Source organism: Sciurus vulgaris (genome assembly GCF_902686455.1).
Source record: "Sciurus vulgaris genome assembly, chromosome: 11".
NCBI classification, from domain to species: Eukaryota; Metazoa; Chordata; class Mammalia; order Rodentia; family Sciuridae; genus Sciurus; species Sciurus vulgaris.
Genome location: NC_136472.1, coordinates 10,324,101 through 10,468,279, shown reverse-complemented (window position 1 = coordinate 10,468,279; position 144,179 = coordinate 10,324,101). Strand labels below are relative to the sequence as shown.

The following is a 144,179-nucleotide window of genomic DNA, read 5'->3' as shown; positions in this document are numbered from 1 at the left end:
AGCCTACAGAGGGGGAGAATATCTTTGCCATTCATACTTCAGATAAAGCACTAATTTCCAGAATATATAAAGAATTCAAAAAACTCTACAACAAAAATACAAGTAACCCAATCAACAAATGGCCTAAGTATATGAACAGGCACTTCACATAAGAAGATCCACAAGCAATCAAGAAACATATGAAAAAATGTTCACCATCTTTAGTAATAAGAGAAATGCAAATCAAATCTGCCCTACAATTTCATCTCACCCCAATTAGAATGGCGATTATCAAGAATACAAACATCAAACACCATTACTCTATGTGAATTTATGAATATGCAAATGGTATGCTGTTACTCCATGTACAAACAGAAACAATATGTATCCCATTTGTTTACAATAAATATAAATTAAAAAAAATAAAGGTGAAAACTAAGGATGAGAGAGGATAAATTATATATCCAGGGTTAGGAAGTAAGAGCAGGGTAATGATCCAAATCCGAAGGCAAAAATAGCACTAACAGCAAAATGGTAAATACCAAAAGCAAGCTAGGATGTTGTAAAAAAAAAAAAAAAAGAATACAAGCAACAACAGCTGTTGGAGAGGATGTGGGGAATAAGGTACACTCATACATTGCTGGTGGGGCTGCAAATTAGTGCAGCCATTCTGGAAAGCAGCGTGGAGATTCCTTAGAAAACTTGGAATGAATCCACCAATTGACCCAGCTATCCCACTCCTTGGCCTATACCCAAAGGACTTAAAATCAGCATACTACAGAGATACAGCCACATCAATGTTCATAGCTGCTCAATTCACAATAGCCAGACTGTGGAACTAACCTAGATGTCCTTCAATTGATGAATGGATAAAGAAACTGTGGTACATATATATACAATGGAATATTACTCAGCCATAAAGAATAATAAAATTATGGCATTTGCAGGCAAATGGCCTGCAATGGATGAAATTGGAGAATATCATGCTAAGTGACATAAGACAGTCTCAAAAAACCAAAGGACAAATGATCTCGCTGATAAGTGGATGATGACATATAATGGGGGTAGGGAGGGGGGCAAGAATGGAGGAAGGAGGCACTGCATAGAGGGAAAAGAGGGGTGGGAGGGGTGGGGGGGAGGAAAAATGACAACCTGATTCAAACCTCATTACCCTATGTAAATGTATGATTACGCAAATGGTATTCTGTTACTCCATGTAGAAACAGAAACAAGATGTATCCCATTTGTTTACAATAAAAATAAATTTAATAAAAATCAAGGAGAGATTTATGTTTGCAAACAGATTCAGAAGTTTCTTTTCATGGTTGCCTGGTCCTGTTGCCCTTGAGCCTATGAAAAGGGAAAATATTATGGTGGGGAGTCCATGGCAGGACAAACCTGCTCACCACTTTGAAGACAAGAAGAAGCAGAGAAAGAAAGGTACTAGGGTCCTGATACCCTTCAAGTCACACTCCCAGTGACTTAAATCACTCCAACTAGGTATAACTTCCTGAATTCTACCTCCTACCAATCTCACCACCAGCTGATGACCAAGCCTTAAACACATAATTCTTTGGGGGACACTTCAAAACCAAACTCTAACACTCTTCCTCCAGGACCCAAAAGTTCATGTCCATCCCATAATGCAAAAAGTATTGAGTCCATCACTGAGGTCCCCATACTCTGAACAGTTCTAGAATTTCTCCAAGTCCAAAATCACCTCTGAGACTCAGGACATACTCTGAGCTGTGAGCCTCCATTTTAAAAAGTTTTATACTTCCCACATACAATGATGCAAAAGATGCAGAATGCACATTCCCATTTCAAAGAGAACAGGTGCCTAGAAAGGAGATATGGAACCAAAATTCATCAAGGCATAGATTAAATCCTATAATTCCATGTCCAGTATCTCAGACATGTGATGTGAGCTCAAAACAACGGGAGGAGACCCACCTTATGGACTGGATGAGTGCGGCCCAAAAGGCCACTCACTCTCTTGGGCTGGATCAGGTCCCTGACTGCAGCTTCCCATGGCAGGTGTTCCAAACTTCTGGACTCTCTCACTTGGAGTCTCCACAGCAGCTTCTTTTCACTCTCATGGTTTCACATGTCATTATGTTAAGAGATGTTTGCAGGGTCTGCAATCCCAACACCTATTGTCTGGCCTCCCAGGCCTTCTTTGAAAGCTCAGAGGAACCCTCCATGACTCACAACTCTTGCATTCTGCAAGCCCGCAAAACCAGCATCACCCTGGAGAATGCCACCTTCTGCTGGTAATGGGAGCTACACCTGAATGGACTTTACCTATGGTTGCAGCAGAATTTGAGTGCCTCGACAGTTGAATATCCAGAAACAAACCTCAGGGAAGCAATTTCCTCCTGATCAGGGCACATTGGAGCTTACTTCTGAAAGCAGCCTTTGAAACAATTTCATGTTTTATACCCTGTGCCTGGAATAGGTGGGGGCTTGTCAATTTCTGAGATGTCCACAAGTCATCTCTCCTACTGTACTGGGTTTCTTGTGAATGTCACTAATCTCTTGAGCAACTGCAGTCTCCTTGGCCATGATTAATGTGCCTTCTTTATTGCCAAACTGAAAGTTTTTCAAAACTTTCTGCTGGTTTAAAAAAATGTTTTTTATTGCTTCTTACTGTAAACATGACTAAAGCAGCCAGCAATACCCATGAAGTTGTTTGCAATTTGTGCTGCCTTAAAGTTTCATCCATCATATTAATTAGTCCATGAACTCTAAACTCAGCCTCCCATACTCTCAGGGCATGCAAAAAATGTAGATATGTTCTTTTCTAGACATAAGATCCCCAATTTCCTACTCAGTTCTCATTTCTATTCAAAACCTCATCAGTATAGCCATTACTGTCCACATATCTCTCCATATTCTTGTCTTCTGAGTCCCCACTGGAGTCACCTATTAAGATTCTTTAAGGCATTCTAGGGGTTCTTTAGCCCATTCCGACATTGATTTCCACACTCCTTTCACAAACTGGTTACAAAGATTTCTGCACTGTGTCATCTGGTTTAGATACAAACTGTGGTATATATTTACAAAGGAATATTACTAAGCCACAAAGAATAATAAAATTATGGCATTTGCAGGCAAATGGATGAAATTGGAGAATATCATGCTAAGTGATATAAGCCAGTCTCAAAAAATCAAAGGAGAAATGATCTCACTGATAAGCGGATGATGACACCTAATGGGGGTTGGTAGGGGGGCAAGAATGAGGGAAGGAGGAACTGCATAGAGGGAAAAGAGGGGTGGGAGGGCTGGGGGGGAGGAAAAAAACAACCTGATTGAAACCTCATTACCCTATGTAAATGCATGATTATGCAAATGGTATGCTGTTACTCCATGTACAAATAGAAACAAGATGTATCCCATTTGTTTACAATAAAAATAAATTTAATAAAAATCAAGGAGAGATTTATATTTGCAAACAGATTCAGAAGTTTCTTTTCATGGTTGCCTGGTCCTGTTGCCCTTGAGCCTGTGGAAAGGGAAAATATTATGGTGGGGAGTCCATGGCAGGACAAACCTGCTCACCACTTTGAAGACAAGAAGCAGAGAAAGAAAGGTACTAGGGTCCTGATACCCTTCAAGTCACACTCCCAGTGACTTAAATCACTCCAACTATGTATAACTTCCTGAATTCTACCTCCTACCAATCTCACCACCAGCTGATGACCAAGCCTTAAACACATAATACTTTGGGGGACACTTCAAAACCAAACTCTAGCATTCTTCCTCCAGGACCCAAAACTTCCTGCTGGTTTAAAAAAATATATTTTATTGCTTCTTACTGTAAACATGACTAAAGCAGCCAGCAATACCCATGAAACTGTTTGCAATCTGTGCTGCCTTAAACTTTCATCCATCATATTAATTAGTCCATGAACTCTAAACTCAGCCTCCCATACTCTCAGGGATTGCAAAAAATATAGATATGTTCTTTTCTAGACATAATATCCCCAATTTCCAACTCGGTTCTCATTTCTATTCAAAACCTCATCAGTATAGCCATTACTGTCCACATATCTTCTCCATATTCTTGTCTTCTGGAGTCACCTATTAAGATTCTTTAAGGCATTCTAGGAGTTCTTTAGCCCATTCCTACATTGATTTCCACACTCCTTTCACAAACTGGTTACAAAGATTTCTGCACTGTGTCATCTGGTTTAGATACAACAATATGTTTCCTTACTAGTACCAAATTTTTGTGTTAGTCGGTTTTCTGTTGTTGTGACAAAATACCTGAGACAAACAACCTTAAAGGACAAAATTTCATTGCAGGTCATAGTTTTAGAGGGTACAGATCATGGTGGCTTGGACTCATAACTTTGATGCCTGTTGCAAGGATAAACTTCCTGGTGAAAGCACATGGTTGAACAGAGTTGCTTACCTCATGGCAGTCAGGAAGTGAAAAAAAGAGAGAGGTAAGCACCAGGCTACTAATATCTCCTTCAGGAGCACACACCCAATGACTCAATGTCTTCCAAGTAAGCCCATGCCCTAAATTCTCTGCCATCTTTTTTCAGCACCATCAGGTAGGGACCAAGAAATTAGCATGTGACGTTTTGGGAGACATTTAAGTTACAAACTAAAACATGTAGACACAATGATTCATAAAAGTGAAGTTCATGGAATAAGGGTAGTGCAGCAAGATATATGTTGGAATAGTCACAGATGCATTCAGAAAATGACAAGAAGTCGAGAAATACACAGTAGCTATAAATAACCACATATATGGTAATATATTACTCATCCAAATAAAGGATTACTACTAAATAGCATTAACTCTCACAACTGATTAAAATGGTATGAACACATTGAAAATAAAGGCCTTATAAAATGAAATGAAATAACAGAAATACTGGGGAATGAAATCCACCAAAATCTACAATCTCTATGTGCAAATACACCTCAATGAATAATTATGTACATCTTACAGTGCACTAGTTAAACAATAGAAGGGAGATCAGTAGCACAGAGCAAGTGGATTGTGGGAGGGAGGATGATAGATAAAGGGAAGGTATTGGGTAATTAAGTTGATCAGGTTGTGTTTTGCACTTGTAGGCATAGGCATAATGAATGCCACCACTATGTATATTATAATGCATCAATAAAAAGGAAGGAGAGAAATGAAATGATAGCAGGTTTTTTTCAAAAGACCAAGGATTTCTTAGTGTCTCAATTCTTAAGTTTGAAGAGAGGGCAGTAAAATGGAAAATCATTAATTAATGTTGGAATTATAAAAGATTACATGCTATAAAGCTACTGGAACATTATGGACAAATTTTAATAACCTTTAATTAATCAAATAACCATTGTTGTACATGAGGAGTACAATCAACGATGGGGAAAATAACAGATATAACAGACATTGTCTATGTGTGCAGCCATGTGACATCACACCTTTATTTCTTTACCAGCAATGAAATTTTATTTTGAACTCCTCATTCCCTCCAGATTGGTGGAAAATTGTGGATCAGTTAACTTGAGAGATAATTTCCACAAGCTGTATCCAAGAGATATCTAGACTTCAGGAGCATATACTGTTGCAAGGGAGGAGGTGGTAACAAGGCAGGTTTGTCCTGGGTATCGGTTCTCTGGTCAGAGATTCCAGGATGCTTACCTGAGTTTAAGTCTGTCTGCTTGGCTCCCTTTGCACCCACACTGCTATAGTTCCTCTGCTTCTGCCAGTGTGAATGCTTGATCCTGGCTCACTGAGGACACACAGAGACTCCTCCATCCTCACTCTTCCCTTAACTACTTTCTACGAACTCTTCTGTTGTCTCTTCCACATGCCCTCTAGTTATCCCTAGTCCTTCAGCTTTTGAAACACATTGGACTAATTTAAGACTTTTAGTTTTTCCTACATGCCTCCCAAGGGATCAAAAGGCACATAAATGACCACCCAAAGAAATGTGGAATGAGAGACAAGGAGGAATCCTAGAGAATCATCCATCATGTGTATGGTTGTCTGATCCTGCTTTCTCTCCCTAAAAACTTGATTAATGATCCATCAGGAGAAGAATCAGATGACATCAATTGTTGCACATCACAACAGTGGTTGATGGCCAGTTTATAAAATCTATCATTCCATAGTAGAGAATGTAACACAGGTCTTCTTGTCCTCTAAGGTTGTAGAGAGAATGCTGTTTATGTGAACCCTTTTGCCACCGTACTGAAATGTGGGATATTGTTGGGAACAGGAAGAAGAATTATGTGAAAACTAGACATCTTACCCATGTGTGTCAGTCATAGAATTCATTAAAGCTCTTTCTGTGTTTGTGTTTGTGTCTGTGTGTGTGTGTGTTTTATCATCACAGAATTTCATTCCCATTTTCAGAAATTGCAAGTACAGTTTAGTCGAGCCTTGTCTACTAGAGCCCATTTGATCCAGAGCCCAAGAGCTTGGCCCCTTTAGTAATCACAAACCACAGGGGAAGAATATCATAAGTCACCAGAAGCAATTATTGAGACAACAATTTTAACTGTATCAGGAAATTACTCTCATATAGGGATATCTCAATTGCAGAGCTACTTGTTGTTTACCCATTTGTACTGCTTGTTAAATAGAGCTTTAAATTCCATTAAAAATGTTTACACTGGAGAAAAAGCACATACATTTTGACTGGAAATAAAGCATTGGTATAGTTGGACTCAACATACAGGACTAGCTAGAATTAAAAAAAAGAATTCTTTAGTTACACAGACTCTTGGAAAAAATAAATGGTGAATGAAACTCAAAACTATGATGGTAATATTCTGAATTCCAAAAGTACTTAGTCCACAAGTACTGTGCATGTACCCCAAACTATGATATTTTATTTAGACATATTGACTAGTAGGTGAGCAAGAATATGCCACAAAACATCATCTTTTAATCATTTCTATGTTGCTCTGGATTCCTTAGATCATGTAAAAATCTCAAGGTCATGTGGGAATACTTCCTTATATGATCAACTCTGTAAGTTCCCTTTCAAGTTGGACATATATCATGAGGCAGCAGGCAAAAGTTCCTGGCCATCTTCTTGAAAAAAGCCTCTTTCTAATTACAGAGGTGCTGCTTCCCCAGGAGAGGGTGATCTGTGACAAAGGGTGGTATCAAGAGTGAAGCTCACTCTCTTTTTATGACCTTGTTTCCAGAGATGAGCCTATTGTCTCTGATGTATTCCATTTAATAAAATTGAACCATAATTTCCAGCCCAGATTCATGGCAATGGGAATTAGTCTTTACACCTGATAGGAGGAATAACAACTCTTGGACATGTTTAAATCCACCAGAGACTCCCTTCTGGATACCAACTGTTTAGATTCCTTCTACATGCAAACTACACTCATCACTCTAGAGATTCTTGAATTCTCACTCTTATTGTAGCACTGTATCAATGTGAATGATCCTGTCATATGAATCAGATTCAGGTGCAGATAAGGCTGATCAGAGGTAATTGCTTAAGTTGCTTATGAAGAACAGTTCCCTATAATGTACCATAACATAAGGTGGATCCTCCTTCTTCTACTTTCCATTTACATGTTCACTTCTCCTGAGCCCCTTCATAGTTTACTGAAAGCATGGAATGTTTTTACAATTTCTTCAGACTCTTCAGACTTTCATTAACATATACAAAAAATCCAGCATTCTTCTACCCACTGTCCAGTTGAGAAACCCAAACACATTTGTGGGCATTAATTAGGACAGCACCTCATGACTTATATTAGTTATTGGACCATGATTTATATTAGTTATGGGCACAAAAGAAACCTCAGTCTTGGAATTTAGTAACCTAGAATAGTACTAACTTAGAATTTCACGTAGTTTCTGAGGGTTGAGAATTCTGGAATGGTTCAGATGGATGCGTTTGACCAAAGGTTTTTTTTGTTTGTTTGTTTTTGTTTTTTTTTGTTTTTTTTTTTTCAGGTTGGAGTCCACATTTTAGTAGAAGATGCATGTATCCATAGGCTTTTGGAGAGTGACTCAGTTCATGAAACATGGGAATCTCCCAGGGGCCATGTGCATGGCATGTTATCTAATTAATCACTGTGGAATATCACAGATAAATGACAGAGAGAGAGAGAGAGAGAGAGAGAGAGAGAGAGAGAGAAACTTCAAAGGTGGAGCCACAGTGTCTGTTTAAGACTTAGACTACAAAGACATATACCATCACTTTGGCTTTATTTTACTTTTGTTCTTTTCTTACAAAAAATAATCTGTAAATAACAAATAGTAAGTGAAGGAAAATTAGTCTTCAATTACTGAAGAGGTGACTATCAAAGAATTGGGGGAAACATTATTAAACAAAGATTGATTCATAGTTCCATCTCTCCCTCCTCCCAATCAAGAGTCCCTTATCTCCTCATGAGAGCACCTCCTCTCAAAACTCTAGCCCACAAGTATCTACCTCTAACTCTCTTTCCAAGGTAACTTACACAAAACACCTGTGGCAAAGGACATAAAACACATTGTCTCTACAGAGAAATTAGATGGGTTTCCACAATCATGCAATCAAAAAGAAAGTAAGAATGGAAAATCAGGACTTGGAGATCAACCACACCAATGGCAGGCATGATGACTTTACCATCTTCTAGCCTCAGCCACTTCTGAGTCACAAAACACTAAACCAAGAGAAGTCTATGCAAATCAAACTGCAAGGAACCCCATAGGAATCTGCCACAAACTGCATGACCATTAATTCAGAAACCAGCCAGTGGTAATGGGGGATGAAGAAAAGACAAACAGACACACATCGAGAGAAAACTGGGACCAAGCAGATATTTAACCTCTGGTAGAAGTTGAATGACCCAGAGCTAGCTCAGCATGTTTATTATAATAATTTTAACATCAAACGGTCTTCTGTGAGAAAGTTTCTACACAGAAAGCAGGCTGAAGAGCAATGCCCAACTCTAAGAATCTTTTTCCACTCATAGTTCTCTACCTCTGAAGCTGGTTTCTGAACTCAGGGTGAAGACTAATAGTTCCATGCTTAGCACAGAACCCCCTTTAAGCAGGGCATCACCCATAGCACCTGAGCAGCCCTAATCCGTGATTTTGCACAAGAAGTTCCCAGGGGTGATCCTACCAACAGACAATCAAAGATGGTGATACCAGCCACCTCTTCCAACATTTCCCCCTGTTTGATTTTTTTAAGTGCAAGTGATGAACTATTATTTGACATTGCAAATTTCTTCTAGGATAATGTGGCATTCTATTGTAACACAAATGTGTATTATTATTAAACACATAATTCCAAAAATGTACCATAGTGTATGTTTCAAATATTCCAAGAGAAATGTCATTAAGTATTTGTTTATCAAGTTGTGCAGGATTCAAATGATCATTCCTGCTCTCCCAAATATCCTAGACATGATGGTGTAACTCCATAAGATCTAGACTGTCATTGTTTCTTTGCCAAAACCCAATAAATTATTTCTAATATTATCCCAATCCCACTGAAAAGTGTTGTATCTTGCTACTGGAACACAAACAAATTTGCATGCCAATGAAGTCACTGTCTGAGCTTTAGAGCACTAAGTTCATTTCCTATATTTATATCTGTATTACCCTGGGAAATTAATTTAGTTTCCATCCTGTCATCAATATTTACCTGATTCTATAGGGCTTTGGATATATTCTGGCAAAATCATTAGGTAATAGGGCATTTTGAATTCTTCTATAAGAGCTTATGGTGGACTGTCATGACAGAGATCAAAACAGATATCACAGTAACTATTCCAAATGTAAGACCAAGAACACAACAATGTCTATGCATCTGCATATGAATCTGTTGTAGGCCTTGACTTACAGCACCAGAATACCAAGTCTCTGAAATGGTAGCTAGAATCAAAACAGAGAAAGGTTGGAGTAACACAAGCACTCCTTGTCCTTATTGCAGCTAGTAATGTAATTTGTCAAATTGCAAATTTGACAAGTTACATGATACTTTTCTCTGGTTCTATTTGCTTTTATATTTCCAGAAATTATAACATGTGGGGATTGTACACAGGCCTGCAGGCCATAGCAGAGAGGCTCTTTACAGCTCTTCTCTACATGATCAGTTAGGAAGTTGCTGGTATAATTGATGAAATACAATGCAGCTATAAAATGCCATAGATCTCTTTGAGTGCCACCACAAGCGAAGGTCAGGGTATTACTAACAAATCCTGCAGGAGTCATAAATTCCTGATGTGGGTGCTTCTTGTCATACCTATGAGACCAGTCTAGTATATGTCTACTATTGCCAAAGACATTAAGTCACACACAGAGAATATTGGAACAGTGCACCTATTTAAGAAAGACACCCAATAGTTTGGCAGAATGATTAGGGCAATAAGGTACTGGTGGATGCTCCATGGGAAACATGGTTATGTCATTGGGGAGTACCATTTTGTAACTGTCTATAAAATATCTCAAGTCCCAGAGGCCAGTGATACTTGCTATCCTGGCTTACCCATATGTTGTAATTTCTTCTGGGGTCACTTTTAAATAGCCAGTATTTTCATTGTGGGACCAACATATATGTTCTCCCACTATATCCAGTACAATTAAAACCAATTGTATGAATAGGGACAATATGTATATCTGGAAAACCTCCCATCATATACGTATCATTAGTAAATACTGGAATGTATTCCCCACTCCACATGGGTGTACTAAAGGTGGATCTGCAAAATAAACCCAAGAAGTTTCACCATGAACCCTGCTTAACTAACAGCCCAGTAAATCCAGCATAGGCACAAACATGGTGCCTAGAACTTTAATACCTCCCTGCTGTTTGACAATGTGATCAGCCTATTGCATAAGGTTCTTCATTTATCTGAATTATGGCTTGAGATCCTCCATGGTGATGATGAACAGCACACTCAGGTATCCAGATAAGATGAGTTGCAGCTTCTGAAAAGATACATGCATAACCTCTATCACCCATTATCACTGGATCTGGTCCATTCCATGACCTGTTTGTATGTCTCTCCATCAAACCAAGCCTGACTGCCTACTGTGGTGGGAGACATGTCACTCTGTAGCAGTGTGATCATTAAGGTCACAATTCAAACAATTTAAAACAAAGAGAGCAGGATTCAAACAATGTTATGGAATTCTACCTCTCCATTTTATTCTTTAGTTATACTCAAGTCCCCATTTTTAATGCTGTGGCCATGGGGATAATAAGGAATACCAGTTCACTGATCAGTACGATATTGATCACAAAAATCTGAAAGAGAAGAACTGGGATGAACAGGAGAATTATCAGCTTTAATTTGGAGAAGATGGCCCATCTCTGTAAAAGTAGCTAAATAGAGAGAAAAGAATTGATGAGTATATTCTAATTGACTAGAAAATTTTGAAAAATTCACCTGCCAAGCATGTGAAGATTGTCAAAGTCAAGTTGCTGTGGAGCTGAAAAGGGTACCACAATGAACGAGGCTCAGCTCCCACCAATTGCATGACCTGGCTTCTATCTCTAATAATATGCTGAGCAATGAGATCATGAAATGGGGTCAGTATAAGTACTAGAGGTCAGCCTTACCCTTGTCTGTCCTATAGGGGATAGCCTATTACCTCAAAGTAACTTAGGCTGCTATATTAGAAGTTGTACCCTTGTAAGACACTAAGAGACAACAGTTACAAAGTTTACAAGGAAACTGAAAACTGAGATTAATGAGAATAAAAACCAATTGAGTTTATATAATAGCTATGAACCAGGAAACATAAATTTTATAACCACAGATCTTTACTTTAAACTTAGTTTCAAGATCACCACCTTGGTAATATGTTCTTTTAAATCTTATACTTTAAAGACCTGTATACTGCAAAACTATTAAGGAATCTAGCATACAAGGAAGCCAGTAACAGCATCACAATTACACTGGTATTTTTATATTAACCATATTTAGCTACTAATGAAAAATTTACACTCTGCAATGTAGTGTAATATTTTAAAATATGTTGTTTAACCAGACTTGAACAAACCCTAATTTATTTAAGATTGGTTTCTCTATATAGTAAACATTGCAGACATAACAATTATCTTGATTAGATACAAGTGGATTTATATTTTAAGTTATCCTTATTACTTTAGCACACAGAGGACATTAATATTTGATTTATGTCTGAGGAAATTGTCAGTTTCCCTTTCCTCTCCCAGCCTGTGGCAGGCAAGACCAGGGGCCCAGGGTTACGCCACATGCATCCAAAGATGGTGACTGGCAGAGAGCCAAAGGTCATGCTGAATGCACCTTGAGCAAAACAGGAAGCTTATACCATTGGCTGTATGATAATTAGTTCAGCCACCTTGCGCGTGGACAGATATAGCTTACATGTATGCTTGAGCTTGTGATCGCTTGACCTTTATAGGACTGGATGGACATATCTGGTTACAATTGCTTATGCATGAGACTGCTTATATATTGAGGGTGTTATCTGAATAAAGCAGAAGCTGCTTTGTGAGCTTCTGAAGAGTACGTGTTGTTTGTCCCGCTGCTCGGTGGCAAGCAGTAAGTGGTGGCCCATTCAGGGAACAGTGATTGCTCAGGTAAGTAAAAGACAGTTTCGCTAGAGTAATTAATGAGAAGGTTTCCCTATTTGAGGAAACGGTTGCCTTAAGGTTTTAATGGAAGGTTCCTCTAGAGAAGGAGCATAACGGAAGATTCCCCTAGTGAGGGAATGTAATGAAAGGCTGTCCCAAGAGACAGCGACGTCCTGTAGTAAATGAATATGTGTAAGGTGTTATTTGTGTTACTTTTTCTTCTTTAGTTTCTGTTTGTTGTTGTCGTGGTGATATGGACATTAGTTCATTTCTGTCTGACTTCCAAAAAACCAAAATTTCAAGAACAGTTAAGAAAAGGGGGAAAAATATTAGAAACTGTAAAAGAAGAACAATCAAGTCAAGCTTCTGAAAGAGAAAGTAGATGTTCAGACTCAGAACAGGGTTGTAGCTCTGAAAACAGGAGAAATCTGAGACAGAGCTAGAAAAGAAGTTCCCTCAGTGGCATTTAACCCCTACCATGCCACGCCCTCCAGCGTATAATCCAGATCACCACTCTTTTCCAAGTTGTAGGGGTGCATGTACTTGCTGCACTGGGGTGGCCCCCAGACAGTGGGCTGATGTAGAATCTCGATCAGTGTTCCCAATATTCCTGGTTTTTGAAGATCAAAACAATCAGAGATATCATCAAATATTATATAAAATTAGTAAAACAATTAAAAGAGGCAGTTATGTCCTATGGAGTACAAGCTGCATTTACCATTTCTTTATTAGAGAATGTTGCAAGTCAAAATCTTACTCCAACTGATTGGGGTAATTTAGCAAAGGCATGTTTATCTGGGGGACAATATCTCATGTGGAAGGTGGCTAACCAGGAGTTACGTTCTGCTACTGCCCAACGTAATGCAGTTGTGGGCAATCCTCAATGGAATCTAAACATGCTGAGAGACCAAGGACCATATGAAGGGCAAAGTAATCAGATTAATTTCCACCCGGTGTGTATCAACAAATTAACCCTCATCTTTTAATCTATAGTTATATGGATGATATTTTGCTAGCTCATAAGGAAAAACCTGTCTTAGAGCAATGTTATAATTCCTTACTAAAGTCACTGGAAAGATGGGGCTTACATATTGCCATTGATAAAGTACAAATGACAGACACCAAAAACTTCCTGGGATCTATCATAAATGCAACTATGGTTAAACCCATAAAAATTACCATTCGGGTGGACAAACTTAGAATTTTAAATGATTACCAAAAACTTTTGGGTGATATTAATTGGATTAGACCTTACCTTCATTTACCCACCTCAAGTTTGGGCCCCCTGTTTCATATTCTTAAAGGTGATTCCGACCCCCTTTCTAAGTAGGTGATTACCAGTAAGGCTCAAACAGCTCTCGAGCTTGTTGAAACAGCTATGAAAAAGGTTCATCTTGATCATATTGACCTAGCTAAGCCTTTATCATTCATTGTCTTGGCCACGAATAAGTTACCCACAGGAGTGTTTTGGCAAAACTGTCCTATTCTATGGGTTCACAAGATTTATGCCCCTAACAAGGTCTTATCCTTGTTTACTGAATCTGTGGCAGAATTAATCCTTAGGGCGTTAAAAGTATCCCTTTCCACCTTTGGATCACATCTCTCAACAATCACTAACCTATTAATACACTTGAAAATGCAAAAACTTTTCATTCCAAATTTCACATAAACGCTTCCACTCTACGTGCATGCTATAAAATTACTAAGACAACAACTTGGGACATAGTCAAGTCTTGTGCTACACTTATTCCTAACCCCTTGTTAGGAGTAAATCCAAAAGGGCTTCAGCCCAATCATATTTGGCAAATGGATGTAACTCATTATTCAGAATTTAGAAAACTACAATTCATTCATGTATCTATTGATGCCTTTTCCGGATTTATTATGGCCTCTGCTCATACTGGAGAAAAAACCAAAGATATAATAACACTGTTTACACTCTTTCTCCATCCTTGGTGTTCCCAAATAAATTAAAACAGATAATGGTCCTGGATATATGTCCCAGGCCTTTAAATAATTTTGTTCCACCTTTGGTATTCAACATGTCACAGGAATTCCCTATAATCCTACTGGACAAAGCATTGTTGAGCATGCCCATTTAATGCTTAAAAACATGCTTTATAAACAAAAAGGGGGAATAGGGGCATCATACAGATCCCCAAAAGACAAATTATCTGTTGCCTTGTTCATCTTAAATTTTTAAAATCTCGATTCTGAGGGCCGATCGGCTGCTGACCATCATTCAGAGCCTAATAAAAAGCATCTACCTCAAGTGCTCTGGAAGGACATTCTATCGGGAAAATGGAAAGGCCCAGATACGGTATTAATCTGGACCCGAGGGTCTGTTTGTTTTCCCACAGGACACACAATCACAAATTTGGGTGCCAGAGAAATTGGTCAAGGCCTCAACAGAGACCCAAAAATGGGAAGAAGATGAGGAGGCTTCTCCCGCTGATGGTGTTGATTTCTCACCAAGTTAATGGAGGAGACTCACTTGAACTATGGGGGACAGTAAAGACATGGCTCTATCCTGTACCCCTTACCAACTCTTCTATTCTATATCCTCCTATTTTTACAACAATTGGCCACATTTCTCCAGTCCGCTGTTCAACAGGGAAAAGAATGGTTTGGGTTTTTGTCTGAGGGAGGTTTATTGTGTGTCGTATCTGTTCTGTGCATATAGTGTTTATACAAAATGCGTATACATAGGCGCAGAGAAACAGCCATTATTTGCCAAGCTCTCATCGCAATTGATGCTGGCTCATCCCCCCAAGTCTGGTTAAATATGCTGGACTGGTAGTCAAAGACGGGTAAGATTCATGGGGAGCTCATACTGACCTAAGACAGGAAATGAGGGCTAGAGCCTCATTGTCCGATGACGGGTAATGATGTTGCTCTGCTGTGGACAACCTAAGACAGGCACGGTCTCTTTTATAAACAGAAAGGGGGAAATGTGGCGGGTGAGACCCAGGACCCAGGGTTAGGCCACATGCATCCAAAGATGGCGACTGGCAGAGAGCCAAAGGTCATGCTGAATGCGCCTTGAGAAAAACAGGAATCTTATACCATTGGCTGTATGATAATTAGTTCAACTGCCTAGCACATGGACAGATATACTTCACATGTATGCTTGAGCTTGTGATTGCTTGACCTTTAATAGTATTAGATGGACATATCTGGTTACAATTGTTTATGCATGAAACTGCTTATATATTGAGGGTGTTATTCGAATAAAGCAGAAGCTGCTTCATGAGCTTCTGAAGAGTACGTGTCGTTTGTCCCATTGGTTGGCGGCAAGGGGCACAGCCTTTCTCCAAGAAACCTAATTATCCATTTGTCCCTACCTTCTAGAGTGTACATAACTGACCTAGGAATCTGACTATTCTCTCCTGAAATGTAACAAATGTCTGCAAAAACATATTTTTCTTTTTCTTTTCTTTCTTTTTTTTTTAACCGGTTTCCATGAACAATGCTCTCTGCCAGAGACATTATACAAAGCTCAATTCAGTCTTGCAGGTTAGGAATTTTCATTTTGAAAGAGGAAAATTCCATAAATAATTTGAACTGATTATAATAATTATATATAACCAATTTAGTTACACACAAACATTTTGAAACTTTTGTTTCACAAATATTTTGTAACTTACTTAAACTTTTTATGACATTTTACTCCACCACATAAAAGACTTTCTCATTCAGAAGAATTTCCTTTTTCCTTCTATATTCCATATTAAGATATATTTCCATCCCAGAGCCACCATGAGAGACTCCCACATTTTCCACATTAGGGAGGCCGTGCCCAGGGACAGTAGGCTCAGCCCAGCCTGACCCCAGTCCACAATCTCCTGCCTGTGCTGTGGTTGACCAAATCTCAACATGTGGAGATGCCTCTGCCCAGTAGTAGGGATCATACCCCAGTTGGAGGACACCATTCCTAGAAGGGCAGCACCTTTCTTGGGATATAACATTATCCAGTTCCTTCCAGGCATCAGGCTACTGAAGACTAGGAGGTTGGAGCAGGACAATATAATTTTATTGTAGGTTTTTATAGTAGTAATATTATAATTATTCATATTATACCTACTACTATTCCTACTTTTCTTTTCTTTTACTAATATTTTACTCACCCTCTCTATTTTCCTCTTATCTGTCTCCTTGGAGACTCTCTCTCCCTTTTCTCATTCTAACAACCTATTTCTTTTAATTCCACTTTCACTACTCCTATTACATTGTACCTCTATAGACTCACTTCTTATCTCATTAACATTATATCCTATACCCCACCCCATCCTCTTTGTCCATCATCAGAAATTGTGGTCCTTATTGCAAACCTATTGGCTAAGCCAGGAATGATAATTGAATTCATAATCTCTGTTCATTAAGATGATATGATTAATGTCTTAAAAGGGACTATTTGAGTTAAGGATGCATATTGTTTGAATGCTGTGCTGCTAATATTGATCTCTCACTTCAAGGGAAGGTATTGAAAACCTGCCAAGACACTCTAAGTGTATAGGGGTGAAACTGCAATACCCCAGATCTGCATTGCTAGAGGGGAAGATACATGAGCAACATGAGAAAAACAGGAAGGAAAGTGTTCCCAAACAAACCTAGATGCTACATCAGTAGAATCCAATGTCAGCATGGCATAAGAAATGTCAGAAAGGGGTTCAGAATGTACATAATTAAAATGATCGGAGGAAGAAATGATGAGATTATACAGCAAATGAATGATCGCACCAATCAAGAGTTAAAAGAGCCAAGGCAGGAAGCAAAAGATCATTTCAATAAAGAGATAGAGATTCTGAAAAAACAAACAGAAATCCTTGGAATGAAAAAAACAATAAACCAAATTATGAACTCAATAGAAAGCAAAACCAACAGGTGATATCACTTGGAAGACAGAACCTCAGACACTGAAGACAAAATATTTAACCATGAAAACAAATTTGACCAAACAGAGAAGATGGTAAGAAATCACGGAACAGAACCTCCAAGAATTATGGGATATCATGAAAAGAGCAAATTTAAGAATTGTTGGAATTGAGGAAGGCACAGAAAAACAAACCAAAGGAATCAATAATTTATTCAATGAAATAATATCAGAAAATTTCCCATGCCTGAAGGGAGAAATGGAAAATCAAACACAAGAGGATTACAGGATACTAATTCAAAATTACAACAAATCCACACCAATGAACAGTATAATGAAAATACCTAATATATGAAATAAAGATAGAATTTTAAAGGCTGTGAGAGAAAAGAATCAAATTACATTCAGTAATATGAATATCAGCAGATTTGTCAACCCAGATTCTAAAAGCCAGAAGAACTGGGAACAACATATTTCAAGCTCTGAAAGAACATGGATGCCAATCAATAATCTTATACCCAGCAAATCTTACATTCAGATTTGGTGAGGAAATAAAATCATTCCATGATTAAAAAAAAAAAAAAAAAAAGCTAATGGAATTTACAAATGAAAGTCACCACTACACAACAGTCTCAGCAAAATATTCTGAGGGGAAGAAATGAAAAACAACAATGTAAGCCAGAAAATGTAGAAAATACCTTAAGGAAACACCACTTGAAGGAGAAACCAAGTCAGGTTAAAAACCAAAACTAAGCCCAAATGACTGGGAATACAAATCATATCACAATAATAACCCTGAGTGTTAGTGACCTAAACTCTTCAATCAAAAGACATAGAATGGCAGATTGGATTAAAAAGAAAGACCCTACAATATGCTGCCTTCAAGAGACTCATTTCATAGAAAAGTACATCCAAAGATTAAAGGTGAAAGATAGGAAAAAACCTACCATACACATGGACTCAGTAAAAAAGCAGGGGTTTCCATCCTTACATCAGATAAAGTGGACTTAAGACAAAGTTAGTCAGAAGGGATAAAGGAGAACATTTCAAGCTGCTTAAGGGAACCATGTCAGACATAACAATCATAAATATTTAAGCTCCAAACAACATCACATTCATGTAAATTGAACAAATCCTTCTCTATTCCAGGAATCAAATAGACCACAACACAATATTTCTGGGTGACTTTAGCACACTGCTCTCACCATTGGATAGACCTTACAAACAAAAACTAAACAAAGAAACCATATAACTCAATAACACAATCAATAACTTAGACTTAAGAGACATATAGAGAATATTCCATCCATCAATGAGTGAATACATTTTCCTTTCAGCAGCACATGGATTCTTCTCTAAAATAGACCATATATTATGCCACAAAGCTACTCTCAGCAGATACAAAAAAATAGAGATACTACTTTGTATTCTATCAGATCATAATGGAAGGAATTTACAAATCAATGATAAAACAAAAAATAGAAACTACTCCAATACTGGAGATTAAATAATATGCTATTGAATGATGTATGCATAACAGAAGACATTAGGGGGTAATACATTTTAGAGGTAAATAATAACAAAGATGAAACATATCAAAATCTCTGGGACACTATGAAAATAATACTAAGAGGAAAATTCATTGCAAGGAGTGCATTCAATAAAAGAATAAAGGTCAACAAATAAATGACTTAATAATACAGTTCAAAACCCTAGAGAGAGAAGACCAGATCAACACCAAAAGTACTACAAGATAGGAAATAATTAAAATCACAGATCAAACCAATGAAATTGAAACAAAAGAAACAATTTTAAAAATTCACAAAACAAAAAGTTGGTTCTTTGAAAAAATAAACAAAATTGATAAAACCTTAGCTACACTAATGAAGAGGAGAGAGAAAACTCAAATTACTAAAATTTGGCATGAAAAAGAAAATTTTGCAACTGACAGTATTGAAATACAAAACATATTTCAAAGCTATTTTGAAAATCTATACTCCAACAAAATAGAAAATCTCAAAGACATCAACAGGTTTCTAGAGACATATGATCCGCCCAAACTGAATCAGGAGGACATAAACAATTTAAATAGATCAATTTCAAGCAATGAAATAGAAGAAGTCATCAAAAGCCTACCAGCAAAGAAAAGTCTGGGACTAGATGGATTCTCAGCTGAGTTCTACAAGACCTTCAAAGAAGAGCTCATTCCAATACTCCTCAAAGTATTCCATGAAATAGAAAAGGAGGGAACCCTTCCAAATTCATCCTATGAAGGTAATATCACCCTGATACCAAAACCAGACAAAGACACACCATGAAAAGAAAATTTTAGACCAATGTTCATAAATGAACATAGATGCAAAAATTGTTAACAAAATTTTAGCAAATTGAATAGAAAAGCTTATTAAAAAGATAGTGCACCACAATCAAGTGGGTTTTATCACAGGGATGCCAGGTTGGTTCAAATCCAGAAATCAATAAATGTAATTCATCACATCAATAAACTTAAAGTTGAGAATAATATGATTATTTCAATAGATGCAAAATGCATTTGATAAAATACAGCACCCCTTCATGCTCAAAACACTGGAAAGTATAGGGATAGTAGGAACATTCCTCAACATTATAAAGGCTATCTATGCTAAGCCTAAGGCCAACATCATTCTAAATGGAGAAAACCTGAAAGCATTCCCCCTAAACCCTGGAACAAGGCAGGGATGCACTCTTTCACCACTTCTATTCAACATCATCCTTGAAACTCTATTTGGAGCACACAGACCAAAGAAATTAAGTGGATATGAATAGGAAAAGAAGAACTCCAACTGCACTTATTTGCAGATGACATGATTCTATATTTAGAGGAGCTGAAAATTTCCACCAGAAAACTTCTAGAATTCATAAACTAATTCAGTAAAGTAGCAGGATATAAAACCAATGTTCATATATTGAATGCATTTCTATTCATAAGTGATGAATCCTTTGAAAGAGAAATTGAGAAAACTACCCCATTCACAATAACCTAAAAAAAAAAAAAAAAAAAAAAAAAAAAAAAAAAACTTGGTAATCAATGTTACAAAAGAGGTGGAAGACCTCTGCAATGAGAACTACACAGAACTAAAGAAAGAAATTAAATTAAACCTTAGAAGATGTAAAGATCTCCCCTGTTCTTGGATAGGCAGAATTAATATTGTCAAAATGGACATCCTATCAAAAGTACTATAACAAATTCAATGCAATTCCAATTAAAAATCCTAATGATATACCTCAAAGAAATAGAGAAAACAATCATGAAATTCATTTGGAGGAAAAAAAAATGACTCAGGATACCTAGAGCAGTTCTTAGCAGAAAGAACAAACCATGGGATATCACAATATCAGAACTTCAACTATACTACAGAGCAATAATAACAAAAACAGGATGTTATTTGCACCAAAATAGACAGGTAGATCAAAGATACAGGATAGAAGACATGGAGACATACCCACATAAGTACAGTAAACTCATACTAGACACAGGTGCCAATAACATAAAATGGAGAAAAGATAGCTTCTTCAACAAATGGTGCTGGGAAAACTGGAAATCCATATGTAGCAAAATGAAACTAAACCCCTATCTCTTACCCTGCGCAAAACCCAACTCAAAATGGATCAAGGACCTTGGAATTAGACCAGAGACCCTGCACCTAATAGAAGAAAAAATAGGTCCAAATCTTCATCATGTCGGCTTAGGACTAGACTTCCTTAACATGACTCCAAAGCACAAGAAATAAAAGCAGGAATCAATAATTTGGATAGGTTCAAATTAAAAACCTTTTTCTCAGGAAAGGAAACAATCAACAATGTGAAGAGAGAGCCTAGAGAGTGGAAACAATCTTTGCCATGCACACTTCTGATACAGCACTAATCTCTACAATTCATAAAGAACTCAAAAAATTTAGACCAAGAATACAAATAACCCAATCAATAATTGAGCTAAGGAAATGAGCAGACACTTCACAGAAGAGGATTGACAAGCAACCAATAGATATATGAAAAAGTGTTCAGCATCTCTAGTAATAAAAAAATGTAAATCAAAACTACCCTAAGATTTCATCTCACAACAATTAGAAGAGCTATTATCAAGAATACAAGCAACACCAATAGGTATTGGTGAGGATGTGGGGAAAATGGTACACTCAGACATTGCTGGTGGGGTTCCAAATTAGTGCAGCCACTCTAGAAAGCAATATGGAGATTCCTTAGAAAATTTGGAATGCACCACCACTTGACCCAGCTATCCCACTCCTTGATCTATACTCAAAGGACTTAAAATCAGCATACTACAGAGATGCAACCACATCAATGTTCATAGCTGCTCAATTCACAATAAGTAGAATGTGGAACCAACCTAGATGTCCTTCAATAGATGAATGGATAAAGAAATTGTGGTATATGAACACAATGGAATGCTATTCATCCATAAAGAAGAATAAAATTATGGCCTTTGCAGGTAAATGGATGAAGTTGGAGAATATTATGCTAAGTGAGATAAGTCATTCCCCAAAATGAAAAGTCTGAATCATTTCTCTGAGAAGTGGTTGATGATATATAACAGGGGGTGGGAGGGAGGTAAGAATGGAGGAAGGAAAGATTGTATAAAGAAAAAAAGGTGTGGGGAAGGAAAAATAACAGAATGAGACAAACATCTTTACCCTGTGTACATGTACGAGTATGCAAATGGTGTGACTCTACTTTGTGTACAACTAGAGAAAAAAAGTTCTACCCCATTTGTGTACAATGAATCAAAAAAAATTATATATTTCCACTTCGAACCTTTTAATCATCTTTTTTAGCTGTTGGTCCCTTTTTATATTTACATTATGAAATGATCCTTGTGAAATTTTCGCATTCAGAAATATTACTACATTTTAATAAGAAATTTACAATCTGAAACAATTCTTATAAAATTTCTGAATTTAGAAAAATCACTGAATTTTAATAGGATTTTTTATGTTTTCATAGTACTTTAATCAAAAATTAAAACGTTTTGTAATCTTTGTACATAAAATTATACCCGAAGGAATCTTAACTTGTAGTAACTGAGTTTTTTAGGGAGACACAGAAACAAAGAAATCTCACAACATTTTCATATACCAATTTATGAAAACACATTTAATGTAAATATGTAAACATGGAATTTAAAAAGTCAAGAGTACTTGATTTTATGTTTAGTAGGTGATGTTTTTGCAATTTAACTATATGTTAATCAGAAGTCTCCTTAATAGATATATTTATCATCAATCCCATTGAAGTTGATATTAAATCTAATGTATTCTTTTTTAACTGGAAAACCCAAGATATCAAACAAGTTTTGTTTACAGTATTTTCCATCCCTTCCCTGTTGAAGAAAAGTTCTAGAGGCAAAGGATAATACATTTTGTTGTCCTATCATCTAGAAAAATTTGTGAGTTAGTAATTTTAATGTTACCCTTATTTTAATCTCTTTTTTAATTGAACCAACTTCAAAAAGTCACATGAATTGAAAGATATTTGGATCCACTTCTTTTTATCATATTTTCAAAACTATAATTACCAAATAAATAAATAACTCTTTAGACTTGTTAGAGGAAAATGCACCTTATTATTTTAAAGGTGCAAAAGCGAGAAATGTAAACATATCCACCTTTTAAATAGTTGTATGGCAAGGAAACACCATTTAGAGACATTTTTAGTAATGCCAAATTTGACACCCTGTACATGATAAAAGAACAGAAGCACATGCATAGGTAAAGTTACAGGGCACACAGGTGTGCATGCAGACATAAAACAAAGAATCTTGTAACTTTCTGCAAGAGGAGCTCCACAAGCAAGAAGCCACGTTACAGCTGTTTATTTAAGACTCTATTATATTAAAACTGTTAGAAATTAAAATAGCTATCACTCCTTTACATTATGACATAAATATAGGCATATATACTTAGAATGCCAGATGTACAATCCAACAGCCATGGTGAACACTGAAATCAAATGTTTCAGGTAACCAGTTCCTTGTCATTGATGCTTATCAGATTTACTCCCAACACTGCCACATCCATGTCCTTTTAGAATTTAGAAACAGGAGATTTTTTTAAATGTATTTGATGAACCAACCTGTGAAACATTGGTCTCTGAACAAGGACAGAATGTAAAACCCTCTATAGTTAAATAAAATAAGACTGATTAGAAAAAGACATTAATTTAGGTGCACAAGATCAAATGTGAATTTACCATAAAATCATGAACTCAAAAATATAGAATTTTAAAAAACAAGACTTTTTTTAAATTACACAGCAGTAATACTGTAGTAAAAGAGCATGTGAAACACCTTTATCACAACCAATTCTACTTTTAGCTTTGTTTAGAGTCAGTTTGCATATTAATAGAATGAGAACCTGTAAAGTGCTCAGAAAATATGGTAAGAAAAACAAATTTGTACATTTGGAATATTTCCACTTTTAACCTGTGCAGTAGCATTAAAGAAGAACTTACTAAGAAAATAGCATGGTAGTTTGAAAAATTAGGCTGCCAATGCAGAAGCAGCTTGGATGTAAAAATGACACTTTTTTCCTCCCCGTAAGCCTTGCAACTCTTGCAGGCATCCACAATTCACATTTTAAATGTAAGTGTAGGGAAGACAGAGATACAGCAGAAGTTAAGAAGTGAGGAAATCTGCTATTTTAGGTTTGATATGCAAAACCTCAGGCATAGAGCATATTAAACATTTTTTTTTCCTTTGGTAAAATTGTCCTCTTAAAGCATGGTGCTGTAGTTTATGATTTCCCTGGAGAGCCCCATTTTTCTTTTTTATTTTTTGAGTCCTAAGTCCATGTCTCTACATTTACACTCCCCCTTTCAGGAACAAGGGGCTAATTTCAGTAATATCTTAAAAACTGCCACAAATGCACCTTCTTTATGGGGCTGTCCTGTGGTTTAAGCACAGTCTCAAGTATAAGCATAGCAAAATTGAGATTTCTTTCTTTGGATACTAGATATCCCATGTTTTATGTCCGGCTATGACCTTGCACTTCTCACCTTCCTTTATCCAACATACATGCTCAGGGGCATTCCCTCATCTGACAATGGAAGTTCCCCTCTGTCCAATCCCTGCAAGGGTGCAAACTGAAGCAACCTGTGAATTCAGTAACTGGTCCGGGGTGGTGGGGGATGGAGAAAAGACAGACACACATAGAGAGGAAGTTGGGGCCAGGTGGGGATTTGCCCTCTGATGGAGGATGAATGACCCAGAGCTAGCTCAGCACATTTATTTTATACGTTTTAACATCAAACGGGTTTTCTGTGAGAAAATTTTTGCAAAGCAAGCAGGCTGAAGGATGAAGTCCAATTATGATTTTCTTCTGCACTCATGTTTCTCTACCCTTGACAGCTGGTGTCCGAACTCAAGGTCATGAATGATAATGGTATGCCTACCTCTGAACCTACTTTGAGTAGGGTGTCACCTACTCAAAGTAGCAACTGAGAAGTCTTAAACTGAGCCTGTACATAGAAATTTCCCTATACAAGCACACTTCTGCTGTAGGACAATCAGAGTCCTTGATTCAAATCATGCTCCAAACAGGAATCCCATACATTCATTCCCAAAGAACTGAACACCAGTCACTTCAGTGAACATCCACCGTGGAAAAATGGAAAGCCTGGAATTAATCCTCAATGGGTACTATTAGTAGTCAGGTAATCACTAATTCTTCTTAGTGTGGATGATTTGTGGAAACAGACAATAAAGGATGGCATATCCAAGGCCTGTTTAGAGTGTATCCAAAAGTTCCATGAATCAATAACTGATTATTTTTTCATCCTCTACATTGATAACAAGATTTAACATAAACCCATATTAACTCCTTGACCAGTGGAGTAATAACAATCAATCCAGAAAAGGCCAAGTGGAAAGTGAGACACTACTGGACACACCTGAGATATTCTGTCAAATATAATACTGAATTTCTGGTAATAACAGAGGTTATCCCCCACCTAACCTGCCTCAAGGACAAGGGGGCAGTGATTCACAGGGTGTCTTCATTTAATTCATCAGCATGGCCCATACTAGAGGAGTTGAAGGATTCTTGAGTACACAATAGATTCTCAGAAATAGAACCAAGCATTAGCTTCAGTGGAGCTGCTGTGCCATCTAACTTTGCAAATTTACAGGGTCCCACATCATGCTGTGTGAAACTATTTATGGAATGTGTTCTTTGCTTTCCTTAAGAATAAAAATGAGAAAGAATAAAGTTCATGTTCATATGGTATGGGCAATAGTATACACTTATACTCCTGACCTATCCTCATGACATAGCCCCCGAATACCTGGGCTGTGTGCACATTGCCTAGAAATATTACCTTAGTTCTCCATACCACTGACACAATATAGATCAGAATCATCAATTCTGTTCATACTGCTACCAATGTTTTGTTCTCAATTGGAAATGTATTCTCAAAATTGATAGAATCTTTCTTCATAATTCTAACATTTTCTTCCTGAACCTTCATGAGAATCATCTTTATCACTCATTTTTAGCAACAATATATTCAAAGCAATTTAGGTATTTAATAATCTGCACACCAAAACTCTTCCAGTCTGTACTCATCATGATTCCAAAGGTGTATCCACATTTTAAGGAAGGTTAATACATCACCCCAATTCCTGACACCAAAATCTACTTGAGCCTTGTATAAGCAATAGCAGAAATTGAGGCTCTGCATAGGACCAACAGCATTGGCTCCCACTCTTCAAGTCTGAATCAACTACTGCCTGTGTTGAAAGTCAAGATGCAAGCAACAGGGACCAGTTCTGGGTTATCAATGTAATACCATTTCTTGAGAAGACTTGGAATCATCCTGCATTAGCCTCCAAAGCCTCTGGGATCACAAGTGTGATTCAGAGTGCCCTATAAATAGTTTAATTTTGTTGGATTTTTCTTCATTTGTTTTTTGTGGTGCTGTGGACGTAACTCAGGACTTCAAGCTTTCCAGGTAAGCACTCCTTTCTGGGGGATATATTCTGAGCCTCCTTCTTCCAACACACTCTTCTTCCATGATGTTCTGCCTCACCTTGGGAACAGAGCCATGTAGTCAGTCATCTATGGACTAAGACCTTTGAAACCATGAGTCACTGATGAACTTTTCCTCCTCTAAATGTATTACTGTCAGGTCTTTTGGTCACAATAGCAAAATTTTGAGAAAATCTGAATGGGAACCTCTGATCTCTCAGAGAATAGGCTACCACTCCTGATATGCTTCTGTTATGATTTGTGTTAGCAGGGGTTCAGGGAATCTGAGGGGTTGTGTTATGTTCATATTCTTGTCCTCTCAGGAGAATGTTTCAAGCATGACACAAAAAATAATAAAAGATTAGAAAATTTATTGGAAGAGAAAGGAAAGATGCTGTGAAGAGAGAGGGTGGACAATCTCAAAGAGAAGGGTGATTATGTGCCCCTCTGTTCCTAGTTTTGTATTGGAATCTTAGGGAAGTTTCTAGAGACTCCAGGTAGACTGTCCTTTTGACTGACAGGAGGATTGAAACAGATATTTAAGCCCCTACTGTGCATAATTTTACCCACTAGAGCCCATGTAAAACCCATGTCAGGTACTATTATATTGAGATTAAATGGACAAACAAAATATCTAGACACAACTCTCAGTAATGTTCAGATAGACTCATGCCTATCTGACACCTATCAGTTTGGATTGGAATGTCAGGTAAGGGCTCATGTGTTGAAGTCTTGACTTCCCAATGTGGCAATGTTCAGAGGTGGTGCTTTTGGGAAATGGTTGGATCATGAGGGCTATGATTCTTCACTGATTGCTTAATGAATTGCTGTAAGTGTTGGAATCTGTAGGCTAGTGTCATGGTCAGTGGAAATAGGCCATTCAGGATGTGACCTTTGGGGTTATAATGATTTGGATCTGAAATATCTCCCTTATCTCTACATTTTCATTATATGATCCCAGGTGCAGCAAGAATCAGAGGCAGAACATATTGGAACTGATAATCATGATCGCTATTTTTTGTTCATGGATTAAATATTTGAATGGAATATTTGGTGGTAATTGTAGACATGTGGGACATGACTGGAGGAAGCAGAACACTGGGGGCATATGTTTGGGGATGCTGTCTTGTCCCTGGTTCTCTCTCTCTCTCTCTTTCTCTCTCTCTCTCTCTCTTTCTCTCTCTCTCTCTTTCTCTCTCTCTCTCTCTCTCTGTCTCCCTCTTCCTCTCATGGCTTCCATGTGCCAAGACTTGCCCATATTCCATGAGATTTCTGCATTGGAACCAGATGACCATAATAGGAAACTTTGACCCCAGATTAGTTTTTCCTCCCTGAGTTTGTTTGTATCAGGTATTTTCATCAGAGTAACAAAAGTTGACTAACAGAGTCTCCTAGAACAGGATGATGAGGACTATTTCAAACTGATTGTAGCAGAGAATGATGATGAGTAACGAGTACAGACTTCAGTTCCACCTCAGTAGTGAGATCAGTAGTTCGTGCCTTTATAGTTTGAATTCATCCCTTTTATTGATCCTTGCTTTCATTTCTTGTACTTCAGAGTCTTGTTAAGGAAGTTTGAACCTACGCCAACATAATGAAGATTCAGGCCTACTCTTCTATTTGTTGCAGGATCTCTGGTGTCATTCCTAGGTCCTTGATTCCTTTTGAGTTGTGTTTTGTTCAGGGTGAGCGATAGAGGTTGAAATTCATTATACTGCATATGAATTTCCAGTTTTCCCAGCACCATTTGTTGAAGAAGTTCTTTGATCAATTGTAGGTTTTTTGCACCTTTGTCTCCTATGAGGTAACAGTATTTATGTGGGTTTATCTTTCTGTCTACCATTATGTACTATTGGTCTATCCTTCATTTTGGTGTCAATACCATGCCATTTTTGTTACTATTGCTCTGTAGTGTAGTTGGGGGTTTGGTATTGTGATACCTCCTGCTTAATTCTTCCTGCTCAGGATTGCTTGGCTATTCTGGTTCTCTTATTCTTCCAGATAAATTTCATGACTGTTTTCTGTATTTCCATGAGGTACATCATTGGGATTTCAATTGGAATTGCATTGAATCTCTATAACACCTTTGGTAGGATGGCCATATTGGCAATATTAATTCTGCCTATCCAAGAACATGGGAGATCTTTCCATCTTCTAAGGTTTTCTTTAATTTATTCCTTTAGCATTGTGTAGTTTTCATTGTAGAGGTCTTTCACCTTTTTTAAAGACTTATTCCCAATTATTTTAATTTTTTTATGAGGCTATTGTGAATGGAGTAGTTTTTCTGATTTCTCTCTCAGAAGATTCATCACTTATGAATAGAAATGCATTTGATTTATGTGTGTTGATTTTAAATTCTGCAACTGCTGAATTCACTTATTCTAGAAGTTTTCTGGTGGAGTTTTCTTGATCTTCTCAGTAGAGAATCATGTTGTCATCAAATAGTGACAGCTTGAGTTCTTATTTTCCTATTCATATCCCTTCAATTTTAATTTAACTTTAATTTCTTTGGTCTGCCTGTTGACTCTGGCTAGTGTTTCAAAGATGATGTTGAGTAGAAGTGGTGAAAAAGGGCAGCCCAGTCTTGCCCCACTTTTTAGTGAGAATTCTTTCAGTTTTTCTCCTGTTGGAATGATGCTGACCATGGGCTTAGCATTGATAGCTCTACAATGTTCAGACATTTTCCTAAGTTCCCTCATTTTTCTGGTATTTTCAGCATGAAGGAATGCTGTATTTTACAAATGCTTTCTCAGTATCTGTTGAAATAATCATATGATTCTTATCTTTAAGTGTACTGATGTGATGAATTACATTTATTGATTTTCAGATGTTGGATCAACCTTGCATTCCTGGGATAAACTCCACTTGATCTGGGTGCACTATTTTTTAATGTTTTTGTATGCAATTTGACAGAATTTTGTTAAGAATTTTTTAAATCTATGTTCATGGAGGATATTGGTCTACAGTTTTCCTTTCCTTGATGGTTCCTTCTCTGGGGTTGGTGTCAGAGTGATATTAGCTTCAAGACTGAGTTTGGATGGGTTCCCTCCTTTTCCATTTCATGGAATAGTGTGAGGTGTATTGGTATTAATTCTTCTTTGAAAGCCTTTAGAACACAGCTAAGAATTCATCTGGTTCTGGGCTTTTTCTGGTTGGTGGACCTTGATGGCTCCTTCTATTTCACTGCTTGAAATTGACCTGTTTAAATTGTGTATGTCCTCCTGCTTCAGTTTGGGAGGATCATGTGTCCCTAGAAATTTGTCAATGTCTTTGATATTTTCTAATTTGTTGGAGTATAGATTTTCAATGTAGCTTCTATTATGTTATGTATTTCAATGGTGTCTGTTGTGATTTTTCTTTTCCACCATGAATTCTAGTAACTTCAGTAATTGACCTTTATTCTTTTCTTGAATGAGCTCCATTCAATGAACTTTCCTCTTAGCCCTGCTTTCATAGTATTCCAGAGATTTGAAATGTTGTATAATTGTTCTCATTCACCTCTAAGAAGATTTGTTATCTCATCCATGATGTCTTCTCTTATAATTGCATCATTCAACAGCATATTAAATAATATACTCCAGGTGTAGGAGTAGTTTCTGTTTTTATTTTCTCACTGATTTCTAATTTCATTCCATTATGATCTGATAGAATACAAGGTAGTATCTCTATTTTTTGTATTTACTACTGACTACTTTGTGGCATAACATATGTTCTATTTCAGAGACAGATCCATGAGCTGCTGAGATGAAAGTGTATTCACTCAATGATGGATGAAATACTCTATATATATTTGTTAGGACTAAATCATTGATTGTATTATTTAATTCTGTAGTTTCTTTGCTCAGTTTTTGTTTGGAGGTCCTATTCAGTGGTGACAGCCATGTGTTAAAGTCACCCAGTATTGTTGTGTAGTGGTCTGTTTGTTCTCTGGATTTCAGAAGGATTTGTTTGATGTACGTGGATATTCCATTGTTTGGTGCATAAATATGTACAATTGTTTTGTCTTGCTGATTTATGGTTCCCTTAAGCAGGATGAAATGCCCTTCTTTATCACTTCTGACTATCTTAGCCTTGAAGTCCTCTTTATCTGATATGAGGATGGAGAACCCTGCTTTTTTACTGAGTCCATGTGGATGGTATGATTTCCTCCATTCTTTCACCTTTAGTTTATGAATGTCTTTTTCTATAGAACAGTGTTTTGGAAGCAGCATATTGGTGGGCCTTTGTTGTAATCCAATCAGCCAATCTATGTCTTTTGATTAATGAGTTTAGGTCATTAACATTCAGAGTTATTATTGAGATATGATTTATATTTCCGGTCATTTTGGCTTATTTTTGGTTTTTAACTTGACTTGGTTTCTCTTTGATTGACTTTTCCTTTAGGGTAGTTCCACCATTTGGTGACTTGCATTGTTGGTTTTCACTTCCTCCTCATGGAATATTTTGGTGAGTATGTTCTGTAGTGCAAGCTTTCTATTTGTAAATTATTTTAACTTTTTTTTATCATGTAAGGATTTTACTTTGTCATCAAATATGAAGGCTAATTTTTCTAGGTATAATATTCTTGGTTGGCATCCATGTTCTTTCAGAGCTTGAAATATGTTATTCCAGGCCCTTCTATCTTTTATGGTCTGGGCTGAGAAATCTGCTGATATCCATATTGCTTTCCCCTTACATGTAATCTTATGATGCTCTTTCACAGCCTTTAAAGTCCTATCTTTATTTTGTATGTTAGGAATTTTCATTATAATGTGCCTTGGTGTGGATCTGTTGTGATTTTGTTCATTTGGTGTTCTGTAAGACTCTTGTATTTGATTTTCCATTTTATTCTTCAGGTTTGGTAGTCTTCCTGATATTATTTCATTGAATAGGTTGTTCATTCCTTTGGTTTGTATCTCTGTGCCTTCCTTAATCCAAATAATTCTTAAATTTGGTCTTCATGATATCCTGTAATTCTTGGAGATGCTGTTCATGATTTCTTACCATCTTCTCTGTTTCATCAACTTATTTTCATGATTAAATATTTTGTCTCCACATGTCTGAGATTCTGATTTCCAATGATCTATTCTGTTGGTGTGCTGTCTACTGAGTTTTTAATTTGGTTTATTTTTTCCTTCCAGTATTTCTATTTGTTTATTTCAGAATCTCTATCTGTTTATTGAAATGATCTTTTGTTTCCTGCCTTTGCTCTTTTAACTCTTTACTGGAGAGATCATAGATTGCCTGTATTTGCTCTCTTATCTTCATCCTTTACTTCATGGATCATTTTAATTATGTACATTCTAAACTCCTTTTCTGACATTTCTACTGCCATGCTGTCATTGGATTCTATTAAATAGCATCTTGGTTTGTTTGGGACATTGTCTCCCCCTGTTTTTTTTTTTTTTGTTTTTTTTTTTTTTTTATGTTGTCCCTGTATCTTCCCCTCTAGCAGTGAGGATTTGAGATATTGCAGTTTTCCCCCATGTAGGTTTATTGTGAACCTGCAGTTTTCCAATACCTCTCCTTTAAGGGGGAGAGCAGTCCCCAATCCAAAGTATAAGCAAGCCTATACCAGATAGGACCTAAGAAGACGTTAACAGTATTGTAATAACCTGATAGGATGAGTTTGATTATCATGTACAATATAAATAGACTTGCAATGAGATCTACAAATTCTTATGGTGGACAAAGTGGGTGGGGAGGGGTGTAGAAAATAACTGTTAAAGGGATAATAAGTGAGCATATAAAGGTACTAGATCATGGAAAGTGTGAGAGCAAGATCAAAAGAAGTTAGTTGTTAGCATAAGAAAAGGGAGAAGGAGATTCTGAGGAAACAAGTAAATAAAAGGAAAACAGTGTGAGAATAAATGAATAAAAAAAATTTTAAATGTATGGTATGACAGTCATTTGCTATTCAACCCTCCCAGGCCTCAGTATCCTGATGCAAGAGAGGTTCCTCACAAAGAGTTTCTAGTATTGAGCAGGCAACTTGGGATGGGAGTTGCCCCACCTAAAGATGGTGGCTTCCAATTTGGGCATAATCTAATATGGTTGCACCAACTTCTGAACTCATTGGGAGCTGTGAAGCTACAGTGCAGGTGCTGATTCTGTGCAGTGTGTGTTCTGATGGGGTCTGGAAGTAGCATGTGGTATCAGTCAGGCCATTGTCTGGAAGCTCCCATCCTCTTTGATAGGCAGAATTAACATTATCAAAATGGCCATTTACCAAAAGCACTATACAGATTCAATGCAATTCCTATTCAAATTCCAATGACATTCTTCATAGAAATAGAAAAAGTTATCATGAAATTCATTTGGAAAAAAGAGTCCCAGGATTGCCAAGGCAATCCTTAGCAAGAAGAATGAAGTAAGAAGCATTACCTTACCAGATTTTAAACTATACAACAGAGCAATAGTAACAAAAATGGTATGGTATTAGTACAAAAATAGGTAGACAAATGGTACCAAATAGAACAGAGAGACAAACCCACATATATATGGTTATCTCATACTATACAATGGTGCTAAAAATACACATTAGGAAAAAGATAGCCTATTCAACAAATGGTGTTGGGAAAACTGGATATTCATATGTAATAAAATGAAATACTACCAGAAGCACTATACAGATTTAATGCAATTCCTATTAACCTCTATCTCTCACCCTGCACAAAAATCAAAGTAAAGTGAATCAAAGATTAAGGCACTAGAACAGAGACCATGCACCTTAGAAGAAAAAGAATGCCCAAGTCTTCACCATGTTGACTCAACCCTGATTTCCTTAACAAGATTCCTAAAAGACAGTGAAATTAAGAATCAATTAATAAGATGGATTCAAACTGGCAAACTTCTTCTCGGCAAAGGAAACCATCAATAATGTGAAGAGAGAGCCTACAGAATGGGAGAAAATCTTTACCACACACACCTCAGAGAGTGCACTAATCCCCAGGATATAAAAAGAACTCAAAAAACTTAACACCAAAACCAAATTACCCAATGAATAAATGGGTTAAGGAACTGAAGACTTCACAGAAGAAGAAATACAATTGATCGACTAACATATGAAAAAGTGTTCATCAACTCTAGTAATTAGAGAAATGCAAATCAAACCTACTCTAAGATTTCATTTCACTCCAATCAGAATGGCAATTATCAAGAATATAAGCAACAATAATTGTTGGCAAGGATGTAGGGGAAAGGTACACTCATACATTGTTGATGGGACTGCAGATTGATGCGACCACTTTGGAAAGCAGTATGGAGATTCTTCACAAAACTTGTAATGGAATGACTATTTGACCCAGTTTATCCATTCCTCAGTTTATACCCAAAGAATTTATAATCAGCATACTACATTGATGCAGTCACATCAATGTATATAGTAGCTAATCCACAGTAGATAAACTATGGAACCAACCTAGATGCCCATCAACAGATGAATGGATAAAGAAAATATGGTACACACATGCAATTGAATATTACTCAGTCTTTTAAAGAAGAATGAAATCATGGCATTGGCAGGTAATTGGATGGAATTAGAGAATACCTTGCTAAGTAAAATAAAATGATCCCCCCAAAATAAAGACTGAATGTTTTCTCTGATAAGCAGATGTTGATCCATAGTGGGGGGTGGGTAAGGAAGAATGAAGGAACTTTGTTTTATGCAGAGGGGAGTGAGAGGATAAGTGGGGTGGTAGGCTTGGGAAGAATGATAGAATGAGACAGACATAATTACCCTATATACATGTATGAAAAAAATTTTATTTAATCTAAATAAATTATTTTTTTTAAAAAGGAGACAAAAGATAATACCTATCATTGAGAGCATGCAAAATATACTTCAGAAGAGCAGAACCTCAAGAAATAAACAGAAAAAATAAGGCAATATCAATATATAAAACTACTCAATCACAAAATGAGCAATAAAAGAGGTAGAAAGAAAAGAGGATTTAAAAAAAAAAAAAACGTAACAACCAGAAAAAAATGAACAAAATCACAATAGTCCTTACCTATTGTTAATAATCTTGAAGATGAATGGATCAATATCCCCAATTAAAATTTAAGCTAGCTGCATGTGAATTAGTAAAAACATGACCTAACAATTCACTACCTATAATAAACTCAATTCCCTCACATGTAAACAGAAAGGGAAGGGATGAAAAATTATTTCCTATGCTCATAAAAACTGAAATTGAGCAGGAGAATCTATAAATGTATCAAATAAAGTAAACCTTCTGCAAAAACTTTAAAAAGCAACAAAAGGCAAGTCACTATATAATGGTACAGTGATCAATTCAATGAAAGGAAATAAAAATCAAAAATATGTATGCATATACTGACAGAGCACCTAATTATGTAAAACAAGAATTATTAAATCTAGAAGGAAGGGTAGACAACAATACAGTTATAGTTGAGGATCCCAGTACCCTAGTTTCACCAATAGATCTTCCAGACAAATATATCAATATAGAGACTTAGGAATTATAGTATACTAAAGGCAAATAGACCTAATGGAATCTAAGGATGTTTAATTCCCCCAAAATGAAGAATACATAAGTGCATAACGTGCATGGAAAATTCTTCAGGATACACTCTATGTTTGGCCACAAAGAACATTTTAACTGATGTTAAAATCTGTTATCACTCTCTGATCTCAATAGAATAAAATTACAAATCAATCACAAACATGTATTGAAACACTACACTGTAACCCAGAAATTGCACAATTCCAACTCAAAGTTCAAAATGTTTTTTAAAATCAGAAAAAATTTAGAAATTGTACAAATACATGGAAATTAAACATCATACCTATGAACAATAAATTGTTCAGGGAAGAATCAAAAACAACACGTAATCTTTCTTCAAAGAAATAAGAATGAAAACACAACCTCTCAAAATCTAGGGGATACAACCAAAGCATTAAAACAGGGATAACTCTAACACTAAGAATATACACCAAAAAATTAGTTGATCTCAAACAACCAACCTAACAAGACAAAATCGAGGAAATAGAAAAGAACACACAGCCAGTCACTGGTTCAGCACCAGTCCACACAGCACTACAGAAGGTATAGAGGCTTAGATTGTGCTCTGTAAATGCACAGTGTGCTCAGATAATTTCTCCTTGTTATTGTCTGCTTCTAAAAGTTTGTGCCCATTTCATGACCTTATATCACGAGAGAATTTACCTAAGGAGAAAATAATCAATTGCTTCTTATGGTATTTCCTGATCTAATGGTCAGGTATGTGTGCTCCTATGGTATGGACACTATTAACTGGTCTGTTTATCTGCCCCCAAACCTAAAAGGCTTTTGCCTTAGCTTGTGTCCAGACTCCAATTCTGTTCATCTTATTGCCCATGGCTTGGGCCAATTTTCAGAAATGTAAGAGAAAATGCAATTATCTAGAGTTCAGGAAATTTATAATACCTGGTGTTTCCAGGTGAACAAACTGATCCATCTAACCACATGTAAATGTCTCATCATGGAATCTGTTCTTTTCTGTTAATAAGCCCATGGCCAAGAACATGCAATGTCCCTAAGGGAAGTAATAGCCTCCCTTGTTTTCATCCACAGATATGTATTTCAGGATATAGACTCATCTCACCTTGAACAGTGGTTCTTCCAAGTTCAAAACATATAAAAAAATTTCTAAAAGACAGGAGTGGTACTTGGGATTCCATTTTTTAGAACACATATTTAATCTACTTAAGAGTATTTTGTGGCAAGACGTTGATCTTTCTGAGATCTTCTCACATAACTTTACACACTCCAAATTACTCCAACTGATATATATACAAATGGTTTACATGATAATAGCCTCAATTTGGTCTTTCCTCAGAACACAATATTGAGTGACATCAGCAAGCTGGCAGAATATGAAGCCATTGGTTCCTTTCCACAGCACACTAATTCAACAATGATTTATGGGAAATTCCATTTCTGAACAGTCTAGAAACAAACTGAGAAGGTTCTGCACCTCAAGCAACTGCAAAACCAGACACATCAAAGTGATGAAGTAAATTAGCAACACCTTCTCTCTTGTATCCCTACCCCTAGCAGAGCAACATATGCTTAAGAGGAAATCTTCTTGGTCTTAGATTTTCCAAGGAGGAAAAGAGTTGAGGCATGTGTCCAATGTCCCAGCTTTTCTGAGACCCAAGAACTAGATTCTGTCTTGCTTGTCTTGGAGCATTAAGGAACTGGTAGAGTCTAGCTTCCTGGCCCCAGTGAAACCCAGACAGCAGTCTAATCTAGCATACAGCTTGTCACCACAGTCCCTACACCAGCTCAGCTCTGAGTGGGCTGATGGCATGTCCCAGCTTCTCCTTGCTGAATAGTGTCACACACAGCATCTAAAGATTCAACTCTTGTTGATGCTGCCCAAGGAACATGCCTGTTTCCCCTTCTCAGAGCACTGATGGGATCCAGCATACACTGGAATCCTGAAGACTGCTAGAAGCAGCTTGGGTGCGGCAATAACAAGAACATCAAATGTGAAAAAAATTGGGGGCAGGGAGTATCTGTGCAGACAGTGCAAACTAAAGATTAAAACTGGCAGCAGAGAATTGATGGAAGTTTGACACTGATCATGGTGGAAAAAATTCCTAAGGAAAAGTGAAAAAAAAAATCACTGGAAACTAGAGGTAAGAAAATCAATGAAAGTTTATTTTTGTCACTATATTTCATGTGGACTAATTCTTCATCACTATTTGTGAACCCAAACCAACAAAAGTAATAGAAAAGACTTCAATTTCACACTGAATTGTAGAGAGTTTGGAAGTTTTCACTACTTACTTCACAGCAAGGAAGACAGAACTGGAAAAAGTTATTCTAAATTCTATTAGCGAATCAGGGTCACATAGCAAACTACTACATTTAGGAACAGGAGATAACAGGCTGTAGAAAGTCACAGCAACCTGGAGCATATGCCCAGGAGAGAAGTCCTCTATTGGACCAGCTCTGTAGGCCCACTTTGATGTAACTGAATCAATACCAGGGTCTTGTGGTGGACTACCTTGACAATCTCAAACTCTGGCAGGAGGCACAGACTTAGGGAGGGCCATCTATTTTCTTGGAACCCTATTACATCCTTGCTGTGTAGTTTGAGAAATATTCAGTCTCTTTCTACAGTTTGTATGGGCAAAATAAACTTTTTGAAATATGCCATTTATTCTTGGGTTTATTCTCTGTGAGGAACATCAGATTTCAAGAGAAACTACTGTACTAATATTTTATCTGATCTGGGAGAGAGAAATTTGCCAGCTATTACTACCCCTAGAATTTCTTTCTAACATACAGGGAAGGTAAAATAGACCAACTCTTCAGAAGATCACACTGAGGGAATCTGGCCATCTTAAACAAATAATCCATACATAGAAATAATATTATGGAATAACTTCTATTTCTAGTACCCTGCCACCTCATCAATAGGACCATGGGATAAAAATGGTGCATTATGACACAGAGAACTGCAGGACACAGACCATTTTCAATAAGGAGTTTCTATGGATTCCTAGAGAGATAACATAGAGTAAAAGGCAGGTGTGCTAGAAGAGACTGAAGCCTCTGGAGCTACAGCTACAGCAAAAAGTAATCACAGTCTATCTCCTCATCACATACATGTGAAACCTCATCACATCATTTTCTTTCTGATTTGCCAATACACCTGAGTAGGTTTTAACAAAAATTGCAAGTCTTGCTGAATGGCAAGAAAAGTTGGAATCAAAACAAATTATCAGACACAGACTCAGGGCAGTAATTTTGTTCAGATATTTCAAGTATCTAGGATTAATTTACTAAAGGGACTCATGGAAAACATGGGCAACAGGACAGAGCAGCAGGAAAATTCAAGAATGGAGACCAGAACTCTGAAAAGGGTCACAAGGGAATGCTAGAAACCAAACTTGCTGTAACAGGAGTGATGTCACTCTTGATAGGCTCAACAGTAGATTGAGGAGAGAATCAGTGATCCTGATGGTGTTTCAGCAGAAACCTCTGAAATCTAGACATGATAAGAATGTGGAGTGAAATGTGGATCAGATTCCAAAAACTAGCTATTTTAAGTTATTTTATACACATAATGGGAGTGCCAAATGAAAGGAGGGAAAAGGAAATGAATAAAAGAAATACTTAAAGTAATTAAGACTGAGAATTTCCTTAAAGGGTATTTAAAGTCCATGTGGAATTATATCTCCCTTAATGACAGATACATAAATAGAGGAGATCACTGTAGAAAAGGCTGACTGTTGAATGCTTTCCATAGTGTTCAGAGTACATGAATGTCAGTTCTCATAAATTCTGTTTGAAACTGAATGTCCCCAGTGATCTACTTCTTTCAGCCAGGCCCTACCCACCTATGTTATCACCCAATTGCCGACTCATACTATTAATGCTTCAAATGAATTCTAATGAGGCTAGAGTTCTGATAAGCTAATCATAGCACCATAACAATTCTTGCATTGCCTAACATATGAACTATTATGGGGACAACCTGTACCCAAACCATGGCACCTCACTTGCACTAATTTTTCTTGGGATGATTTTCATGACCTCTGTGAATCAAGATTTGGAACTAATCATATCAAAAATTACCTCTCACCTCTCACAGAAAACTGAAACACTTAAATGCATATTGCAAACAGCATATTCTATAAAAAATTGCAGAGCAAGTATCCGAGTTCCTCTGGTTAGGTTACAGAGTATTTGCTGATCAATGTCCAAAGATGACTGTAGTTCATTTCCCACAATGAGAATTTTCACAAATAGATCAATAACAGACTTAAAGGCAGAAAGCAGCTCAGCAAAATATCTCCCTCAGTGATTTAAAGAAAACAGCCACCTAAATAACCTGATAAAGACTAGGGGATATTAGCTGCATGGAATTGCAACCGAGCTGAAGAGGGGATCTTTAAGGAGAAAGTGAGGTCAGGATCAACAGCCTTTGCTGTGTCACAGGGAAAGACAATAGAACAATTTTCTTTGAACTTTTCTAGATACAACCACTTTGCCTTCAGTCAGGGAGAGTCATTCAACCACCATGGCTTTTCAGGACCTCCTAGATCAAGTTGGTGGTGTGGGGAGGCTCCAGATAATTCAGATGGCTTTTCTTCTTCTCTGCAATGCCCTGGTGTTCCCTCATGTTATACTGGAGAACTTCACTGCCATCATCCTTGGTCATCACTGCTGGGTCCACATCCTCGACAATGACACAGTCTCTGACAATGCCACTGGGACCCTCAGCCAGGACACCCTCCTGAGGATCTCCATCCCACTAGACTCAAATCTGAGGCCAGAGAAGTGCCAGCGCTTCATCCACCCACAATGGCAGCTCCTTCATCGGAATGGGACCTTCTCAAACATGAGTGAGCCAGACACAGAGCACTGCATCTCTGGCTGGGTATATGACCGAAGCTCCTTCCTCTCCACCACCGTGACTGAGGTAATAGGTTTCATTTTCCTCTCATGAGTGCTTGACCTGGGTGTGTAGAAACAATGAAAATAATGAACATGCTTTGAGCCTTTAATTGCCATGTGGGTGCTGGTTCTTCTTTTTTCATAATCTATTGATTCTTTTTTACAATATGGGACACAATCTTAGGGTAATGATAAATCATAAATATGAACCTACTGCCATGGTGCTTTTATTCTTGTGAATATCACAGTTTAAGCAAGTACATCATGTGTCTTCGTAAAAATGTTAGGCTAAGTCAGCAATACCCTGCCTTAATTGCCAATTAGATATGTCTGTATGTTCATCAAAACCTGAATACCCAGACTGAACTCCTAGAGTAATCCTATGAGAATGTATGCACCCATGTTCAGGGTTCAGTAAATTCTTCAAGGTCCTTGAATGGTCATGGTAAGTGGCCAAATTTGAGACCTTCGCATTATGGATTAAAGGTGATCGTTAATGTAACCCACAGTTGTAATGAAGTCTCTCTAGGTAAAAATTTTTAAGTTGAGGAGTGGATGTTATAATTCAAGTATTTTTGAACAGGGAAGCTGTAGAAGAAGATAGGGGCCTGATCAATTGAAAACTGCAGGTGGCGTGAAGGTGTTATTGTTATGCTGGTTTCCTTGTCTTCCAGTGGGACCTGGTGTGTGAATCTCAGTCACTGAATTCAGTGGCTAAATTCTTCTTCATGGGTGGACTGTTGATGGGAAGCATTGTATGTGGCTATTTGACAGACAGGTGAGTGTCTCTGGTTTCTATTTCTCTCTAACCATGGGTACTGTCATCAGCTTATGACTCACTTATGCATATGAAAAAATTTGTTGCAGATTATACTGCCCTGGGGGCACATATTTCCCAGGGATCTACAAACACAAATGCAAAATTGCATTCTGTGTGATGAGTGCTTCTTTTTAATGTTTGAGTCCTGTGTGCAGAACATCACCATAAGATGTGTAGGTGTTTTAGTAGAGTATCAGAAAGAAAGTGCCACAACATGGAGTTTGAAAGATCAAAAAGTGTTAACGATGGGGACACAGAGGAAGATGTGTTACCACACTGGATCCAGCCTGCTTGAGTATTCTAGTTGGGAGAAGAACATTGTCAGTGTTGCCCAGGGGCATTGTGCTCAGTGCCTCCTGGATACTGCACTGAATGCTTCTGGTGCCCAGGGAATGGTCATTGTGGCCAAGTGGCCAATGTTGGATGGGTGGAGCATCCTATTCCTCCTGTAGATCTGTGTCATTTGTGGTGTTGGGGAGGACATGCCAGTCACCTTCAATTTTGCTTTTGCCTGAGCAGCTTTTAAAGATGACTTTTTCAATCATGTAGGGTATTTAAGCTAATGACAACTGGTGTCACAATGTGTGGTATGAGAATCTTGATCCTGTACATTTAAATATCTCTTTTTGAAATGACAGGAAACCATTGCCCTCATTTTTTATTGTCAATTACTTTCTTTTTGAGGCTATGACATAGTCTTTTGTAACTTTAATTGCCTTGTACTAATCACTGTATGTAGAATTTCATTTTTTAAGGAATTAGAAATAAACAGTTATTGAATATGAAGAGTATACTTGACATTTCAATAGTCACTCTTTCATGTATCTTATTAGATCTTTATCATATCCTGAGGTAATAGGCATCTTATGCTTTTAATCTCACAAATGAAATTTGACTTAGGGCAGTTTCTTTGCATGTATAATAAATAAGGTTGCAATCTTCAAAATAAAATGTTTTCAACAGTGACATGTTATTGCATATAAGTAAGCACTTCTGTGACTAGAGCCATTTCTTATGAATCCCAGGAATCCTTTGTCTGTATTTTTGTTTAATTTTTTTCCTTGCCTTAGAGTAATATATACTGTTAATAGAATTTCAATTTACTTATATACTGACTACATGAACTGCCTTTCTGATAAACTCATAAATGAACTATTACTTCATAAATGAAGAATAAATTCATGAATAAAGACTACTAGGAATTATCAAGCTCGAGGAGCTAAAAGATAAACTAAAATAAAGCTAGATTGAAAACAGTCACAACTTGCAAGGTAATTTCAGAGCACCAAGTATTTCATCCACATATGACCTATGGGAGTCTTCAAAGGAGAAGAGAGTAATGTGCTGAGAGATTAGCTGGAAAAGTCCTGCAGTATACAAATAGTATTTCTAGAAGTTTTTTTTTTTTTTTAGATCCCTAAAATTTTCTATAACATGATTACATCATCTGCCAATAAGGACAGGTTAATTTGTAGTTTTTACATCTTCCCCTCCCCTTTGACTCTTTTCTCAACAGTAGCTAGGATCTACAGTTCAAAGCTAAATGAAACTTGTGAGAGCTGACATTCTGGCTCTCTTGATGATCTTTGGTGAATGTACTGTGGCTTTCCTTTGGAGTGTGACATTAACTAAATAGAAGTCTGGTAGTTTTCCTTCATAATATTCAGAAGTTCCATTTTATTTCCAGTTTTCTGAGTGCTTTCATTTTAAAAAGTTTTTATTAGTTCTAATGAATTATACGTGACAATTCAATGCATTTTTGCATTTTGATATATCATAGATAAATGGAGAATAATTTCTTATCTTTCTGATTGAACAGACTATAGGATCACATTAGCCATGTGGCCTTATATATACATGAGGTAATAATATATGTTTCATGCTATTGTCCTTCTTAGTCCCAAGGCCTTTCCCCTCCCTTTAATCCTTTCTACCTAATATAAAGTAACTCTCTTCTTCCCTAGTGTCCCCCCATTGTGAATTAGCATCTACATATCAAAGAACACATTAGGCCTTTGGCTTTTGGGGTTTGGCTTATTTTGCTTAGCATGATATTCTCGAACTCCATCTATTTACCAGCAAATGCAACAATTTCTTTCTTCTTTAAAGCTGAGTAATATTCCATCATATATATACCACATTTCATTTAACCATTCATCTATTGAAGGACACATATGTTGGTTGCATAGTTTGCCTATTGTAAGTTGAGTGGCTATAAACATTGATGTGGCTGCATCACTGTGTAATGCTGACTTTAAGTCCTTTGAGTATAAACCAAGGAATGGGATAAATGGGTAAATGGTGGTTCCATTCCATGTTTTCTGAGGAATACCCATGCTGCTTTCCATAATGGTTGCAACAATTCACAGTCTTATAAACTATGTATGAGAGTACCTTTTCCCCACATCCTCACCAACATTTATTGTTGATTGTATTCTTGATAATGGCCATTCTGATTGCACTGAGATGAAATTGACATCATGCATGTGCAGCCAAAGGGCACACCCTCTTGTCTGCCTGAATTCATCTCACTGTATTAATCTGTAATCTCTCTGGAAGTCATTTCTCACCAACTAGGCCTTATCCCTGACCAACATCTTGGGCTGAGGAACATCAAACCTGTCTTAAGACTTTCTAAAGAGAAGAAAGGAAGAACATCCACAAACGAAATGGCGTAAGGTGTCCAGTGTGCCTACATCTTTTAACTGGAGAAAGAGAGCTGCTCCTTTATTAAAGAGCTACGGAGTTATGCATATATGATTTTGGCAGGATGAACCCAACTACTATTCTTAACTGTAATGCTCTAATAATGAATGGCATTTCAGAAACAAAGAAGCAAAAATTGGTTAATATATTAAATTTCTTCTTTCTTTCATTCATTATCAATTCCGTGGATGAAAAACCCTCAAAACTCTTGGCATTTGTTTTTTTGCAAAGCAATACACACAAATACATGGCATGATGGAGGCTGTCTAATCTTCAGTTAGTTTCCTCTGTAATGAAAAATGATTTTGAAAAAAATCTATTTCTAAACTGACAAAAAGTTTTCCTACAAGGACAAACTGGATGTTCCAGAATATTCAGGTGAAAATATATTCCTCTTTTGTTTTTAGGGTTACTTCTTTTAGAAAATAAAATCAGAGAATTTGTAGTTAATTTGCGTTCTAAATAGTGTCTTAAAATTATTTGTTATTTATCTGTCAGGGATATGAATATAATGGGCTATCATACATTTTGTCTAATTTACTAAATATAACAATAGGTTTAATAGAAATTATACATAAAAGAATACTTCTGTTATAATTATATAACTTGCAATAATGGAGATATACTTTTATGCAAGTATTTACTAGTTACTGTATTTGAAATATTATTTGGGCAACTGGATTGAACAAAAGTTGGCAAAACAAGGAAGCAGCTGCAGATGCAAGCTTGAATGACCTTGAATGGATGTTTTGATGGTTATGTAATCACCCGAGGATATAAGAATCCAACTCCTTCCCTCTATCAAATTGCACTCTCACCAATGACTCTCCAGGGAGTTTCCAGACCTTCATTCTGAACTGGGGCTACATGATTGACCCCTCTTGTTCTGAGGCTCCAGCTTCTTGGGCTGAGCATTTCCTGCTTTCTGCAGCTCTGCAGCTGGCAGACAGCCTTTGTGATACTATCCAGCTTCAGGTCCTAGAACCCTGACTGATACACTGTGGTTCACTCTAAGACTCACCAGAGACAAAAGTGCAAAACAATTGGCAGGCTGGTCCTCCTCACAACACTGAAGGCAGCCAAGTTCTGCAGATGCCCTCCTGGGTCCACATGTCCAGGCTTAAGCCAGGATTGGCTCCAACCATAACAGAAGCCACTCTATCCTACAGTTGTAAACTGGTGAAGATCTAATACACTGTTTCACAAACAACCCAGAGAGCCTGACCCAGCCTCCTGAATTAATGTTGATGCACAGGCCTTTAGACATCCTTTAATCTGGCTAGTAACACTGCTGTCATTTCCTCTTGTTATCCTTACCACCTGTGCACATTCTTGCTTTTTTTCTGACAGAATGGAGCTTCTCATAATCACACTGTAACCAACAGGAACCTTCCCATCCTTCCTTATACCCCAGGTTGACACCAAGCCCTAGCACCTATTAGCCAAAGTGACCCAAGTTGGCACCATACCCACAACCACTCTTTCTGGGTTTGCTCCTGGTGGATGGAGGATGTTTCCATGGATCCTCCCACAACTGACTCCTTCATGCTTCTTGTTCTATGTGTTGGTCTTTGTGCTTTTAGCCTCCTTTTTGTTTTGTTTCTTCTTATCTATAGACTATCCTTCAGATGGTAGCTTCGGAAGAATTTTCTCCCATTCCCACCATTCACTGTACCCTTAGGCCAGTTAGGCATCCATTTTCAGGGCTTGGGACAATCCTATATATAGAAAAGTGTCAAGACCCAAAGTTAGGCAGGGACATCATTCAATGCAGCAGGAAGAAGATTCAAATCACTGAACTTCTGCCCTCATCACCCCTCTAGGAATTTAGGGCAATGCCTCTCAGTGGAGAATTAAGCAGGAACAATTAGTGACCCTGATTCAGAAGGCAACACCCTGCTCTATTAGCACAAGGATGTGAACCTAAAGACCTCCCTTTAATTACCCAACCTTGCATTGTCAAAAGAAGAGCCAACTTCCCGGAAGTATCAACAGCAAGATCCTATTTTTCAAAAGGTTGCCCAACCATCCCAAGAAACATGCACAGAGACCCAAGCTTGATCTAGAGTAACCAAATCAGGGGAAACGCCTGTTTATAATCCCATGCATGTTACTTGTGTCTCATGTGTCTAATGTAAAATCAAGAAATGAACTTTTGGCACATGTGCAATAAGATTATGGGTAAGATAGAAAATCTGTCAATCATCCCTGGTTAGCATAAGCCACTCGTATGAAAAAATCTGTCAAAAGCAAATAACTCAAGAACACTTATTAGCCCAGGCCCCCTCAGATACCAGGGTAGAAGCCTTTGTCCTGTCTTTACTGCACCCTCTAAGCATATATTCCTCCAATAAACTCTCCTGGCTGCTGAAGAAAGAAAGATTATTCAGTGTCCTCAATTTTATCTGACAGTCCTACATACCCTGCATCTCAATCACACATAGACACCTGTTCTGAGAGCACATCATCAGGTGTAGAACTAAGACAAAATGAATGTTTATGCCCAATGTCACCCACATTCCCATCCCTTGATCCTATAAGGGAAAGAGGAAATTTGGTTCATACCTTGAGGAAATAAATAAGAAGAAAATGGGTATAGATACAACCAGCTGGAGAGCATGCCAGCTCGAATACCATAAGCTAGGCTTGCCAACATGATCTGTCCAACACTACCAGAGAAGATCAACATTGTCATTCCCATAGCTTGGTGTTTTGGAGTTGTCCATTCTACAACTGAAAGAAAACATCACTGGGTGTTTACTTCAAGCAAAGGTAGAATACCAAGGTCAAAGTCAATGTTCAGTAAAGGTCCAAGAATCAGTGTTGACTTACTAAGATGAACAGTATTTGTCAGGATGGTTGAGGTGGACATGCCAGCCAGGAGGCATAGTAAGCAGTAAACCAGAAAGGTGGGAGCCAATGCAGCACAGGTTTCTGTGATGGCCAGCTGGAATAGACTCCATGTCATAGGTAACCTCTTCCCAAACCAATAGAAAAGGGAATGATGGGATTTTAGAAAAATAGCAATAGGTAAAACTTGGGACAGAGGAGGCACTTCACACCTGTAAAAAAATCCACAAAGGATCAGCAGCAGATATTCTCAAAAGCAAATCTCCCTCTCTTTTAATGGGTACTGTGTGACCAAAATTTCTTAAATATTTTACCAGTAGTTTGACACGAAATCAAGCTGAAAGACATGCTGCAGTTAGAGATATTAACACATCATAAATATCTTTTGCACTTAATCATACATGAAGCATTGTGAGGAGTCAATGTTGTATATAAAGTATTTGAATCAGCCCTTAGGACTCTAGAACTGCAGAAATTATGGCTAACATGACATAATAGGAACATCTGTGAATCGGTACATCCAAGTTGCTGATGGGTTGGACAAGAATTTCTGTGTGCTAAGTTTTACTTAGTTGACCTTGGACAACAAAACAAATATGTAAAAATATTATATGTATTTTCTCACAGGAAAAAGTTGTATAAAGTTGACCTGTTCCTTCGGTTTTGGATGGCAAGTATTTGGAGGTAATCCGGTTGTTCATTTCATAAGGAAAGCTCATGAACACTGCTATGGATCCCCGAGGTGGATCACTATGTAGCAATTAGAAATGTGAAGTATAAGTACAAAGAGACATGTGAATGTATCCCCAACACATAGTGGTTAAGTACACAAAAGGGAGAAAGAGCACATTTAAATTATATATAAATTAAGATGCATTAATCCAATGGTGTTCTTTTATAAAATATGAATTCACAGATACATAGGTTACATGGTAGAATAATTCTTATTGAGAGGAGGATGCTGGGAAGCTTCCACATGTTATGAAGAAAAATCACCCAATATTCTGTTGACAGTCCCCTGTATGTGAGATAAAAATTTACTCTGAGATAAAAATTTCTTTTATAATGTGTCATAGTGAAGATCTTTGAGTTCGCCTACTTAGACTTTATCAAGACAATTGGTTCTCTGTATTTTGACATTTCTTCAAATATTTCTCAGCCCACTACTCTCTCTGTTCTTCTCTGAGACTCCCATAGTTCCTGTGGGTGCACTGCATGGTGCTCCTGAAGTCTCTTGCATGCTAGTCACTTTCTTCAATCTAGTGTTATTTGTAATTTAATTTTTTGTGACTCCTCAGATTTGATAATTCCTACTGTTCTTTATTCAAGTTCATCGATCAATTCTTAGTCATTTATTGTACTTTTCACCTGCAGATTTCTGTTTCTTTCCTGTTTTATAATTCCCACCTCATTATTGATAGTCTCACTTATCATACATTGTTTTATTTACTTTATTTATCTCCTTTTCCATTATCTCTTTTTTTGAGAATATGTAATACATTTATTTGAGTGATTTTCTAGGAATTCTGATGTCTTATCTTCCTTATGAATCATTTCTATGAGTTTTTCCCATTGGAATAAAATATTGCCCCTCCTGCAATATGAATAACACATCCTTTTGTCCCTGTACCATGTGAAGGTGCAGCAAAAGGAAGCCATCTAAGCAGCAGACAGCAAGACCCTACCAGTGGCCCATTCAACTGGTGCCTGAACCTTGGAGTTTCCCATCTCCAGGTCTGTGAGAAACATAATACTACTACATTTAAATTACCCAGTCTTAAGTATGTTGTTAGACCTGCAGAATGGATTAAAACATGTATTCTCCCATGAAGATTAGGTATCAAATTCAATATCTTTCAGAGAAAAATACTAGAATAGATTATCATTGATCCTACAATTGTTCTGGGAACTTTGACCAACATCTCATCCCTTTCTTCCTCCCCACCACCAGCCTCCCCAGTCTCTGGTAGCCATCATTATAGTTTCTTCTTCTATAAGATCAAGTTTTATAGATGCCACATATAAATGTGATTATGTGGCACTCATCTTCCTGTTTCTGGATTATTTCACATCAAATAATGTCCTCCAGGGTCATCCTGTTGTCACAAGCACCAGGATATCATCCTTTCCCATGAATGAATAGTATTCCACCTTATGTAGACAGACCTTCCTCTATATGCTCTGGAGTTATAACAACTTTTTGACAGAGACATTAGCATTTTCTCTTTGTAAACTGCAGGTAGGGTAGCTTATTTCCTTTTATCTGAAGTACGCTTTTATTTATTTCTGTCTCCTGGTTACTGAGTTCTTCCAGTGCTATGAAGAACAGAAGTTGTGGAATAGTATCCCTGTCTTGTTCTAGACATTACCAAGAAAGTTGTCCAGTCCCCCGACACCCATCACTGCAATGTTAGCTGTGGGTTATCACATTTGGTTTTGTTGTGTTGAGGTATGAGCCTTCCACCCCTAATTGGTTGAGAGTTTTTCTGATAACAGGATGTTGAAAACCATGAAGAGCTTTTCTAGGTCAAACATACCTCAATGAAATAGTTTGAGAAGAAAAAAATAGTTATCGGTGTCCTCTGTATATGTCATGTTCATAAACATCTTCCCAAAGCTCAGTTAATTTGTTTTATTCCTCTACTGGGTCCTGAATGTCACCTTTCTTGGCTTGCAAATGCATTCTTCCTTGGGTCTGTGCCTTTTGCCCTCCTTTCCCTATCTTTCTTTCCTACTTGCACTTCCTTTGTGAGCATGTTTCATGACTCCCCATGACAATTGTTTGAGAGATAGAAGACAGAAACATTTACAGCTCCTGTCTTCAAAATGATCACCCACCCTCAACAGGTCAGTGGGCTTGATAAAGACCCTGACTACTCAAGTAAGGGATCAAAGTGAATTTCCAGGTGGGAAAACTAACCTTGATGTAGGGATGGAGGCTCTGAACGCATCTTGAAAGTTGTAGTGTCTGAAATGTGTCTTCAATGTTAGCATAGAACTAACCATGGTTAAACAGTCAGGGTATGTTTCCTTGCAGTTGAGTCCAGTCAAATGACTTCAGAAGGGCAAAGTCAGTGGTGTCCTGGTAAATGTTTAACTCCAACATTCAAAGATTTGAAAAAATCCTCGAGTCCAGAATTGTGGGAAATCATTAATTTCTCTTATTCGTTAAACTCCACCAGAGTCTGTTTACACTTAACATTTTGGTCTCAACAGGCTCATAAATCATTTAAAAATTTAACAAGGAGCTCTTGAAAACCTGTGTGAACTGACTATGGGACACCTTTGTGGGCAGGACTGAAGAGCTTAGACTGCTTTAGGCTTTCCTCCAAAGCATGGTGTGATCATTGGCATAGAATAGCAGTTACAGAGAAAGATACTTTTGTAAAACAAGAAGAACCAGCAAACCCCACTTGAATATGTGTCACTTCCTCCCCATGCAACGGTTACCAGGAAGAACACACTTGAAAAGGTCCCAATGACAGCTAGCATTGGCCACCTAAATATCTCTGGAAGCCCCACTATTTCTGTTAGCTCATCAAAAGTGAGTATCTGGTACCAAATTAAGTCATCATGCCCTGATGTTTTGCTGTGATATTGTAAGGGCTTGATGGCCACTCTGAGGCATAGCAGCCCTCATCTGACATGGATATAAGGTCTTTTTGGAGCCAATTGTTAGTAGCACAGTAAAAATGGTCAGTGATCATGGGTTTATGTTTGGGAAGCAGAGTGCCTCCCCATGATTGCCTCTCTAACACAAGCATAAATCCTGTATTCTGCTGATGAAGTTAGGGCTAGTAAATGGCCTAGTAAATGGCGTAGAAAATGTTTGGGAGAAACACATGATTATTTTGTTGGATTTCCTATTTTGCATGGTCCTGGTTCTTTTATTTCTTCTTCTTTCAATTACTAGGAAATGGAGTTATATCAATATCAGTCACCTTGCCCAAGGTATACAAGTGGTAAGTGGTAAGGCTGATGTAGCACTTCAGTATAAAACCAAGTCTGAGTTTAAATCAAATTAAAGCAAGATCCCACTGATTCCAAACTGAAGTTAATTCCAGGTTCCTCTTCCATGGAGACACAACATGCAAGGTATTCTACAAAATTGGATGACACAAAAACTAAAATAAAAAATAAATTGCCAGGAAATAATTTTTCTTCCTGACACTGGAAATCTGTATTACTGTTGGTAACTAGTTGAGAAAAAAATTCCATCACCAACACTTCTATATTCCTCTGGTGTGGATGGGGCTTTGAATTGTAATCTTACTAACTCATCCTTTGGTTTCCATCCTCATATAAATTTCCAACATACACTCATTGTTCAATGATATACAGTCCTCTCCAGTTCCTGCTTAATATATCCTCATTTTACAATTGCCCTGAGGTTCCTAGAACTTCCAAGCTCATCTATCACACCACTTCTATGCCTGCCATTTTTTCCAATGTCTTTATTTTCCACCAGATAGCATATTTATTGACCGAACACTCTGTGTGTTCCCAGTGCTTCCACAATACCCTTCTTTTTCTGAAAACTGAACAAGATGTTGTCTCTGTTATTATTGAAGGCTGTGAGATCCACCATGAAGGAGGAGTTGCAGGCAGCACAGAAAAAAACTTCTCTGTGTGACTTGATTAAATAGATCTGTCTTCTGTCCTTGGTGAGGTAGGCTTCACACCATGCCTAGGAAAGTACTGGAGAAGTAGTGTATTTCTTATTTCAATGTGTACAATATGCGGTGATCACAGCTTTGGAGACAAAAGGTGAGGAGGATATAGAGAGCATTTCTATGGCTGGGGGTAGTCAAAGGGTGATGGGAAGACTGGCACAGGACAATTGCACAATGAGAAGTTCTGTTTATCATATCACACTGCCATTTTCACACTGGAGAATTGTGCTGATCACTTCAATCTTGTACACTGCTTTTCTCTGCTTTTCATCATTGTTGCTTTTGTTTTAATGGAGGTGTAATGAAAGAATGAGTTTCAAGAGCAGAAAAAACTTGAAAATTCTGAAGACCCATCCTGTATTTCCACAATATGCCTCACATCTCCCCAAACTAAACACTGCTGATGGTCTCCATCATTATACATTTGTTTTAATATAATTATAATCACCTGTAAGCAAATATTCCAAAAAAAGAGATATGTCTGTATATTTTAACACCAACAAATGACTCATCAAGACTGATTCACTATTACCATCATCTAAAAATTTTAAGGATTAACCCTCATGACATGTGTCTTTCCTATTTGTTTGCTGCAGATTTGCAATAATGCTGCCCACTTTTGGCCTTTTACTGCACCTACATCTCCTGGGAACCAATGTTTTCTTGGTTCAGATTCTCCTTGGTGCAGTCAACATCCCAACAAATTATGTTTCTGTTTGGACACTGAATCACAAGGGCCATCGAATACATCCATTCTTTTTCATTTCCATGATGGGAATCTATTTTCTGGTCATCATATTTGTGCCTGATGGTGAGGAAATAGCACAGTGTAAAAAAGGAACTATCTTCCCTACTTTCCTGATGATTTTTCCAGATGAACATATAGGAATCCAAAGAATTGGGTTCAAAATATTCCCTGAAACCTGTTGGAGCGTTTAGGACATTCTGCCATTGAAGTGGTAGGAAAACAGGCAAAGGTCAGTAAAGTTGGTTGAGAGATGTGATTGTCTTCATTATGGCCAAGAAGTTCCTGGAAATTGGGGCCTCTGAGGCTTGGATTTCTCTAGGTCAGAATACATCATTTGCTCATTGGACAAGGATATTTCCTTGCAAAAATGTAGGTCTGGATTCATCATTATGAGCTAATACACCCACACTGTCCTTTCACTTCCTGTGCCTGGCTCTGACATATTACTTCACCTTCAGTGACAATTTATTCCTAAACTCTGTGTGTCCCCACATAGGTCTCATCTCAGGTCACCAGAAAAATAACCCTGCTTTTGGGAATATTCTTGACTTCAGGAAACAACCCCTTGTGGTTCAGTACAGAAGAGATGTATAGCAGTAACAACATATCAATCACCATGATTTACTCAGCTCCTTCTGTTGTAATGTGTTCTGCAAAATCCCACATTGGTGGGCTGCATTCCTCTATATATATCTCCTTGGTTCCATGGACTTAACCCAGTGACACTTTACAACTGAGTCACATACCCACTTGTTTCACTTTTGAACCAGGTCTTGCTAATTCCTTAGGGCTTCTCAACATTTGTCAGGGACCCTTGCCTCTGAGAGCCTGCGGAGGCAGGCATGCCCTGGCCTGATCTTCAAGATGGCACCTGGCATGGTGCCAGAATAGGCTTCAAGCTGTCAACAAGTTTCAGGAAGTACTCCTGATTGGCTGACGTACCTTGTGCTTGGCTTGTGTACAGTACATGTTTTATGCGTTTACTTGATATGTCCATGCATTCGCAGTGGGGACAACTTTCTGATTGGTCTCTGTATTCTATATAACCTGGGGTAGTTCTGCATTGGGCGGCCTTTTGTCCACATTAAAAAGAAGAAGCTTTGCTGCACCAAAAAAGGCGTATGTGTTATCATTTCCTCCATGGGCAGTGGAAAGTGATAAAAGTTGCTGAGTCTAGATACGAACTCTTGTTCCTCCTGCCTTAACTTCCTGAGATACTGGGATTACATGTGTGCACCATTACCCCTGACTATATGCTCCAATCCTCTTGAAAGTAAACAGTAATGTCAGTTTCTTACCCTGCAACAAAGCCCACACCAAGGCTTAATGCTCTCATGAGATTTTCTTTTAATTGAGTTGAAAACTGACTATGAAAGGTTCCTTCAGTGGTTTCCAAAGTCTGACATATTTTCCATTTCAGAAGTCCTTATTGTTGAGTCTTGAAACATTGCTCTAGATTAGGATACTTTCCACCTTGTTCATTAATATGTATTTCCTGTCCTTTTGTGAAGCTCTTCTATAATCTTTACCTCGTGCCAATACTATGCATGGACTGTTTTTTGAAATTCTTTGAGTGCCAGGGTGAGTCTGATACCCATCACTAATTTCCACATGACAGTCACACCTTCCACCGGATATGTAGAGGAGGCACTGGACAGAGGAAAGAAAGTGAAGTCCTCCCGCATTCAGCATCTTTTCTCCTTCCTTGAAAAATCTTAGAGAGGCAAGGAGAATGAATACAATTATTCAGAACCTTTTATTCACCATCAATAAAACTGTGCAGAAAAGTCACATCTCTCAGTCACAAATTTTGCCTCTATGCAGTTTCCCCACAGTATATTTTTACACTGTGAAGATCTCCAATAAGGGTGTTTTCCATTCATAATTTGGGTTGTAATTCTCATATTTCCTGACTCCTGGGTCTTCTTCTCTCCAGATATGCACCATGCATATAATTTTGACATCTTTGGGAGGAGGACTTTCTTTTGCCTCTGTTTCCTGTTCTCTTTTCAAATGAACTGCTCCCCACCATCATCAGGTAAAAATTCTCCTAGGTTCCCTGTCAGAGTTAAAACATCCCTTCCCAGCTCAATGACTTATCAAGGGAAGAAACCAAAAGTAGTGATGGTAATGATAACAATTATAGCCAGAATTTACCTAATGTTAGCTTTTCGCCAGAGAATTTTAGGTTTGCTAATATACCATTAATGTACATCTCATGGATTCTTTGTAGTCACCTAAATTAGAGATGCTATTGTGCAAATCACAATAGCCAAATTATGGATCCAGCCCAGGCGTCCATCAACAGATGAGTGAATAAGGAAAATATGTTACATATACACACTGGAGTGTATGTTAGCCATATAGAAGACTAAAATTATGTCATTTGCAGGTGAATGGATGGAACTGTAGAAGACCATGGTGAGTGAAATAAGTCAGACTCAGAAACTCAAGGGTTGAATGTTTTATTTATGTGGAAGGTAGAAAGTTAGAAAGAGCATGAATTTTCATTAAAAGAGAAGGGAGTCCTCTAGAGTAGAGAATGGAGATTGGAGGGGAGGAACTGTACAATGAACTTGATCAAATTATGTTCATATGCAAATATATCACAACAAGTCCCCAAATTATAATTTGGTATAATTATAATGCACCAATGCAGAAAATAATGCATAATAAATAAAATAAATGAGTAGCAATACTTTTAAAGGATTAAACATGTCTTAGTAATCTGTGAACTTGAGAATAATTGTTATCCAACCAAACAAAATTTCAAAAGCAAGAGCAAGTCATCAATCTTCACATGCCTAAATGTACCCCTTGTTGTCTCACATAATCAATGCAAAAAGCTGAAAAAAAAACCCATGTGCATTATCCCCAGAATAATTTTGCATTTTTGTTGTTGTTGTTGTTGCTTTTTATGCTCCAGAGCAACAGGTTTAGGAATCACTGGAGTTTGCATTTACGTGGGTGAAGCCCTGGAATCCGTGCTGATTATCCTGGAGACATGCAGCACCCTTTCCCCGGGTCATCTATGGAACCTCCCGCATCCTTGCAGGACTTACCGTCTTGCTCCTCCCTGAAACCAGGAGCCAGCCTCTGCCTGATTCCCTCCAAGATATAGAGAATGAGTGAGTGAACTGTCTCAGGGTCCTTTACAGGTATTATGTGCCATGGGTCTGAGATGGGAAGACAGATTCCACTGGAGTCACTATTTCTTTGATAAGCTGAGACCTATACTGTTTCTGGTAGTCAGCGCCTTTGGTTTAGTAAAAGCAATATTCTTTCATCAGCAATCTCAGATGTCCCCCTGAAGATCTCCGGAGCATACAAACCATGTCTACTCAGCGTGCATCAGTAGTTTCCATGGTAAATGGTACAAAATTAGGTCTCGCCTTGTTCCTGATCACAGTGAGACACAGACCTTTGAGGGTATTTCACACCCAAGCCCAGTATTAATGCAAATCTTACCCTCCTTGTCCTACTATCCTGTAATCTACTGAGGGCTGAGAGATGTTTATCACTGTAACTTCTTATAGGCTGGAGCTTTTCCCTGGTCACAGAAGAACCCAGGGGAAATGAAGACAGGATGTGGGCCCTTTCCACAGGTGACAATATATCTAAGGGAAGGAGGCTTCATGTGTTGCCATGAGATTCAGACCATTCAGTTTTCACTCAGAATGAAAGTGTTCACAAAAGAGCAGAATTCAATGATAAATAAAGGAACTTTATAATGATGAAGGTTTGAGGAAGGTTTTTAAACTTTTGTGTACTTCCCTCGTGCTTTCAAAGACTCCTTTGGAGAATGACACGATACCCAAAGATGACAGTAGAAATGATCAATGCTGCTTTCCAAATACTCCCAGGAGTTGTTTTCTTTTACTACATAATTTACTCAAATCCTTGGGCAGGTATCATGATTTCTTATTTTTATTTTATTTTATTTTATTTTATTTTATTTTATTTTATTTTATTTTTACCAAGGTTGGTGGAGGAAGGATCAGCTTGCTCTAAAGAATGCTGGAGATACCTTGTTTCTCTATGTCCTCTTATGTTTGTGTTTATTTCATTGTGGTTTTACCATATCTGTTCTAGGGGAAAAGTCTCCAGAGAAGTGAAGCAGGAAGATCTCTCCATCAAAGTGACACAGTTCTAAAGAATCATAGAAATTGAGTACTGATCAAAGAGCAAGAAAAAAAAAGAGATATCAAGATCACTCTTGGATACTAGAAGAAAAATATTTAAATAAATAAGTGCAATTGAAGTCATGAATCCCATTTAAAATTGTGAAACTAATTTTTTGTGTACAAGATTCTTTATGAATCACAAGAAGTTCACAGATACTATAATGCCTTAAAATTCATGACAGAATATTTACATAGTTGCAGATACCTACAATGTTTCTGGTTAGGGGGACAGAATTAGCTTAAAACCATTTTTTTTTCTCTGAATTGACAGGAAGAGTATTTTATGGGATGATTACAATGAAGAATCCCATATGCTTGAAACAACTTGAAACATATTTCCAAACATATCTAATAATTCATACTAGTATATGAGTCAGCTTTCTGCTTGGCAACAAAGTCTTTGAGGTAAATGACTTAAGTCAAGGAGAGATTTATATGGGCAAACAGATTCAGAAGTTTCTTTCCACGGTTGCTTGGCCTTGTTTCCCTTGGACCTATGGAAAGGGAAAATATTATGGTGGGAAGTCCATGGTGAAACAAATCTGCTCACATCATTGAAGACAAGAAGTAGAGAGGGGAAGGTCCCAGGGTCTCCATAACCCTTCAAATCACACTCATAGTGACTTAACTCACTCCAACTATATATGACCTCCTGATGTTTCTACCATATCATAATCACACCTCCAGCTGATGACCAAGCCTATGACACATAATTCTTTGGGGGACACTTCAGATCCATAGAAAGTGATTTATAAATCAATTTACAAAATGTCAAAAAATTAATGTTCATTGCCAACATTAACTACAAATTACTAAGGAAAAAAACCCATCCTCTATTCTTCTGTTTTTGTTTCAAAATCTATGTCTTCTGCTCCTTGCCTTTTTAGTTCATGATTACTCTGTTATCTATATACCAAATTTGACACCATGTACATGATATATGGGCACAACCACATAAATAGACAAAAATTACACAGCACACAGGTGTGCACACAGACATAAAACAAAGGATCTTGTCACCTTTTGTAAGTGGAACTCCACAGGTAGGAAGCCATATTACAGATGTTTAGTTAAACCTCTATTAGATGTAATCTATTAGAAATTAAAATAGATTCTATCAGTCTTTTACATTATGACATAAATATAAGGGTATTCATATACAGTTAGAAAGGCCAGGTATAAAATCCAGCAGTCATGGTGGACTCTGAAATCAAAGGTTTCAGGTAGCCAGCTCCTTGTCATTGATGCCTATTGATTTATTCCCAACACCACCATGTCCATGTCCCTTTCAGGATTTAGTAAGAGGAAATTTTTTTAATGTAGTTTTGAGTCAATCCTTGAAAAATTAGCCTCCAAACAAGGACAGAGTGTAACACCCTCTATAGTTAGGTAAAATAAGACTGATACAAAAAATACATTAATTTAGGTGTGCAAGATCAAATGTAAATTTACCATGAAATCATGGCTCAAAACTTCAGAATTTTAAAAAAACATTTTTTTTAAAATTACACAGCACTATGCTTTAGTAAAAGAGCATATAGAATATCTTTATCACAACAAAGTTTACTTTTAGCTTAGTTTAGAGTCAGTTTACATGTTAAAAGAATGTGAGAGCCTGTAAAGTTCTCAGAAAAATTTTAGAAAAAAGAAAGTTGTACATTTTAAATCTTTCCCCTATACAGTAGCATTAGGGAGGAACTTGGTAAGAAAACAACATCATAGTGTGAAAGGACAGGCTGCCAATGCGGAAGCACCTTGGATTTAAAAGTGGTCCTTTTATCCTTTTGTCTTAATGGATTCTCTGTAAGCCTTGCAAATCTTGCAGGCCACAATTCACATTTTAAATATAAGTCTAGGAGAAGTGAGGAAATGTGCAGTTTTGAGTTTGATTTGCATGACCTCATGTATAGCGCATTAACCATTTTTCTTTTGTAAAATTGTTCTCTTAAAGCTTGGTGCTATAATTTATGTTTTCTCTGGAGAGCCCCTTTTTTTCTTTTTTATTCATCGATTCTTATTCTTTGTGGTGCTGGGGAATGAACTCAAGGTCTCATGCTTTCCTGGTAAGCACTTCTTCTTGGTGGCCATATCCTGAGCCCCTTTATTCCAACACTCTTTGGCCAATGATGTTCTTCCTCATCTTAGGAACAGACCAATATAGTCAGTCAACTGTGGACTAAGACCTTTGAAATCATGAGTCCCTGATGAAATTTTCCTCCTCTAAAATTGTTATTGTCAGGAGGAAAAAAATTGAGGAAATCAGAGTGGAAACCTCTGATGCCTCAGAGAATAGGCCACCACTCCTGGCATACTTCAGTTATGGTTTGTGTTAGCATAGGTCCAGGGAATCTGAGGGGTTGTGTTGTGTTTCTATGCCTGTATCCTCTCATGAGAACATTTCAAAAAGAAACAAAATATGATAAAAGCTTAGAAAATTTATTGAAAGAGAAAGGAGAGATGAGAATAAAGGGAGAGGGTGGATCATCTCAGAGAGAAAGTTGATGATGTGCCCCTCTGTTCCCTAATTTTCTATTGGAATCCTAGGGACATTTCTATTAGAACTGAGAGGTGCACACAAAACCCATGGCAGGCACTATTATTCTGAGGTTAAAATGACAAGTTAAATATCTAAAGACAACTCTCAGTAATGTCCATATAGACTCATGCCTATCTGACACCTATCAGTTTGGATTGGAATGTCCCCTAAGGGCTCATGTGCTGAATATTCAAAGTGGCAAAGTTCAGAGGTGGTGCTTTAGAGAAATGGTTGGTTCATGAGGACCCTGATGTCTTCACTGACTGCTTAATGGATTGCTATAAGTTTTGAAACCTGTAGGCCTTTGGCACAGTCAGAGGAAATAGGTCATTGGGGAAGTACCCTTGGGGGTTATTATGGTTTGATCTAAAATGTGTCCCTTAAAGTTCACATGTTCAAAGTATGGTCCCCAGTGTAGCAAGGATCAGAGGCAGGACTTTATGAAAATGATAATTATGATGGCTATTTTTTTGTTCATGGATTAAATATTTGAATGGATTATTGAGTAGTAACTGTAGACATGTGAGACATGACTGGAGGAAGCAGATTACTGGGGGCATGTGTTTGTGGACATTATCTAGTCCCTGGCTCACTCAGTCTCTCTCTCTCTCTCTCTCTCTCTCTCTCTCTCTCTCTCTCTCTCTCTCTCTCTCTCTCTCTCTCTTTCTCTCTCTCTCTCTCTCTCTCTTTCTCCCCCTTTCTCCCTCTCTTTCTTGCCTGGTTTCCATGTGCCAAGCCTTGCCCATATTCCATGAGTAATAGGAAACTTTGACCCCAGATTAGTTTTTCCTCCTTGAGTTTACTTGTATCAGGTATTTTCATCAGAGTAACAAAAGTTGACTAACAGAGTCTCCTAGACCAGGTTTATGAGGAGTATCTCAAACTGATTGTAGCACAGAATGATGATGAGTAACAATTGCAGACTTCAGTTCCACCTTAGTTCCACCTTAGGGAGATCAGTAGTTCATGCCACAAATTCCTCATGGAAATTGTTCCTAAAGGAGACATTCCCTACTGAATTGAACTTTCTACACAAAGAAAATGCATGTGTTTGGTATGAGGCATAAACTATATGGGGACCAATGAAGAACCACCTTCATCCCCTGAACTTCTAGGGAAGGATGGCCCCTCTCTGCTCTTTGCCTTCTTGTCCCACCATGTGACCTCTTCCTCTGGTGTGTGGTCTCACTATGATGACATCTGCATGAAGAGGCACTCCCTGAGGGATACTCACCAGAGCTGGAACCATTTGGTTTGGATTCTCATCCTCCAAAACCATTAACCAAATAAACCCCCTTTCCTTTTTAGTTATATAGCCTCAGGCTTTTTGTTATAGCAATGGAAAATAACTAATACCCTTTGGTGACCAAAGGCCCAAATTATACTCCATCACTTTTAATAGGCAAGATACTCTGAAGGGGTATATCTTCCATAAGGCTTTAACAGGGCTGTCCTTCATTTGGAATGGGAAGGATTTCAGAATCCCAAACCACTGAGTTAACATTTTACTATACAACATTAAAACCCAAATATTATTTATTCATTTATTGTTGAGACCATGTCAGGTCAGTTAATGCTATAAGTTTGATTCGTATTTTATCATGGTGTTGAAGATATATTTAATAGGTAGAACTAAATAATTTTGTTTGAGTAAATTTAGAGTGAATGAAAGAAAATTAAGGGCTCAACTCTAAGTTTTTATTTAGGCAACTAGATAAGAGGGTTCGATTAATAAAATATCAATAAAATCAAGTAATTATAAAGGGCAAGCCATCAAAGCAAGATAAAATTATTGATGATTCTCCTGAATTGTCCTAGATATCTATTTTTGTCACACACATATGTGCACAAAAGTATATGTGTGCACACATTAATAATATCAAAGTGTAATTATTTATGTATCTCCCTCTTACCAAACATAATTCCCTTAAACCTTGCCTTATACTTACCATATTTCTGCTATTTGAACAGAAAAGAGGCTCATGAATACTACCTGAATGAATCACCAATCCAGTAAAATGGTGAGGTTACCACTGGCTGAACCCTCTGTGCTCCACCACCTTCATCCTCCCACCACTCTGAGTAATTTACTGTAGGTGGTAATGCATTTCTTTCCATTTTATTATAATTATTAGTGTCTATTTGTAGAAAATAATGGATTTCATTGTGCTACTTTCATACATGCATGTAACATACTTTGATCATACCCACACCCCATTACCCTTCCTTAAACATCCTCTCCCTACTTCCTTCCCATTCCCTAGCAGTTCTCTACTTTCATGTCATCTTCTTTTCCTTGGATCCACATGAGAGAAAACCACATGATTCTCTGAGTCTGACTTCTTTTGCTGACATGATTTTCATTACCATCCATTTCCCTGCAAATGACATGGTTTTGTTCTTCCTTATGGGTAATACTCCATCTTGTAGGTGCAATACACTTTTTATCCATTCATCTATTGATGAGCATCTAGGCTGATTCCATATCTTTGTTATTTTGAGTACTATTACTCATATGTCTCTTGTGTGCTGCCTTCATTTCCTTCAGATATACCCAGGAGCAACATGACTGGGTCATATGGTAGTTCTGTTTTTAGTTTTTGAAGGAACCTCCATAGAGGCTATACTGATTACATTCCCACCAACAGTGTCTAAGTGTTCCTCTTTGTGGTACCCTCACCAATATTTGTTGTTTTTAGTCTTCTTTCCATATTTGTTCTTATCAGTTATACATGACAGTAGAATATTTTGATATATTATACATCTGTGGAGTATAACTTCCCATATTTCTGGTTGTACATGAGGTAGAATTACATGGGTCATATAAACATATGTGCACACAGGAACGTAATATCCAATTCATTCTACTAACTTTCCTATTCCCATTCTCCCTCCCTTCCATTCATTCCCCTAAGTCTGATACAAAGTACTTCTATTCTTCCCTCTTCCCTCCCTTATGGTGAGTTAGCATCTGCACATCAGAGAGAACGTCTGGTCTTTAGTTTGGGGGGTTGGTTTATTTCACTTAGCATGATAATCTCCAGCTCCATCCATTTACTGGCAAATGCCATAATTTCATTTCTCTTAATGGCTGAATAGTATTTCATTGCGTATACATACCACATTTTCTTTATCCATTCATCTGTTGAAGGGTACCTAGGTAAGTTCCATAGTATCACTATTGTGCATTGATCTGCTATAAACATTAATGTGGCTATCACCATAATTTTCATAATAGTTATTCTGATTGGGTGAGATGCAGTCTCACTGCAGTTTTGATTGAATTTCTCTGATGGCTAAAGATACTGAGCATTTCTTCACTTGTTTATTGATCATTTGTACTTCTTCTTTTGAGAAGTGTCTGTTCAGCTCATTTACCCATGTATCAACTGGATTGCTTGTTCTTTAGGTGTTATATTTTATTTTTATTAGACCTTAATGAATTATACATAGTAGGTAGATGGCATTATCAATTTTTAGTTCATATATATTCTGAGTATTAGTCCTCTCTTAGATTAATAGGTGGCAAATATTTTCTCCCATTCTGTTGGCTATGTCTTCACTCTATTGATTCATTTCCTTGATGGGGACAAGGCTTCTAAAGTGATGTAATCCCATTTGTCAATTCTTGCCATTATCTCCTATGCTCTGTTCAAGAATTCGATGCCTGTACCAATATCTTAAATAGTTTCCCTATATTTTCTTCTAATAGTTTCAAAGTGTCATGTCTTCCTTTAAGATCTTTGATCCATTTTGCATAGATTTCTGTACAAGACAAGAGAGGGGAATCTACTTTTCATCTTCTACAGGCAGAATTCCAGTTTTCCCAGAACCGTTTGTTGAAGAGGATACTTTTCTCTAGCATATGCTTTTGGTAACTTTGATGTGAATTAGAAAGTTGTAGATGCATGGGAACATTTCTGGCACCTCCGTTCTATTCTGTTGGTCTGCATGACTATTCTTATGCTGGTATCATGTTGTTTTTGTTTTAGTAGCTTTGTTATATATTTTGAAGGCAGCTGTTGTGATGCTTCCAGCATCATTCTTCATGTTCAGGATTGTTTGGCAATTCAGTTCTTCTATATGAATGTTAGGATTGTGTTTTTAATTCTTTGAAGAATGTCATTAGTAATTTGATGTACCTTGCATTGACTCTGTTCATGGCTTTTGGCAGTATGAGCCATTTTGACATTAATTCTGCCAATCCATGAACTTGAGAGATATTCACATCTTTCAGAGTTGTCTTCAATTTCTTCATTCAGGTTTCTGTAATGTTCGTTGTAGACATCTGTCACCACCTTGATTAAGTTTACCACTATGTATTTTTTTAGGCCATTGTGAATGGAATTGGTTTCCTGATATCTTTTTCAGTGGATGTGCTATTGGAGTATAGAAAAGCTATTGGTTTTTGATATGCTCATTTGTGTCCTGCTGCTTGGTAGAATTTGCTCTACAGATCTCAAATCTTCTGTGGAGTTTTTAGGATCTTTTAAATAAAGGAGACTATCATCTTCAAATAGGGACAAATTTGACTTCCTACTTTTGTATTCATATCCATTTTATTTCTTTTTCTTGTCTGATTGCTCTGGTGAATGTTGCCAGCACTGTATTGAATATGAATATGAGAGTAAATGCCCTTGTTTCATTTCTGATCTTAGAGGAAATTCTTTCAGATTTTCCCCCATTCATTAAAATATTGACTGTGAGTTTATCATATATAGCCCTGAGTGATATATTACATTTATTGATTTGCCCGTGTTGGGCCAAAAATGCATCAGTGGAATGAAGTCAACTTCTTCATGATGCATTGTGTGTGATAATTTTGATTTGAAGTTGAGTTTTATATGCAAGTATTTTTTGAGAACTTTTACATGGGTGTTCATCAAGAATACTAGTCTGTAATTTTCTTTCTGACTGTTGTGTCTTTATCCAATTTTGGCTTCACATAAGGAATTTGGAAGAGTTCCTTTCCTTTCTATCTTGTGGAATATTTTGAGGCGCATTGGTACTACTTCTTTAAAAGTCTGTTCAAACTCAGCTGAGTGCATCTGGTTTGGGGCTTTTCTTTCTTGAGAGATATTTTTATTACTGACTTCTTTCTTTGCCTTTTTTTTTTTATTGATAGCCTTTTTATATCCAAGGCACAAATATCCAAGCCAGAATGGCATCTCCTTTAACTGCTTCTGAGCAGGAAAGAAGAAAGTGACCAGCATGATCTGTGCTGGGGGAGCCACAGGAACCATGTGATCCATCAGTTCAGGGTATGGTGATCACAGATCTGGCCCACATGGGAATGCACAAATGCTAGACTCAATTACCACCGGAGAGACAAGAATTTCTCATTATAAATGGAGTGTCTTCAGCGTCCCTTTACATTGCATACTGGACTTTATACTGCATAGGTTTCTCAGAAGATTTGATTCACACTCACTTCACTGGGCTGAAACTGGCACTTGGGAGCAGGAAGCCCCTGCTCAGTGAAAAGAAGAGGCCATTAGATCTTGAGATACAGAATGCTTGGGAGTTTTTAAAATTGGCTTGATATGTATTCATTAATTTTTATTGGCTACATTTTTATTTTTTTAGATTTTTACAGACTGCATTTTGATTCATCACACACAAATGGGTATAAATTTTCATTTCTATAGTTACATGATGTAGGGTCACACCGTTTGTGTAATCATACATGTACATAGGGTAATGTCGTCTGTCTCATTTCACTATCATTCCTACCCACACCCCTTCCCCCTCTTATTTCCCTCTACACAGTCCAAAGTTTCTTCATTCTTCTCTTACCCGCCTACCTCCCCATGCCCATTATATGTATCATCATCCACTTATCAGAGAAAACGTTCGACCTTTGGTTTTTTGGGATTGACTTATTTCACTTAGCATGATATTCTACAGTTCCATCCATTTACCTGAAAATGCCATAATTTTATTCTTCTCTATGGTTGAATAATATTTCATTGTGTGTCTGAAGTTCCTTTACCATTCATCTACTGAACAGCATCTAGATTGATTCAACAATCTAGCTATTGTGAATTCAGCTGCTATAAACATTGATGTGCCTGTGTTACTGTAATATGCTGATTTTAAGTCCTTTGAGTATAAACAGAGGAAAGGGATAACTGGATCGAAAGGTCGGTGCATTCCAAGTGTTGTGAGGAATCTCCATACTTCTTTCCAGAGTGGTTGCACCAATTTGCCACTCCACCAGCAATGTACAAGTGTGCCTCTTCCCCCACATCCATGCCAACACCTATTTTGCTGGTGTTCTTGATAATCATCATTCAAATTGAAGTGAGATTAAATCTTCAGATGATTTTAATTTGCATTTCTCTAATTACTATAGATGTTGAAAACTTTTTCATATATTTGTTAATTGCCTAAATATTTTCTTCTGTGAAATATTGGTCATGTTCCTTAGCCCATTTATTGATAGGGTTCTTTGTATTTTTGGTATAAGGTTTTTTTAAGTTCTTTATAAATTTTGTTCTATCTGTAGCCTGGATGGAAAAGATTTTATCCCACTCTGAAGGCTCTCTTTTAACATTATTGACTTTTACTTTGCTGAGAAAAAACTTTTTATTTTGAATTTATCCCATTTATTGATCCTTGTTTTCATTTCTTGTTCTTTGGCAGTCTTGTTAAGGAAGTCTAGACCTAAGCCAACATGATAAAGATTCAGGCCTAGTTTTTCTTCTGCTAGGTACAAGGTCTCTGATCTAATACCTACGTTCTTGATCCATTTTGAGTTGAGTTTTATGCAGGATGAGATGGAGCTTTAATTTTATTTTACTGCATATGGATTTCCAGTTTTCCCAGTACCATTTGTTTAAGAGGCTATCTTTTCTCCATTGTATGTTTTTGGCACCTTTGTCTACTATGAGTTAACTGAATTTATGTCGGTTTGTCTCTGTGTCTTCTATTATGTACCATTGGTCTACCTATGTATTTTGGTGCCATACCATGCCATTTTTGTTATTGTTCCTCTGTAGTATAGCTTAAGGTCTGATATTGTGATACCTTCTACTTCAGACTTCCTGCCCAGGATAGCTTTTGGTATTCCTTCCTGCTCAGGATAGCTTTCTCTTATTCATTCAGATAAATTTTGTGATTGCTTTCTCTATTTCCATGAGGTATGTCATTGGAATTTTAATTGGAATTGCATTGAATATGTATAACACCTTTGGTAGGATGACCATTTTGACAATATTAATTCTGCCTATCCAGGAACATGGAAGATCTTTCCAACTTTTAAGGTTGTCTTTAATTTCTTTTTTAGTGTTGTGTAGTTTTTATTGTAGAGGTCTGTCAACTCTTTTGTTAGATTGATAACCAAGTATTTTATTTTATTTTTTTGAGGTTATTGTGAATGGAGTGGTTTTCCTAATTTCTCTTTCAGATGATTCATCACTTATGAATAAAAATGCATTCGATTTATGTATGCTGATTTTATGTCCTGCTACTGTGCTAAATTCATTTATTAGCTCTTAGAAGTCTTCTGGTGAAGTTTTTTGAATCCCCTAAATATAGAACCATGTCATTGGCAAACAGTGATATCTTGAGTTTTTTGCTACTCTTATCACCTTAATTGCTTTGGTCTGTCTGATTGCTCTGGCTAATGTTTCAAGGATGATGTTGAATGGAAATAGTAAAAGTGGACATCCCTGCCTTGTTCTGGTTTTTAGAGGAAATTCTTTCAGTTTTTCTCCATTTAGAATATGTTGACTTTGGGCTTAGCAGAAATACGCTTTACAATGTTCAGATATGTTCCTACTATCCCTATTTTTTTCTAGTGTTTGGAGCATGAAGGGGTGCTGTATTTTATCAAATTATTTTTCAGCATCTGTTGAAATAATCATGTGAATTTTATCTTTAAGCCTATTTATGTGATGGATTATGTTTTTGATTTCTGGATGCTGAACTAACCTTGCATCCCTAGGTTAAACTCCAATTGATCAGGGTGCATTATGTTTTTAAAATGACTTTTATGCAATTTGTCAAAATTTTATTACAGATTTTTGTGACTATGTTCATTAGGGATATTGGTCTAAAGTTTTCTTACTTTGATGTGTCTTTGTGTGGTTTGGGTATCAGAGTGATACTAGCATCATAGAATAAGATTGGAAGTCTTCTCTCCTTTTCTATTTCATGGAAATTTTTGAGGAGTATTGGTATTAGTTTTTCTTGGAAGGTCTTGTAGATCTGAGCTGAGAACCCATCTGGTCCTGGGCTTTTCTTGGTTGGTAGACTTTGGTGACTTCTACAATTTCACTGCTTGAAATTGATCTATTTAAATTGTGTATGTACTCCACATTCAGTTTGAAAGGATCATATGCCTCTAAAAATTTGTCGATGTCTTTGATATTTTCTATTTTATTGAAATACAGATTTTCAAAGTAACTTGTAATTATGTTACGTATTTCACTGGTGTCTGTCATATTTCCTTTTCATTGTGAGTTCTAGTAATTTGAGTTTTCTCTCTCCTCATTACTGTGGCTAAAGATTTGTCAATTCTGTTTCCTTTTTAAAGATTCAACTTTTTGTATTGTCAATTTTTATTTATTTCAATTTCGTTGATTTCATCTCTGATTTTAATTATGTCTCATCTTCTACTATGTAGGAATTTCAGGCCAGTAAATGTACGGAGGAGTGAAAGTTCTTGGAGTTGAGCAAATACCCAGGACAGTAGGCCCTCTCTTTGAATGGCTTAGAAATGGTCTGCAATCCCTCTGTCCCTGAGATCTGAACATATTACCTATAATAATAACATTTGGTACTAGTGGAATCTGACAGGAAAGCAAGTTTTATGACCTTCACATGTGCAAAGTTAACTGCACTATGTAACCTAATGTCTATTGATATGACCCTGGAATAGATAATAAACCTGAACTGGCTTTCCCATGGAAGCTATTTCTTGCTTTTTGCCATCCTGTGTGCTTGCCTCTTTATTAATTAGCTCTCCCTGATTAACCTTTACAGCTGGTGCCTAGGTAGGGACCCTTCTGGATGTGTTGATGGGAGAAAGGGATAGCATAATGCCTGAAACAGGCTTTGATGCACATCTCTCATAGGCTGGTAGTGATCTCATTGGTAAGTTATGAAGAATTCCCTGTCTGATGCTTGATGTCATCATTGGATTGAACTTTCTTATTGCTTTGTTAGACTAAACATACTATAAGTAATGCTGATCTTGCTGCTTTGCTGTCTGAAATAAATTCTTGCTGTTCATGGTATCCAGAGAGTGGGTCCTTAAGACTGGGAGATATAGGTAAAAATTGCATAAGAAGCCTAGGGCTCCTATACCTGTGTTACATGCTTGGTATTTCTGTTGAGTTGTTATCTCACAAATAGCCTTAAAAGAGCCACAAACTTCTCCAGTAGTCTCTAAGACTGAAGTTTTTTCTCAGCTCTCTCCTTGCATTCATACTCCTTCCCCTCCTTTTTTCCTCTCTGAGTCCAGTCTCATTTATCTGAATGTCTCAGCCAGGCAGCTGGAGAGGGAGAAACTCAGACCTTGATTGTCTTCCCCATTAGATTAAACAATGCTAATCAGCCATAATTTCACTCAATATGATAAAGGGGCTTGGAATGGGTTATGCCTTGGTTCCAAGTGATTGGAAAGCATTGGTGAAAATTGTTACTTCTCCTGCCCAAAATACAGTGTTTTTATAAGAATACTCTGATTTAGCCTGTGTTCAACCGAGGACAATGTTCAAGGAAATGTTAATATTGATTATGATGACTTGTTTGGCCTGGGGCAAAGAGTGACATTACAACAAGTTCATTTGCCTGCAGCTGCCACTGCCCAGATTAGAACCTTAGTTTGTAAAGCATGGAGGAAGATCCCAGACACTCAGGATCCTTCCAAAGCCTTTGCTGTAATTTGACAAACTTTGGGGGAGGCTTCCAATAATTTTGTTACCTGATTGACTAAAGTTATTGAAAGACAAGTAGACAATTTGGAGGCTCTCAATATTCTAACCAATTGACTTATGAAAATGCCAACCAAGATTGTAAGAAGTAATGAAATCTATTTACCATAAAGTGGTTACTATACTTTCTGATTTAATAGAGGCATGTCAGAATGTTGTAACTGAAACTCATAAAGTGGCTTTACTGGCTGTTACTTTAAGACCCTTGAATAAACTTTGTGACAATTGTAAAAAACCTGGCCATCTTCAAAAGGATTATAAGATTTTAAAAAAGGGACACAAAAATTGCCCAATCAGAGGTGTCCAATCTGTCATGAAGGATTTCACTGGGCTAATAAATGAAGATCTAAAGCAGACATGTCGGGAAACCCAATTATGGGTGTCCCCTTCCAGGGCCAAAGGAGGAGGAACCCTTTTCACCTGCAGATGCAGATGTGTCCTCCACAAATGTTTCCAATTCAAACAGAAGCTCCATCCACAAATCCTTTCATGGCCACTAGAGGGAGCACAGGGATAGATTTCATTACTACTGAGTATGCTCAAATATGTCTCCCTGGGAAGTTTGTAAAATTGCTACCCAAATTCAAGGACCTCTACGCAAAGATATCTTTGGTTTAATTTTGCCCTACTTCCACAGTGCTAAAGAAGGAAAATTTAAAATTCCTGGAGTAATTGATTCTGATTATACTTGTGTAATACACATTCAAGTTTGGTCTCATGGACCCTTAAACCTTCCCAAAGGATCCTCCATAGCTCAATTAATTGTGATTTATTATATTACTGCCAACAACCCTTAAATAAAAGAGGGATTCGGTTCCACTATTATTGGAACATGTTTATCTAATTACTAAAAATAAAGCAAAGTTAATCCTTGTTTAAATGAATAGTCAATCTCAGGGTTATTGGACATTGGTGCTGATATTACAGTTAAGCCTCTCTCAATGTGGCCTCATGCATTGCACTTACAAAGGACCACCCCAGTTTGGGGCAAAGGAAGCAATAACAAAAGGTGTTTAAAAGCTCTCTATGGTTGTGATGCTCCACCCCTTCCAACCCATGACAAGTTATTACTCATATTCAGCCTTACATTAGGGCAATTCCCTTTCCTATATGGGGCAGAGACAGCTTGCACAACTTATAAATGTCTGTGGAATCACCTTGTTTTTTTAGGGGGCTCTTCAGATTCAACTGCCTTGTGATTAAATGGAAGATTAGCACTCCTGTCTGGGTAGAACAATGGCCATTATCTAAGAAGAAAGTGGTAACCACAGAGGCCCTCATTCAAGAACAGTTACAATTTGGACAGATCGAACCTTTTACCAGTCTATGGAATATGCTCATTTTTATCTTAAAGAAGAAATTAGGGAAGTGGAGATAATCACAAAATTTAAGAGAAATTAATAAATGTGTACAACTGATTGGTCCATTTCCTAGCCCTAATCCAACTTCTCAAGATTTTTCTTAGATGTAATAGACCTAAAAGACAGGTTTTTTTTTTTTTTTTAACTATTCCTTCTTTCCTGATGATAGAGAAAAATTTGCCTTCATAGTTCCTGTTTTCAATCAAGAGACTGCTGATAGATATGAGTGGGAGGTTCTTCCTCAAGATATGTTATATAGCCCCACATTATGTCAACATTTTATAGATAATGCACTTCAACCTTTCTGACAATTTTTCCCACATATTCTTGTTTATCATTATATGGATGATATTTTGATTGCTGGACTGATATTTACAGAAGATACTTTAAATTGCAGCACATTCTATTAAATCTGGCCACAGAAAATATTTAATGACAACTCCCTATTAGCTACTTAGGACATAAAATACTCCAACATTATTCCATTCCTCATGTTCCAAAATTGAGTCTTCCTCTCAATTTTTTCTTAGCTCATTTGCAAAAATTTTTAGAACATTTAAATTGGGCCTAACCATGTATTTCTTTAACTTCTGATATGCTGTTGTCTTTTTCCAGCTGTAAAAGCAACATAATCCCACTAGTTTTTTCCAGTTAATGCCTGCACCAAATGCAATTCTTCAGTATGTAAAATGAGAAGTTATCTACAGTTCTTATGGTAGACTCCCAACACTCAATGTTCCTTTATCTCTAATAATCTTTACAGGAAAGTGTTATGCTTTTGCTGCAGTTGTTGCCATTTATAATCAAAACTTGTATATACATAATAGAGTGGTTATATTCTTCTCATTTCTCAGGAAGAAATGTTTCCCCTTATTCTGATATGTATGCTCAATTGATCTCAGATGGTCACAATTGTATTTTATCTCTTACAGGAACAGATATTCATGTGCTATATCTTACTTATGGAAAGACTTTACATTTGCAGTATTTATATTTTTCTTCATATTATCAAGCTGTCTTAACTGATTTTTTTAGCTCCTATTGCTTTCCATGCACCTCCAGCTGAATGCCTTTCCTTGTTGTGTCAATTCTTTCATGCTCCTTCTTCTACAATCTCCTCCATTCCACTTCCTATCAGGATTACTGTCTATACTGATGGAAGAAAACAAAGAATTATGGTATCTATATTCACTGGAAAAAATGAACCGATTGAAATGCTCTTTTGCTTCTCTTATTTGCTCTTTTAACTGTTGATTGGTGTGTTCATTTAATGCCTGCATTTGTTCTTTCATCTCCTCGTTTGCATCCCTGATTTTTTTAATTATGTACATTCTGAACTCCCTTTCTGACATTTCTTCTGCTCTGCTGTCATTGGGTTTTATTGATATAGTATCTAGGTTTGTTTCAGACATTGTCTTCCCTTGTTTCTCATATTGGTCAGATGTCAGTGGGACTCTGTGATATTGTAGATTTCCTCTATTGGCTTATAGTGTCCCTGTAGATTTCCAGTGTATCACCTACCAGCCTTCAGTAGCTTAAAGTCTTGGATTAACTTGATAATGTAGTGCTTCTGAAGAACACTGCCCCTAGCCCGCTACTAGTTCCAGGGAGAGAGACCTGGAGAGGTCTCTTGCTGCCCAGAGCATTTCAATAAAGAGTTAGAGATACTGGAAAAAAACCCAAACAGAAATCCTTGAAATGAAGGAAACAATAAACCAAGTTAAAAACTCCATAGAAAGCATAACCAATAGAATAGATCACCTGGAAGGCAGAACCTCAGATATTGAAGACAAAATATTTAACCTTGAAAACAAGGTTGACCAAACAGAAAAGATGGTAAGAAATCATGAACAGAATCTACAAGAATTATGGGATATCATGAAGAGGCAAAATTTAAGAATTATTGGGATTGAGGAAGGCTTAGAGAAACAAACCAAAGGAATGAACAATCTATTCAATGAAATAATACCAGAAAATTTTCCAAATCTGAAGAATGAAATGGAAATCCAAGTACAAGAGGCTTATAGGACTCCAAATATACAAAATTACAACAGACCCACACCAAGGCACATTATTATGAAAATACCTAACATACAAAATAAAGACAGAATTTTAAAGGCCATGAGAGAAAAGAATCAGATTACATTCAGGGGGAAACCAATAAGAATATCAGCAGATTTTTCAATCCAGACCCTAAAAGCTAGAAGGGCCTGGAACAACATTTACCAAGCCCTGAAAAAATACAGATGCCAACCAAGAATCTTATACCCAGCAAAACTTACCTTCAGATTTGATGATGAAATAAAATCCTTCCATGATAAACAAAAGTTAAAGGAATTTACAAAAAGAAAGCCAGCATTACAGAACATTCTCAGCAAATATTCCATGAGGAAGAGATGAAAAACAATGATGCAAATCAGCAAAGGGAGCAACTAGCCTAAAGGAATAGACAAATAAAGGAGAAACCACATCATGTCAAAAAACAAAAATGAGTCCAATGACTAGGAATACAAATCATATCACAATAATAACCCTGAATGTTAATGGCCTGAACTCATCAATCAAAAGACATAGACTGGCAGATTGGATTAAAAAGAAAAATCCAACAATATGCTGCCTGCAAGAGACTCGTCTCATAGAAAGAGATACCCATAGACCAAAGGTGAAAGGAAGGGAAAAAACATACCATGCACATGGACACAGCAAAAAAGCTGGAGTATCCATTCTCATTTCAGATAATGTGGACTTCAAGCCAAAACTAGTCAGAAGGGATAAAGAAGGACATTACAAACTGCTTAAGGGAAGCATAAATCAGCAAGACATAACAATCATAAATATCTATGCTGCGGAGGCACCTGGCTCTCCTTGCAGCGCTTGACAGAGTTCCACTCAAGGATGATTGCAGAGACTCATCCAAAAAGGATTGTAGCCAGATGTATGCCTCCCTAGCTTGGATGTTATTTTGTGGAGTTTTCCTAATAATATATTACTCACTTCAGTCTGGGGATCTTGCTAGAGGTGATGGGAATAATTCTACAAATTTCCAGAAAAACATCATGGAGACAAAACACATGTTGAAACCCTGTGATGTTAACCTCACTACAGGAGAATGTTTTTATTATGTTAAAAATCAAACACTGCATTTACTGGCACAGCCAGAACGTGTTGGGGCACAGAAACTTATAGATAACAATGTTCCCCCAAGTTCGAAGCACAAAGCACCTCCCACAGGAGCTACTAGATATGGACCAGCTTATTTTATCAATGGCAAGTCCTGGTACCCCCTTAAAGGCAAGCCCTTAGAGAAGGTAGATATAGATCTCCCCCTGTCTCCTACAGGGTGGTTTTATCCAGATGATGGTTGTGTTTATGTGTGGTGGTAAGGTAAAAAAATAAGGTTTCACAACATTCCTTCCTTCCTACAAAGAATATGTCACCCCTATAATAAACGTTGGTACTTAGTAACTATTGGGACCGCTGCCCTACTGTAACCCTTAACTCAGCAATTTAGATATTAACCAGAAGGACCTAGTAGAGATGGTCACATGACATTATTTGTCTATCGCTTTATCGCAAAAATAATAAAAATAGTCTTAGGTCATATAGAGTTTAGATATTAAGTAAATAAACATTGTATTAGCTCATTGACAGAGTTAGATATTTTTAAAATAATTGTGATTAAGTAAGGATAATCTGTCAGGTTACTGTTTTCTCATAATCTTTTCGTAAAAACAATTTCTGCCTATGCTTTGGAAACTTCTTTGATTTTATTAATCATAAGCCTGTCATCATAGCCTGAAGAAAAATGTATATAAACCCAGCCGTCTCCAGAATAAAGTGGGATTGATTGCACCAGAACTAGAGTCTGTGTCTTTCATTCTTCATCTATCACCAATGCTGTCTCCCACATCCCATTTACCAGTGTGGAACCCATGAACTCCTGCTAGGGCTGGACCCCGGCACTATGCCCTGAACATTGGCTAATCCATGTACATCAAAAAAATCCTTGTCAATTCCAAAAATCAAATAGGCCACAACACAATAATACTAGGTGATTTTAACACACCTCTCTCACCACTGGATAGATCGTTCAAACAAAAATTGAATAAAGAAACCATAGAGCTCAATAACACAATCAACAATTTAGACTTAACCGACATATAGAATATACCATCCAACAAAGAATGAATACACTTTCTTCTCAGCAGCACATGGATCCTTCTCTAAAATAGACCATGTTTTATGCCACAAAGCTACTGTTAGCAAATACAAGAAGACAGAGATACTACCTTGTACTCTATCAGATCATAATGGACTGAAATTAGAAATAAATGACAAAATAAAAAACAGAAACTTCCCCAATACTTGGAGATTAAATAATACTCTATTATATGATGAATGGATAATAGAGGACATCAGGAGGGAAATTAAAAAATTCTTAGAAGTAAATGAGAACAAAGAAACATCATATCAAAATATCTGGGACACTATGAAAGCAGTACTTAGAGGAAGATTTATTTCACGGGGTGCATTCAACAAAAGAAGTAGAAATCAACAAATAAATGACCTAACATTACAGCTCAAAGCCCTAGAAAAAGAAGAGCAGACCAACACCAAAAGTAGTAGAAGACAGGAAATAGTTAAAATCAGAGCCGAAATCAACGAAATTGAAACAAAAGAAACAATCGGAAAAATTAACAAAATAAATAGTTGGTTCTTTGAAAAAATAAACAAAATTGATAAACCCTTAGCCACGCTAACCAAGAGAAAGAGGGAGAAAACTGAAATTACTAAAATTCGGAATGAACAAGGAAATATCACAACAGACACGAGTGAAATACCAAAACATAATTAGAAGCTATTTTAAAAATCTATACTCCAACAAAACAGAAAACCTCGAAGACATCAACAAGTTTCTAGAGACATATGAATTACCTAAACTGAACGAGGAGGACATACAAAACTTAAATAAATCAATTTCAAGCAATGAAATAGAAGAGGTCATCAAAAGCCTACCAACAAAGAAAAGTCTGGGACCAGATGGGTTCTCAGCCCAGTTCTACAAAACCTTTAAAGAAGAGCTCATTCCAATACTTCTCAAAGTATTCCATAAAATAGAAGAGGAGGGAACCCTCCCAAACTCATTCTATGAAGCCAATATCACCCTGTTACCTAAACCAGACAGAGACACTTCGAGGAAAGAAAATTTCAGACCAATATCCTTAATAAACATCAATGCAAAAATTCTCAACAAAATTTTAGCAAATCACATGCAAAAATATATTAAAAAGATAGTGCACCATAATCAAGTGGGTTTTATCCCAGGGATGCAAGGTTGGTTCAACATCCAGAAATCAATAAATGTCATTCACCATATCAACAGACTAAAAGTTAAGAATCACATGATTATTTTAATAGATGCAGAAAAAGCATTCGATAAAATACAGCATCCCTTCATGCTCAAAACACTAGAAAAAATTGGTGTAGTGGGATCATTCCTTAACATTGTGAAGGCCATCTACGCTAAGCCCATGGCCAATATCATTCTAAATGGTGAAAAACTGAAAGTATTCCCCCTAAAAACTGGAACAAGGCAGGGATGCCCTCTTTCACCACTTCTATTCAACATTGTTCTCGAGACTCTAGCCAGAGCAATTAGACAAACCAAAGAAATTAAAGGGATACGAATTGGAAAAGAGGAACTCAAATTATCCCTGTTCACTGATGACATGATTATATATTTAGAGGAACCTGGAAATTCCACCAGAAAACTCTTAGAACTCATAAGTGAATTCAGTAAAGTAGCAGGTTACAAGATCAATGCTCATAAATCCAATGCACTTTTATACATAAGTGATGAATCTTCAGAAAGAGAAATTAGGAAAACTACCCCATTCACAATTGCATCAAAAAAAAAAAAATACTTGGGAATCAATCTCACAAAAGAGGTGAAAGACCTCTACAATGAGAACAACAGAACACTAAAGAAAGAAATTAAAGAAAACCTTAGAAGATGGAAAGATCTCCCATGTTCATGGATAGGAAAAGAATTAATATTGTCAAAATGGCCATACTACCAAAAGTGCTATATAGATTCAATGCAATTCCAATTAAAATCACAATGATGTACCTTACAGAAATACAGCAAGCAATTATGAAATTCATCTGGAAGAATAAGAAACCCAGAATAGCTAAAATAATCCTCAGTAGAAAGAGCGAAGCAGGGGGTATCACAATAACAGATCTTCAACTCTATTACAAAGCAATAGTAACAAAAAGGGCATGGTATTGGTACCAAAATAGACAGGTAGATCAGTGGTACAGAATAGAGGACATGGACACAAACCCAAATAAATACAATTTTCTCATACTAGACAAAGCGGCCAAAAATATGCAATGGAGAAAAGATAGCCTCTTCAACAAACGGTGATGGGAAAACTGGAAAACTATATGCAACAGAATTAAATCAAACCCCTATCTCTCACCCTGCACAAAACTCAACTCACAATGGATCAAGGACCTCAGAATCAGACCAGAGACCCTGCATCTTATAGAAGAAAAAGTAGGTCCAAAACTTCAACTGGTTGGCTTAGGAGCAGACTTCCTTAACAGGACTCCAATAGGCCAGGAAATAAAAGCAAGAATCAACAACTGGGATAGATTCAAACTAAATAGATTTCTCTCAGCAAAGGAAACTATCAGTAATGTGAAGAGAGAGCCTACAGAGTGGGAGAATATCTTTGCCACTCATACTTCAGATACAGCGCTAATATCTCGAATCTATAAAGAACTCAAAAAACTCTACACCAAGAATACAAATAATCCAATCAACAAATGGGCTAAGGAAATGAACAGACACTTCACAGAAGAAGATGTACAAGCAATCAACAGATATATGAAAAAATGTTCAACATCTCTAGTAATAAGAGAAATGCAAATCAAAACTACACTAAGATTTCATCTCACCCCAATTAGAATGGTGATTATCAAGAACACAAGCAACAATAGGTGTTGACAAGGATGTGGGGAAAAAGGTACACTCATACATTGCTGGTGGGGTTGCAAATTAGTGCAGCCACTCTGGAAAGCAGTATGGAGATTCCTCAGAAAGCTTGGAATGGAACCTCCATTTGACCCAGCTATCCCACTCCTTGGCCTATACCCAAAGGACTTAAAATCAGCATACTACAGACATACAACCACATCAATGTTCATAGCTGCTCAATTCACTATAGCCAGATTGTGGAACCAACCTAGATGCCCTTCAGTTGACGAATGAAAAAGAAACTGTGGCATATATATGTGGCATATATATATATATATATATATATATATATATATATATATATATAAAATGGAATATTACTCCACCATGAAGAATGATAAAATTATGGCATTTGCAGGCAAATGGATGAAATTGGAGGATATCATGCTAAGTGAGATAAGCCAATCTCAAAAAACTAAAGGACGAATGATCTCGCTGATAAGCGAATGAGGACATATAAGGGGGGGGGGGGGTAGGAGGGGTTAGCGTTAGGGTTAGGGTTAGGTTTAGGGTTAGGGATAAGGAGGGTGGTAATAATGGAGGAAGGAAGGACTGTATAAAGGGAAAAGAGGGGTGGGAGGAGTGGGGAGGAAGGGAAAAAATAACAGAATGAATCAAACAACATTGCCCTATGTAAATTTATGATTTTTAATTAAAATAAAAGAAAAAAAAGAAAAGAAAAAAAATGAACTGATTATTACACATTGCCTACAACTTTTCCTCAGCAAGAATTAGTTGCAATTATTTTGGCTCTTTGTATATTTCCTGCTGCCTTAAACATCATTACAGACTCTCAGTATATAGCCAAACTGATGTCTCATATTTCCTCTGCAATTTTGTCCCCTCATTTGGACTCTAATTTGTTATCCTTATTTATGACTCTTCAATCTCTTTTTCAGAATAGTATGACTCCAATATTTCTTGCTCACATATATAGCCACATTAAGATTCCTGGACCCTTCACTAAGGAAATGATTATGCTGATGCTGCTATAAAATCATTTTAACATGTCTTTTCATATGCCGTGGAATAACACATTTTTTTCATCAAACTGTTCACTCTTTAATAAACACATTTTCTAATTTTTCTCAACAGGCCCATTTCATCATTAATAATTGCTCTCATTGTACTCCCTTTCATTCCCCTACTTGGGAAACTGTAAATCTTTGAGGTTTAATTTCCAATGTCCTTTGGCAGATTAATGTAACTCATTTACCTCCTTTTACATCCCTATTCTTTTTTACACATTACCATAGATACAACCTCATGGTTTATATGCACCAGGGCTCATTGTTCAGAGAAGGTCTCAGCCTGTTCCTCTCGTGTGCTTCTTTACAATGCCACCATGGGTAAACCTCATCATTTAAAAACTGAAAATACCCCTGCTTATACTAGTGCCTTTGCTCAGTTTTGTAATCAATGAAATATAATTCTAACCCTTAGAATTTCCTACAATTCTACTGGACAGGCCTTAGTTAAACATGCACATCACATGCTTAAAACATGTCTTTTAAAATGAAAGCAAAAAAGGGGATTTAGCCTTGCTCATATTAATTATGCTCTCAATTTGGTATCATTCATAATTAATTCTCTTAATGTACAAGATGAAAATAATACACATCACTGGTCCTCTGCAGTTACAACACTTTACCCCTAAGGAACCACTATCAAAGATTTATGTCAAATACTGAGTTCCACCAGATCCAATATGGCAGGACTCTGTACCTTTGATTACATGGTGGTTGGGACATGCTGCTGTTCCTACTCCTACAGGTCCTGTCTGAATTCTTGCCAGGTGTGTGGGACCCAGCAATCATCGCAAGTTGGCATCAAGGATTTCAAAATCCATTCCCAAATTCCTGGATGATGAGGATCCTGATTCAAAGAAGGAACCTCCAACAAGAACAAAAGGCTCGGGGGAGATCCAAGATGGTGGACTAGAGGGAGGCTGCATTCCTTGTCACTTGGTAACTCTGGTTTCAAGCAGAGGATATCTGTTTCTCAGTGAGGCAGTTTTTGCTGCTTATTGATCCCCTGCTGTTTACCCCATTTGTCTACTGTGATCACCTACAGTATGCCAGCATATCATTGCCTTTCTTGGGTGCAGATTGCTCACTGTCAGGCACCTATCATCTGCCATTTGCCTGCCTCTTGCCTGTCCATCACCTGCCTTTCACCTACCCATCACCCGCCACCCAAGTTTCACCTCCCTATCACCCAACAGCTGCCAGCAGACTGACTGCAGACCGCCAGTGGAGCGCCAGCTGCCTGCTATTGCCTGGAAGTTCACTGTTACAGTACCTGCAGGCATGGTTACACATGTTGCCGCCATTTTGAGACAATAGGCCCCATAGGACCCCTCCCAGATTGACTGAGCCCTGTCTTCAAGATCACTCAGCCCAACCGATCACTCCCTGCCTCCAAGGCCCTCACATTGACTGACTGCTCCCTGCCACCAGGACCCCCAGACAAATTTACTGCATCCTATCACTGGGACCCCAGACCAACTGATTGCACCCAGCCTCCAGGATCTTGCAACCACACCAAACACACCCTACCTCAAAGACCCCTGCCTGACCAACCACACCCCACCTCCAGAACCTCCAGCCAACCATGGCCACACCCTGAGCTGCAGTTCCCCATTTGTGAAAACATTTGGAAGCCAGAGCAGCCACCTTTGATAATCTTGGAAGCCATAGCTTCAATCTTTAGGTGGGACAAATCCCATCCTGAGATGCCTGCTGGAGACGTGAAGCTTATTATCAGGTACCTCTCATGCATCTGGCTACTGAAGACTGGGAGGTTTGAATACTATATGACTGTTATAGTGTAGATTTTCTTTCTTCTCCTTATTGAACAATTTTAAGTTTTTATTTCTTTACTTTTTTCTTGGCTCTCTTTTCCTTTTGATTACCTGTTTCCTCAGAGTCTCTTTCTCCCTTTTTGTATGCTAACATCCAAATTCTTTTGATTACACTCTCACACTTACTACTATCTAGAACTTCTGTATATTCTTTTCTTATCCCATTAACAGCTATATCCTACATCCCTCAGCATCCTCTTTGTCCTCCATTAGAAATTGCAGACCTTATTGAAAATCTGTTTGTTACCAGAAGATAATATTTGAACTCATTCTGTTTATTTTGACAATTTTGTTATTGTCCACATAGGGGCTAATTGATCTAGGATTGCATAGTGTCTGAATTGGGCACTGCTAATATCGATCTCCCCTTAAAGAAAAGGTTTTGGAAACCTACAGGGCCACTATAAGCCTACAGGGGGAAGTAGGCAATACCCTAGATCTGCACTGCTAGAGAGGAAAATACATGAGCAGCATGAAAAAACAAGGGAAGAAAATGATCCAAACAAATCTAGATTCTATATTAATAGAATCCAATGACAGTATGGTAGAAGAAATGTCAGAAAAGGACTTCAGGTTATATATGATTAAGATGATTCACAAAGCAAAGGATGAAAAGAGACAGCAAATGCAGGCAATGAATGATAATACCAATAAGCAGTTGAAAGAGCACCTGCACGAAGCAAAATATCATTTCAACAAAGAGATAGAGATTCTCAAAATAAACCAAATGGAAATCCTTGAAATAAAGGAAACAATAAACCAAATAAAAAACTAAATGGAAAGCATCATCAAAAGACTAGAGCACTTGGAAGACAGAACCTCAGACAATGAAGACAAAATATTTAATCTTGAAAATAAAGTCACCCAAACAGAGAAGATGGTAAGAAATCATGAACAGAATCTCCAAGAACTCTGGGACATCATGAAAAGAACAAATTTAAGAATTATTGGGATTGAGGAAGGTACAGAGATACAAACCAAAGGAATGAACAAACTATTCAATGAAATAATATCAGAAAATTTCCCAAACCTGAAGAATGAAATGAAAAATCAAACGCAAGAGGTTTACAGAACACCAAATGCACAAAATCACAACAGATGCACACCAAGGCACATTATAATGAAAATGCCTCACATTCAATGAAATGCCACACATTCAAAATAAAGATAGGATTTTGAAGGCTGCGAGAGAAAAGCATCAGATTACATATAGGAGGAAACCAATACAGATAGCAGCAGACTTCCAACCCAGACTCTAAAAGCTAGAAGGGCCTGGAACAACATATTTCAAGCTCTGAAAGAACATGGTTGCCAACCAAGAACCCTATACCCAACAAAACCAACCTTCAGATTTGAAGATGAAATAAAATCCTTCCATGATAAATGAAAGTTAAAAGAATTTACAAATAGAAAGCCTGTGCTACAGAGTGTTCTCAACGAAATATTCCATGAGGAGGAAATGCAAAACAACAATGTAGGTCAGCAAAGGGAGAAACTACCTTAGAGAAAAACCCACTCAAAGGTGAAACCAAGCCAAGTTAAAAAAACAAAAATAAGTCCAAATGAATGGGAATACAAATCGTATCTCAATAATAACCATGAACGTTAATGGCCTAAACTCCTCAATCAAAAGACATAGACTGGCACAATGGATTAAAAGGAAAGACCCAACAATATGCTGCCTGCAAGAGACTCATCTCATAGAAAAAGACATCCACAGACTAAAGGTGAAAGGATAGGAAAGAAACCTACCACGCACATGGACTCAGTAAAATAGCAGGGGTTTCCATCCTTATATCAGATAAAGTGGCCTTCAAGCCAAAGTTAGTCAGAAGGGATAAAGAAGGACATTTCATACTGCTTAAGGGAACCATAAATCAGGAAGACATAATAATAGTAAATATTTATGCCCCAAACAATAGTGCATCCCTGTATATCAAACAAATCTTTCTCAATCTCAGGAATCAAATAAACCACAACACAATAATTCTGGGTGACTTTAAAACACCACTGTCAACACTAGATAGATCTTCCAACCAAAGAAACCATAGAACTCAAAAACACAATCAATAACCTAGACTTAATACACATGAATAGAATGTTCCATCAAACAAAGATCCAATTCACTTTCTTCTCAGCAGCACATGGAATCTTCTTGAAAATAGACCATATGTTATGCCACAAAGCAGCCCTTAGGAAACGCAAAAAAATAGAAATACTCCCTTGTGTTCTATCAAATCTTAATGAACTAAGGGTAGAAATCAATGACAAAATAAAAAACAGAAATTACTCCAACACCTGGAGACTAAATAATATGCTATTGAATGAAACATGGATAACAGAAAACACCAGGGAGGAGGTTTAAAAAAAATCCTTAGAGGTCAAAGAGAATGACGATGCAACATATCAAAATCTCTGGGACACTATGAAAGTGGTACTAAGAGAAAAATTTATTTCATGGAGCGCATTTAAGAAAAGAATGAAAAGTCAACAACTAAATGACCTGACATTACAGTTCAAAGCCCTAGGAAAAGAAGAACAGAATAACAGCAAAAGTAGAAGAAGACAGGAAATAATTAAAATCAGAGCTGAAATCAATGAAATTGAAACAAAAGAAACAATTCAAACAATTGACAAAACAAAAACTTGGTTCTTTGAAAAAGTAAACAAAATAGACAAACCCTTAGCCACACTAACAAAGAGAAAGAGAGAGAAAACTCAAATTACTAAAATTCGTGAAGAAAAAGAAATGTCATGACAGACAACACTGAGATACACAACATGACAAGCTACTTTGAAAATCTGTATTCCAACAAAATAGAAACAACTGAAGACATTGACAAATTTCTAGAGACATATGCTCCTGCCATCTGAACCAGGAAGATACACACAATTTAAACAGAGCAATATCAAGCAATGAAATAGAAGAAGCTGTTAAAAATCTATCATTCAAGAAAAGAGCAGGACCAGATGGATTCTCAGCCAAGTTTTGCATGACCTTCAAAGAAGAACTCATTCCAATACTTCTCAAAGTATTCCAGGAAATAGAAAAGGAGGGTACCCTACAGAACTCATTCTATGAAGCTAATTTCACCCTCATACCCAAACCAGGGAAAGACACATCAAGGAAAGAAAATTTGACCAATATCCTTGATGAATATAGATGCAAAGATCCTTAACAAAATATTGGCAAACCATATCCAAAAACATATTAAGAAAATCGTGCACCATGATCAAGTGGGGTTCATCCCTGGATGCAAGGATGATTTAACATCCATAAATCAAGAAGTGTAATCCATCATGTCAATAGACTTAAGGATAAGAATCATATAGCTATTTCAATTGACACAGAAAAAGCGTTTGACAAAATACAACACCCCTTCATGCTCAAAACACTAGAAAAAATAGGGATAGTAGGAACATACCTGAACATTGTAAAGGGTATTTGTGCTAAGCCCATGGCCAACATCATTCTTAATGGAGAAAAACTGAAACCATTCCCTTTAAAAATGTGAACAAGTCAGGGATGTCCTCTTTCACCACTTCTATTCACCCTTGTCCTTGAAACTCTAGCCAGAGCAATTAGACAGACTAAAGAAATTAAAGGGATATGAATAGGAAAAGAGGAACTTAAGCTGTCACTATTTGCGTATGACATGATTCTGTATTTAGAGGATCCAAAAAACTCCTCCAGAAAACTTCTAAACCTCATCAATGAATTCAGCAAAATAGCAGACTGTAAAATCAACACACATAAACCTAAAGCATTTTTATATGCAAGTGATGAAACATCTGAAAGAGAAATGAGGAAAACAACTCCATTTGCAATAGCCGCAAAAAAAAAAAATAAAATACTTGGGAATCAATCTAACCAAAGAGGTAAAATATCTCTACAATGAAAACTACAAAACATTGAAGAAAGAAATTGAGGAAGACCTTAGAAGATGGAAAGATCTCCCATGTTCTTGGATAGGCAGAATTAATATTGTCAAAATGGCCATACTACCAAAAGTGCTATACAGATTCAATGCAATTCCAATTAAAATCCCATGATGCACCTTAAAGAAATAGAGCAAGCATGAAATTCATCTGGAAGAATAAGAAACTCAAAATAGCTAAAGCAATTCTTCGCAGGAAGAGTGAAACAGGGGGTATTGCAATACCAGAACTTCAACTATACTACAAAGCAATAGTAACAAAAATGGCATGGTATTGGTACCAAAATAGACAGGTATATCAATGGTACAGAATAGAGGACACGTACACAACCCCAAATAAATACAATTTTCTCATACTAAAAAAAGGGGTCAAAAATATGCAATGGAGAAAAGATAGCCTCTTCAACAAATGGTACTGGGAAAACTGGAAAGCCATATGCAACGGAATGAAACTAAACCCCTATCTCTCACCCTGCAAAAAACTCAACTCAAAATGGATCAAGGACCTCGGAATCAGACCCTGCATCTTATAGAAGAAAAAGTAGGTTCAAATCTTCAACATGTTGTCTTAGGATCAGACTTCCTTATCAGGACTCCCATAGCACAAGAAATAAATCAATAACTAGGTTACATTCAAACTAAATAGCTTTCCCTCAGCAAAGGAAACTATCAGCAATGTGAAAACAGAACCTATAGAGTGGGAGAAAATCTTTGCCACTCATAATTCAGATAAAGCATTAATTTCCAGAATATATAAAGAACTCAAAAAACTCTACACCGAGAATACAAATAATCCAATCAACAAATGGGCTAAGGAAATGAACAGACACTTCACGGAAGAAGATCTACAAGTAATCAACAAACATAGAAAAAAAGTTCAACATCTCTTATAATAAGAGAAATGCAAATCAAAACCATCCTAAGATTCCATCTCACCCCAATTAGATTTGCGATTATCAAGAATACAAGAAACAATTGGTGTTGGAGAGGATGTGGGGAAAAAGGTACACTCATACTGCCGGGGTCCATCCCTAGCAGGAGTCCATGGGTTCCACACTGGTAAACGGGGCATGGGGAGACAGCATTGGTGATGCATGGAGAATGAAAGACACAGACTCTAGTTCTGGTGCAATCAATTCCACTTTATTCTGGGGAAGGCTGGGTTTATATACATTTTTCTTCAGGCTTTGATGACAGACTTGTGATTAATAAAATCAAAGAAGTTTCCAAAGCATAGGCAGGAATTGTTCTTAACCAGGAACCAAAAGATTATGAGAAAACAGTAACCTTACAGATCATCCTTACCTAATCACAATTGTTTTAAGCATATCTAACTACGTCAATGAGCTAATACAATGTCTATTTCCTTAATATCTAAACTCTATGTGACCTAAGACTATTCTTATTATTCTCATAGTTAAAGCGATAGACAAGTAATCCCACATGACCATTTCTACTAGGTCCATCTGGTTAATATCTAAATTGTTGAGTTAAGGGCTACAGGAGGGCAGCGGTCCCAATGGTTATTGTGTACCAACATTTATTATAGGGGTGACATATTCTTCGTAGGAAGGAAGGAATGTTGTGAAACCTTATTCTCTTACTTCACCACCACACATAAACAAAACCATCGTTAGAATTTAACCAGCCTGTTGGTGACAAAGGCAGATCTATAACTATTTTCTCCAGAGCCTTTCCTTTAGGGGGGTACCAGGGCTTGCCATTGATAAAATAAGCTGGTCCATATCTAGTAGCTACTGTGGGAGGTGCTTTGTGCTTAGAACTTGGGGAGACATTGTTATCTGTAAGTTTCTGTGCCCCAACAGGTTCTGGCTGTGTCAGTAACGCAGTGTTTGATTTTTAACATAATAAAAACATTCTCCTAGTGAGGTTAACATCACAGTGTTTCAACATGTGTTTTGTCTCCATGATGTTTTTCTGGAAATTTGTAGAATTATTCCCTACACCTCTAGCAAGATCCCCAGACTGAAGTGAGTAATATATTATTAGGAAAACTCCACAAAATAACATCCAAGCTAGGGAGGCATACATCTGGCATGCAATCCTTTTAGGATGAGTCTTTGCAATCATCCTTCAGTGGAACTCTGTCAAGCACTGCAAGGAGAGCCAGGCGCCCCGGCATCATACATTGCTGGTGGGGATACAAATCAGTGCAGCCACTCTGGAAAGCAGTATGAAGATTCCTCAGATAGCTTGTAATGGAACCACCATTAGACCCAGCTATCCCACTCCTCAGCCTATACCCAAAGGACTTAAAATCAGCATACTACAGAGATACAACCACATCAATGTTCATAGCTGCTCAATTCACAATAGCCAGATTGTGGAACCAACCTAGATGTCCTTCAATTGATGAATGGATAAAGAAACTGTGGTGTATATATATACAATGGAATACTACTCAGCTATAAGGAATAATAAAATTATGGCATTTGCAGGCAAATGGATGAAATTGGAGAATATCATGCTAAGTAAGATAAACCAATCTCAAAAAACCAAAGTACAAATGATCTCACTGATAAGCGGATGATGACACATAATGTGGGGTAGGAGGGGGTAAAGAATGGAGGAAGGAGGGACTGTATAGAGGGAAAAGAGAGGTGGGAGAGGTAGGGGGAAGGAAAGAATAACAGAATGAATCAAACACCATTACCCTATGTAAATGTATGATTACACAAATGGTATGCCTTTACTTCATGTACAAACAGAAACAACATGTATTCCATTTGTCTATAATAAAATTAAAATTTTAAAAATGGCAAAAAAAAGATCATACACAATGATCAAGTTGATTTCATTCCAGGGATATAAGGATAATTCAAAATATTAAAGTCAATAACTATAATCCATATCATAAGTAGAATAAAGATGAAAAACACACAATCATCTCAATAGATGTCAAAAAATCCTTTGACAAAACTTCATAATGCCTCATGATAAAAACCCTGAATTAATTAGGGAAACACAGAGGAAATTTATCTCAATGTAGCAAAAACTATCTATGAAATCCAAGATCATGCTGAATGGGGAAAAACTGGAAATATTTAATCTAAGATCAGAAATGAAAGATGCCCACTCTTACTACTTCTGTTCAATAGAGTACTTGAAATTTTAGCCAGAGCAAGTAGGCAAAAGAAGAACATAAAAGGGATACAAAGAGAAAGGAAGAAATGCAGTAATACTTTTTTGCAGATCACATGATCCTATCCCTAGATGATCCTAATAACTCCACCTGAAGTCTTCTAGATCTTCTAAACAAACCCAAATAAGTGCAGGATACAAAATCAACATACAGAAATCAATAACTTTTTAAAACACCAATATCAAACCAGTTGAAAAAAGAAATCAGGAAAACAATTTCATTCATAATAGCTTTAAAAAAATCCTTAGGAATACAACTAATCAAAAAGGTAATAGACCTTTATAGTGAAAATTATAGATCACTGAAGAAAGAAATTGAAGACACTAGAAAATGGAAAGATTTCCCATACTCATGGATTGAGAGAATATTTTCAAATGGCCATATTACCAAAAGCAATCTACAGATAAAATGAAATCCCCATCAAAATATCAATGATATTCTTCACAGATCTTGAAGAAGAAATCCAAAAATTCACATGGAAGCAAAAAAGATCCCATATATCCAATAATTCCTGAGCAAAAAGAGCAACACTGAAAGCATTACAACCCTCAATTTCAAAACACACTACAGAACCATAGTAACAAAAACTTCATGGTATTTCCTAAAAACAGATACATTGACCAATGGAATACAGAACAGAGACAAACCCATATAGCTACAACCATATGGTTCTTGTCACTGGTATCAAAAACACACATTGGAGAAAAAAAATCATCTCTTTTCCAATGGTACTGGGAAAATTGGACTTGTACCTGTAGAAGACTGAACATTGGTCCCTGTATTGTTTAATTTGAATTGGTAACTTGATTGGCTCAAGAGATGCTGATGATTAAGTGACTTCTGGGTGAGTCAGTGAAGGTGTGTCTAGGAATGATTGGCATGTGGAATAGGAGACTAAAGTGGAGACCCTCCCTAAGTGTGGGCAGTACCATCCAATAAGATAGTGGCTTGGATGGAATTAAAGTTGGAAGAACAAAGAAGCAGCAGGAGCTGGGAGCTCCATTCTTCTTGAAAGGTTCTTGATTGCTGCTGCCATCACCTGAAGATATCAGATTCTTGTTTCTTCACTCTTCAATGTGGGCTCTGACAGTGATTCTCCATGGAGTATCTGAAAGTCTTTGGTCTTGTTCTGAGGTTTCAGCATCTTGGTCTATGCAGTTAATGGTTCCTCCAGCTCTCCAACCTGCAGATGGCCTTTGTGAACTATTCAACTTCTGGTCATTTAAGCCAGTCTAATTAATCCCCTTTTTATAATCATACTTCCTATTGATTCTGTTCCTGTAGAGAAATCCGACTAAAACCGTCTCCTTTTTCACCCTGTACCAAAAATCAACCCAAAATGGATCAAAGACCTAAAAATGGATCAAACACCCAGTCAATGACTACCATCAAGAAAACCAAAAGCAATAAATGCTGGTAAGGTGTGAGGAAAAAGGAACACTTCTCTACTATTGGAATGAATATAAATTAATATAACCACTATGAAAATCAGTCTGGAGCTTCCTCAAAAAACTAAAAACAGAACTTTCTAGAGATTCAGCTGTACCACTGCTATACTTACAGGAATGAAAGTCAACATACTATGAACATACTTGAATATCCATGTTTATCAGAACACAATTCAGAACAGCCAAGTCATAGAATCAGCTCATATGTCTGTCAATGGATCAATGAATAAAGAAAATGTGATATATCTACAGGACAGAGTATTAGTCACCCATAAAGAAGAATGAAATCATAAACAAAATAAGTCAGAAAGACAAAAAAATTTTATTTTTCCTTGTAAGTGTAATCCTGTGGAGGAAATGGCAACATAAAAATAATAGGGAGAATATTAGAGAAGTGGGAGGGGATGAAACAAAGGAGGGCATGGGAGGGTATTTTGGGTTGAATACCATCAACTTAATCATGTATGGTAACTCTGCAGGTACAAATATCCCACAATTAAGCCCATTATTCTGCATAATTAAAATGTGCTTAAAAAGATTAAATGCATATACAAATGGGATAATAATATTTATATTGTAGAATTGTTTACATTAATTATTTTTCCCTTGAGGTTCTCGGCACAGTGTCTATCAAGTACTTAGCATTTTTTTACACAATCCTGTATATTATTATTACCTTTTTGTGCAAATGAAAGCATATTCTGTAATTCAAAACAAAGGTGGTGCCAATTATAAGCACTATAGTGTTCTCCTGATACTTTGTATTTTCTGTGACCCAAACATGGCATGATGGTGTATGTTAATTATGTTTGACTCACAGATGATGGATTTCCATAAGTATGAAGCAGTAAGAAAAAAGCATAGAAGAATTAGAAAAGAAAAAACAACAGTAAAAAAGATAGGTAAGTTGTTTTTTTAAAAGATAAACAATAAGGAAAAATCCTTCAGTTGATGAAGGAAAAAAAGAAGAAATGAAACCAGAAATAAAGGGAAGATATCACTACTGATCATCAGAGATTCCTATGAACCATTATGTGCCAACAAATTGGAAAACTTAGCAGAAATGAAGAAAGTCTTAAATATATATAACCCCCAAGATTGGGTCAAAGAAAACAGAGGAATCTGACAGACCAATATTAAGGAGACAGAAAAATCATTCCAACAAAGAAAAGCCCAGGACAAGGTGGTTTTAAGGGTCAACTCTACATGATTGATAGATTAAATCAGTCTTTCTGAATCTCTTCCAGAAAAGAGGGAATACTTTCAAACTCAATGAGGCTGGAATTGATCTGAAACCACAAGAAGAAAAAAATGCCACGAGAAAACAAATAAAACCCAAAAAACTATAGACCAATATCCCCAAGAACATAATGCAAAACTCTTTCATCAAGATACTAAACAACTAAATTCAACAGCATATTTAAATTATTTTATCATAGATGTTGCTGCCCTCAGCCAGAAGTCTTCTCTGGGGGCACAGCTGTCCCTGCTGCCGCTGCTGCTGCAGATACCCAGAGTTCTTTTTTCTGGGCATGGCTGCAGTGTACACTGCTGCTGCCCCCAATACCACTGCCCTAATTCCACTACTGCTCCCCAGAGGTCACCTGGAGGTGTTCTCTCTGGGTGGCACTCCCACCACTGCTACTGACCCCCCACACCTGCTGTCAACACCACTAATGACTGCGGATGATGCTGACACCATGCCTGCTGCCACTGACCCCCACTGCTACCATTTTCATCACTGCCCAGAGGTCTGCTGCCAGGGAGACTCCAGGTTTGGTAGTAAGCAGCCACATCTTTCTTGAGACACCTGCCAAGGCAAGAGAAGTTGGGGTGACAGCAGGTTTGCTGACACCACCCTTTTGGGGCACAGCTGCCCCTGTCTGGGGATGCCAGACAGGACCACTTCAGTGTTGGGGTGCCTGCAAGTTTGGCTGTGCCTGGGGTCTTCCTCCTGGGAGTGCTTATTGCCACCATCTAGTTGCTATTTGTTAAGATTGATTATCCCTGGTGGTCTTTCTTCAAATTCCAGCAGCATTGAGATCTTGGGACTGTGACATGGCTGAATGGAGGATATCTGAAATCCAGATCAGTGGGATAGTGACTGGGTCTGCCAGGGACAGTCTGAGCCAGGCAACTTGTGAGAAGTAAGAGGCAGGGCTGAGAAGCTTTCAAATACTGACAGAGACAACTGTTCAATATTCCATTGGATTTTATTCTATTTTTCCTTCTCTAACATCTCTCTCCACCATATTTGGAGCAAGGTATTTTTCATTTATCAGTTTGTTGAGGATGATGACATATGCATAGTGTTTTGTAGTTCTGTTGTATATTCTTATATTTTAATTTTGCTCTTTACATATGTTCTTCCTCTCATTTGTCTGTTTTCCTGGATTCCATTTTTACCTTTTCTCCACCTAACAGCCAACCTCTGTTGGTTCCTCTTCCAGTCTTCCTGTAGATTTTTATTTCTAGCTTCACTCTTTCTTCCTCATGAACAACACATCCTGCACTATTTCTGTTCTCTCTTTGTCCACCATTTAAAATTTTAAACCCTTTTAGTAAATTTTCTATTTATATTGTAGATAGTGATTGAACTCATCATTTCTGTTTATAATGAGAAAGCAGTAGACACCTTGGTGGGAGCTAGTAGAGTTAAGGCTATACATTATTTAAACTGAGTGCTGTTCATATTGATCTCTTTTGAAGCTGGGGTACTGAAGACCTTCAGGACAATACAGATCTATAAGGTAGAATATATACTGCCTCAAATCCATACAACTAGGTGGGAAAACACACAAGCAACATGAAAAAACAAGGGAACAACATGCCCCAACAAACCAAAATGCCTCAATTAGAGAGTCCTCTGATAACACAGTGGAAGAAATGTCTGAGAAGAAGTTTGCAATGTACATAGTTAAACTGTGAAGTGAAGGATAGTATTTTAGGTACTTGAGATGGATTCACTGAGAGTGAATCACGGTGATGTCTCCCAGTAAACACAGACATCAGAGACAGGCTCAGAAAGCATAAATCTAATTTTACTTATGATTGTACAAGACTTATATAGGCACATTATCCAATCAGGTTAACAAGCTTGTTGAAACAAAAAAAAACCAACCTATAGGTAAGCTTTACATTGTACTAATATAAACAAACCAAGTATCCCTAAGTGATCCTATCTGGGAATAAATCTGAGACAAATGACAAGGAGAAAGGGGAAGCTCCAGCACACAGTATGAAGCAAGGTAGCATGGGTGAACTCACATCACAGCTTACTGTGATGCCTATTGATTGAGGTTTCCCTTGATAGCTCAGCCTCAGTAACTGCAAAGTAACTACAATCCATGCCAAGTCTGTACCATTTCCTCAGTTTCTCTGTCCAGAGAGTTAGGTTTATTTAAACCATGATGTCAGTGACTGCTGACAAATAAGCTTGAGGAATGTTCCCTACATTTTCCCCTTCTTTACTAATCGAAACAAGCAGGGTCTTTGCAAATACTTGTTGTGATTTGGCTTGATAAGCTAGTCTCTTAGAAAGAAGATGGAATATACAATGAAACACACATATACATAAATGTATGAAAAATGTGAGTGCAGTTACAAAAATTGCTTTAACCAAGACATGTTTGGTAACCAAGAAGTCAGCCAATCTAGCAGACCTATATTTCCAGGTTCTTGATGAATGTTATTAACAATATCTTTTAAATGACTTAGCTCTTTTGGAATAGAATTACCATTATCAGTTAAGTTGAAACAACACATATTATTAAGTTTCTAACAGCTTTTATGGTGTAACAGCAACAATCAATGGCAGCTCTATTATCAAGAATAGCTTGATGATGCTTTGTTCCTCATTGTGCATTGAAATAGTCATAGAGTATGATTAACTTTTTTTTTTACCATGGCACAGGCTAATTTCATGACTCCTTTATATGCCCCTACAGTCAGTGTGGGAATTCCTACTAAAGAAAATGTTAATGCATCATACTCTGCCTTAAATAACAAAGTTACAGAGTCATCAAAAATTTTCATCAAGAGGAATGGCTTGCTTATTGACTCTCTTAGAGGAATGGGGTCCTAACAGATCACGAGATGAGGGTAGAAGTAAAGTAAGTCTGCTAATACAACAAAGTGTACCATGTGACCATGTGACATATTAGCTGGAATATAATTAAATGTGTGAGCTCCACAGGAAAAGAACCAGCTAGAAGGCAAAGGAACATATGCACATGCATAAATAATCAATTCAGTAGAACTACAATTTAAAGAAGGATTTTCTACATCTCTACATTTCCTACTACAATTTCAAATTTCAGCACATGTATCTGTTTGATTAAAGGCCACTATGGGAGTTGGGAATTCCATAGCATTAGAGAGTTTTTGAATTGAAGGTGTACTCCAACTATAGCAGTCTTTATAGGAAATAATCTTGTTCAAGGCTGAAAACATTACCATATTCCTTATCTCTAGGACAGGACAACAAACAGGTAAAAGGCAAGATTCTAGCACCATGATCATATGTGTATGTTGACAGATACAAATTTCAGAGGAATTAACACTTTCTGCCAAATGAACCCAAATATTATAATGAGTACTATTGGCCAAAGTAGAAGATGATAAGACAGAGGCATGAGCAGTGGAAATAACAATGATTATAGCACAATTAATAGGAATAATATCCCTGGCCCTGGATTGTCCTCCAGTGACATCTGCTCCGCTTGATGCATCAGTTTCTTCATATCTCCCCATGTTATGGTATGTGTCCTTGCGGGTTATGAGGAATATGAGTGAATTGATGAATGTTCCATGATTCACAAAATTGTATCAATTGAGAACTAACAAAACATGGCCCATTATCTGTCTTCAAGTACCAAGGTATTCCAACTATCAAGAATTCTTGTTTCAATGCCTGAATGGCATGTTTTGTTTTTTCACCGCTTCAAGCAGTAGCATAAGTGTAACTTGAATATGTATCGATAATTACAGGAACAAATTTTAATTTCCCAATAGATGCTACATGAGTGATGTCCACTTGCCATAACTTATTTGGTTGTAGACCTCTAGGATTTACCCCTTGAGGTTGAAGAGGTCCTAAAGGCAACAAGAGTGCACATTTAGCACATGTCCAGATCAAATATTTGCATGAGGAAATAGCTAGATCCGGATACAAAAGACGTAGAGACTGAGCAGAATGTGAAATCTAGCATGTAGCTCTTTTGCTTGTTGAGTTGGAGAAGAATCTATGTACATTATCATTTTCTCAATAGTTTCATTGCCTTTAGTTAAGGTAAGTCAGTATGAGATGTTACAAGTTGAATAAACCAAGGATTATTTTGATTCTCTATTAGAAGCTTTACTATGTCCTTCACTTGATCTAGTGGGCACAAAGAAGGTCTAAAAGTAGAGTATGGGAGATTTTTTGCTCTTGAGTTGCATCAGCACTGTCAGAAAAGAGATTAAAAGATTCTCCCCAAACCTCAAAAGGCTTAATTATTGCCAATAACTTTCCTACTTGTGGCAATCCATTAAAGTTTTACTTTATTATTCTTTGATTTTTTTATAGGTGATATGATTAATATCCCACAACAAGTTCTATTCACATCAGTAAAAATTACTGTGGCTTCTGGCAAGGGTTTAGACTGAGGAAAAACTGGTTGAGTATCAATAGGTAACATGTTCAAAGTTTGAAGAAGCTTGTCTTTAGGCAAATGATTATCTGTTTCTCCAGTAAATTCTTCCATCAATATTTGACACTTTAAATTGTTAGCTAGTAATGAAGCAAATTACTCATGTGAAAAAGGAAGAATTATAGTATCAGGTTCTCATCCATATTGAGAAAATATTATATTTCATAATTTTTGAGCTAAGAGTAACAGCGTATCCACCCATGACTGTATCTTAGATAATTTACTTCAGGCCAAATGTACCCAATGTAAAGGTTCTGATTGATAAATTAACCCTGTAGGAGGAGATCTTGTAGATAGGACTATAGCCAGAAGTGGTCTGAGAAGATCATATTGTCCTATGCTCAATGATTAAATGTGTTTATTTTTCAGTTTCATAGTCTCCTTAGCTTCTTCAGTCATAATTCTAGTGTTATTAAGATCACATGAGCCTTCCAGAAGTGTAAATAATGGTTGTAATTGATTGTAGTGATTGGCAAAGCTGTATGAATCCAATTAATTTTCCCACATAATTGCTGTAATTCAGCCAAAGAATAAGAGTTTGCAATTTGTAACTGCGGGGATAGAGTGCACACTTTGTCTGACAGAACATACCCCAGAAACAAGTAATGTGGCACCTTCTGAACTTCATTAGAGGCCCTAATAAATTCTGATGTAGTTGGTTGAATAACTTATCTAATATATCTGCATTTGATGAGCTATTAGGATATCATCCATATAATGAATTATGCAGCATAAACCCTGTAATGGCCTTGTCATATGTGCCACATAATGTTGATACATTGTAGGGCTATTTTTCATCCCTTGAGGTAAAACTGTCCATTGAAACCTCTGTGAGGGCATACTATGATTAACTGTGGGAACAGTAAATGCAAAGTATGGTTTATCTTCTGTATGCAGGGGAATTGAAAAGAAACAATATTTGATACCTATCATAATATGACAATTCTTTGGTATACAGGATGGATGTGGCAGTCCTGGTTGTAAAGTTCCCATTCTTGTCATGTGAGCATTAATGTCTCTCAAATCATATAATTATCTACATTTATTTGTATCTCTTTTTTGAATTATGAATATAGGAGTACTTTGAGAACTAACAGAAGGTTCAATATGACCAGATTTCAATTGTTTTTCCACTAATAATTTTAGTGATTGAGCTTTACCTGAGTTAACGACCACTGTTCCACCCATATGGGGGCTGTAGTGTCCCATTACAATTTTATGGAATCTGGTTTAATAAGCAGGACAGTGGTCTTTAGAATTTGGGATGCTTCCCACTTTGACGTGTTTTGTCATGAATAATTATATCATCATAGGAGGCTTTATCATCTATTGTGATCACTGCATCCATACCTTCCAATCTCTGCCAAATAAGTTGGTATGTAATCCTTCCACAACTAAAGGAGTAATTGAGCCTTTGCTAACATCCATGTTTTCCCAAACTATGGGATGTTTAAGTTTTTCAGGAAGGTTGTAGTCCTCTTATCTTCTGAACATTAGGTCCTTGTTCTGTTCTCCATCCTAAATTGTCAACTTTTTGTACTCTTAATAATGTTATATCAGCTCCTGTTTCTACTATACTCTTAAATGTTATTCCATTGAGCTTAATTTGCATTCTAGGTTTATTCATTTGCACTAGAACTGTTCACATTACTTTCGGATTATTTGTCCCTCTTGGTCATGGACTTGAGGGCTGCCCCTTTTCCAGTTTAAAGGCTTCCCTGTATTATCTGATTTTGATCTACAGACTCTAGCCCAGTGAAAACCTTTATGACACTTTGGGCATTTAGAAGGAGATTGTCCTTGCTTAGGGTTTTTAAATGGGCACTCTCTTTAAAAGGGTCCTCTTACTTCAAAAGCTCAACACATATTTGAGCCTTTGTTTTGAATCCCTCATTTTAAATTTAAGGAAGTAGATAAAGCTTTGGCTAATGTCATAGCCTGAGCAGAATTTGTCCCTATATCTCTGCATGCTAACAACCAATCAACTGTTTCTATTTTTAAACAGAGCTATCGCTCATCGACATTCAGATGTTGCCCCTTCAAATACCACCTCTTTAAGCAGTGCCTCTGCTGCAGCAGCATGTTCTACCTTGTAGTTAACTGCATCTGTCTGCAAGACTTTAATTAGGCTTTTGGTTTAACTTAACTAATGGCTTAGAAGATTCCTTACTAGGGACCTGTCATAGAGCCCTGAGAGCACATAATCAAACCTGATCAAAATATTGGGGTGGTCCCAGTGCCTGTGTAGCTGGAGATGCACAAATTTCATTATTCTGTAAACTATCTATGTTTAAAGACACACCAGTTGTTCTATTTCCTTCTGCTTGTTGTTCACATTGATCCATATATTCAGCTTTCCAGAGTAAAAATTGACCGTCCAGGCAACCAGGCATGCATTAATTGCATCCAATCAAAAGGACAATTTAAATCTAAACTAATTTGTTCTATCATCTGATCAAAGTATGTGAATCTTACGCCGTCCTCCAGGGCAGGTTTTCTCAATGATTTTATGGTTTCAGGAGGATGCGGACACCATCATTGCAGCCTTTGAGCATTTATTACCGGATTAGCTGGAAAAGCTTGAGTTACATTATCATTTAACTCCAAATGTGTTTTGAAATCATGAGGTGGAGGAGTTGGCCACACCTTAGAACCTGCAGTAAGGTCCCTAGAACTGCATAAGTCTTTGTAAAGTTCCTCCCATGGGTATTTTCCTTTTCTACTAGGGGGAACTGTTGCTTCACTCTTTTGTACTAGATAGGGTGGAGGGGGACCATGAGGAATGCAACTGAACAGGCTTCTCAGTTGATAATGATTGCATGGTATTTCCTGTTCTCCGGTTACTTGTGGAGGACAAAAAGGAGTAGCTTAAGAAGGGCTATCTTCAGCTATATCTGCTGCATGGTTTCCACCTTCTTTCCTATGGGAGACTACAGTTTTTGTTTCAACTTCCTCTATAGTCTGAGAGAGTAAAATTTCCAGGTCTACATTCTCTGTCAGAACTCCCTTTAAACAAGCATAGATAGCCATTATTATTGGATAAAATGGTGCTGGTGAGATTAAACCTTCTCTCACTTCTGCTTTCCTAGCAGCATTTAAAACTCTTCCCCAAACATCAGGCTCCCAGACATGAGCAGTGGAAACCCAAGGAGCTATTTTTTGAACTTTTCCCAACATGCTGATAACTCTCTTTCAGACACTTTAATCCACCTACTCTGTAATAATTCTTTCAAAGCATTCACTTGAAGCTCATTCATTGAAGGAGGTAAATTACCCATTACAGAGGGTCACTCACCTGACTGGAGGAATGTCAGCAGATCCCTGCCTCCAGTGCCAGGAGAAGGTACTTGAGATGGAGGCCCCACTGAGAGTGAATGACAGCAATGTCTCCCAGTAAACACAAACATAGGAGACCAGGTTCAGAAGGCACAGATCTAATTTTACTTAAGATTGTGCAAAATATATATGGGCACATTATCCAATCAGGTTAAGATGCTTGTTAAAACATAACAGAATCAACCTATAGGTAAGGTATATGTTGTACTAATGTAAACAAACCAATTATCCCTAAGTGATTCTGTCTGGAAACAAGTCTGAGACAAAGGACTGGGGGAAGGGCAAGCCCCAGCATAGAGCATGAGGCAAGGCAGTGTGGATGAACTCACATCACAGCTTGCTGTGATGACTGTTGAGCGAGACTTTCCGTCCCCACATAGCTCAGCCTCAGTAACTTCAAAGGCCTACAATCCATGCTGAGTCGTTACTATCTCCTCACTTTCTCCATCCAGACTGCAGGTTTATTTAAACCGTGGTGTCAGTCACTGCTGACAAATAAGCTTGAGGAATGTTCCCTCATAGTATAAAGAGGGTAATCAAAGAAAGTGCAGAAAGTGAAAGATCACTTCAATAAAGAGAGATTCTAGGATCCAAGATGGCAGACTAGAAGGTGACCGCATCTCCCTTCACTCCAGAACTCAGGATTCAAGAAGGGGAGGCAATGAGAGACTCAGACTAACATAGAGTTACGGGGTGAGTCTCTCCCACCGGGTGAAGCTCGGCCCAGGTGGCAGGCCTGGACAGGGGCAGCTTCTTGGAGCAGGGCAGGGCAGCTAGAGTCTTCCCCAAGCAGCCCTGCTCCCTCTGGTGGCAGGCTCCTTCCACAGCCAGCTTCCTGGAGCAGGCCACCAAGTGAGAGCCTCTCTGCACAGAGCCAGCTCCAAGCCCCAGACCCAGCTGCAGGCCCTGGCCCGCAGGTAGCTTCTGGGACCAGGGAAGGGCAGCCAGAGACTTCCCCAAGCAGCCCTGCTCCCTCTGGAAGCAGGCTCCATCCACAGCCAGCTTCTTGGAGCAGGCCACCCAGTGAGAGCCTTTCCACACAGAGCCAGCACCCAGACCTGGAACCAGTAGCGGGCTAGGGGCAGCTTTCTTCGAAAGCACTGCATTATCAAGTTACTCTGAGACTTCAGGCTACTGAAGGCTGGGAGGTGATATACTGGAAATCTAAAGGGACACTGTAAACCAAAGAGGAAATCTGCAATATCTCAGAGTCCCACTGATATCTGACCAATAAGAGAAAACAAGGGAAGAAAATGTCTCAAACAAACCTAGATACTATATCAATAAAACCCAATGACAGCACAGCAGAAGAAATGTCAGAAAGGGAGTTCAGAATGTACATAATTTAAAATGTCAGGGAAGCAAATGAGAAAATGAAAGAGCAAATGCAGGCATTGAAGGAAGAGATGAAAGAGCAAATGCAGGCATTAAATGATCGCACCAATCAACAGTTAAAAGAGCAAATATGGGAAGTAAAAGATCACTTCAATAAAGAGTTAGAGATACTGAAAAAAAAACAAACAGAAATCCTTGAAATGAAGGAAATAATAAACCAAGTTTAAAACTCCATAGAAAGCATAACCAATAGGATAGAACACTTGGAAGACACAACCTCAGATATTGAAGACAAAATATTTAATCTTGAAAACAAAGTTGACCAAACAGAGAAGATGGTAAGAAATCATGAACAGAATCTACAAGAATTATGGGATATCATGAAAAGGCCACATTGAAGAATTATTGGGATTGAGGAAGGCTTAGAGAAACAAACCAAAGGAATGAACAATCTATTCAATGAAATAATATCAGAAAATTTTCCAAATCTGAAGAATGAAATGGAAAATCAAGTTCAAGAGGCTTATAGGACTCCAAGTATACAAAAGTACAACAGACCCACACCAAGGCACATTATAATGAAAATACCTAACATACAGAATAAAGACAGAATTTTAAAGGCTGTGAGAGAAAAGAATCAAAATACATTCAGGGGGAAACCAATAAGAATATCAGCAGATTTTTCAATCCAGACCCTAAAAGCTAGAAGGGCCTGGAAAAACATTTACCAAGCCCTGAAAAAATACGGATGCCAACCAAGACTCTTATACCCAGCAAAACTTACCTTCAGATTTGATGATGAAATAAAATCCTTCCATGATAAGCAAAAGCTAAAAGTACTTACAAAAAGAAAGCCAGCATTACAGAACATTCTCAGCAAAATATTCCATGAGGAAGAGATGAAAAACAATGATGCAAATCAGCAATGGGAGGAACTAGCCTAAAGGAATAGCCAAATAAAGGAGAAAACAAATCACGTCAAAAAACAAAAATGAGTCAAATGACTGGAAATACAAATCATATCACAATAATAACCCTGAATGTTAATGGCCTGCATTCATCATTCAAAAGACATAGACTGGCAGATTGGATTAAAAAGAAAAATCCAACAATCTGCTGCCTGCAAGAGTCTCATCTCATAGAAAGAGATACTCATAGACTAAAGGTGAAAGGATGAGAAAAAACATACCATGCACATGGACACAGCAAAAAAGCTGGAGTATCCATCCTCATTTCAGATAATGTGGACTCAAGCCAAAATTGGTCAGAAGGGATAAAGAAGGACATTACATACTGCTTAAGGGAAGCATAAATCAGCAAGTCATAACAATCATAAATATCTATGCCCTGAACATTCGCTCATCCATGTATGTCAAACAAATCCTTATTAATTCCAGAAATCAAATAGAACACAACACAATAATACTAGGCGATTTTAACACACCTCTCTCACCACTGGATAGATCTTCCAAACAAAAATTGAACAAAGAAACCATAGACCTCAATAACACAATAAACAATTTGGACTTAACAGACATATATAGAATATACTATCCAACAAAGAATCAATACACTTTCTTCTCGGCAGCTCATGGATCCTTCTCAAAAATAGGCCATATTTTATGCCACAAAGCTACTGTTAGCAAATAAAAGAAGATAGAGGTACTACCTTGTATTCCATCAGATCATAATGGATGGAAATTAAAAATAAATGACAGAATAAAAAACAGAAACTTCTCCAGTACCTGGAGATTAAATAATATGCTATTGTTTGATAAATGGATAACAGAAGACATCAGGAGGGAATTTTAAAAATACTTAGAAGTAAATGAGAACAAAGACTCATCATATCAAAATCTCTGGGACACTATGAAAGCAGTACTTAGAGGAAGATTTATATCATGGGGTGCTTTCAAAGAAACAAGTAAAGATCAACAAATAAACGACTTCACACTACAGCTCAAAGCCCTAGAAAAAGAAGAGCAGACCAAAACCAAAAGTAGTAAAGACAAGAAATAGTTAAAATCAGAGCTAAAATCAACAAAATTGAAACAAAAGAAACAATCAGAAAAATTAACAAAATAAATAGTTGGTTCTTTGAAAAAATAAACAAAATTGATAAACCCTTAGCCACACTAACAAAGAGAAAGAGGGAGAAAACTCAAATTACTAAAATTCAGAATGAACAAGGAAATATTACAACAGACACAAGTGAAATACAACACATAATTAGAAACTATTTTGAAAATCCATATTCCAACAAAACAGAAAACCTCAAACACATCAACAAGTTTCTAGAGACATATGAATTACCTAAACTGAACGAGGAGGACATACACAACTTAAATAAATCAGTTTCAAGCAATGAAATAGAATAGGTCATCAAAAGCCTGCCAACAAAGAAAAGTCCAGGACCAGATGGGTTCTCAGCCGAGTTCTAATAAACCTTTAAAGAACTCATTCCAATACTTCTCAAAGTATTCCATGAAACAGAAGAGGAGGGAACTCTCCCAAACTCAGTTATATGAAGCCAATATCACCCTGATACAAAACCAGACAGAGACACATCGAGGAAAGAAAATTTCAGACCAATATCCTTAATGAACATTGACGCAAAAATTCTCAACAAAATTTTAGCAATTCGCATCCAAAAATATATTAAAAAGATAGTGCACCACGATCAAGTGGGATTTATCTCAGGGATGCAAGGTTCGTTCAACATCCAGAAATCAACAAATGTCATTCACCATGTCAAAAGACTTAAAGTTAAGAATCACATGATTATTTCAATGGATGCAGAAAAAGCATTCGATAAAATACAGCATCCCTTCATGCTCAAAATAGTAGAAAAATAGGGTTAGTGTGAACATTCCTTAATAGTATAAAGGCCATCTATACTAAGCCCATGGCCAATACCATTCTAAATGCTGAAAAACTAAAAGCATTCCCCCTAAAACCTGTAACAAGGCAGGGATGCCCTCTTTCACCACTTCTATTCAACATCGCCCTTGAAACTCTAGCCAGAGCAATTAGACAAACCAAAAAAATTAAAGGGATACGAATTGGAAAAGAAGAACTCAAACTATCCTTGTTCACTGATGACATGATTATATATTTAGAAGAACCAGGAAATTCCACCAGAAAACTTTTAGAACTCATAAGTGAATTCAGTAAAGTAACAGGTTACAAGATCAGTGCTCATAAATCCAATGCATTTTGATGCGTAAGTGATGAATCTTCAGAAAGAGAAATTAGGAAAACTACCCCATTCACAATTGCATCAAAAAAAAAAAAATACTTGGGAATCAATCTCACAAAAGAGGTGAAAGACCTCTACAATGAGAACTACAGAACACTAAACAAAGAAATTAAAGAAAATTTTAGAAGATGGAAAGATCTCCCATGTTCTTGGATAGGCAGAATTAATATTGTCAAAATGGCCATACTACCTAAAGTACTATACAGATTCAATGCAATTCCAATTAAAATCCCAATGACGTACCTTACAGAAATAGAGCAAGCAATTATGAAATTCATCTGGAAGAATAAGAAACCCAGAATAGCTAAAGCAATCCTTAGCAGGAAGAGTGAAACAGGGAGTATTGCAATACCAGATCTTCAACTCTACTACAAAGCAATAGTAACAAAAACGGCATGGTAATGGTACCAAAATAGAAAGGTAGATCAATGGTACAGAACAGAGGACACGGACACAAACCCAAATAAATACAACTTTCTAATACTAGACAAAGGCGCCAAAAATATGCAATGGAGAAAAGATAGCCTCTTCAACAAATGGTGCTGGGAAAACTGGAAAACCATATGGAACAGAATGAAATTAAACCCCTATCTCTCACCCTGCACAAAACTCAACTCACAATGGATCAAGGACCTCGGAATCAGACCAGAGACTCTGCATCTTATAGAAGAAAAAGTAGGTTCAAATCTTCAACATGTCGGCTCAGGACCAGACTTCCTTAACAGGACTCCCATAGCACAAGAAATAAAAGCAAGAATCAATAACTGGGATAGATTCAAACTAAAAAGCTTTCTCTCAGCAAAGTATACTATCAGTAATGTGAAGAGAAAGCCTGCAGAGCGGGAGAATATCTTTGCCAGTCATACTACAGATACAGTGCTAATTTCCAGAATATATAAAGAACTGAAAAAACTCTACACCAAGAATACAAATAATCCAATCAACAAATGGGCTAAGGAAATGAACAGACATTTCACAGAAGAAGATGTACAAGCAAGCAACAGATATATAAAAAAAATGTTCAACACTTCTAGCAATAAGAGAAATGCAAATCAAAACTACCTTAAGATTCCATCTCACGCCAATTAGAATAGCTATTATCAAGAACACAGGCAACAATAGGCGAGGATGTGGGGAAAAAGGTACACTCATACGTTGCTGGTGGGGTTGCAAATTAGTGCAACCACTCTGGAAAGCAGTATGGAGATTCCTCAGAAAACTTGGAATGGAACCACCATTTGACCCAGCTATCCCACTCCTTGGCCTATACCCAAAGGACTTAAAATCAGCATACTACAGAGATACAACCACATCAATGTTCACTGCTGCTCAATTCATCATAGCCAGATTTGTGGAACCAACCTAGATGTCCTTCAATAGGTGAATGGATAAAGAAACTGTGATATATACACACACACACACACACAATGGAATATTACTCAGCCATAAAGAATGATAAAATTATGGCATTTGCAGGCAAATGGATGAAATTGGAGAATATCATGCTAAGTGAGATAAGCCAATCTCAAAAAGCCAAAGGACAAATGATCTCGCTGATAAGCAGATGGTTACATATAATGGGGGGGTGGGAGGGGTTAGCGTTAGGGTTAGGGTTAGGGAGGGGGACAAGAATGGAGGAAGGAAGGACTGTATAGAGGGAAAAGAGGGGTGGGTGGGGTGGTGGGAAGGGGGAAAAAATAACAGAATGAAATAAACAACATTGCCCTGTGTAAATTTATGATTATGCAAAAGGTATGCCTTTACTTCATGTACAGAGAATCAAAATGTATCCCATTTGTTTACAATAAAAAATAAATAGAGATTCTAAAAAACTAAAAAAGAAAAGAAAAAATCCTCAAAATGAAGGAATCAATAGACCACATTATAAATTCAGTGGAAAGCATCATCAAAACCTAGACCATTTGGAAGACAGACCCTCAGAAAATGAAGACAAAATAAAGTTGACCATGCAGAGAAGATAGTAAGAATCCATGAACAGAACTTCCCAGAATTATGGAATAACATGAAAAGACCAATTTAAGAGTAATCAGGATAGATGAAGGAGCAGAGACACAAACCAAAGAAATGCACATTCTAATCAATGACATAATATCTGAAAATTTCCCATACCTGAAGAATGAAATGGAACATCAAATACAGAGGCTTACACAAACCCAAAAGTGCAAAATTACAGCAGACCCACACCAAGACATATTATAGTGAGAATAACTAAAATAAAGAATAAGGCTGATATTAGCTTCAAAGAATGAGTTTGGGAGGGTTCCCTCCATTTATATTTCATGGAATACTTTGAAAAGTATTAGAATGAGTTCTCTGAAGGTCTTGTAGCACTTGGCAGAAAATCCATCTGGTCCCAGGCTTTCCTTGCTTAGCAGGCTTTTGATGACTTCTTCTATTTCGTTGATTGAAATTGAACTATGTAAATTGTCCATGCCCTCCAGATTCAGTCTGGGTGGTCATATGTCTCTAGAAAACTGTCAATATCTTTGAGATTTTCTATTTTGATATGCAGATTAATGTTGTCAAAATGGACATACTACCAAAAGTGCGATACAAATTCAATGCAACTCTAAATAAAATCACAATGGCATACCCCATAGAAATAGAGAAAGCAATCATGAAAATCATCTGCAAAAATAAGAGACCCAGAATAGCTAAGGCAATACTTAGCAGGAAGATCAAAGCAGGTAGTAATAAAAACAGCATGGTGTTGGCACCAAAACAGACAGGTAGATCAATGATACAGAATAGAGGACACAAAGAAAAACCCACATAAATACAGTTTTCTCATTGTATACAAAGGTGCCAAAAACATACAATGGAGAAAAGATAACCTTTTCAACAAATGGTGCTGGGAAAACTGGAAATCCATATGCAGCAAAATGAAACTAAACCCCTATCTCTCACCCTGCAGAAAACTCAACTCAAAATGGATCAAGGACCTTGGAATTAGACCAGAGACCTTGCACCTAATACAAGAAAAAGTAGGTCCAAATCTTCAACATGTTGACTTGACTTCCTTATCTTGACTCCCAAAGCACAAGAAATAAAAGCAGGAATCCATAATTTGGATAGATTCAAATTAAAAAGATTTTCTGATCAAGGAAAACAATCAACAATGTGAAGAGAGAGTCTACAATGTGGAGAAAAATCTATGCCATGCACACTTCTGAAAGAGCACTAATCTCTAGTATCTATAAAGAATACAAAAAAAAATTAGACCAAGAATACAAATAACCCAATCAATAAATGGGCTAAGGAAATGAGCAGACGCTTCACAGAAAAATATCGACAAGCAATCAACAGATATATGATAAAATGTTCAACGTCTGTAGTAACAAGAGAAATACAAATCAAAACTACCCTGAGATTTAATCTCACCCCAATTAGAATAGCTATTATCAAGAATAGAAGAAACAACAGGTGTTGGTGAGGACGTGGGGAAAAGGCACACTCATACATTGTTGGTGGGGTTGCAAATTGGCGCAGCCACTCTGGAAAGCAGTATGGAGATTCCTTAGACAGCTTGGAATGAAACCACAATTTGACCCACCTATCCCACTCCTTGGCCTATACCCAAAGGACTTAAAATTGGCATACTACAGTGATATAGTCACATCAATGTTTGTATTAGCTCAATTCACAATAGCTACATTGTGGAATCAACCTAGATACCCTTCTGTTGGGAGAAATTCTAGTTCTTGGCTGGCAGCAGTGAATGTCTCAAGTGTGTAGGAAAACCTTCCACATTCATGCCCATCAGGAAAACCTGCAGAGAGGAGCATTCCACCTAGGAAAGTAAAGAACTGCCTCCAAATTGACCTTGTGTTACCAATGAAACCTGTATAGGAGCCTGGTGGTCTGATCCCCTTAGCACATTGTGATTGGGCAAAAAGTCTATAAAATGTACAACTATTCCTGCAATAAATGAGTTTGCAGGCTGCTCACCACAACCTGCTTCCACTAATTCCCAGAGTCTGGGAGTCTTGACTCTGCAGCCCTTACCTATACCTGAGCTAGCCTGGCACCCCTACATTTTGATGCCCAAGTTCCTAGTTACTAATGCTCCTCAGGATTGGCAAGTCCCCCCTGATTTGGTAAGGACCCCTTTGTGTTCTGTGAGCTGACTGTCCTGTGAGGGTGAGCACGGGACCCCACTCCCCACCTTTTCTTCCCTGTTCATCCTGATTGTCCTAATCCCTGAGAAAAGGCACACATTGCCACTGGCTCATGTTACGTGTCCCCCACCAGCGCATCCACCTTCCCTTTTGTTTCTCCCAGCAAATTCACATAAGGGATTGATACCCCCAAATTCGGAACCAGGTCTCCTTCTATGGAGATTTTTACTGGAGACACTGTGCTGATATATGGCCATGATGTAATGTCTCATGGAAGTTCCCTTCTAAGCACCAGACATATTGGATCCTAAACACTCATCTGTATGTCAGAAGATAGTCTCCCTTTGTCTTCCCATTGGGCCCCTATCTCAGGCTTAGGGATACTCATTGCAGGTTACCTCACAGTCATTCTCTTTGTTCTGGAGAGATTTGTTTATGCTAATTCACAACTCAACACCACCCTTTCACATAACTCCACTCCATGGGAAATCTGCCCCCTATGCAGAAAGCGCCACAGCTCGCTACTTTAAAGGCACTTCTCCTGCAGCATGGACTTAAAGTGAAACCAAAAGATCTAAACTGTTTGGGGATGAATCAGTAATCATCACACCACGGATTAGCCTGAGAACACTTGGGACCCCCAAATTTGGATGAGGGCTCTCTACCTAACTAGGAAAAGAGAAGTTCGTGACAGCCACTCCCCACTGGCAACTTTCATTCCACTTCTCCTAGTGATTATTGCCAGTGTTCAGAGCTCCTCAGCAGAAGATATTAAAAATCACAATGATTCTCTGGATGACAAGAACATGATTTTGCAAACCTCCACTTCAAGCATTGTGACCTCTGAGGAGGAGGAGACAGACACCCATACCGACAAAGACCTCCCACTGAGTCACAAAGGCCTCCCACCAAGAAACAAAGGCCTTCTTCCATCTACCCCTCTTCCTCTGGACCCTTGGAGTGAATTGCCCTCTCCGACTCCCTTTAGAGTTCTCTCTGGAGTTCCCTTGGAGAAGCAGGGAACTTTAAAAGGGTCTTCTTTTTCTCCCAAGAATCCATTTGAAGCATACCCCATCAATTTGGGTCCTGATGGGGCTGAAAAGCCTTGGATCCCAACCCCACTTCCAGACCTCACCCTTCTTAGAAGGCATCTCAGGATTCTGGTCCCAACTCCCCTTACTTTGAAGAAATACTTAACCAATGGTCTGCTAACCATCAAACTCCCTTCCATCAGCTTACTGTCCTCAAAGCCTGTTTAACTTGCCTGCAATTTTTGCAATGGAAAGCTTCCTATGAGGAGGAAGCCAAAAAAACAGCTCAAAATAATTTGGCTTATAATATCCCCTTAACATTGGACATGCTTGCTGGGCATGGAAATAATGTTAGCCCACAAGACCAGTCGCAAGTTGGTAACCTTATGTTTTTTGACAAAGTTAAAAGCTTGACCATGAAAACCATAAAAAAAAAAAAAAATTACACTACCAAAAGCAGAGGAACTATTTAGAAATTTAATACAAGCCCCTAATGAATGGTTTCCTGACTTCTTGTCACGGGATACAGAGGCTATAGTAAAGAGAGTTCCATCTGGCCCCCCTCAAGACTCCTTGATAAAACAATTGGCTTGGGAAAGGGCAAATGCTCTCCTACGGCAGGCCCCATACTTGCACTAGTAGCTGCAATCAATTAATTGACCCTTCATCACGAAGAAAAATCTTCACATGACAAGCTGGGGTCTATATGCTGGGACTGTAATAAAAAAGGACATATAGTGAAATATTGTTCACAAGATAATAGACCTTCAAACCCCAAAACTCTTGCCCTAAATGTAAACAAGGATATCATTGGACAAAGGACTGCAAAAGGAACAATTTAAACTTAAAAGGTGGCAAGCCCCTCAAGTTAGAGGGACCACCGCACATCCCCAGGTGCATTAGACATTGCCAATCCTGGACACAAAACCTAGAATGACCATCCACTTAGACGGAGTCCCCATTAAGGGTCTAGTGGACACTGGAGCATATATTACCATCATTGACTCTGATACCACCTCAAATATGCAATGGGAAATAATACCTGGCCCTAACATTCAAGGAGTGGGTGGTCTCCAACCCACTCGTCAAGTGTCCTCCTCTGTGATTTGGCAAGACCTCCATGGCATAAAGGGTGCTTTTCACCCCCTAATTGCTGATGTTCCCAACACTTTATGGGGACGAGATATATTAGGAATGATGGATACCATTTTGACAACAGATGATAAGGCCTTCTATGATGAGATGATAGTACATGACAAAATAGGTCTTTCGGGCACACAGACCCCCAATTCTAAAGGCCACTGTTCCACCCCTCCTGAAGCCCAACCCATTCCCATACAGTGGGACACCCAAGATGACATATGGGTAGAATGCCGGCCCATTCTAGAGGCTAAACTCACCATCCTAAAAACGCTAGTGGAAGAACAGTTAAAACTAGGGCACATAAAGCCTTCCACTAGCCCCCATAATACTCCTGTCTTTGTCATCCCAAAAAGGAATGGTAAATATAAACTCCTGCAAGACCTTACACCTATTAATAAACATATGAAAAACATGGGATCATTTCAATCAGGAACCCCCCCACCCCACTAGTAGTCCAAACAATTATCATGTAATTACCCTTGATATAAAAGATTTTTTTCTCAATTTCTATTGCACAACAGGACAAACCATATTTTGCCTTTATGGTTTGGGAACCTAATTCCAGGATCCCAGCACAAAGGTACAAATGGACAGTACTGCCCCAAGGAATGAAGAACAGAACCCCCTCATGTGTCAACACTTTGTTTCACATGCAACCAGGCCTCTCATTAAATGATGTTTAATAATGCACTATATGGATGATATCTTACTCTCCCACAGAGATAGTGCCACATTACTAACTCACCTTAAGCAACCTTTGGCCAACCTCACTATCTTGGGATTACATGTGGCAACTGACAAGGTTCAGTACCAACCACCCTTTGAGTTCTTAGGATATAAAATTTCATCAAAATTAGGCCCCTCAGACCAACTATAAACCTAAATAAACCATAAATGAATTACAACAGCTTTGTGGACATGTTAATTGGCTAAAACCCTTTCTGCCCATCCCTCCAAAGGATTTGACCCCCTTATTCAACTTGCTCAGGCAAGACTCCTGCTCTTCAAAGAAAATTACCCTAATTCCACAAGCTCTGCAGTTAATCATGTCAATAACTGTCTTGCTGACCTCAAAACACAATGTTATGATGAAAGTCATCCCCTGATAGGGATTGTCTTGTTGTCCCCAGGGGCACCCCGTGGTGTCATTTGGCAGCAAAATGGCCCTCTGTTCTGGATACACCTTGCATGGGGTCACTACCACAAAATCACCAGCAGACTGGAAAGCACTATTCTTACAGTGCTTAAGGTAAGATATTACTGTAATAATGTCTTCAATGCTGAGCCAGATACTCTGGTACTTCCATTAACACAAGTTGAAATCTTACACCTCACACAGAACAGCACTCAATTCCAAACCTTAATCTCTGACTTTCCAGGACAATTAGATAATCACCTTCCTCCTAACAAGATGCTTCAGACACTACAATCCCTAGATACTTCTCCTCCAAAAAATGCCTTCCCTTCCTCACAACCCATACCCAATGATCCATGTGCATTTATTGATGCCAATACTTACAGAAACAGTAAATGGACCAGACATCACACATCTAGAGAACCATACAGGGTCTGTTCAACTAGGTGAATTGAGGGCTGTAATCCAAGTATTTCCTCTATGCCCAGAAACCCCATTAATATATTTTCTGACAGCAAATACACTGTACAAGTGGCAAATACACTCCCCTTTTCTGTGTTCAGATTGACCAATAAACTCATTGATCAAGCCCTCCACACTTTAAAGGAACTTACTGAAAGAAGACAATTTTCACAGTATATTATGCATGTGCAATCCCACGCAAATCTGCCAGGGATCATTGCTCAGATTAATAATAAAATAGACAAACTCATGTCATGGTACTCCATTTCATTGAGTGCCTTAGAGCAAGCATGCATACTACATACTAAGTTTCACATGTCATAATTTTTTTAAAAAAACAAAGAACAATAACCATTGTCATGAGAGCATGCAAAAGTATAATTCAGAAAAGCAGCAACTCAAAGGAGAAATGGAAAAAATCAGGCAATATTAATACATAAAACCACACAATTGCAAAATGAACATTAGCGGAAGAACAAAGAAAGAATTAAAAAAAAACACACACACAAAAACAATAACCAGGAAAAAAATGAACAAAATCACAGAAGTCCTTACCTAACAGAAATAATCTTGAGAATGAATGGTTTAGTATCCTCAATTAAAATGTTTAAACTACCTGCATTAAATGTGAATTAGTGGAAACACTACCTAATGATTTACTACCAATAATAAACTCACTCCCCTGATAAAGACACAAAGAGACTGAAAGTGAAGGGATGAAAAATGATATTCTATGCCAATAGAAATCAAAAGTGATCAGGAGAAGCTATGCATGTAGCAGATAAAGTAAATCTTAAGTCAAAAATTTTAAAAAGACACAGAAAGCACTATGTAATGGTATAGTGATCAATTCAACAAGAGAAAATAAATATGTATACATCTACTGACAGAGCACCTAATTATGTAAAACAAGAATTATTCAATGTAGAAGGAAGGGTAGACACCCATACAGTTATTGTTGGGGATCCCAATAACCTAGTTTTGCCAATAGATCTTCCAGACAAAATCAACATAGAGACTTAGGAATTATACCATACTAAAGGGAAAATGGACCTAACAGAATCTATAGAACATTTAATGAAAAAAAAATGCAGAAAACATATTCTCCTCATAACTGCATGGAAAATTCTTCAGGATACACTCTATGTTAGGCCACACAGAGCATTTTACTGATTTACAAATGTTATCATGTATCTTCTCTGACCTCAATAGAATAAAATTACAAATCAATAACAAACATGTATTGGAATACTACACTGTAACCCAGAAATTGCACAATTATAACTCAAAGTTCAAAACATTTCTAAAAATCAGGCAGAAAAATTTAGAAATTGTACAAATACATGGAAATTGAACACCATACCTATGAAAAATAAATGGATCAATAAAAGGATCAAAGTGGACCCTTAAAAGTTTCTTGAAACAAGAATGAAAACACAACATCTCAAAATCTATGGGATATAACCAAAGCAGTAGAAAGAGGGATAGCTATGGCAATGAGAGTATACACCAAAAAATAGATGATCTCAAATAACCAAGCTAACAAGGCAACTCAAGGAAGTAGAAAAGCAAGAACTCATGGGAAGTCACTGGTTCAGCACCAGTCCACACAGCAAGAACTTATGGGAAGTCACTGGTTCAGCACCAGTCCACACAGCACTACAGAAACAGAAGCAGATTTGACTGTGAACTGTAAATGCACAGAGTGCTCATATGATTCCCCACTGTTATGGTCTTCTTCTAAAAGTCTATACCCATATCTTGGCTTTGTATCAACACAGAATACACTTCATGAAAAATGATCAACTGCTTCTTCAGTATTTCCTGGTGTAATGGTCAGGTATGTGTGCTCCTATGGTATGGACAATATTAATTTGTCTGTTTAACTGCCCCACAGCTTAAAAGACTTTTGCCTTAGCTTGTGTCCAGATGACAATTTTGTTGAAATTATTGCCCACATCCTAGGCCATTTTCCAGAAATGTAAGAGAAGATGTAATTATCTATAGTTCAGAAGTTTACTGCCTGGTGCTTCCAGTTGAACAAACTGATCCATGTAACCCCAAGTAAATGTCTCATCATAGAATCTGTTCTCTTCTGTTAATAAACCCATGGCCAAAACTTGCAATGTCCCTAGGGGAAGTAATAGAGGCCAAAGGGTGAAGGGTGGAGTGTCCCATTCCTTCTGCAGAGTCCATAACAAGTCACTTGTGGTGTGTGGGAACTCATGCCTGTCACCTTCAATTTTGCTTTTGCCAAAACAGTTTTTGAAAGATCACTTTTTCAATCATGTAGTATATTGAAGCTATTGACAACTGGTGTCACAATATGTGGTACGAGAATCTTGATCCTGTGCTTTTGAATATCTGTTTTTAAATGACAACCATTACCCTTATCCTTATTTTGAAATGACAGACAACCATTGCCCTTATTCTTTATTGCCTATTACTTACTATTCAAGGCTATGATGTAGTCTTTTGTAGCTTTAAATGCCTTGTACTAATCACTGCTATGTAGAATTTCTTCTTTTAAGGAATTAGAAAAAAATTATTGAATATGAAGAATATTCTTGGTGTTTCAATAGTCACTTTTATGTATATTATTAAGTCTTTATCATATCCTGAGATTATAGACATCTTATATTTTTAATATCATATAGAAATTTGACTTAGGTCAGTTTCTATGCATGTACAATAAATAAAGTTGAAATCTTCAAAATATAATGTTCTCAACAGTGGCCCATTTTTGCATGAAAGCAAGCACTTGTGTGACTAGAGCCATTTCTTATGTATTCCACACATCCTTTGTCTACATATTTGTATATATTCTTTTGTATATATCCTTTGTGTATATATTTGTATATATTTTTTTATCCTTGCCTTTTGTCAATAACTATTGGTAAAACACATCTTCAATTAACTTATATAATGACTTTATTAACTGCCTTCGTGATAAATTCACAAATGAAGAACCATTTCATGAAGAATAAATTCATGAATAAAGATTAGTAGGAACTTCAAGTTTGAGGAGCTAATAAATAATACAAAATAAAAATTTTTCACTGTTAAATATTGGAGTTCATGGTACGGGTGATTTCTCAGAAAATCTAGTGATGTGTTTGTTCTGAAGGTTGAAGGCTGGCAGATCATGGTGCCCTCAGTTTAGCTGGGAGACAAGGTTATTTTATTCAAGCTGGGAAATGAGGTTGTTTTGGTCTGGGCTGTCATACAGAGAGAATGTGTACTTTGAGGAGAAGCATAGATTGTACTTTTGGAGGTTTTTCTTATTTTAAACTAACCATAAAATGACATAATCATTACTAAATAAAAAATATATAAAAAGGCTGGTAGAAAAATAAAGACAGATTCAGCCTCAGAAAACTTGCTGTATCTTTCTGCTGTTTCTCCACCCTGCCGACACCTCCCATTCACCTAGGACTCCAAACCACTGCTAGGGCTGGACACTGGCACTGTCTAAATGTAATGGTTTGCAGTGTGATTCCTGTAAAGATGTAGGTATTCTAAATATTTTCATATGGAAATTCGGGAGTCAAAATGGAAAATAACTGCTGTATAAATTGATGTTCACAGCAATGATATAAATTGGAAGAAAAAGAATCAATGTATGAGAATATAGAATAATGCAAGTTATAAAACAGGGAGAATGGGAAAAAATGAAAGAAAAATAAATAGAGCACATAAAACAGACACAGATCATTGTAGAAAAGACTGACAGTTGAATGCTTTCCATAAAGTTCAGGGTAGAGGAATGTCAGTTCTCATGATTTCTATATGAAACTGTGATCTACTTCTATCAGCCAGGCACTATCTACTTGTTACCACTCAGTAGCCCACTCATATTAATCCATCAAATGAATTAAACCACCAATGAAGTTAGAGCTCTCATAAAATAATCATAGCAACTCTGACTATTCCTGTGTTACCTAGCATATGAATATTTGTGGGGACATCTTGGGCCTAAACCACAACACTTCACTCTCATTAATTTTACTTGGGATTGTTTTCATGACCACTGTGATCAAGATTTTGTATTGATCAAACCAAACATTTTTTCTCACCTTCTCTCATAGAAAATAAAACACTTCAGTGAGTATTGCAAACAACATATTCTGTAACAAATGGCAACACACTTAGCAGAGATACTCTGATTTATTTATACAGAATTTAGAGATCTGTGTCCAAAGTTGACTGCAGTTCCCTGCCCACAAAAAGAATTTTCACAAAGTAGATCATTAACGGATTTAATTGCAGAAGAAGTTCAGCCAAATATCTCCCTCAGTGATTGAAAGAAAAGAGTAACCTACATAACTTCATGATAACTAGGGGACACTAGCTGCATGGACTTGCCACAGAGCTGAAGAAGGAACCATTAAGGAGAAAGTGAGGTCAGTATCAACACTCTTTGCTGTGTCACAGGGAAAGACAATAGAACACTTCTCTTTGAACTTATCTAGATACAACCACTTTGTCTTCAGTTAGGGAGAGTCATTCAGCCACCATGGCTTTTCAGGACCTCCTAGAACAAGTTGGTGGTATGGGAAGGTTCCAGATAATTCAGATGGCTTTTCTTCTTCTCTGCAATGCCATGGTGTTCCCTCATGTTATATTGGAGAACTTCACTGCCGTCATACTTGGTCATCGCTGCTGGGTCCACATCCTCGACAATGACACAGTCTCTGACAATGCCACTGGGACCCTCAGCCAGGACACCCTCCTGAGGATCTCCATCCCACTAGACTCAAACCTGAGGCCAGAGAAGTGCCGGCGCTTCATCCACCCACAATGGCAGCTCCTTCATCAGAATGGGACCTTCTCAAACATGAGTGAGCCAGACACAGAGCCCTGCATGGATGGCTGGGTATATGACCGAAGCTCCTTCCTCTCCACCACCGTGACTGAGGTAACAGGCTTCATTTTCCTCTCATGAGTGCTTGACCTGGGTGTGTAGAAACAATGAAAATAATGGACATGCTTTGAGCTGTTAATTGCCACGTGAGTGCTGGTTTTTCCTTTTTTTTTTTTTTTCTTTCAGTACCTATTGATGCTCTATGCATATGGGACACATCCTTACTGTAATAATAAATAATAAATATGAACTGACTGTCATGGTGCTTTTATTCTTGTGACTATCACAGTTAAAACAAGTAAATCACATGTCTTGTTAAAAATGTTAGGCTAAGTCAGTAATACCCTGCCTTGATTGCTAATTAGATATATATGGTGAGGTGATCCAAACCTGAATACCCAGACTGAACACCTAGAGTAATCCCATGAGAAGGTATGCACTGATGTTCAGGGTTCAGTACATTCTTCAAGGTTCTTGAATGGTGGCCAAATTTGAGAACTTCTCATCATGGGTTCAAAGTGATCATTAATGTAACCCACGGTGTAAGGGAGTCTCCCTAGATAATATTTTTTAACTGAGGACTGGATGGTATAATTCAAGTATATTTGAAGAGGGAAGCTGTAGAAGAGGACAGGGGCCTGATCTATTGAAAACTGCAGGTGGTGTGAAGGTGTTTTTGTTATGCTGGTTTCCTTGTCTTCCAGTGGGACCTGGTGTGTGAATCTCAGTCACTGAATTCAGTGACTAAATTTGTCTTCATGGCTGGAGTATTGATTGGAGAGATTGTATGTGGCTATTTGACAGACAGGTAAGTGTCTCTGGTTCCCAACTCTCTCTTCCCGTGGGTACTCTGACTGATGAATCATTCGTGCATATGAAAAAAATTAGTGTCCTAGGGGTACCTTTTCTCCAGGGATCTACAAACACAAACGCTAAATTTCCTTCAGTCTGATGAGTGCTACTTTTAAATGTTTGAGTCCTGAGTGCAGATGTGGAGGTGTTTTACTACAGGGTTTCTAAAGAAGATACCACAACATGGGATTTGAAAGATCACAGAGTTAACAATGGGAAGACAGAGGAAGATGTGTCACCACATTGGATCTAGCTTTTTTGAGTGTGCTGCTAGGGAGAAGAACATTGTCAGTGTTGCCCAGGAGCATCATGCTTAGTCCCTTGTGTATACTGCACCAAATGCTTCTGGTGGCATGAGTGGCCAATGCAGGATGGGTGGAATGTCCCATTCCTTCTGCAGAGTCCATAACAAGTCACTTGTGGTGTGTGGGAACTCATGCCTGCACCTTCAATTTTGCTTTTGCCAAAGCAGTTTTTGAGAGATCACTTTTTCAATCATGTAATATAATAAAGCTATTGAAAATGGGTGTCACAATTTGCAGTACAAGAATCTTGATTCTGTGCCTTTGAATATCTGTTTTTAAATGACAACCATTACCCTTATCCTTATTTTGAAATGACAACCATTGCCCTTATTCTTTATTGCCTATTACTTACTATTCAAGGCTATGATGTAGTCTTTTGTAGCTTTAAATGACTTGTACTAATCACTGCTACATAGAATTTCTTGATTTAAGGAATTAGAAAAAAAAATTATTGAATATGAAGAATATTCTTGGTGTTTCAATAGTCACTTTTATGTATATTATTAAATCTTTATCATATCCTGAGATTATAGACATCTTATATTTTTAATATCACATAGAAATTTGACTTAGGTTGGTTACTATGCATGTACAATAAATAAAGTTGAAATCTTCAAAACATAATGTTCTCAACAGTGGCCCATTATTGCATGAAAGCAAGCACTTGTGTGACTAGAGCCATTTCTTCTGTATTCCGTGCATCCTTTGTCTATAATTTTGTCTAATATTTTTATTCCTTGCCTTATTTCTTAAATATTGGTAAAACACATCTTCAATTTACTTATATACTAACTTTATGAACTGTCTTCATGATAAATTCACAAATGAAGAACCATTTCATAAAGAATAAATTTATGAATAAAGATTAGTAGGAACTTCAAGTTTGAGGAGCTAATAAATAATACAAAATAAAAGTAAATTGAAAAAAGTCACTAGCATGCAACATACTTCCAGCACACCAAGTAGTTCTCCCACATATGAGCTATAGGAGTCTCAAAAGGAGAAGAGAGAGAGTAATGGGCAGAGAGAGTATTCAAAAAAGTCTTACAATATACAAATATCAGTGGTTCTGGAAGTTTTATCTTAGATCCCTAACATTTTCTATTACATGATTGTATCTTCTGCAAATAAGTATGATTTAACTTATTGATTTTGCGTCTTCTGCCTTTGGCTCTTTTTTCCACAGCAGCTAGGATCTACAGAACAATACTAAATGACACTTGTGAGAGCTGACATGCTGGTCAAATTGATGATCTTTAGTGAATATACCACGCATTTCCCTCCTGAATGTGACGTTAACTATATAGAGGTCTACTAGGTTCCCTTAAGTTTCAGGAAGTCTCCTTTTATCTCTAGTTGTTGAGTGCCTTTCTAATGAAAGACTTTGGATTTGATATCCAATCTTCTTTGGAGAATAATGTGTCTTAATCCATTCTGTAGGTCTGTAGTAGAATTGTGTTTCTCACAGATCTGGAGACTGGAAAATTCAAGGTCAATGCACCAGTTCACTGGGTCACTGGCAGGGTCTTCCTCTCTGCTGTTTCAATGGCTGCTGTTTGCTGTACCTTCTCATGGCCAAGAAGGAAAGAAGGTGTTCTCATATTGTGGAAGGGGCAATATCTCATTCAAATGGGAAAAAATATCATAGGAATGATTTCTGATGAAGGTGAGGCATCAGAATTCCTAGAAAATCACTCAAGTAAGTTAGGCACATATGGAAAAAAAAAAGAAAATGGAAAAGGAGATAAAGAAAGGTAATAAAACAAAATATGGTGAGACTATCAATAATAAATAGGAATCATACAACAGGAAACAAACAGAAATCTGCAAGTGAAAACTACAATAAATGACTAAGAATCAATGTATGAACTTGAATAAAGAACAGTAAGAATTATCAGTCTGAGTTGCCAGAAAAAAATACTAAATTATAATTAACAGTAGACTGAAGAAGGTGGCTGAAATGCAAGGGCTGTCGGAGCACCATTCAGTGCACCTGCATATGCACTATGGGAGTCTCAGAAGGAGAACAAAGAGAATAGGGGGCTGAGAAATTATATGACAAAAGTCTCACAAAATACAAATCCAATTGTCTCAATAAAATCAAATCAGTGAACTCAAAGACACGTTATAATAAAAATTTTTATCTCAGAGTAAAAGAGAGAATCTCCAATGAAGCAATAAAGGAGTGCTTTTTCACATACAATGGATCCTCAAAAGAATGTTGGATAATTTTCCTTCAGAAAACATGGAAGCATCCCAGCCTCCTCCTCTCACTAAGGGTTATTCTACTGTGTAATCTATGCATCTGCAATTCCATGTTTTATGAAACAAGACAGATGGACTAATGCATCTTAATTTACATTTATCTGTGCTGCCTCTTTCTCTTCTTTCATGGACTTACCATTAATTTGGGGGATACAAGCACATTGCTCTTTGTATTGCTACTTCATATTTCTAATTTCTATATACTGCTCCATGCTGGGGATTCATAACAGTGTTTGTGAGCCTTCTATGGGGAATGAACAACCAGATTACCTCTGATTATGTCATTCCAAACCTAAGGAAAAGGTCAACGTTATATGGCTATTTCCTGTGAGAAAATACATGTTAAATTTTTACATATCTGTTTGTTGCCCAAGGCCAACAAAGCCAAACTCAGCAGATAGGGACTCTTGCCCAATCCATCAGTAACCTGGATGTACCACATCACAGATGTTCCTATTATGTCATGTTAGCCATAATTTGTAGAGTTCTAGAGTCCCAAGGGCTGATTCAAATTCTTTATACACAACATTGACTCTTCATAATTCTATGTGTATGATTTAGTGCAAGAGATATTTATGATATGTTAATATCTCTAACACCGCAGCATGTCTTATATAGCTTGAATTGTTGTCAAACTACTGGTAACCAATTTAAGAATTCTTGGTCACATGGTAACCTATTTAAAAAGAGAGAGATTTGCTTTTGAGAATATCTGCTGCTAATCCTTTATGGATTTTTTTATAGGTGTGAAGTACCTTCTTTGTCCCAATTTCCACCAGGTGTTATTGTTCCAAAATCCCATCTTTCCCTTTTCCATAGGTTTGGGAGGAGGTTAGTTATGACATGGAGTCTATTCCTGCTGGCTCTCATGGAAACCTATGCTGCCTTGGCTCCCACCTTCCTGGTTTACTGCTCACTACGCTTCCTGGCTGGCATTTCCACCACAACCATCCTGACAAATACTGTTCTTCTCAGTAAGTTGGCACTGACTCTTGGATATTAACTAATCTTTGACTTTGACCTTGGTGGTCTACCTTTGCTTGAAGTAAACACTCAGTGATGTTTTCTTTCAGTTGTAGAATGGACAACTTCAAAATACCAAGCTACAGTAACAACATTGGCAATGTTGTCTGCTAGTATTGGACAGATCATGTTGGCAAGCCTAGCTTATGGTATTCGAAACTGGCATTCTCTCCAGCTGGTTGTGTCTATACCCATTTTCTTCTTATTTATTTCCTCAAGGTATGAACCAAATTTCCTCTTTCTCTTATAGGCTCATGGAATAGGAATGTGGGTGACATTGGGACATAAACATTCATTTTGTCTTAGTTCTACACCTGAGGATGTGCTCTCAGAACAGGTTTCTATGTGTGATTGAGAAGCAGGGTAAGTAGGACTGTCAGATAAAATTGAGGACACTGAATTATCTTTCTTTCTTCAGCAGCTTGGAGAGGAATATATGCTTATAGGGTACAGTGAAGACAGAACAAATGCTTCTACCCTGGTCTGAGGGAGTCTGAGCTAATAAACCTTCTTGAGTTATTTGCCTTTGACAGGTTTTTTCATAGGAGCGACTTATGCTAAGCAGGGATGATTGACAGATTTTGTGCCTTGCCCATTATCTTATTGCACATGTACCAAAATCTCATTCCTGGATTTTACATTAGACACATGAGATGCAAGTAATATGTTTGGGATCTTAAACAGAAGCTTACCTTGATTTGGTTACTCTAGTCAAACCTGGGTCTCTGTGCATGTTTTGTAGAATGGTTGGGCAATCTTTGAAAAATAGAATCTTACTGTTGATATTTCAGGGAAGTTTGCTCATTAGATAACATGAGGTGGTGTAAATAAAGAGAGGTCCTTAGGTTCACATGCTCTTTGGTAGAGGAGGAGTGTGGGTCTTCTGAGTAAGGGTTCCCAATTGATCCTGCATAATTCCCCCATGACACACATTGCCCTGAAATTCCTAGAGGAGTGATAAGGGCAGAAGTTTAGTCTTTTGAATATTCTTTCTTGTGGATTTGGATGTTGTCCCTGCCTAACTTGGTGCCTTGACTCTTTTCTATACTTATAATTTTCTTAAGCCCTGAAAATGGATGCCCAAGTGGCCAAGGGTTCAGTCAGTGGCAGGGATGGGAGGAAATTCATGTGGAGCCATCATCTGGGGGAGGATAGTATATACATGGAAAGAAACAAAACAAAAAGGCACGCTAAAACACAAGGGCTAACACACAGGGGAAATAAACATGAGGGAAGCAGGTGTGGAAGGATCCATGAAATTATGCACTGACCCAAGAGAGGCAAAATCAGCAAAAGCACGTGTGGTTAAATTGACAACTTGGGTCATCATTTGGCTATTGCATGGCAGGGCTTGGCATCAGCCTGGAGTATAAGGAAGGATGGGAAGGTTCCTGTTGGGCATAGTGCGAGTATGAGAAACTTCATCCTTGAGGGATGAGGCAAGAATGTGCACAGATAATAAGGGGAAGCCACAGCAATGTTACTACCCAAAATAAATGGTCTCTAAATTTCTGTGCGTCCACACTGATCCAGGAATCTGGATCAGCATGCCTGGGTTGTTTGTGACACAGTGGTTTTAGACCTGCTCACAACTGTAGGATAGAGTGGCTTCTCTTATGGTTGGAGTCAATCCTGGTTTGAGTCTGGACATATGTACCCAAGAGGGCATCTGCCAAGTGTGGCTGCCTTCAGTGTGGAGAGGAGAACGAGCCTGTTGGTTGTTTTGCACTGTTGTCTCACCTCTATCTCTGGTAAGTCTTAGGGTGAATTACAGAATATCAGTTAGGGTTCTATGACCAGATACCAGATAGTAGCATAAAGGTTGTTTGCCAACTTGAGAGCTGAAGAAACCAGGAAATGCTCACCCCAAGAATCCAGAGCCTCAGAACAAGAGGAGCCAATCACATAGCCCCAGGTCAGAACTGAAGGTTTGGAACTCCCTGGAGAGTCACTGATAACAGTCCACTTTTGAAAAGAGAAGGAGCTGGATTCTGATATCCTTGGGCAATGGCAACAGCCATCAAAACACCCATTCAAGAATAATTGAGTTTGTATCTGCAGCTGCTGTCTTGTTCTTCCAAATTTTGGTTCATATTTCAAATAAGATAACTAGTAAATACTTGTGCAAAATTATGTCTCAAGTGTTGCAAGATACATTATTATACCAAAAGGTATTCTGTTTATGTGAAATTTCCATTTAACCTAGTGTTATACTTACTATATTAGACAAAATGTAAGATATATCACTATATTCATGTTACAGATGAAAAATAACTTTTAAGACTTTGTTTATAATTTAAATTAACTATGAATACTCTGATTTTATTTTCAAAGACAAGTAACCACAAAAGCAGAATAGGAATAAATTTTAACCTGAATATTCAGGAATTTCCAGTTGGTTCTTGCTTGGAAACGTTAATTGGCAGTGTGTAAATAGAATTTTTTCAAAAACATTTTCCATTATAGCAGAGGCACTTGAAAATCAGCTTCCACCATGCCATGTATTTGTGTGCATGGCTTTGCAAAGAAATTCCCTACAGATATTTGGGCGATTTTCATTATTGGAGGTGATAATGGATGAGAGAAAGAAGAAATTTCCCCCCATAGCTACTTTTGTGGGTCTGAAGTGCCATTTTTCATTAGAGCATTACTGTTAAAAATAGTAGTTGGGTTCATCCTGACAAAATCCTACATGCATTCTTCCAGAGCTCTTTAATGAAGGAACAGCACTGTTTCTCCAGTTGGAGTGTGAATGCAGACTAGAAACCTTACATAGTTGCTCCAGGGCTCTCCTTCCTTTCCTCTTTATGAAGACTTATACAGGCTTGGATGTTCATCCTCCCAAGAAGTTGGTTCAGAAAGGAGGCCTATTTGGTGAGAAATGACTCAGAGAGATGATTACAGATTAATACACTGAGATGAGTTCTGGAAGACAAGATGGTGTACCCTCTGGCGCACTTATTCATGTCATTCACCCTCATAACTAATCTGCAACCTGGGTAATGTTACTGTTCCCACTACATAGAAAAGAGTGTAGAGGTAGATGGAGCTGCTGCTGTATCCAGATTCCATCATAGTGGAAGGAGCAGGAGTGCTTCTAGTCTGCATGGAATTTCAGTAAGCAAAAATATTTTGGAGGTGCTTATTTTAGGAAAAGAACATGTTATGAATAAGTATTTCTCATGCCCTTTCAAGGAATTTGAAGATGGTCTGAGGAGCTCAGTGCTGCTCATGCCCCAGTGCTCTGAGCTCCATAGTCAATGTGTATCCAACCAAGAGGGGAGCTGATAGGGCTCATGTCTGCCTTCCCAGCTGTGCAGGTGCACTGCATGCAGGCATCATTTCCTGTTTGCCCCATTATGGTACCAGGCAACATGACAGCATGTTTCTTGCCTTAACTGAGCAAGTGGTAGGTATTCGATGGAAGGAGAATGAAGGCAATGTGGAAAATACCATGTGAGAGCTGACAACACTTCCATCATTTTGATCAGGTGGGTGTCAGAGTCAGCTCAGTGGCTGATTATCAACAACAAACCTGAGGAGGGCTTACAGAAACTTAAAAAAGCTGCACAGGTGAATGGAATGGAAACTTCTGCAGACACCCTAACCATGGAGGTGAGCAGGATGGGAGGTGCTTATGAGACAGGGAAGACATAGCCTGACATATTATTAATTGGTTTCCAAAGAGGCAATATGCTGTTGCTGAAAAGCCTGGAGATAGACATTTTATTTCGAGGAGAAAAACAGCTTGATTTGTTCTTCCATTTGCTCCTCAAATTCAATGCATATATCTCCCTCCTCGGGATTTTATTCTTTATATTTGATTACTATATAAATTAACAGATAACACTGTATGTTTTAGTCTTTAAAATGCGATGTTTTGAAGTACATATACAGGGTTGAATGATTAAATCTAGCTAATTAATAGATGCATTGCCTAACATACTTATCCAGAGAGAGCAAATAACATATACTTTACATTTTCAAAAGACTACAATATATTGTCATTGATCCTACAATAGTTCTGAGAACTTTGACCAACATCTTATTCCCTTCCTCCTCCCCACCACAAGCAACCACAGTCTCTGGAAACCATCATTATAGTTTCTTCTTCTATAAAATCAAGTTTCATAGATGCGCTTATAAGTGTGATGATATGGCATTCATCTTCCTGTTTCTGGATCATTTCACCTCAAATAAAGTCCTCCAGGGTCATCCTGTTGTCACAAGCAAGCAACAGGATTTCATACTTTTCCATGAATGAGTAGTATTCCACCACATGTAGTCAGATCCTCCTCTATATGCTCTGGAGTTCCAACAGCTTTTGATGGTCGTTAGCATTTTCTCTTTATAAACTGCAAGCAGGGTGGCTTAATTCCTTTCATCTGATGTATTTCTTTTATTTCTTTCTCTCTCCTGATAACTCTGAGTACTTCTCATTCTATGAGGAATAGTAGTGGTGGAGTGACATCCCTGTCTTATCTATACATTACCAAGAAAGATGTCTGCTGCACTGACACCCATAAGTGCAATGTTAGCTGTGGATTTATCACATGTGACTTTTATTGTGTTGAGGAATTAACCTTGCATACCTAATTAGTTGAGAGTTTTTCTGATGACATGATGTTTAAAATCATGCACAGTTTTTCAATGTCAATTGTACATCAATGACATAATTTGAGAAATAAAAAACATTTTTTGGTGTCCTCTGTCTATGATCACATTCATAAACATCTTTCCAAATCTCAGTTGATTTGTTTTATTCCTCTACTGGCTCTTGACTGTAGCTCTCTCAGTTTGTAGATGCATTCTGCCTTGGGACTGTGCCTTTTGCCCTCCTTCCCGTATCTTTCTTTCTTCCTTTATGAGCATGTTCCATGACTTCCTGTGACAATTCTTTGACAGATCGGGGATAGAAACTTTAAAAGCTCCTGTCTTCAGAAAGATCACCCACACTGACCAGGTCAGTGGGTTTGATAAAACCTAAACTCCTGAGCAGGGAACAAAGTGAATCCCAAGGCTGGAAACCTAACCTCGATGAAGGGATGGATGCTCTGAATGCATACTGAATGTTGTAGTGTGTGAAATGCATCTTTGAGGTTAGGGTAGAACTAGCCATGCTTAAATATTCAGGGATATGTTTCTTTGCAGTTGAGTCAAGTCCAAATGGCTTCAGATGGGCAAAGTCAGTGGTGCCCTGGTGAAATGTTTAACTCCAACATTTGAAGATTTTGAAGAATTTTAGAGTCCAGAATCATGGCAATCATTAATTTCTGTGGCTTGTTAAACTCCACCAGAGTCTATTTCCGCTTAAACTTATGATCTCAACAGTCTCATAAATCATTTAAAAAGTTAATAAAGAGCTCTTAAAAACATGAATGAAGTGACTATAAGTCTCCTATGTAGCCAAGACTGGAGAGCTGAGACTGCTTCATGCTTTTTCCCAAAGCATGGCATGATGATTGGCATAGAATGGAAGTTACAGAGAAAGATGTGTGTGGAAAACATGAAGAACAAGGAAACACCCATTTGAATGTATGGTGCTTCCTCCCCAAGTAAGAGTGACTAGGAAGAACACACAAGGAGAGGTCCCAACGGTAGCTATCATCACCCACCTAAATATCTCTGGAAGCTCCACTCATTTCTCTTAGCGCATCAAAACAGAGTCTCTACTAGCAAATTAAACCATCATACCCTGAAGTTTCACAGTAATATTGGAAGAGCTTGAAGGCCACTCTTAGGTGTAGTAGCCCTCATCTGACATGGATTTAAGGACTTCTTGGAGGCAATTCTTTTCTAGTAATAACACAGTAAAAATGGCCAGTGATCATGGGTTTATGTGTGGGATGCAGAGAGCATCACCAGGAATGCCTCTCTAACACAAGCATAAAACCTGTATTCTGCTGCTGAAGGTATGGCTACAAGCTGTAAGGCCATTCCTGATGGTGTAGGATCCTCCAGGCATGGGAGTAGCTCCAATTTTCAGAATCCCCTTCATCATGGAAGCTTTCTAGTGACAGTTGTAGTATTGATGCACTTGTAGAGGAGGCATGACAATGGAGTTAACATTTCTGAATAACTGATAAATTAATAAGTAGAAGCATTCTGGTAGAAGTAGTTTGATATGCATGTTTATAACCTACTAAGTGGCCTAGAAAATTTTTGAAAGAAATGAACTATTGTGTTGTTTGTTTTCCTACTTCTCCTGAACCTGATTCTTTATTTCTTCTTCTTCTTTAAATGACAAGGAAATTGAGCTATAGCAATATCAGTCACCTTGCCCAGGGTATACCACTATTAAGTGGAAAGGCCAATGTAGCATATCAATAAAAAACCAAGTCTGAGTTTAAATCAAATTAAAGCAAGATCCCCCTGATTCCAAACTCAAGTGAACTCCAGGCTCCTCTTTCATGGAAACACAACATTCAAGGAATTCTACAAAATAGGATGACTCAAAAAAAAAAAAAAAAAAAAAAAAAGGATGACAAAAAATAAAGAAAAATGAAAAAATAAATTGACAGGAAATGATTCTTCTTCCTGAGACAGGAAATCCATATTCCTACCATTAGTAACTAGTGGAGAACAAAACTCCATTGCTGACTCTTCTATAGCCCTATGATATGAATGGGGCTTTGGATTGGAATCTCACTACCTCATCATCTGGTTCCCTTCCTCATATAAATCTAACATACACACTCTTCAATGATCTACATTCCTCTCCAGTTCCTGCTTAATATGTCTTCACTGCACAATTTCCCTGAAGTTCCTGTGATAGGTGAGGTTCATATACCACACCACTTGTATGCCTGCGGTTGTTTCAATGTCTGTATTTTTCACTAAATATGAGAGTTTTTGAACTTAAGCTCTGTGTGTGCTCAGTGCTTCCACAATACCCATCTCTCTCTGACAACTGAACAAGTTATTGACTCTGTTATTATCGAAGGCTGTAAGATCCACCATGAAGGAGGAGCTGAAGGCTGCACAGACAAAACCTTCTCTGTGTAACTTGTTTCACACACCCAACCTGTGTAAACGGATCTGTCTCCTGTCCTTGATCAGGTAGGCTTCACACCATGCTTTAAAAAGTAGTGGAGAATGAGTGTATTTCTTATTTCAGTGTGAACAATATGTGGGGAGCAGAGCTTTGGAGACAAAAGTGAGGAGAATATAAAGAGCATTGCTATGGCTGGGGTATGGGTTATGAACAGACTGACACAGAACCATTGCACAGTGAGGAGTTCTGTTCATCATATCACACTGCCAGGTTCACACTGGAGACTGGTGCTGCAAACTTCAGTCCTGTAAAACTTTTGTCACTATTTTCTTCATTGTTTGCTTTCCTTTTAAAGGTGGTAAAATTTGAAAGAGTGAATTGCATAAATATATGCAACTCAATGAGTGTTTACATATGTAAAGATATATCCATCGCTCAGACCAAGAACAGAAAATATTCAAAAATCCTAAAGACCATCCTGTTTTTCCACAATGTGCCTCACATCTCCCCAGGCTAAATATCACCGATGGTCTCCAGCATCATAAATTTGTTTTAGTATAATTATAAAATAATCTCCTGCAAGCAAATATTCCAGAAAAGAGATATGCCTGTACATTTTAACACCAAGAAATGACTCATCCAGACTTATCTGCTGTTACCTTTAAGGGCTAACCTTCATGATGTGTCTTTCCTGTTTGTTTACTCCAGATTTGCAATAATGCTGCCCACTTTTGGCCTTTTACTGCACCTGCAGCACCTGGGAATCAATGTTTTCCTGGTCCAGATTCTTCTTGGTGCAGTCAAACTCCCAGTCAATTATGTTTCTATTTGGACATTGAATCACAAGGGCCGTCGAATAAGCCTATTCTTTTTCACATCCATGGTTGGAGTCATTTTTATGACCATCGTATTTCTGCCTGAAGGTGAGGAAATAGCACAGGGTAAAAAAGGAAATATCTTCCCCACTTTCCTGAGGATTTTTCAGGTTGTGACTACAGTAATCCAAACAATCGGGTTCAAAGGATTCCCTGAAACCTGTTGAGCTTTTAGGACATTTTGCCATTGAATTGGTAGGAAATCAGCCAAAGGTCAGTAAAGTTGACTGAGATATGTGATTGTCCTCATATTGTTCAAGAAGTACCTTGAAACTGACGCCTCTGAGGTTTGAGTTTCTTTCAATCAGCATACATCATTTCCACATTGGACAAGGACACTTCCCTGCAAACATGTAGGTCTAGACTCATCATTATGAGTTAATACAACCACACTGTATGTCCACTTCTTCTGTATGTCTCTGTCTTATTACTTCACCTTCAGTGATTTATTCCTGTATACTATGTGTCCCCACATGAGTCTCATCTTAGGTCACCAGAAATGCAATCCTGGTATTGGGAGTCACCTTGACTTAGGAACTAAAATAACCTGTGGTCAAGCAGAGAAGAGGTGTATAGCAGTGACAACATATCAATCATGCTTTGCTCTGCTCCTTGTGTTGTAATGTGTTTTACAAAATCCCACATTGGTGGGCCATACTCATCTCTCTATATCTCTTTGGTTCCACACACTTAACCCAGTGGCACTTAAAATTGAGCCACATCCCCACCTATTTCATTTTCAGACAAGGTCTTGCTGAATCCTTAGGACCTCTCAAACTTGCTGAGGTTATATATGAACTTTGGTCCTCCCGCCTTAGCATTCTGAGATGCTGGGATTACAGGTGTGCACCACCACAACTGACATATAGGTTCCACCTCTCTTGAATGTGAAAAATAATGTCAGCTTCCTGCCCTGCAACCAAGAAAACTCCAAGATGTAAAGCTCTAATGAGATTTTTTTTCTTTTTTTTATTATAAACAAATGGGATACATGTTGTTTCTCTGTTTGTACATGGCATAAAGGCATACCATTTGTGTAATCATAAATTTACATAGAGTAATGTTATTTGATTCATTCTGTTACTTTTTCCCTTCCCCCAACCCCTCCCGCCCCTCTTTTCCCTCTATACAGTCTTTCCTTCCTCCATACTTGCCCCCCTTCCTAACCCTAACTCTAACCCTAAAACTAACCCCTCCCTCCCCCCATTATGTGTCATCATCCACTTATTAGCAATATCATTTGTCCTTTGGCTTTTTGAGATTGGCTTATCTCACTTAGCACGATATTCTCCAATTTCATCCATTTGCCTGCAAATGCCATAATTTTATCATTCTTTATGGCTGAGTAATATTCCATTGTATATATATATATATACCACAGTTTCTTTATCCTTCATCAATTGAAGGGCATCTAGGTTGGTTCCACAGTCTGGCTATTGTGAATTGAGCAGCTATGAACATTGATGTGGCCATATCTCTGTAGTATGCTGATTTTAAGTCCTTTGGGTATAGGCCAAGGAGTGGGATAGCTGGGTCAAATGGTGGTTCCATTCCAAGTTTTCTAAGGAATCTCCACACTGCTTTCCAGAGTGGTTGCACTAATTTGCAGCCCCACCAGCAATGTATGAGTGTACCTTTCTCCCCACATCCTCGCCAACACCTGTTGTTGCTCGTATTCTTGATAATCACCATTCTAATTGGGGTGAGATGGAATCTTAGGGTGGTTTTGATTTGCATTTCTCTTATTACTAGAGATGTTGAACATTTTTTCCATATGTTTGTTGATTGCTTGTAGATCTTCTTCTGTGAAGTGTCTATTCATTTCCTTAGCCCATTTGTCAACTGGATAATTTGACTTCTTCGAGTAGAGTTTTTTGAGTTCTTTATAGATTCTGGAGATTAGTGCTCTATCTGAAGTATGATTGGCAAAGATATTCTCCCACTCTGTAGGCTCTTTCTTTGCATTGCTGGTAGTTTCCTTTGCTGAGAGAAAGCTTTCTAGTTTGAATCTATCCCAGTTATTGATTCTTGCTTTTATTTCTTGTACTATGGGAGTCCTGTTCAGGAAGTCTGGTCCTAAGCCGACATGTTGAAGATCTGGACCTACTTTTTCTTCTGTAATCTGCAGGGTCTCTGGTCTGATTCCAAGGTCCTTAATCCATTTTGAGTTTAGTTTCGTGCATGGTGAGAGATGTGGGTTTAGTTTCATTCTGTTGCATATGGATTTCCAATTCTCCCAGCACCATTTGTTGAAGAGGCTATCTTTTCTCCATTGCATATTTTTGGCCCCTTTGTCTAGTATGACAAAATTGTATTTATTTGGGTTTGTGTCCATGTCCTCTATTCTGTACCATTGATCTACCTTTCTACTTTGGTACCAATACCATGCCGTTTTTGTTATTATTGCTTTGTAGTAGAGTTGAAGATCCAGTATTGCAATACCCCCTGTTCCACTCATCCTGCTAAGGATTGCTTTAGCTATTCTGGGTTTCTTATTCTTCCAGATGTATTTCATAATTGCTTGCTCTATTTCTGTAAGGTACATCATTGGAATTTTAATTGGAATTGCATTGAATTTGTATAGCACTTTAGGTAGTATGGCCATTTTGACAATATTAATTCTTCCTATCCAAGAACATGGAAGATCTTTCCATCTTCTAAGATTTTCTTAAATATCTTTCTTTACTGTTCTGTAGTTCTCATTGTAGAGGTCTTTCACCTCTTTTGTGAGATTGATTCCCAAGTATTTTATTTTTTCGAGGCTATTGTGAATGGGGTAGTTTTCCTAATTTCTCTTTCTGAAGATTCATCACTTATGTATAAAAATGCATTGGATTTATGAGCATTGATCTTGTAACCTGCTACTTTACTGAATTCACTTATGAGTTCTAAGAGTTTTCTGGTGGAATTTCCAGGTTCCTCTAAATATATAATCATGTCATCAGCGAACAGGGATAGTTTGAGTTCTTCTTTTCCAATTCGTAACCCTTTAATTTCTTTGGTTTGTCTAAATGCTCTGGCTAGAGTCTCAAGAACAATGTTGAATAGAAGTGGTGAAAGAGGGCATCCCTGCCTTGTTCCAGTTTTAAGGGGAATGCTTTCAGTTTTTCACCATTTAGAATGATATTAGCCATGGGCTCAGCATAAATGCCCTTTACAATGTTAAGGAATGTTCCCACTATCCCTATTTTTTCTAGTATTTTGAGCATGAAGGGGTGCTGTATTTTATCAAATGCTTTTTCTGCATCTATTGAAATAATCATGTGATTCTTGACTTTAAGTCTATTGATATGGTGAATTACATTTATTCATTTCCGGATGTTGAACCAACCTTGCATCCCTGGGATAAAACCCACTTGATCGTGGTGCACTATCTTTTTAATATGTTTTTGTATGCGATTTGCTAAAATTTTGTTGAAAATTCTTGTGTCAATGTTCATTAATGATATTGGTCTGAAATTTTCTTTCCTTGATGAGTCTCTGTCTACTTTAGGTATCAGTGTGATATTGGCTTCATAGAATGAGTTTGGGAGGGTTCCCTCCTCTTCTATTTTATGGAATGCTTTGAGAAGTATTGGAATGAGCTCTTCTTTAAAGGTTTTGTAGAACTCGGCTGAGAACCCATCTGGATCCGGACTTTTCTTTGTTGGTAGGCTTTTGATGACTTCTTCTATTTCAGTACTTGAAATTGGTCTATTTAAATTGTGTATGTCCTCCTCCTTCAGTTTAGGCAATTCATATGTCTCTAGAAACCTGTTGATGTCTTCAAAATTTTCTATTTTGTTGGAATATAGATTTTCAAAATAGCTTCTAATTATGTTTTGTATTTCAATCCTGTCTGTTGTGATATTTCCTTGATCATTCTGAATTTTAGTGATTTGGGTTTTCTCTCATCTTCTCTTTGTTAGTGGGGCTAAAGGTTTATCAATTTTGTTTATTTTTTCAAAGAACCAACTATTTATTTTGTCAATTTTTTGTATTGTTTCTTTGTTTCAATTTCGTTGATTTCAGCTCTGAGTTTAACTATTTCCTGTCTTCTACTACTTTTGGTGCTGTTCTGTTCTTCTTTTTCTAGGGCTTTGAGCTGTAGTGTTAGGTCGTTTATTTGTTGAGTTTTACTTCTTTTATTAAATGCACTCCATGAAATAAATTTCCCTCTAAGTACTGCTTTCATAGTGTCCCAGAGATTTTGATATGATGTTTCTTTGTTCTCATTTACCTCTAAGAATTTTTTAATTTCCTTCCTAATATCTTCTGTTATCCATTCATCATATAATAGCATATTGTTTAATCTCCAGATGTTGGAATAGTTTCTGTGTTTTACTCTTTCATTTATTTCTAACTTCAATCCATTATGATCTGATAGAATACATGCTAGTGTCTCTATCTTCTTGTATTTGCTAACATTACCTTTGTGGCATAATATTGTCTATTTTAGAGAAGGATCCATGTGCTGCTGAGAAGAAAGTGTATTCGCTCTTGGTTGGATGGTATATTCTATAAATGTCCGTTAAGTCTAGATCATTGATTGTGTTATTGAGATCTATGGTTTCTTTGTTCAATTTTTGTCTGGAAGATCTATCCAGTGGTGAGAGAGGCGTGTTAAAATCACCTAGTATTATTGTGTTATGGTCTATTTGGTTTCTGAAATTGAGAAGGATTTGTTTGACATACATGGATGAGCCACTGTTTGGGGCATAGATGTTTATGATTGTTATATCTTGCTGATTTATGCTTGCCTTAAGCAGTATGAAATGACCTCCTTTATCCCTTCTGACTAACTTTGGCTTGAAGTCCACATTATCGGAAATGAGGATGGATACTCCAGCTTTTTTGCAGAGTCCATATGCATGGTATGTTTTTCCCTATTCTTTCACCTTTAGTCTATGGGTATCTTTTTCTATGAGGTGTGTCTCTTGTAGGCAACATATTGTTGGATCTTTCTTTTTAATCCAATCTGCCAGTCTATGTCTTTTGATTGATGAATTCAGGCCATTAACATTCAGGGTTATTATTGAGATATGATTTGGTTTCCCAGTCATTTGGTTCATTTTTTAAATTTTATTTATTTATTTGTTTGACACAACTTGGTTCCTCCTATATTTGAGAATTCCTTTAGGATAATTCCTCCCTTTGCTGATTTGCTTCATTGTTTTTCATCTCTTCCTCATGGAATATTTTGCTGAGAATGTTCTGTAATGCTGGCTTTCTTTTTGTAAATTCTTTTAGCTTTTGTTTATCATGGAAGGATTTTATTTCATCGTCAAATTTGAAGGTAAGTTTTGCTGGGTATAAGATTCTTGGTTGGCATCCATTTTCTTTCAGGGCTTGAAAAATGTTGTTCCAGGCCCTTCTAGCTTTTAGAGTCTGGACTGAAAAATCTGCTGATATCCGTGTTGGTTTCCACCTGAATGTAATTTGCTTCTTTTCTCTCACAGCCTTTAAAGTTCTGTCTTTATTTTGTATGTTAGGTATTTTCATAATAATGTGCCTTGGTGTGGGTCTGTTGTAATTTTGTGTATTTGGAGTCCTATAAGCCTCTTGAACTTGATTTTCCATTTCATTCTTCAGATTTGGGAAATTTTCTGATATTATTTCATTGAATAGATTGTTCATTCCTTTGGTTTGTTTCTCTAGGCCTTCCTCAATCCCAATAATTCTTAAATTAGGCCTTTTCATGATATCCCATAGTTCTTGTAGATTCTGTTCATGATTTCTTACCATCTTCTCTATTTGTTCAACTTTGTTTTCAAGGTTAAATATTTTGTCTTCAATGTCTGAGGTTCTGTCTTCCAGGTGTTCTATCCTATTGGATATGCTTTCTATGGAGTTCTTAATTTGATTTATCGTTTCCTTCATTTCAAGGATTTCTGTTTGTTTTTTTTCAATATCTCTAACTCTTTATTGAAATGATCTTTTGCTTCCTGTATTTGCTCCTTTAACTGTTGATTGGTGCGATCATTCAATGCCTGCATTTGCTCTTTCATCTCATCATTCAGTGCATGCATTTGCTCTTTCATCTCATCGTTTGCTTCCCTGATCATTTTAATTATGTACATTCTGAACTCCTTTTCTGTCATTTCTTCTGCCATGCTGTCATTGGGTTTTATTGATGTACCAATTAGATTTGTTTGCAGCATTTTCTTTCCTTCTTTTCTCATATTGTTCAGGTATCAGTGGACCACTGAGATATTGCAGATTTCCTCTATTGACTTACAATGTCCATGAAGATTTCTATATATATCCCCCCTTAGCCTTCAGTAGGCTGAAGTCTTGGAGGAAGTTGAAAATGCGGTGCTCCACAAGGAAGCTGCCTCTCTAGGACTGGTGGCCTTCAGTTGGGGTATATTCCCTGCTCTTGGGTAGAGGTGCCTCCACTTGTTGACCAATGGTCATCCAAAGGGGAACTAGGCTGTGGGCTGAGGCAAGACCTGTTTGGGCCTGTGTCTCTGGTTTTACCGTCCTTTTGGGGAAACTTCACCCGGCAGGGAAGACTCACCCAGTGGGGAGGTCTCGCTGTTCAGTTCCCCTCAATTTACAGCTACTGCCTCAGCTGGGCTGCCTTCCTCTGCAAAGTTCCCAGGGGCCCGGCCCTACCTCCTGGGCCTGGGAGCCTCACCCTTTCACAGATGAATCTCCTTAGGCTGCCCCTCCTCAGAGAATCTGCCCGCAGTCCTGGAACCTTTGCTCTGCCCCTAAGCATGTCTCTGTGCAGCTCTTCCACCAAGAAGCTTCCTAGATCCTGGGACCCTGCTCTGCACCTAATCGCCTGGCTATGCGGCCCCTCTTCTGAGCAGCCACCTGGGGCCCCGTACAATCCCTCTGAGTCCCAGAGACCCGCAGCATGCCTCTTCCTCTAGACATCCATCCAGTATTCTGGTGCGGTCACTAGGAGTCCAAGAAACTCACTGCATGCCTCCTCCTCCCACCAACCGCCCGTAGCCCTGGGCAATCACTCCGAGTCGAAGTGACCCGCCCCGTTCCTCCTCCTCTTCCAGATAACCCCCCGGATGTTCAGGAGCGGTCGCTCTGAGTGGCTCTGAATCCATGTGACCCACTGCACGCCTCCTCTGGGCAGCCACTCAAGACCAAGCGACCCACCACACTCCTCCTCCAGGCAGTCCCCTGTGTTCAGGAGTGGTCGCTTTAAGTCCAAACTACTCACCAATCGCCTCCTCCTCTGAGCAGCTGCCTGGAGCTCTAATGCAGTCACTGCGAGTCCAAACAACCCGCCGCACTCCTCCTCCTCCTCCTCCTCCTACTCCTCAGGGCAGGCCCCGGTGTTCAGAAGTGGTCTGAGTCCAAACAGCTTGCCACACGGCTCCTCCTCTGGCAACCGCCTGTAGCTCTGGTGTAGTCACTCCAAATCCAAGTGGCCACGCTCCTCATCCTCCTCCTCAGGGCAGGCCCTGGTGTTCTGAGTCCACACAGCTCTCCTCGCCGCTTCTCCCCTGGGCAGCCGCCCGGAGCCCCAGTGGTTGCTCCGAGTCCCAGCACTGTGCTGAGCGACCTTCTCTACAATGCTCCCAGTTGTCCGTGTTCACTGCTCCAGCGGGGGGAGGAGCGTCTCGCTGGGCAGCTCTACTTCACAAAGTTCCCTGCATTCCGGGACTACCGTCCCATCCGGGACGCCTCCCCAACGGGAGAGACTCACCCGGCTGCTTTGAGTTGGGTCCCAAGTCTCTCAATATCTCCTCTTTTGAATCCTGAGTCCTGGAGCAACATGAAATGCAGCCACCCTCTAGGCCGCCATCTTGAAACCCCTCGAGATTTTTTAGTTCAGTAGAAAACTGACTTTATGAAAGTTTCCTTCAGTGGTTTCCAAAGTCTCATATATTTTCTATACCAGTAGTACTTATTCTTTTTTTAAATTCATTTTTATTGTAAACAAATGGGATACATCTTGTTTCTCTGTTTGTACATGAAGTAGAGGCATACCATTTGTGTAATCATACATTTACATAGGGTAACAGTTTTTGATTCATTCTGTTATTTTTTTCTCCCCCCCACCTCTCCCACCACTCTTACCCTCTATAGAGTCCCTCCTTCCTCCATTCTTGCCCCCTTCCCACCCCTATATGTGTCATCATCCACTTGCCAGTGAGATCATTCATCCTTTGGTTTTTTGAGATTGGCTTATCTCACTTAGCATGATATTCTTCAACTGCATCCATTTGCCGGCAAATGCCATAATTTTATTATTCTTTATGGCTGAGTAATACTCCATTGTGTATATATATACCACAGTTTCTTTATCCATTCATCAATTGAGGGGGATATAGGTTGGTTCCATAATCTGGCTATTGCAAATTGAGCAGCTATGAACATTGTTGTGGCTGTATCTCTGTAGTATGCTGATTTTAAGTCCTTTGAGTATAGGCCAAGGAGTGGGATAGCTGGGTCAAATGGCGGGTCCATTCCAAGCTTTCTGAGGAATCTCCACACTGCTTTCCAGAGTGGCTGCACTAATTAGCAGCCCCCCAACAATGTATGAGTGTACCTTTTTCCCCACATCCTCTCCAAAACATATCGTTGCTTGTATTCTTGATAATCACCATTCTAATTGGAGTGAGATGGAATCTTAGAGTAGTTTTGATTTGCATTTCTCTTATTACTAAAGCTGGTGAACATTTTTCATATGTTTGTTGATTGCTTGTAGATCTTCTTCTGTGAAGTGTCTGTTCCTATCCTTAGCCCATTTGTCGATTGGGTTATTTGTATTCTTTGTGTAGTTTTTTGAGTTCTTTATATATCCTGGATATTAGTGCTCTATCTGAAGTACTTATTCTTGAGTCTTGAAACATTGCTCTAGATCAGGCTATTTTACAACTTGTCCACTAATATAGAATTCCTGTTCTTTTATGGCTGTCTTCTATAACCTTCACTCCATGTCAATACTGTTCATGGACCATGGTTGGGAACTCCTTGAGTGCCTGGGTGAGTGGGGAATTACCCCTCAGTAATTCCCACATGACAGTCTTACCTTCCACATGAAGGGTAGAGGAAACACTGGACAGATTAAGAAAGTGAGTTCCTCCTGCATTCAGCATCTCCTCTGCTTTCTTAACCAATCTTGAAGAGGCAAGGTGAATGAATACAATTATTCAGAACCTTTTATTCACCATAAACTGAACTATGCAGGTAAATCACATCTCTCAGTCACAAATTTCACTTTAGTGCACTTTTTCCACAGTATGTATTATACTGTGAAGATCTCCAGTAAGGATGTTTACTGTTTGTAATTTGCGGGATGCAAATTTCATCATCTGAGATTTCCTGACTCTCCTGGGTCTTCCTCTTTCCAGAAATGCAGACCATGCGTATGATTTTGACAGCCTTGGGAGGAGGATTTTCTTTTGCCTCTAACACCTGTTGTTTTACCCATACATGTGAACTGCTCCCCACCATCATCAGGTACAAAATCTCATAGGTTTCCTGTCAGAGTTAAAACATTTCTTCCCAGCTCAATGACTTATCAAGAGAAGAAAACAAAAGTAATCAATTGATAACAATATAGCCAGTGTTTACCCAACATTAGCTTTTTACTAGATACTTTTATGTGTACTAATAAACCACTAATTTAAATCTCATGAATTCTTTGGAATCACCTAAATTGGAGATGCTATCGTGCAACTCACAAGAGCCAATTTATGAATCCAACCCACGTGCCCATCAACTGATGAGTGGATAAAGAGAATATGGTTCTTATATACACTGGCTTGTATGCAGACATAAGTAAGAGTGAAATAAGTCATTTTCAGGTAAATGGATGACACTGAAGAAAACAAGGTTGATTGAAATAAGCCAGGGGCAGGAACTCAATGTTTGAATGTTTTGTCATATGTGGAATCTAGAAAGCTAGAAAGAAGATCAATTTTCATTCAAATAGAAGGGAGTTCTGTAGAGTACAGAATGAGAATTGGAGTGGAGAAACTGTACAATGAACTTGACCAAATTATGTCCATATACAAATATATCAGAGCAAATACCATCGTTTTGCACAATTGAACCAATACAAATAAAGTAAATGCAAAATAAAATAAAATGAGTAATGAAATGAAATAAAATAATAACATTATTATGAGTAATAACATTTTTAAATGATAAAATATGTCTTAAGAGTCTTTGAACTTGAGAAAATTTGGTAGCCATCCAAACAAAATTCAAAAGCAAGAGCAAGTCATATCTCTTCATCTGACTAAGAACAACCCTTGTTTTCTTCCATAATTAATGCAAAAAGCTGTCAAAAACCCCGTGCTCAATCTCCCAAGATTAAGTATGCATTGTGGTTTGTGTTTCAAGGGCAACAGGTTTAGGAATCATTGGAGCTTGTGGTAGCTTGGGGGCTGCCCTGGCGCCCCTGTTGATGATTCTGGAGATGTATTCTGCACCCTTGCCCTGGATCATCTATGGAATCTCCAGCATCCTCACTGGCCTTGCTGTCTTTCTCCTTCCAGAAACCAGGAATCAGCCTCTGCCTGACTTCCTCCAAGATACAGAGAATGAGTGAGTGAACCCTCTCATGGTCCCTTAGAGGACTTATGTGTGCCATAGGTCTGAGATGGGAAGACAGATTCCACTGGGGCCACTCAATCTCTGTCAAGCTTAGACCTACACTCTTTCCTGGTAGTCAGTGCTTTTGATTTAGTAAAACAGTATCTTTTAACCAGATGTCCCCCTGAAGATCTCTAGATCATACGGACCATATCTACTCAACCTGTACCAGTAGTTTCCATGGTAAATTGGACAAAATCAAGTCTCCCTGCCTTTCTGATTACAGTGAGACACAGACCCCTGAAGATACTTCACAAACATGCCCAAATGCTAATGCCAACTCTCATCCTCCAAGTTCTATTATCCTGCAACCCATTAAGTGCTGATAAACGGGCACTGCCATTTCTTATAGGCTGAAGCTCTTTCCTGGTCACTGCAGAACCCAGGGGAGAACATGGTCAGGACTAGGGCCCCTTCCACAGGCAACAATGGGAAGGAGTCTTTTTGTGTTGCCTGTGAGGTTCAGACCATATGGTGTTCACTAGGAATAAAAGTGTTCACAAAAGAGCAGAATGCAATGGTAAATAAAGGAGTTATATAATGATGAAGAATTGGGGAAGATTTTAAGCTTTGGTATACTTCCCTGGTTTTTCAAAGACAATTTTAGAGAATGTCATGATACTAAAGGATGACAGTAGAAACTATCAAAGCTGCTTTCCAAGTGCTCCCAAGAAGGTTTGTCTTTTATTTCACAAGATTTAATCAAATCCTTGGGCAGGTATCATGTTTTTTACCAAGGTTGGTGGGCAAAGGATCAGCTTGCTCTAAAGAATGCAGGACATACCTTCTTTCTGTTTGTATGTATGTCCTTTCATGTTTATGTTTATTTCATTGTAGTTTTACCATATCTGTTCTAGGGGGAAATTTTCCAGAAAAAGGAACCAGGGAGATACCTCCATTAAAGTGACACACTTCTAAGGAATTCCAGGAATTGACTACTGATCTGCAGGGGTCCAGCCCTAGCAGCAGTCAGTGGTCCAAGGTGGATGGAAGGTGTCGGAATGGTGGAGAAATATCACACAGAGACACCAAATGTTCTGAGGCTGATTCTGAATCTTTATTATTCACAGAGTCTTTTATATGTTTTTTCTTTGGTATTGATTACATCATCTTATGGTTAATACAAGGAAATGTTAAGTAAAATATCTTCAAGAGTATAATTAATGATCTTATTCAAGAAACATGTTTTTACTGTATGATAGCTTAAATAAGAAGGAAAACAATTCCCAGCAAGGTAAAAGTCACTGTGCTCCATTTAGTTTTAATTTCCCTGAAAGAATATGTCATTAAGTTTCTCTAGAAGTTACCCCTTTCAAGAATGCTAATGTGAGTTATTAACAGTGGAATGTTTTTGTTATTACTAACAGAGAATAGAGGAATCAGGTTATAGTTAATATTTATTCTATTTCATCTACTCAGTGATGGACTAAAACTCTAACTAGACATAGGAGGAATACAAATTGTACCAATGATTAATGTATTATTTATTAAGTGGGAAAAACATTCTTAAACTTAATCATAAATACTAAGAAAAGCAATGAAGACCAAACACCACATCAAAGCTCAGAGGAATACACTCTCATATATAACTTTTAGAGAATTTGTATACTAAAAGAAATCACAGGCTCCTTACAAATTTGAGCAAATCATAATTGCTTATTTATAACTTCATCTAAGTATTAATATTAAATTTATCGTATGTTATTTTGTGGCCCAACACCATGAAATCTCCCCAGTATTATCTACAATCTGAATCTAAAGATATATTGATTATTAGTATTAAAAGCAACTGCACATGGAGACATGCCACATCTATGGCCCCCAAGAGGGAGGACGATCTTTCAAAAAAATGGTGTCGTGTTGAATCCTCTTTTCCAACAGAACCATGTCAAGTGTCAGAGTGGCAGGAAATAAATGTGACACTGATCAAAGAGCAAGAAGAAGGAATAAAAATCAGTATCAATCTTGGACTCTCAAAAAAAATATTTAAATAAATAAATGCAATAGAAGCTATGAATTCCATTTATAATTGTGATACTGAATTATCCTATACAAGATTCTTTATGAATCACAAGAAGTCCAAAGATTCTTTTCTTTTCTATTGAGGGCCATCTTGGACAAGATGGCACCTGGCAGTGAGCCAAAGGGCACTGGCTACCAAAATAAGGAAGTACCCAAAAAGGCTGCTTGCTGTTACTAGTTCCTTGGAGTCTTATGATGTGTTAACGCCAGGCTCAAGGATTGGCTATCTAATATCATGCCACACGTGGACAGCTCATGATTTATATTGTATTATGCTGGCATTCCTCTGCATGCTCTCCTGCATGAGAGAAAGTTTTGCTATAATTGGCTGATAAGGTAGGAGCCTGGGGGAGGAGAGAGGGAGAGAGAAGAAGAAGGAAGATAGAGAGAGAACAAAGGATACAGAGAAACAGGGAGGACACAATAAATCTCATCAAACTAAAGATTAGTGGTGTCTCCTTTCTCCATGCCGGTTCCGCTGGATGGAACAAGTGGTGGCCTGTACGGGGAACTTCTTTCTCCTTCTGTGTCCTCCCAGGTAAATAACTTAAGGTAAGCTATAGGAAAACTAAGTAACTTAAGGTAAGCTATAGGAAAACTAAGTAACTTAAGGTAAGCTATAGGAAAACTGTAGGATAACCTCCCAGGAATCTCTGGCCAGAGTGTATAAGGGGGAGGTCACATAACCCCGGTTGAGGGGTCACATAACTCCAGAATGGGGTCACAAGTGTCAAGAAATCCAATGATAAGAATCATACAAGATGTGCTTAAGGCTAATGGGACTGCCAAAAAACAGTCTACTGTAGCAGCATATGTAACAACACTGGCCAAGTTTAGTCCTTGGTTTTTGGAAGAGGGAGTCCTAAATATTTCATGATGGGAACTTCATAAAGAGGATCTTATCAAAGCAGAAAACAATCCCCATTACCTAGAGGTACTTTTCCTATGTGGCAGCTCATTAAGGAATGTCTAACATCTGAGAAAGGCAGAATAAAAACTTCAGTAAAAGAAGGAAATATGTGTCTGGAAGAGATAAAGGAACAACTAAGTGTAACTTTTCAAAAAGAGGAACTAGAGGAGGAGGGGCTTACCAGGGAGGAATTAGAAAGAGCATCAGGGACACAGTAACCCCCATCAGTTATGTCAGGAAGGAACACCAAGCCCTTCCTGGAGGCAGCAGCTGCCCCTAAAGCAGCCTGCCCCCTACATCCCCCAAGGTACCCTTGGGAGGATTTAGCTCATGCTATAAATCAGATGGGTTTGTCACCACAGGGAGAAGAAACCCCCATTGAGGAAACCTCAGCAGTCCCACAATTCTTCCTGTGCTAGAGGACCAAAATAGACAAAGATTCCACCAACCTCTGGATTTCAAAACAGTAAAAAATTCAAGGAGGCAATAGCTACATATGGTCTTCAGGCCCCATTCAAGCCAAAGGACAAACAGGGACTGAGGGGCTGGGTTTTCTGGAGGGGCCACTGAACCATTAAAGATAACATGGAAATCCAACAATCCTATCTGGGTCCCCAGTGGCCCCTTTCTAAAGAAAAAATAGAGGTGGCCCAGGAAATAGTTAATCAACAATTGAAGGAAAACCATATCATTCCTTCCACTTCCCCTTGGAATACACCAATCTTTGTCATATAAAAGAAGTCTGGGAAATGGCAACTCTTACAAGATCTGAGAGCCATAAATTTCAGTGTGCAGATTATGGGCCCGGTGCAACTGGGTCTCCCCTCATTGGATGCTATTCGAAAACATTATCATATCATCTCTATAGACATAAAAGATGTTTCTTTTCCATTCCTGTTCATCCTGAGGATAGCCCTCGATTTGCCTCTTCCGTTCCATCTTTAAATAATGAAGGGCCTAATACTAGATACCAATGGGTGGTCCTTCCTCAGGGAATGGCAAATAGTCCCACTATATGTCAAATAGATGTTGGCCAGGCTATATCACAGATTAGACAAAATTGTAAAGAACTTTATTGTCTCATTATATGGATGATATTCTTTTGGCTCATAGGGAACAGGAGACTTTATTAAGGGTATTTGACAATATTATAGAAAACCTAGGAAAATGGGGATTATATGTGGCCCCAGAAAGCCCTATTACCTTTCTAGGACATCAAATATTAGATACCTGTGTTAGGCCACAAAAAAATTCAATTAGCCATGGAAAAAGCTTAAGACTCTAAATGATTTCCAAAAATTGTTAGGTGATATAAATTGGATAAGACAAAATTTGGAAATCACCACTGGTCAACTTAAGCCTCTGTTTGATATTCTCCAAGAAGATTCAGACCCTACATCCTCCAGAAATTTAATTCCTGAAGGTAGAAAAGCCTTAAAGTTCGTAGAACAAGCTTTAGAAAATGCTCAGAGTGATAGAGTTGATCTATCCTTGCCTTTTAATCTCATAGTATTAGATTCTGATTATACTTCTACAGGTCTATTATGGCAAACTGGACCCCTGATGTGGATACATTTGCCAGTGTCCCCCAAAAATGTTGTTTCCCCGTATCCTGTGATGGTGGCAAATCTAGTTGCATTAGGACTTAAGACAGCCCTTTGAGTTTTGGAGTTCATCCTCAGATGTTATTGTCCCGTACACGGCAAAACAGATTAAAATACTAGATAAAATAATAGGAAAGGAAGCAATCAACAATGTGAAGAGAGAGCCTACAGAGTGGAAGAAAATCTTTGCCATGCACACTTCTGATACAGCACCAATCTCTAGAATCCACAAAGAACTCAAAAAATTAGACCAAGAATACAAATAACCCAATCAATAAATGAGGTAAGGAAATGAGGTAAACACTTCACAGAAGAGTATTGACAAGCAACCAACAGATATATGAAAAAATGTTCAACATCTCTAGTAATAAGAGAAATGCAAATCAAAAACTACCCTAAGATTTCATCACCCCAATTAGAATGGCGATTATCAAGAATACAAGCAACAATAGGTGCTGGCGAGGATGTGGGGAAAAAGGTACACTCATACATTGCTGGTGGGGTTCCAAATTGGTGCAGCCACTCTGGAAAGCAGTGTGGAGATTCCTTAGAAAATTTGTAATGAACCACCACTTGACCCAGCTATCCCACTCCTTGATCTGTACCAAAGGTCTTAAAATCAGCATACTACAGAGATGCAACCACATCAATGTTCATAGCTGCTCAATTTACAATAGCTAGATTGTGGAACCAACCTAGATGTCCTTCAATAGATGAATGGATAAAGAAATTGTGGTATATGAACACAATGGAATATTACTCATCCACAAAGAAGAATAAAATTATGACATTTGCAGGTAAATGGATGAAGTTGGAGAATATCATGCTAAGTGTGATAATCATTCCCCAAAATGAAAAGGCTGAATGATTTCTCTGATAAGTGGTTGATGATATATAACAGGAGGTGGGAGAGAGGCAAGAATGAGGAAGGAAGGATTGTATAAAAGAAAAACAGGGGTGGGGAGAGGGTGGGGGAAGGAAAAATAACAGAATGAGACAAACATTTTTGCCCTATGTACATGTATGATTATGCAAATGGTGTGACACTACTCTGTGTACAACTAGAGAAACAAAAGTTGTAACCCATTTGAGTAAAATGAATCAAAAAAAAGAAAAAAGAATATATATATTATATATGTATATATAGATTATATATGTGTGTGTGTATATGTATGTGTGTATATACATATATATAGAAATATATATATATATATATGTGCCTAGAACCTTTTAATCTTTTTTTTAACTGTTGGTCCCTTTTTATATTTACATTCTGAAATAATCCTTGTGAAATTTTTGCATTCAGACAAATTATTACATTTTAATAAGAAATTTCCAATATGAAACAATTCTTATAAAATTTCTGAATTTAGAGAAATCACTGAATTTTAAAGAGATATCTTTGTTTTCATAGTACTTTAATCAAAAAATTAAACCCTTTTGTGATCTTTGTACATAAAATTATACCAAAGGAATCTTAACTCGTAGTAACTGTGTTTTTTAGGGAGACACAGAAACAAAATAATCTCATAAATTTTTCATATACCAATTTATGAAAATACATTTAATGTAAATATGTAACCTTATGGAATTTAAAAAGTCAAGAGTACTTGATTTTATGTTTAGTAATTGATGTTTTGCAATTTAACTATATGGTTATCAGATGTCTCCTTAATAGACAGACATATTTATCACTAATCCATTGATGTTGATAGTAACTAATGTATTCATTTTAACTGTAAAAACCCAAGATATCAAAAAATTTAGTTTACAGTATTCTCCATCCCATCCCTGTTGAAGAAAAATTCTAGAAGCAAAGGATATTACATTTGTTGTCTGATGATCTAGAAAAACTTGTGTTTGTAATTTTTAAATTTATCTATATTTTTATCTGTTTTTTAATTGAACCAACTTTTTAACATGAATGAAAGATTTTGGATCCACTTCTTTTTTTATATTTTAAAAACTATAATTACCAAATAAATAAATAAACAATTCTTAAGAGTTGTTAGAGAAAAATGCACCTTATTATTTAAAAGGTGCAAAAGCAAGAAATATAAACACATCCACCTTTTAAATAGTTGTATGGCAAAGAAACACCATTTAGAGACATTTTTAGTAATGCCAAATTTGAAACCCTGTACATGATAAATGAACAGAAAGCACATGCATAGGTAGTTATAGGGCACACAGGTGTGCATGCAGACATAAACAAAGGATCTTGAAACTTTCTGCAAGTGGAGCTCCACAGGTAAGAAGCCCAGTTACAGCTGTTTATTTAAGACTCTATTATA

At 37.7% G+C, this 144,179-nt stretch overlaps 1 protein-coding gene across 2 annotated transcripts; it reads left to right on the top strand.

Annotated features, from left to right (window-relative positions):
* Window positions 1–39,106: 39,106 nt before the first annotated feature.
* On the top strand, window positions 39,107–138,841 carry LOC306638812 (organic anion transporter 7-like). 2 transcript variants are annotated; one of them, XM_079102187.1, is made up of 10 exons: window positions 39,107–39,836; window positions 40,486–40,589; window positions 118,723–118,877; window positions 118,977–119,145; window positions 122,418–122,541; window positions 125,870–125,985; window positions 126,629–126,843; window positions 136,101–136,209; window positions 137,098–137,301; window positions 138,207–138,841. In XM_079102187.1, the coding sequence occupies exons 1-10, from the start codon at window positions 39,435–39,437 to the stop codon at window positions 138,265–138,267; spliced, it is 1,659 nt and encodes a 552-aa protein (XP_078958313.1). In that variant the 5' UTR covers window positions 39,107–39,434; the 3' UTR covers window positions 138,268–138,841. The 2 variants fall into 2 exon arrangements, with proteins under 2 accessions (XP_078958313.1, XP_078958312.1); XM_079102186.1 differs by lacking the exons at window positions 39,107–39,836; window positions 40,486–40,589 and adding exons at window positions 114,022–114,535; window positions 115,186–115,289 and having other exon boundaries at window positions 138,207–138,831.
* Window positions 138,842–144,179: the final 5,338 nt, after the last annotated feature.

Bases quoted from the DNA above. Each gene is read 5' to 3' on its own strand.
- LOC306638812 (XM_079102187.1), top strand. From the start codon at position 39,435: ATGGCTTTTCAGGACCTCCTAGATCAAGTTGGTGGTGTGGGGAGGCTC. The intron at 119,146-122,417 runs GTATGAACCAAA...CATTTTGATCAG, and splicing joins TTCTTATTTATTTCCTCAAG to GTGGGTGTCAGAGTCAGCTC. The intron at 126,844-136,100 runs GTGAGGAAATAG...TCCTCTTTCCAG, and splicing joins CATCGTATTTCTGCCTGAAG to AAATGCAGACCATGCGTATG.